Source organism: Enoplosus armatus, chromosome 22 (genome assembly GCF_043641665.1).
Source record: "Enoplosus armatus isolate fEnoArm2 chromosome 22, fEnoArm2.hap1, whole genome shotgun sequence".
Classification (NCBI taxonomy): Eukaryota; Metazoa; Chordata; class Actinopteri; order Centrarchiformes; family Enoplosidae; genus Enoplosus; species Enoplosus armatus.
The window spans coordinates 14,523,577-14,645,472 of NC_092201.1; the positions used below are offsets into that span (position 1 = coordinate 14,523,577).

A 121,896-nucleotide genomic window follows, 5' to 3' on the forward strand; every position below is an offset into this window, starting at 1 on the left:
AACAAAAATGTTTCCTCTCTTTCTGCATCTCTCCTCAGTTCGTAAAAGCCGTCCGCTATCAGAGGCTTGTAAACCTGACATGTGTACACCCAGTGAGACAGTAACCTGAGATCTTATCCTGGGGGAACATCAGGATGCGTCCCGCTGCGTCACAGCTTTTAGGCAAGACCGATGGCGGAGGCAGCTGCCGCAACCCTGCCGCTGCAGCCTTGCTGCTCTCCCTGTGTCTTGGCTTCCCCCCCTCTGTGGCCGCTTGCCCACCATACTGCCTTTGTGCCAGTGATATAATTTCCTGCAGTGGCCACAATCTGTCTGCGCTGCCCTTTGATCTCCCAAGCTATGCCACACGGTTGGACCTGAGCCACAATGCCCTCACTGTCCTACCAGTGGACTGGATTTCCCGGCCGTTTGACCGGCTTGCCTCACTGGTTCTCAGCCGAAACTCCATAAGCCGAATTGAGGTGAAAGCCTTCACTCTGACGCCGCATCTCCTCCACCTGGACCTCTCCTCCAACCGACTAACAGTGCTGAACTCGTCCATCTTCACTGGGTTGAAGGAACTGAAAGAGCTGCTGCTGTTTGGCAACCAGATCATCCAGATTAACCCAGGGGCCTTCAGCGATCTTCAGAGCCTGCAGAGGCTCTACCTCTCTGGGAACAGACTGATGGCTTTCCCCCTGGGGCTTTATTGGGAACCTGGAGGGCCTCGTAATCTGACCTTTCTCGATCTGTCATACAACAGGCTCTCCAAGGTGCCCATCCAGAGCCTGCTGTCTCTCACCCAGCAAGGTGGAATTTATTTGCAGGAAAACCCTTTGGTTTGTGACTGTGCTTTACTCGCCTTGCTGGAGTACTGGATGTGGAAACAGTATCGACCCCTGGTGGACTTCAGAGGTGAATACCCATGTAGAGACGATTCAGGACCAGGGTCTGCATGCAGCCAGCAGGTAGTGTCAGATATGTCCCTTGAGGCACAGATTTACCAAGTAGAGCCTGGTAAATGGCTAAGAGTGCCATGTCCGGGGTTGGCTTCTCCAGCCCAGGAGGGGCTGGTGGTGTTCTGGATTACCCCCAGGACTGTGGTGAATTCATCAACCAATGATCCGAGTGACCACCTAATAGTTTCCCCGAATGGCACCCTTGAAATCCGAGGGGCCCTGATGGAGGATTCTGGTATGTATGGGTGCGTGGCAGGCCGCAGCCGCAACCATGACCCCAACGAGTCTCTGGAAGTCAATGTGGTGGTCGGAAACTTGAGCACCGCCTCCACCAGTGGCTTGGCACACGGCAGCGGAGCCGAGCATTTCAACACAGCGTTCACCACCCTGGCTTCCTGTGTGGTCAGCATCATACTGGTGCTGCTCTACCTCTACCTCACTCCCTGTCGATGCCGGGAAAGCCGCGGCGGGGGATCGAGAGGGTGTGGCGGACGAGCCATGATCCTCTGTTCAGACCCCAGAGAGGTAGAGTCAGGACAACGGCGGTCAAACGGAAAGAGGGTGGCTTTTTTAGAGCCTCAGGCAGACGACTCTGATATCGGTGGCCCAAAAACCCCAGCAATGAACTTGGGTCATGTTACCACTGAGGGAATTCTCAAGAATGGAAGTAGGACAGTAGGACAGACCCTCACAGACCCTGATCACATGGCATAGCAAGAAAATTACCTTTTGCACATTGCACACGGTATTCTCACAGTCTCAACCCAAGTGTTTTTTTTCATTGTCTTGTGCATAATGAGAAAATCCATTTGATGTGAAGTAGTGTACAGTGATTCTTGTGAAGTAGTTATGCACTGTAGGGTTTGGGTGTTTGCTCTGAAGCAGAAAATGCAGTCCGTTTGTAGGCAGCGTTTCAATTATGTCTCGACTGTAAGTGGTGTCTGTTTTTTCATATTAAGAGTTCATATGTAAATTTCACTGTTAACGCGGGAAATTGTTACTGCAAAGATCACAGAGATTACATAAACGTGGGTGGTGTTTTAAATTGGGCCGAGAGGGATATTCACACCTGAATTGATAAGCTGCTAGAGGCATCGGAGGTTATTAGACAGTGTATGCATTGTGAATACCGCCATAACAGTGACCCTTGTTATTTTTAACCATCTGTCTCTGTACTGTGGAGCGTATCATTTTCAAAACATTTTCGTACGTGTGAAATGATCTGAACTTTGATGTTTTGCCAGATTAATCTGTGTCTGCTACACGCCCTCTTCAAATTATGTTAATCAACCCTGTGAAAAAAGCCTATTGTGTTGCTGTTAGGTGATAACCTACAAAATGTTAAGTTTGCAGTAAGAAATGCGGACTTGTGTATAGTCGGACAAAAATGCATTTGTTGAGCTAAAATGCGGTAGTATTCTCTTGAAGGGGGGGCTCACTCAAATTACAAAAAATAATATTTCCCCCCCCATGCCCATATAGTGTCTAGCCATGCAGAAAGTTTTATTTGCTGAGGTTTTGAGGTATCATTCGCTGAGATTTCTGTCTCCACCCCAATACGATGGAGGTGAATGGAATTTTGTCTGTGCCTTTAGTGGCTTTCAGGTTTGCTTGTTTTTTTACGGACCACGACTTTACTGATTTGGTTCAGTCCCACTGCTCTCATCTCAACCCTGTTTCTAGTAGCTAAACACCCAGCTATTTCTCTCAGGGGTTGATAGAGTCCAGAAAACAGAATTACACTGGGAGAAACACCATTACAGTGTTGGCCGTTGAGCTCTGATAAACCCACCGTACACTACCTGCCCAGCACCAAACAGCAGACACGCACACAGTTAGTGACTGACATAGTGAGTATTGGACTTTCATTCATGAGGTCCAGACTCCAAATGAATGCTAATGTTGCTTTGTGTCTGCTGAATGTGTAAATAGGTAACAGTTTGCTAACACGTATGGCATTTTAACTTTATTAGGTGATAATATTTGTCAATATTGTTGTTTATAGCTTGTTTCAAATCCCCAAAGTAGATAAAAAAAAAATCTCTCACTGCTTCAAAAGAATTTGCATTCGGATTATGCATCGAGAAACACATAATCCACAGACCGCGACGTCAACAGTTTTCTTTGTGCACCTTGCAATCCACAAGATGCACTGTCGACAGTTCGTTTCTGGATGACATGTTGCTGTTGAATTTCCTAAATGCCATTTTTCAATGCTGTTAGACCACATGCGAAATTTCCATTGATATTCATTGTAATGGGGTGGAGGCAAATAAAAAAAGGTTTGTCGTGGATAGTGATCATGAGAGGAAAGATAGAAAATGTGTTTTTTTCGTAATTGAATCTGATGGACGAGCATGAGATGATATCGTAAAGATTATGAAGAATTCAGATGAGGTATGAGGTAACTGCCGTAATTTGAGCACAAAATATAAAAAAGTAGTACTTTGTTGACACGGTAGAAAATCCACAGTTCTCCAAAGGAGAAGGTGTCCAAGTTCAGGTGTGGACCAGCCCACCTGGAGCTTGGTTCAGGCTGGAAACTTTTCAACCTGATCCCTGTACACCCTGTTAGAAATGGACTTCCCTACTCGTCCTCCGTTTTGTTATACCGACCCAACAGCTTTACAAACAGCAGATTCACGGAGGAATTGATCCTGATCAGTTCAGACAGGAGGGGAGTTTGGGCTCGGCAATGAAGCCTCAGTCAGCCCAGATTAGTGTCACAAAAATCAGAAGGAGGTTTGCCAGCTCGCCCCAAGCCCACCATGACCCACATTCCTCCGTCCTTGTTGGATTTTTATAGGTATGTGGAATCATTTCCAAGGTGCCAAGAGGCTTGTTAAAGTTTCCTCGGCCGTACGTGTCCATGCTACCACTGTCTAAATATGAACCGTTTCTATTTTTTTTCTGTTCTATTAGACGCAGGACAAATTCTAAGTAGAGCAGTGAAGGTAAGAGCTTGTCATGACTTCAAGGACTGCCACTTGTAGGTATGAAATAAAATGTTTCAATTTGGAGGACGAGTGTGTTCTTTTATTCCTACAAGTGAATGTAACAGTAATACTTACATTTGACTTGTTTAGTCTATATTTTCATCATGTTTGGCTCCTCTCTGGGGATCTGGCCAAATCTTTTTTGGACCTAAAATGAAAAGAGGCAGTTTGGGTGAAAAATGAAAAGTAGTGTTACATCAGAAGGATTTAAGGATGACAGATAACCTCTTAGTGAGTCAACAAATCGCATTTTCAAAAATCCTCTTACAAGCCTTTTCAGTGGCTTGTGCAAAAACGCAAAACCCTTTAAAACCCCTTTTTTTTTCCCCCTTGTGCACTGGTTGGGCAGTACTTTTCCAAGTGGACAAACATTTGATGTGAACGTACACTAATTAAAGAGTGTTGTAATGGCAGTGAGGACACCAGGAGCCTTTTACAGCAGCTTCGTGCTTTCACAGGCAACAGGCCAATGGCAGGTGTTGAATCGAGGCTTCAGGTAGTGATGGATCCCATTGGGACTAATTTAAGCATCCCTCGCCGTTGACTGTGACAAGGTGCTTTTCCCAGGTCAAGACAGTGACATTTAGAGAGTGTTGCAGTCGAGAAAAGGGGCACTCCGCCGATATTACACAAATGACCCTGATGATGTCATCAGGGTTATCTCAGGCTGGGCTTGAGTACAACACGTTTATGACAGAACGCTTGTGTCACAAACCCTCAAAGATGAGGGCATTTCACAGGCAGGGCTCACGTATCTGTTTGTATATGAGTATGTATGCATATACGTTTATACTGCATGTACTCAATCTATGTGTTTATATGTATCTTATTCAGCTGTACTCTTTATGTTTATCTATTTATATTATCACATAATCAGATTCTTGTTGGCTTATTATGTTACATGTTATCAATCAACTTTAAAGGATTCAGGGTGATAAGTCTGGTGAGAGGGACTGGTTCATAATAGCAAGCAGAGATGGTCCAATAATGCTAATGGCTACTTTAAGTAATCTGGTAGGCACAATGTCAAGGGGACAGATGGAACAACAAGTATCAATCAGTTCCCTGAGGGAGATGGGAGAAAATCGATCCAGCAAGACGGGACAGGTGTGAGATGGCAAAAACTAGCTAGTATGCGTTGCCTTGGAGTTGAAGGTCATTTAAGCCAAATTAAGCAGTTTTTTTCATGGTAATGACTGGACTAGCATCAGTTTGATAAGGGGTGCTTGAATAAAGAGGGCCACAGTGGACCTGTGTTGTTAGGTGCACATACAGCCTATGGTATGGAAGCATGTATGGAGTGATGCCGAATTCCATCTATTAGATTATAGTTGTTGTGGTTGTTTTTGTAATTTAATAGCAGCACACTGGCAGTAGTACTGGTAGTAGTTGTGGCTGTAGCACTAGTAGGTGTAATAATAGAGCAGCGGAGTAGTAGCATTAACAGCAGTTTGTAGAATCCCAGTTAAGTGAATATAATAATATAAGTTTAAGTATAATAACACAAGTTATAAAACTCCCCTGAAACCTGCAAAAATTTGACAAACACAGTGCGATACCACAGAGGCATTTAATCTCCTCTGTGCCCAATATAAATGCACTAATTTCCTGACTATCCATAATTCAAATGCTGGAGGAGTGTAATGGATGTGTGGGTTGCAGCTGAAATAAGAACCTTAATGTGGACACATTCAAGACAATGGGACCATTTAGCAAGTAGTTTAATTAACATGATTTTATTAATGCTGGACTCTTAACCGCACTGTCGATCAACCATGTTCTGTCAAAGCAATGTAATGTGAAAAGACATACATTACTAGAGAAGTATTGCTGTGATCTTTCCAAAAATACTGGTGATCATCCCCCGACTGTTCCATAAGAAAAGGTCACTTATGAGAACTAATACCTTCAATCTTTCTCCTTTGAAAATGTCCTTCTTCCGTCTACAATAATTTGATCCAAGTGGTGTAATTTTTCTTTTGTGTTAGCTCTCGCTAACTCAAACTGCAGCACGCACTGTAAAAAATCTTTCCTCGATTCACAGCACGCTACAGCGCTGTAAGTGTAGACATTTGGAGCATGTCCAACCCCAGGGGGACTTGATCCTATAACGCTGGTAGCGCTTGTGCCACACCTTCTACATCCCCCCCTACATTGTAACAATTCCCAGAGAGTAATGCTGCTGACATGCATGAAACAATAGCCATAAAAAATGCACGATTTGTATTTGCATGCGCTTCATTTTTCATAACAAATATAGCCATTGGAATTCAGAACTGACCCTGTAAAAAATGTAACAGATAAATAATTGAGGTTTGAGAGAGGTAATATGTTTCTTATGGACGTCATGCTCCGCAGAGCTTGTACCATATTAGGTACAACGCCTGCCCAGATTAGGGCGTGAAGTGTGTTCACAATTTCTGTTTACTTTCCGAAATGTGCGCCGTTATCCCCATATTTAAACATTCATCCTGTCTCTCTTTATTTCACTTTGGTCGTTGGGAGCCTAGTGTGTTCACTCCGAACAAGTCGATGGAAACACGCTTCATTTGCATTTCTTTTGTGCAACATTTCAAAGGTACGCTTAAAAATTTGCTTAACAACTGAATGGAAACACGACTACTGATGAGTTGGACTTAGGAGAGCCAAGATTGCTGCAAAATGATCAGAAGCAAAGAGTTTCCTCGGCTTACTATAGAGAATGTCAGACCACACATGAGGAACTGACTGCAAGGCTGCCTATCAACTATCAACCCAGTTCACTGACGCGTCGGGGAGGTGTTGGCTGGTAAAAATGAATGAAGCAGCCTTGTCCGTAACATTGTAAGATGACTGTATTAAGACAGTATTATAGCAGAATATGCAGCCGGTGTGGTTCAAAATCCACAACACCATTTAAGGAGTGCACAGGTTATAATCAAAGCGCTTGAACATAATTTTGCAAGCTTCGTCTGATTAAAAAAAACAAAAAACAGTGAGAGTTCGGGAGAGAGAATGGGTGTTTCATCAACTAAAACACTTCAGTTTAAGGAGCATATCAGAGAGAGAGTGGAGGAGGCAGACAGAGGAGGGAATGTGATTCAGTGCTGAGAGAGTGATGTGAGCTATTTGTTGAAGGGATGAGTGTTCAGCCCGCAATAAGATAGGGAGGAATTGTAATATTGTGACTGTAGATTAGAGCCAGACTAACCTGATGTTGCGGACATGTAGGATAAGCTTCCCAAAGCCACGAAAGAGAGGAGTCGGGACGAGGTGGCATGGTTGTTAGCTCATATTGCACTTCATTAAAACGTGCGATAGCAGCTGCAGGCAGTGTCAGCTAGTTCACTGGGACTCACAGCACATTACCTGTGAAATTACCAGAGAAATCTCTCTTAAGAATGACCCCACCCTGCCACATTTGGAAGACTTGATGCCAAAAATGACGCCGTTTATGTGTGGCTTATCTCGTTCCATCGAAAAAGAAGGCCAGCGAATCAGGTTTTTTTTTTTAAGTTGACATTTCACTGATGATTTGAGGATCTCACACAGGTCGGTTAAGCCCAGTTCTATGCGGTACGGGTGTTTTCCAATAATCAAGGTAGTATGACACTACCAGGAAATGTCCTCTCGGAGAAATATAGGGAAGGTCAGGCGCTCGGGCTAATGACTGCCATAAATAAAGCTAGATCATTTGCAATCAAACGCTAATGACGGCAGAGTAATGAAGTATAAAGGAACTCAAAGGAATTTTGGCACAGGAAGCTTGCAAGGACACAGTTAATTCAGGTTCATTTCACCTCGGGCTTCCTCGGCATAGCAAGTACCTCCCTTCCCCCAATACTTCAACCCAGTCAAGTGTAGGGTTATTGCAAGAGATGGCGCGCCAATGTTTGTCAAGTGACAGATGGCGTCAACATCAGTTTTATTTGACCAAAACACCATCTAGGCCAAGCAGAGGTGTGCCAAACAACGTGTGGCTGTTCCACATTATCATGATCCAAACCTTTTGGTTCTTGAAATTAAGTGGGCTTCTGTGTTAGTTAATTTCATTACTGTTACTTAACCTTTAGACGTGTCTTTCATTTCCATTCAAACTGAGCAGATGTTTGATAACTAGGACACCTTGTCCTTGAGCAAGACACTGGAAAGAAAGCATCACACTCTTTGATTTACTTCAATGTCTCAAATTCAAGGCAGCTGATGTTCAAGGGTTGAAGTAATACAAAACATTTAGTCTTCTTATTGTGTATACTTTAGGGGAATTTGACTTTTATAAAGTAAGGTTTTTCTTACCTTAAATCATATTCTTTACAGAATATGTATTGTTCAACATCAATTCCTAGGAGGTTGAAAAATGAATGAATAATACATTAAAGCTGCATCTATCAATATTTTCACGACAGGTCATTTTAGCATTTCTCAGCTCATGGAGAGCAGCTGTAGGAGATGTAAAGCCTTAATACTGAAGGGAGCTGAGGCTGACCCAGATTCCATGGGAAAGAAGGTGAAAGGACTCTCTTATCTACAAAGTCATTTCCTCTGTGTCGGAGGCAGGCGATGACAGCTTTGCCCTTAAACTTGTCTGATCAAATATTTCAGCATGGATGTAGATTCACAGTCTGGACAGGATGTGAGCAGCTCGCCATATCTTCAACATGTTATTAGGTCTTATCGTTTGTGCATTGTTGCACACTGGGAATGTGTGCCTGTATTAACAAAATGATGACATCCGAATGTCCTCACAAATCCAGAGCAAATGAGATAAAGTACCTACTTTGAAGGACTTTCCCATTGTTTTCATCAAGTGAGGATTTAGGATTAAGATCAATGTGAGTTTAAGGTCAAGATTTTGGTCAAAGGTTAAGTCCAGGTTTATCTTTAGCTTAGCTTGTGGGAAAGTGGCTATGATCAACATCTTTATACACCAATGGAGGACATGACTACTTGTATGTTGAAGGGATTCCTCGTAGGAATTATGACTCTGCAGTGCCCTTCAGCTTTACAGAGTGTTTTAGCGTCTTTTAGCTCGTTGTTTTGGTTTTACACCCCGCAAATGTACTGTTTTGGTTCAGTCTCATAGTGTCTCCTCACAAGGAAATATAAACTATAATGATGTGTTTTTTTTGGACATATTTGTGAAAACTGAGCTCAAGCCTCTGGGTAGGCGATTCCTCTGGATAGCCGTGGTTGAGATTTGAGGACGCGCGCTGTCAGCGTCCGTGGACGCACATCATATGGTATATCCTACAAATGTTGATATAACACATTTTCCCCATTTCATAGCATTGGTTGTTAGTGATTAAGTATCTGTCCCTATAATACAATATTAGACATTCGGTAGCACCCATCGTACTGTTAAGTTTGTATTCCATTTAGAAAGCTAGCAAACTGGGCTAACCAGTCAGAAAGTTGAAGCTACTTAGCGACCTGACTCAAAAGTCAAAACTCACAGCAACAATGTCATAAAGATAAGGATATTAAGGACTTTACAGTTTAAGTTAATAGCCACCCAATAATTGTAACAAGTGGCAGACTGCAAGTGTAGTAATCAGTATGTGTGTGTTGTGCATCTGATGATCCTAACTATGCATGTGTGTGTGTGAAACAATAGCAGGGAAGGAGAAACCGCCTGAAAGAAAAAGAAAGGAGAAATCGAAATGACACAGTCACACTGAGAAAGGGAAACACAGGGAGAAAGAGCTGAAGAGGAAAAAAAAAAAAAGATGGACTTGTCAGCTGTATCGCCCTGGCAACCGCAGCCAGGAAACAGCAGGAGTGTTTTATTTTCATGTTTTTTCTCTTTGTTTGTCCGCGTTTACGGCGATGATCCAAGATGTGACATCGGGGCCCGGCTGTCTAATGTCTGCGAGAGCAAACAATCTGCCAGGCAGCTTATAAGCAGCGCTCGTTATCTGAAATTTGGTGCCAGGCAGCTGGAGCCTTGATGTTTTAAAGGAGGCGGGTTTCTGGCAAGTGGGGGATTCATCTGTACGTGTAGGTTACAACGGGAAGGAAACATGTGTTTGGCTCTCTGTCTGCTCTGTTTAAGACTGCGATGGATGCAAATGTTAAATGCATCACATTAGATGAGACAGAAATACATGAACTGAAACTACACTATGTATAGTGGAGAAAATAAACGAAGATTCATATCAATTTAAAAGCACAACAGCAAAATGAAGTGCTTAAGTTGCAAATGGCAACAAAGACACGGCTGACTTTCCTCTTAAATCTCGAAAGTGAAACATTTGTGCAAGTCCAGCAGCTGCCTAAAGTAAACCAAAATAGTCCATTAAAGGGATTCCCACGGCAGCACAATGCTGATTAAGCCAGCCACACCGAGCCCCGGGGATGTGCCACATTGATGGACGGAATTAAAAATGATTTTTCCCAAACTGCTGATTGCAGATTTCGCTCTGACTTTATCTCCAGAGGGAACGCAGATTGCAGGGTTTAGTGCAGTTTTCTGTGGCAGAATAACGTCAGGGTTATAACAGCAATAACAATGTGGTGGCTGCACTAGGGCTCTTTATTGGACAGCTGCGTCTTTAAGTTACTCAGACAGGCACAGGGATCACAAATACGGAATAAGGAATGGCTGAAGTCCTTTAGCTAGCACAGCTGTATGGCACTTGACACTGGAGTGGTATCAAACCCAGCTGATCAAACTAAAGACTCTATTAAACCTGTGTTAATTGATTTTTTTGGGCCCTTGATGGCAGTGCAACAAGCTTTAACAGGTAGCGCACAGTGGGTTTATCGGCTTAAAACAACTGCCTGCTGCGCCTGGAAATCCGCCTGACGAGAGCCGTGAGAGTGAACCAAAACAATGACGTTGCAGGCCGTAAAAAAACAAAACAATGAGCTGTAAGATGCCAAAACACTCTGCAGAGCCTACACAGTCGGGTGATCATTTGTGGGTTTGCCATTGCTAATAAAAAATGTTGATTAGTGCAGCTTTAAAGTAAAATCAAATACACAAATGGGATGAAATGAAGTGAAATGCAAATAAAATAATATATTGGATCACTGTGCTGCAATACAGCAGCCAGATCAAGAGCCCCAAGTGGCAACATGAGGTACATGCAAATGTTTTAACTTCAATAAATCCTGTCAAGTTCTGTTATAGAGTTTCTTAACTTTTTTTGCTTCACAACTTTGACTTTAGCAGTCATCACTAATTCCCTTTCAACAAACTGAGGCCAATGATGATGATGATGATGCTCCTCTCTGTTGCAGAAGCTCCATCTGATGGATGCTGATACGATCATTTTTGCTTTATCGCACCTGCCGTCATGTTTCCTCTTTCTAAGAGAGAGAGAGCGTCAAATGAAAGTAGGTTAGGTTTATTTGCCCACTGGTGGAGAATTTGCCAGGAGAGAGAAACAAACTAAACAAAGAAGAAAACTTGCAGAGCTCCAACAATAGCAGCTAATGGCCTGCTGTAGGATGTTTTTAGTGGAATTTTAGTGCTGTCCATTCTACCCTGCATACTCACCGCTCTGCCACACCTCAGCTCAACAACACTGATTTCTGAGTGCCGAGCTGCCAAAATACTGCATATGAGGAAATGTCAGATATTATCCTCTGACAGCCTTACGTAACTCCTGAGCGTGTGTCAGGGATAATCCTCTTAAAGGGGGGAAGAGTCGCCTCGATAGGAGACAAAACACAGTTTGCCTCCTCTGTCCCCTGCTTTTAATAATCAAAATGGAGTTTGTGCGAAGGCCACCTCGAGTAATCCATGCCGGAGGACAAGCCTCTGCTCTCTAATCTATCATTATTTCTATGTTCAAAATGACCAGATAGTGATCGACGTCGGATAAACAGATGTGTTTGGGTATTAAAATGCATCTGCGGGGATGTCCAACTCCAGCTGCAGTGGCACTGTGTGGTCGGACAAAATCAAGAGTTTTGATTCACACGTTGAAATATTAAATGCAGACTCATGAAAGGCGGTGTTGTGTGAATTACGACGTCATGAGGATGATTGCAAAAGCCCACGTATCTGCATTAAGAGGGAATAACAAGCTGGTTAGCCTTGAGGCCAGCTGCACACAACACAAAGTTTATATTCAGACAAAAGATGTGTGGAGGTTTAACACAGTCGACACATTTCCCTCTTTCACCTCTTCACTGGTTGACTAAAAGAAACTGATCATTCAGTTTAATTCAACAATATCTGTTCAAAACAGGCGTATGATGTCAATGCTCATTCATTGAATTCACTCAGAAATCTTTAAAAACCTTCAATTTGTATTATTCTGTGTTATTCATGTTTTACTCTATTATTCTAAAATAGTGGTGTTATTATCATTATTATTAAATGATATTACTATGAGAAGTATGACAATAAATCTGTGTGAAAGTCTGCTGCTGCTGAAGTGTGATTTAGCACTCTGACGCCCTCTGGTGGTGTTAAAAGAGAAATGCTGGTTTGGCTCATCAACCCTAATCTTTTCCCCAGAGCCAAAGCTAACACCGAGGTCACCAAGGTCATGTCCTCCGCAATTGTTTTTGTGAATTTGCGGGTTTTAGCAACCAGGGAGGAGTTTACACTCAACAACTGCAAACTTCCACTTGGTGGGTATAAGCTGATTCCAGTAATCCTAGACCTCATCGGTTAAAATACAAATTCAACAAAATAGTATATTCTCCGCAGAGTTTTTACCTAGCAAAATTGGAAAGGCTTTGAATTAGCATGTAGGGATTTTTGTTAAATAATAAAACGTAATAAATGAATAAATAATGCGAAAATGGCTTCTGGTCAAATTTACAAAATCACATTGGGGGCGATTAATGACCTCAGTATCTCAAAAAACTGAGTAGAAAATCTAACAAAAAAATGTTATATAATGTTTGATAGATGGTAACACTTTATTTCATGTGTTTTCCAAAACTGTCCTTGTAATTTCGAAGACGTTTCCAGGAAAAAAACGATGTAATCTGGTACTAATTACAGGGAAAATAGGAATATTCTTAAGCCAAAGTAATTGTTCATGATTTATTTATTTATTTATTCACAGTAGTTAGTTGTGTGCTTGCCTGCAGACAAATTGGACATTTTTGCCTGTTCAGCTGATCTGCTGTGCACCAAAACACTCGCTATGTTACATTAGCATTCTTTCTTTGTGTTACATTTATTGCTGCTACTTCACCTTTACCCCCTCCCCGGCCTTCCTGATTGGCTCTCTCCCTGTGTGTGATTGTGAGTGGAGTCAGGAGTGCTGGAGTCAGAGCTGAGCCCTCCAGCTGCAACCTGTTCCACGATCAACACCTCTACTAATACTCAGCCCAGCCACCTCCAGACTGCCAGATCGCAGCCGCTGCCTCAGTTGGTCTACGCTCCCAGCCGTCCTGTTGTTCCCTGTTTCCCAGACTAAGGTTTCTTCTCCTCTGCCCCTGCAGTCCCACTTGCTCTGACTCCAGCCCCTGTCTCGTGTCATGTCAGCCAAGCTTCCCTTTGCCCTTTAAGTTAACACCCAGCTTTCCTCATACCTGTCTCCTCATCTGAGTCAGCACTTTGGGCTTTGTTGGGTGTTTTTGTTTCTGACAAGAATGACCAAAATGACCAGACTGGTGTTTCCCTCCACTTGACTCTATAAACTTAACAAAAGATGCACATAGTCCAGTCAAATGTCTTTACAATAAATGATTTTTATTACTGCAGTTATTATTCTAAGGTTAGGTGGAGAGCATTTCCAATTCAAGCCGACTGTGGACAGCAGCCACAGCTTGGATAGAACAGGTCTATAAGTAACTTTTATTGGTGGGATTGCTGAGCAAGCTGCAATCTTTCTCTTTATTATCCTTTATTATTTCTAGCTCACGCCGCTCAACTTCAAAATGTTTTGAGGACTAAATTACTTAATGTGTTTGTCTTTTGTCGGTAGCTTCATTACAGATAAACACAGGTGTTATTTACATACATTTCAACATTTTTAACTCCATTTCAACTCCTGTCTTTGTTTCCTGCCTCTCGCGTGAATCTCTAGTGGGTGACCGATCTGACATACCGAGCAAGTCATCTCCCTTCAAAGAAAGAAACTCATTTTACAAATTCGCACATAATATGTCCAGATACATGCGTAAATGTTTAAATGTATACTTTCGGGGACGTTACATGGACTTACATTCATTCCCTGGAGACTTACCCTAAAACCTAACCCTCACCCAAACCTTGCCCTAACGTTAAACTAAAGTGTTCACCCTAAAATATTATGATAGATGTTATGGGGACTTGCATTTTGTCCCCATAAGGAGTAAGTCCATAAGTCCCCTCAATGTGACTGTGAAAACAGATTTATGTCCCCAAAACATTAATACCAGCCCGCACACACACACACACACACACACACACACACACAAACAACTCTTTCTAATTGTAGTGTTTATAGGGCTCAGACCTCAGCTGATAGTATACCCTTATTCCAACTGAGATACCTAAATGGCACCTCATCTCCTAAGCTCCTTTTTAAGTCCTTACACTGTAACTCATTTCAACACCTTTGCACCTTTTTATCCCTTTCCTACTCTTCCAACTCAATCAACTGCTCCTTCATAAAGAGTTGAGCCAGCCGTGCCGTTGAGCTCCCGGCTGTGCATAAAGCAATGCAGTCCAGCTTCCAGCTTTTCAAGCAATGCAGCTTAGTGCCCAGCTATACATGAAGCGATACAGCTCAGCGTCAGCTTTTCAGCAGCCAACAATCCCACCACAATTTCTGAAGAAATTGTACTCTCTAGTTTTTATTGCACTACACTTTAGCAGAGCAGATGGCCTGACATTCATTGAAATATGTTTTATTTACAATAAAGCGAAAAATTACTGTGAACTCCTTAAACAAGGAGAAATGTAAACAGGGTTTGTCATTCAGTAAGCTCGGGAGAGTTATTTCTCTCATCTAATACAAGAAATCTGTAAAAGTTTAGTCTTGCTCGAAATCTACATTCAGGATCTGAAGACATACGCTGTTGTGAGTCCAAAGTGGTAGAAACTATCTGGAGGAAGAAAAAAAAAAAGGTAGCAAAACCCGCTGCCAAATGTTCAAGGGGACATCCGTCATGTATGTAGACACATGGGCTCTGTCGTCGCTGTGGCCCTGCTGAGTGCAGTTCATCTATTGTCCACTAGGAGGTGCTGGTCTGACATGGCAAGAGGAAGGTATGGGGGTCCAGTATCATGCAGGAAACCCACCACTCCTCCACTGTGCAGTGAAAACCAAACACCAGCTGATAACCTGGGAATAAGAGAGACTATATGGTGAGGCCTGTGAACACTGGGAAACATACAGCGTTATACTTTAAAATCTACTATTCTACTGCAAACTCTTGTTTTCCTTTGAACGCACTTGCAGTACTTCCATTTTTAATGTTACAAGAGAAAAGGCTTTGAGCGAGGATTAATTGAGGTGTTTGGCAAACATTATCTTTGGTAACAGTGGCTGAGGCCGGACAGAGATGCTAACATTAGCCTAAACTCTGATAGCATACAGGGCTTTCACACAGTGGGAAAATACTACAGAGTAGATACACTAAATGTAAACTGGACTATTTTATAAAGTAACCTATAAAGCCCAACTCCTACTAATGTAATCAGTTAATGGTACGCTTGTTGGTTTTAGAAGTAGAGCTTGGTTACTACTGCAGGTAGTAAGCTAGTTAGCCTGGCATGCTAATGATTGCAGCTTACGTTAGAGCAGATAAATATGCAATTAAATCCATTCCTTACACATTCTGATTTTGCCCTTTTTGACCGGAAAAACAGCTCACTGCTACAGCTCAATGCGCGCCACTTCAACATGTGGAAAAACCCAAAAGGTTGACAGTGCCTAGTTATGGTTAGGCTGTGATTAGACAATCCCTGTTCAGGAGAGGTCAAGTCATGAACAGATCTTAATAAACTCTTCTACAAACTGTTTCTGAATATCCGTCCGTACCAGTTGGCGCATTCAAGGCCATTCCTTGTGATGGGCCCTGTCTTTCTTCTTCTTCGCATTTTTCTCCTTCTGCAGTCTCTCCAACTCGGCCTCATACATCATCTCCTGGATCAGGTATTTCTCTCTGCGCATTCTGTCCCGCAGGTCCTTGGGAAGGTCGGGGATCAGATACGCGATCAGGGTCTTGATGGCAAAGACCATATGCTGCAAAAACAGAGTATGTTATCACAAATGCCAGAGCCGTACCTTTTTAGTAGCTTTTATAACTTCATTTGCTGTGAAAACTGTTGGAAGAAGATGAGGAGGGGCACTCACGGGTGGACACAGAAAGGTAAAAAAGCACTGACAAAACTATATGAAGCAGTCCATTCCGAACCCAGCCTGCTGTTCGATGTCATTTGTCATGAGATGAAAAACACTGACCTCAAATACAATGATGAATGCTAGCCGGGCTGCCAGAACATGCCAGAACTGTAGAGTGTATGAGTAGGGCTCAGCAGAGTCTGGAGGATCCCTGTAGTCACGATACCTGAGGGGTCAAAGAGATGTGTTCAAAGGTCATCGCAAAGTCGCAGGAATATCTATTCATGCAAGTGATTCAACAAACCTGCTGGAGATGTTAAATGTCATTAAGCTTAAAAAGATGTTTTTAGCTTTAGGTTGTCTTCCTATGTAAAAATATTGCACTGCTTTTGTGTACATTGAGAACACTTTTGCTTGAAATGACCTTCTGTGTGCTTATTTATTCTTGTTGAAGTTGGCTTCTGGGTTATGTCTACACTCCTGTTTGAATTATTTATTTTGTGATGTATATTTTATGTGGAGCTCAGTAAGAGCCTGGGTGTTTGTTAATAGGGATCATTAATAAAGTGATGGATGAACACACACACACACAAAATAGGGTTATGCGATCCATCCTGGGGTCGCGCAAATGCTCGCAGCCAAATCCTGTTAGAATGAATACACTTCTGACAAGCATTTCTTTTTTAGAGCAATGGATGGAAGACCATATGACGACATATTATAACGCCCTACCTGCAATACTTCACAGATTTTCCAAACAAATCGGAGCCAGTAGTCTTGGGCTGTGATTTCATCTCAAAGTCAGACACCCGGAATACTGAGAGACTGGCGTTGACATATCCCATCATACACCTGAAGAACACACGAGAAAACATTTTATCCATTGCTTGCAGTATCTAAAACAGGACAACAAAAAAAAATGAACCACTGTTCGATCATCACTCACCCCTCCCCTGCTCGTCCCTGACCAGCACAAGGTCCATACTTGTAGGCGTAAACAAGGCGAGGGATGAAGTCTGAGGTAACAGCGATGACAAAGGCATTGGTGATGACAGACAAGATGCCGATGCCCTCCAGAATGCCATACCAGATCCCTGCCGCAAACACATACAATTAAACACGAAATGAAACCTAGAATATAACAAAACGTTTCTTGCGCCTGAGGAAACAAAGCAACCTCTTAAATTACCTATGTCTTTGGCTTGTGAGGGCAGAGGCCGCCGCCACTGCGTGACAAACTTGTAGGCGTCTAAACGGATCTCAATGATGTTGTTGAGCAACGCTAAGAGGGGGGCTAGGGGGAAAGCTGCCACAAAGATGGTGGTGAAGCCGAACTGCAAAACTGAAACAAAAACACAAAAACCCACGAGCCCTCAGGTTCCATAGTTCCTGCAGATGTTCATCATGGCTAACAAACAGTTAGCCAATAATTCCAGTAATTGTCTATGCTGGGCAGGTAGTGTACAGCGGATTTATCAAAGCCTTTTCACTGAAAAGAAGCTTCACGTGAGAGTGAACCAAAGCAATAAAGTTGTGAGCTGGAAAACCAAAACAACAAGCTGAAAGACGCTAAAATGCTGAAGGAAACTGCATAGTTGAGCAATAATTTGCTATGGGTTTGTCACTACCGAGCGACCCCTTTCACATTACACGCGTTTTTACAGACATGACATTTTGTTGTATGTCCTTTTCACATCAAGTGTTTTTATTTGTTAAGACAGTGGAGGACAACAATAAAGATGTGAGCATGTGGAAAAGCTCCCAGCCCAAATTCAATCCACAGCAAAGCAGTGTCACAGTTCCATAACATGCACCGCAGCTGCTGAGACACCAAATGGAAAAAAAAATAAAAATTATTAAACCAGATTGAACTGTCGAGTGCATTTGGGCTGACCTCAAACCTGATATTTAAGGTTGTGGCGCTAAAATGTTTTGACTGTAATGCATGGCCCTTCAGCTGCAACCTACTCATTTCTAAGTATTCATCAAAGAGTCCATAGGCATTCATTGGCTGTAGGTTGTAATCCCTCTCCCACTGTGGGAAGCTGGCCTTGGCTTTCTGTCCGTGCTCTCTCCTCAGCCTCCGCCGGGTCCACCAGTTCTGGACCAGCCTAGCGAGAACAACAACAGGACAAACCACAGCAGAAGATGAGAGAAACGACTGATTCGGCACAGAAACAAGTGGATCTAATTTCCTCCGCTATTACGCTGCAGTCAGGAATACAGTGGACTGGTACGGCTGACCGGTATATCTGACTGAGCATATTGCTGCTAATCTTTTTTTTTTTTTTTTTTTTAATTGTTAATTATTTGCTCGTTGTTCAGGACCATCTCGGTACGTCTGACATTTGAGGGCTATAAAAGAAACCCCCCCCTCTGGAACTCACGGGTAGCCGAGCTCCATGAAATTGTTCCAGGTCTGTTTTAGCACCATGATGATCCCCATCTGCATACAGAGGTCAATGAGACAGCCACTGGGGTGACACTGCATCAACAGGGGGAGAGAGAGAGAGACAATGGACAATGTCTCAGTCTACTGGAATGTCACACAGACCCAGGTGATGTCGGAGCGTGTCCAAAAGTTCTATATAAGCACCATTAACACAACAGAGGATACAGGATTATACTGCATTTACAATATTACACACGCACATGTACATTTTGAAGTATGAGAGTCCTTCATGTTTATTATACTGTGTGTTTTTTTTTAAAATACATGTATTCTTAAAATGTGTTCTCTATATATATGTAATTATGTCACTTTTCCAGTTAGTAGTATGGAATTGGGACACCCTCTCTGTGTCTGTAGAGTCAGTCAATAAAAACTCATTGTGCTGGTTATCTGTTGGCCGTCATTTCCATCTCTTCATATTCCTTTGGTAGATTGTAAAGTGTATCGTATTTTTTACATTGTTTTACAATACTGATGAAGGATACTTGCAGAGAACCTGTTTGTGTTTCCTTGTGTTGTTGTAATTTCTTCCTTCCGACATTATTACATAGCCTTATGCTGCATGCAGCACATAGGTACATTACATAGGCACTTTTGACACCAATATGAATTTCTAATCAAAATGTTTTGTTGCAACACCTTGCAGACGTGCCCCTGCAGCTTTTCCCAGCTTTGAAAATGTCCATTAAAGCCGCTAATCTCTCCGAGCGCAGTCATGATTCTGCACGGCCGAGGCTGCACTTGTACTATGCATGTCACATTACGGCGAAATTTGTTCCATTTCCATTTCAGCAGCCGTGGGAACAAGTGGGAGCACATTAGCTCGGCACCTAAAAGCGCCAGCTCAGGCCTTTTGTCCCCTGTTATTTCCCCCGCATGTTCCCGTAAGTACTGCTGGCAGCAAGGATTGCTGCTGGTGGGGGTTAAATGTCTGGTTGTTGGGCATACAGTAATAGCTTTATGTCCAATTTAGAAATACTGAGACCCATAATGCTTTGCTGTTATTCCCCCATGGGAAAAGCAAAGTAATGACTCACTTCTTCCAGTTTCCAGCGATTGATGAGGCGTAGATATGCACCAGGCCGGCCTGTGAATCTGTCAACCAGGGAAAAAAACAATAATCTTTTAAAATAAAGTCTTGTTTTTCCTTCTTGTCAGGTGGCAGCTTTACTGTTATTCAACATCAGCAGATTTAGCAATGGTCAATGGGATGTTGAAGCCCAGATGAAGGCCCAATGACAGCCCAGATCAGCTCTGGTAGCCTCCACCAATGCAGCCACTTACTTTCTTTTTATGTTGTTGTTGTTTTTCCCAAGTCTACAGTGAGACTAGTTTTAGATTTGACACATTCTCTCAAACAACCTCCCTGTAGATTTGAGATTCTGCACCTCTGTCAACGTTTAAAGGTCCCATATTGTGCTCATTTCTGCTCTATGTCTTTATTCTGGGACTCCACTAGAGTAGCTTTGCATGATTCACAGTTCATAAAAGTCCTTCTTTATCTCCTCCTGGCCCTTCATGCAGCCCCTCAGTCCCCCCCCTTTCCCTCTGTCTGAAACGAGCCGTTTTAGACAAACTGAACAACCTCAAAACACTTGAAGAGTCATCAACTTCTGCTGTAAAATGTCTTTGACTTGTCTCTTGTTTATTTTTGTTGGTTTCTGTCTTAATCATCTGTCTTTTTCTACGTTTATTCTCCACCTTTTCCCGAGTGCATTGCATTACTTTTGTTCGAAACAGTGTTATTACCATTATTACTCTGTGCATCTATTGTGACTGAAAGAAAACTGAAAAACTGAATGCATGAATGCGTCACTTCCGCAGTGGCACATGCCGCGCGGTATCTGCGAGGTGTGCACGACTTGCTCACCTTCCCAAAAAGAAGGCGATGTAGAAAGTTGAACTGTTGAGGTTGACAAACTGAAAAAGGAACATCTTGAGGGTAAAGCTGTTCTCCCACTCCGACTCTGTTCTCGGCTGTTCTGTGGTGGCACGGAGAGAAAGGAGGAACGGTGAGATCGACTGATGAATCAATTCGGATATAGGTATAGATACTGGAGCAGCACAGTTCTTTCACAAGTGCATGCAGACCTTACACACTTTGAGTAAAGGGACTAAACTACCTGTAAAACCACGTAAAAGCCCAACTAGGGACAAGAGTTGAAAATTAGCAATAGCTATAAACTCTAAGCACATCAGATTCAGGCTCTGTATTGGAACTGTGTCATCACTCATCGTCCCTATGAGATAAATTCAAATAAATCAATCAATTCTAATGAGATTACATGACAATTACAAGTTTATGGATGAAAATACTTGGATACAAAGTCATTATGCTCCTACTGAGCTGCACTAAAAACGCTCTTTCAGCCTCAAGAATGTTAGAGCTGCTGGTGCAATCGGTCAACTTACCTAAATTAGTGAGGAGAAGAGCAACTTTTTCATAGAGCTAGAAAGAAAACACAGCGTTGGAGGCCATTAGTGGGGGAAGAAGTTAAATCAAAGGCAACTTGTTTCTTGGTTGTGGTGTGTTGCGATTGTCACCGCCTGGAACCTCTTATGCACAACTTCATCTCCGTCTGCTGTGGACGGACAGCAGAAACTCACCACGTTGAGGAGCATGATGATGCAGAAGTTGATGCAGACTGCCGTCCCCGTGGTCGCCACCTGAGAGTTGTTCCTGATGAGAGCCCAGCCGAAGGCGGCGAAGGTGCTGACAGTGATCACACGGTAAATGACGATGCCAAACACGGCGGCAATCACCACCAGTATCTGTGACATCATAGTGATGACATCATGCAAAAACACCACTACTAACAATGAAACAGCAACGTCGCATTGCACTTCCGCTGTAGAGATGCGTTTATCAAGTGCTTTACGATAGGCACGAAAACAGGAAATAGTACCTTACTGTACATACAAGTCTATCATTGGATGGAGCAATATAAAATACTGCAGGTAGTTGACAAAGGCATAGAAACAGAGTAAGACAGGGAAAGCAAAGAGGTGAGAGTGGAACATCTGCCACTTGACATTCAGAAGCTCACCATGAAGAAGATCCCGGACGCTGAGACGATGAGGCGACTGTATTTGTCGGTGAAGGCCTGGTAAGGCTCGGGCTTCCCAGATATGGGGTTCATCCTCTCCTTCTTGGAGTATTTGGCCTCAAACTGGGGGCGTATTTCATCCTGAAAGAGAGCGGCCCGAGACACGTGAGCATACTCTCTCATGTGAAGAACTTAAAAAAAAAAAAAAAAAAAAAACTGCGAATAGGCTACCGGGTGTTTCTGTATGTACGGACAATGTGGAGGAATACATTGACAAAAGTGATCTGCCCGAAATGGGCCATATAAATCATTTCAGGGATAAGCATGTGCGAGCTGATCCCTTGTCACTGACGCCCCAAGATTATAACCAGGACCAAAAACCAGAGTTTCTTCTGTTCTGGAAAAAAGCAGACTGAGACTCTGAGTCACTTTCACACCCACAAACGGCGAGCCTTTCAAAGAACACGTTTACCAGTTTGATTGACAAAAGAGGGTTGGAGGTTGATGCACGAGACAGGCAAGAACATTATAAACCCACCCGAAACATTATGACAAAACCAAATTGCAGTAGGACAACTGTGTAGGGGTCTGAGTTGTCACTGCAGACGTGTTGAAATTGTGCATTTCTAGTGAGTCATACATTGATTTGAGACGGGCTCCCTTGGTGCAGGCTTTCAGTATATTTATATATATTTTCAAATATATGCCTGGCAAAGACTGGAAAAAACATGTCTCAAGGCAGAAATATTGTCATTGGTTGAGTTGAAACCTCTTTGGGGAAAGCCAAAAATCAAACGTTAGATAATCAAACGACAAAAAAAAAAAAAAGAAGAAAGAATAAACAGAAATACAGCATAAAGGGCTGCGACTTTTCACTCTTTCAAATGACCACATGGAGTGAGCACTTCACCTCCTCTTCCTCCCAGTCAATGAGGTCCCAGTCGTACGCGAGGACGGCTCTGCGTCGCTTCCAGAACTCCAGGAAGACTGTCGCTGGAAGACACGAATGAAACAGCGTCAGGGTTTTTTTCACGGGACCATCTGTGTCACTGACAAAACTGACAATGTGTTTTTAGGTACTTGGCTCCTCATAGGATCTGATAATACATCCTTTAAACATCTGGTAAAACACCCTGAGTGTTTTGGGGAGCCACATATTCTATTTTCTACTCTATTTTGAACACTATTTCACACGTTTGTGCTTTCTGGCTCTTATCATTCATATTTGTTGCTGTGTCTTGACAGCTGTATTAACTGATTTCTTTTGGCCACTTGGGGGCAGCATAACAAGCTGTAAACAACACATTGTCATCTTATAAAGTTGTTATGGGGACCGTGTTAGCAAGCAGCTGCCTACGTACACATCCAGCAGGCATGGAGGAGCGTTAGCATCCTTTTTTTTGGATGGATAGAATGTAAATCCAGTTTGTTTTTCATCTCCAACAACCCCTGAGGGAAATATCTGGCTTTTTAGCAGCTGAATGATCCCAAATGTTTGTCATAATGATAGTAATGATAGTCATTAACGGGCTAACTAAAAAGGGCAGGTCGTGTGCAGTGGGCTCATCAGAGCGTCTTTGTTGAAAACTGCTGCCAGCTATGAAAATGAACCAAAACAGTAAAGTCAACTGCTATAAAACCAAAACAATGAGCTGAAAGACTCATCTTTCAGCTCATTTGTTACATCCTATATGAGCCAAATGTGACTCGAGTAAAGATGTATGTACGATAAGCTCCTCTAGAGCTTTAATGTTTCACTGCGCAGCAGGCAAACCCCAAAGAGCAAAAGTATCAGTGCTGGACATCATTTTACACCCCAATTTACAAACCAAAATCCCTCATGTGACCCAAAAGGCGCTGCCATGATCAAATCTCATCCGGATCTCTTTGCACATGATTGGCTCATTGCATGTGATTGGCTCAGTTCTGGATGACTAATGATAACTAGTGTTGAAATTATCACGGGGCAAAGTGATACTGTAGTGGCTCGTACGGTGAAATTCAGGCATGGAGGGTAGAACAAAGTCCTGCGGATAGCTTACTTATTGCCCACGTTTAAGTGCCCCACCAACTGCAGCAGCACTTCTGCTGTGGCTCCACTCTGATCAGAAGCTTTTGTCTGGAGAATTTCAAACAAACGCTTGTCGTTTCTTTCCCTCCGTCGGGTCCACATCCGCCCGCTGAACGCAGAGTAACATGTTTTGAGTGTGAGGACTCAGCTGTCTGAGAAGGGCATCGCTTCCCATGCAGAGGCAGCAGGGGAGCACACTTCTGAGGAACCTTAATGAAGGGATTTGAGCTGATTCTCTGCTGCACTTGAGCCAAATAGTACATTCGTTTGGACGGCAGCAGCAACTGCTACTTCCAAAACAGAGAAGCAGTGACTGTTGAGGTCAGTACGTTACTTTGGTTTGACTTTTCTTTAAACTGGAGACTGGGCTCTGGCATGTCTGTGCAGCTGTGAAAACAGCCGCTCTTCATAGAGTTTAACATTCTTCCCTATACAAAAGTTCAATATCGGTTTGGCATGTTTTTAGTCAGATTATTAGTTTGTGTGATGATCTCTACATGTGTAATGCGTCTGTATAAGTATGCATATGTCTCGCTTTGTATTTCACTCTGTAGTCTGCACTTTATTTGAACAAAGTTTTTTTTTAACGCACCCATACAGTACAGTTTTTATGTTTTATCCCTTATTATTACTGAGAGGTCTGTAACTTATTCAAGGTTGTTAGTTTGTAGACAAGATAAGAGGGAGACTCAGACCATTACAGTTAGGAATTGGCCTTTTGACCTCAGAATAAACATTTAATATCCCACTGACAGGATTAAATGGCCTTTAAGAGATAACATCTCACTAAAACCTTGCGATATTTTTCTCTTGCTACACACATCAAACGCATCATTTCCGTCGCTTACATTTAAAGTTAAATGCATTTCCCAGCCCTCACACACACACACACACACACACACTGTCTTTGGAATTTCAAATCAAGTCTGTTTATAATCTTCACACACAATTGAAGCGGAGCTCTATCAAGACTAGACATCTTAGATGAATACATGATATAAATACATGACAGAGATTGTGAATCTTAGCAAGTAGCAGAAGCAGACGAAATGCGACGCATATGAAACATTCATTTTCATTTGCTCACTGCTGTTTTTCTCCTCGTCACATGGCCTCGTTTCTCAACATTAGCAGTTGTTTTTTAGTTCTGAGTTTCAGTTAATTCATTAGTCAGTTAACATAGCACCAGTTTGCTTAGTCTGTGTAGCTTTATTTGTGTTTCAAAGGTTGTGACCTGTTAAAAGGGGTCAGTCCTGCTGTAGTGATGTATGATTGCTTTATCTTGTTCTGTCTGTGATGTTGGTTCTGTGGTGAACGGCATTCTATTAAAGTACTCATGAGTCCCTTTTTTTTTTGGTTGTTCTCTGTTCAGTAGTAGGAGAGTAGATGGCAGTTTGTTTTGCGAGGCTACAGGTTTAATCATTCAAGTTGTTTGTTGAACTTCTCAGTTTTTTGGTTCCAGTAATATTTTTGTTAATAAATGCCACCGTTTTTGAATGGAATCCTGCTCCTGGGTTCAAATGTCGCTTTTAAAGTTCTACAGCGCCACACAGCATCATACGGCGGCACTACACTCACAAAAACAACACCAACGCTTGTTCACCCGGCAGCATTAACTTCTCTTCAAAGCCAAATTGAAACAAGATATTAAACAGGTTTGATCCTTTTATTGCGCAGAAGAAAACGTTCGTCTTTGCCAGGATGTTAAGTAAATACAAGCAAATGCCTCTGCCCGGCTGCACAGGGACGCTCCTGGAGCAGTGAGGGATCTGACTGATGGGATTTCTCCAGAAGCAAAACCTGACTCTGGGCTTCTCTCAGCCAGAGGTCGCCCACTGGGAGTCAACACCACACCTGTCTTCAGCTGGTACTGTGGCTGTTCTAATGAAACATCACACTAGTAAAAGTTTATGATTCTGTAGCTTCAAATTATACGGGATCTAGGATTGATTTTAGCAACCTTTACTAGTAATGCCTTCACATTAAAAAACGACAGTATTTTGCTTTACATTTTTTTTCATACAACTTTGTTTTTTTTTACTTTACCTTGACTTCATTTTAGTTCCTTTATATCTGAAATTCACCGTCAAACATTTATGAGTGTGAAATTGATAGTTTCCACTGCGAGTCTCTGAATTATTAACACACACTAATGCGACAGGGCCCGCGCTGCTGTCATTAGTAGGTATATGTAGCGTGAGAGCCACAGCACTTACGGTCTATGAATGAAACAACTCTAACATGTCCTCACTTTTGATTTGTGCATCTTTTAGATTTTGACAGTTAAACTCCCGTACAGCTGTAAAGGCTCAGCTTTAGTTTGAATGGCAGTGTTTCGTGTCTCACCTCTGCACTAAGCCACTAAACCACATTCAACCTTGTTATTGCTTCTCTCCTCTTTACCCTCAACAGTTAACAACACCATAATCGCGCTGGGCGTGTTGACCTTTACCCTCCAGCTGTGTTTAGCTCTGTTCGTCATGCTGAGATGTTGGAGATTCGACAGCAGAGTGCGAGAGGCTCTCAAACACCCAGAGACTGTTAAACAACTCATTGGTGAGCATTTAGTTTTGCTGCAATAGCAGTTTTGTTCTATCTTAACAATTCACAGATAAAGAAGCAGGACGCAGCCAATATTTCATATCAATATGAACTGACTGATATGACAAGATCCATGTGTGGGAGTAGCAATAAAAGATAGTACATCTGCTTCTATGCTTAAAACTCTCCTGCAAAGGTTTACTGTAACTGCAACTCCCTGTAACACACAAATCACATATTTCATGCCCCCCAAGGTCTGATTTTCTAGCATATTTTGTACCCGTATTATTCAGATTAAATATGTTTAGATGGCATGGAATAAAGAATAACTGAAAATGTTAACTGTGCCAAACAGCACATTAGTCAAGTAGCTTGAACAGGATAGAAAATAACTTTCTCTTCAGCAGAGTGACTTTCGGTTCATTTTCCTCTCTTTTATATCCCCCTCAGCCCCGTCGTCCTTCCACCTAGACATTCACAAACAGGCCGGCTATCAGCTATGTGATGATGATGCTGCTGCTTCATCATCACCTGCCACGTCTGCAGCAGTTGAAGAATATGAGCCCTTCGCAAACTCCCTGTTTGCACCTTCCATACCCTGGGACCTTGTCCAGCGCTGATCCTCCTGGCATTTACCAAAAAGTAAATGAAAATGTGGACATTGAAGGTTAGCTTCACGGTGAATATAGTGAATGCATCCTTTTTTTAAACAGTGTGCAATCTGTTTACAATAATGTCACTTTTTGTAGTGATGAGTTTTGTTTTTCAACAATAAAAAAAAAGTTAGAAGGAAGTTAAAGTGGCACTAATCAATATTTTTATACCAACAATGGGTTGAATGACGATGTGTAATGGGACCGGTGTTGATCATAGTAATGAACCCACAGAGATGGGTTTGCATTTGTTTTTTGCATTTGCATTAGCAAATCCCCCTCAGTTCTACGGTGCGTTTCAGTGTCTTTCGGCTCCATGTTTTTGTTTCATCAGTATCACTTCCAGCAGCAGAAGGCAGCTGCTTTCAGTAAAAGCTCTCATAAAACGGCACACAAAGGCAGCGACTAGCTGTTGAACATTTAGCAGCTGAGGAGGTGTCTTCCAGCTGGTGGAGACCAAAACAGAGCTAAAAGCAGTGTGACTGTTGGACCGAGAGTCACCAGGCGGACAGAAACATGACACCAGAAGAATGTTATAGTTGCTGTGTGTTTGCTGGGAGTGTAGATAGGCAACTTTCTGCTAATATGTTAGCCATTTGAACTTTCTATGGTGGTAATATGTCAACGTTTTGTGCTTGTTGTGCTTCCCCCGATCTATTAATGCGGGTTTCAAACACCTGGAAAGTGTGTGTAGGAATGTGTCGACTTACCCCAAACAGCCATGAATACAGCGAAGAAAACAGTTGCCCCGTTGTCGAAGAGATGGGTGACCTGAGAAGAAGAAAGGGAATCCTTAACATGATGCTAAAATGTTTGATAGAAACAGTTAATATTTCTCTTTGACTCGTAACACACTTTCCATGAGTACAATAACAAAGTGCAAATCGCCGTGGGGGAACACGTTGCCCCCTTGCTGTGGGGACAGTACCTTGGCGTAGATGCAGCTGTCTGACAGTCTTAGGTAGGGGCAGTACTGGTCGCAGATGGGGCACATGATGATGTCGGTGGCCTGGCAGATTTCTTTGCTGGAGAACAACATTCAGCTCATCAAACTCCGGTACAGGTGGCGTTACAATGTCCAGCAACAGTGAAGGTGCCTTTAGGCAACATAGTAATGCAACTTTGAGCTTTCTGAAAAAATGCAAGCAAGTACAGCACCGAATGTGAGTGCGCGTATACTGTATGTTCAGTTTTTTTTTAATATATATATATAAGTTGTTGATAAAGTTATGTTATTGCCTTTACACTTATTCTAACCAGACAATCCTGAATAAGGATATTTATTCCATTTAAGGTAATTCCACACTCTGCTGCCTTATCTGCAATGCTAAATTAGTTTTGCATTAAGCAAAGTGACTTGACTTTTGCACTAAATAGTCAGTAAATAAACAGTCTGATCTGTACTTACAGAGCATTTGTGCAGCAAAAACAGTTTGAATAAGGCTTAGATAAGGCTTGTTCTTCAACTACAACAACTACCAACTCTAGGGACACATATTTTTATCAGAAAAAGAGAGGAGGCGTGTTTACCTGACCTGGCAGTGCTCCAGCGTGAAGATGCCATACAGGAATACCAAGAGGCCGACCAGAGCGGCAGGAAACAGCATCCCTGTGTACCAGCCGAGCCAGGCGAAGTACAGGCCGATCTTCTCCCCAAAATACCTCCTGAAGCGACAGCAGAGCACAAGAGGAATGGGTTCGTGGTATACTTTAGTTTGAGTATCCCTGAAAATACTTGTATCTGGTAAAACAGCACATTTATATCCTGACAGTTCAGAGAGAAGCTGTAGTCAACCGCAGCCTTGCAAACATCTATTCAAAGTCAGCTGGCTTGTGATAAAAACCAACTCTAGATGAGAGAAATGGTGTGTTACTGCTACCGCTCCCCGCCATGATGTTCTGATTTTAAATGTGACATTTAGACCCCTTTTTAAATGTCTGAACGTAGTCACCTGATGAGGTCCAGCGGTTGGTACTTGTACCAAACCCCCCACCAGGCCCAGCACTCGTACAGCAGGTGCCGGTGGTTCTCCGCTCCGTGTGTTCTGATGGAGTTTTTGCTGTGGTACCTCCCCTGTTAGTCCAGACACACACACACACACACACACACATACACAGACATGGAGAAACATGGAATCCATGACTGTGTACATGTACATGACACAAAGAGACAGAATGTATTTAATGAATGGCTTTACGGAGATCAGCCACACTTACCTCATGAAGAGGGAAGGCTGCCTCATATGAATTATTGCTCAAAAGACGATTAAGCCCTGGAATCAAAACCAGGGAATCATGAAAGCAGAGCAACGGATGCCTGATGCTGCCAGTCAAACAGTGCAGCAGATGCTAGGGCTGTTACTTTTTATTTGAAATTCAAACCACCATTCAAAATCCCCAGTGTAAAGGCACAACAGCATGCCTTAAACTTGAATGTAAGATCCTATATTTCTTTCATCCTCTTTCTTTCTGCACACCTTCCTAAGTTAGCTCCCATTTCCCATTTCATTTTGAATATTTCTACAATTTGCCATAATGCCCAGGGGCGAACTCACCCATCTTACTTTTACCCTCCTCATATTTGACCCGCTGGAGGATGTGGTGGACGATGCGACTTCTGGTGGCATTGTTGAAAAAAGTGTCTTTGTTGTGGATGATGAAACTGCAGTGAAATGAACCATTCATTACAAGTCTGCCTGCTGTGAATGATATTTCCTATGTGTGTGTGTGTGTGTGTGTGTGTGTGTGTGTCTGTGTGAGAAAGGCAACAGAGAGAATTTCAAGTGGACAAAGTACAAAAGTCATTTCTCAGGGACGACACAAGGGCAGCGCTATAACAAACTCACTGGTGTATCCTTGATCGACTGAAGGGGGCGGTGAAGCTCTCGTTCTCCTCCAGGTCGGGCAGAGTGTCGTTGTCGAACTTCATGGGCTTGCGGGGAAGCCAGCCACGAAATTTGTTGATGCGCTTCTCCATCCTGCAAGTGAAGTTCCTGTTAAAGCTGCCGGAGCAGAGTTCTGCTCCGTCAGCTGATCTCATGCTGCGTCTTTGACCGAACACTCACCTGCTCATGAACTTGTGCCGTCGGTGCATGTAAAAGATTTTCCTCCTGGAATATGTAACACGTCGGGAATAATTAGCTCAGTAATGAGGACAATAACATGAACGAATGGTACTACTACTGATACTACCATTAGTATCACTGCTTCTGTCGCTGCAACAAGCATCAGGTCTACTTTTACCATTACTGCTATTGCTGCTTATAATACAATCATTAAAGGTAGCCACTGGAGTATTTCGACCACTAGTAGCGCTGTGGAGCAATATTTTTCCAAATGGGCCCCTGTTTCGACGAAAGTTTGGACAGTTGGTGACGTTAACATGCAAAGAATTGCAGCAATGCACCAACAAAGGCAGCGAAGAAGAAGGCTACAAGCTAGCAAACATGGACGTAAACAATGCAGAATTTAAAATATTCAACAAAAAAAATCAGCTTTGCAAGTGTTTTATGAGGGAGGAAATACATTAAAGATGTTTTCTAGACCTTTGGAGAGACACTCTGAATGTACACATAACTTTTAAGAAAACTCCACATGGTGCCTTTTTCGTTTTTTCTATTATAAGACACTTTTAGGAATGTGTGTCGTCTCACCTAAAAGGCATGCGGATGTTCATGAGCTCTGCGTAGCGGCAGAGAACGTCCCATGGTGCATGAAGCTTCAGGAAGATCACGTCATCGTTTGTTAAAGAGGCCTGCAGAGAAACCAAACACACACAACCAATTTAAATTCAGCAAAGAGGATGAGACAGATAAAATAGGGAGGACTACAAAATATATCATCTGGGCGCAGGCAGGCGGCATCACAAGCTCCATCAAAAAGGCTCTGCTTTTTTTCCTCACCTGCTTGTACTGCCTGGCAGAGTGTGAGTCAGTCTAAAGGTAATTGAATCAGGTGCCAACTGGAAAGAGACCTAAAAATAACAAAATGACTCCACACAAGAAACAAACACAAGTGGGCTGTTGAAGGAGACCAGAGCCATTGTCTTCCCCTGCATGTTCTAGATAATGATGACCTTGATGCTACAGCATCGGCAGATAGTGCAGAAGTTAACACACACACACACAGATCACAACAGCCATTTTCCACTCTTTCAAGTGACACTGTTGCTAAATAAGAAGGAGCAGGGGAGAAAATTGCCATCAGCACATTTTGTTTTCGCTGTATGAGTGGTGGTGTCAGACCTGGTAGGACGGGACACAAAGGCTCTGGGCATTTTCAAATTCAGCAATCTGGCCATTGAGATTACGTGCGTTACGGGGCTGAGCGTTAAATTGCTTCCTCACACAAATTGGTATTGATGACGCTCATGTTGCGTGCTGTGAATGCAGCTGCAGGTTTGCCAAAGTATTCACAGCAAAGCTAATTCTTCGTCCGTACGGGAACCCACCAAGCTTCAGTGTAATGTGTATTTTGTTGGAAGACTGCCGAATTGCTAATATCTGGATTTTAAAGTAAGGCCAGTACGGACATGATGATGTTTTTTAACTTCCAACACGATGAAATAAGCAGCGAGCGTCAACGCCCTTCACCTCCTTTTCCATCTGTAGGCCCTCTGCGCGGATGTTCCGCTCAAATACCTCCCTCTTCTCTGACTGCGAGCTGGATTTCCTGTAAACTAGGATGTAGTCAATGCGGCTCTTTCCGTCGCTGAAGCAAAGGCCGCTAGATTTACTCCTCCCCTGAGAACAGACAGACAGACAGGCAGACAGACAACAGTGAGAGAATCACAAAAGAATAGTATCTGGCCAGTGAGAGGAAGAGTCTATAACCTTGTTTTGAATTACTTCTCGTCCATCGTTTATCATGCCTGGATGAATAAGTGGGTATTAACCTAGTTGTTACCTTTACACACGTCACTCTATTAACTACTCCTTTCCAAAACTGGCTTATATCTTCAGCCTGGATGGAAGGAGCAATGACCTCAGGAGGCCCAGAGACCTAGTTTCACCACTGACCTCTGGGAGGCCAGAATCGGACTTTGTGTTGTCGTCCAGGATGCTGCTGTGGGTTCCCGGGTTCAGCAGGGTGGAGTCGTCGTCTCTGGACGGGCTGCTGGTGCCCTCGGACCTTTCTCTCTGAAGCAGCACATTGACATCCTTCACAGCTGATGATGAGGAAGATGAGCAGAGTATGAGCAGACCAACAGACACAGAACAACATTAACATGTATTTGAAGTCATGTCTCTGGCCACCTCCAGTATTCACTCTCCCTTTAGCTCTATTTTGGTCTCAAACAACCAAACGTCAAGCCCTAGCGTGGGTGTCGGGTCTCACCGAGGGGCGGCACATCGTCTTGAGTGCTGGACTCCGGGGCTTCAGCCGAGGATTCCTCCATGATGTCGGCCTCCCCGCGGGAGGAGAAGGCGAGAGGTCTGACCGCTGCCTGGTAGCCTGAGGCCGAGGGCTGCAGCGGGACTCTGCGTCGGTGGGGACTCTGCCGCTGGGGCTCAGACCCATGTAGAGATAAACTCACGCCTATGGGACACAGCGAACTTTTTTTTTATACTTTCTTATTACACTTTAGTCTCTTCATGCTCTGAAGCCTTTCTAACTTAAGTTACCCACTGGTAGTACTTGTTGTCCCCTTCTGAAAGCCACTAATGTCAGCAACTAGCATTGTATTGGCCATTGGTCTTGATCAGCCAACCTATCAACCACCGCTGATATATTATGGTCATCTTATTGCGTAAGTGACTCATAGAGTAGCGAATGCCAGTTAGACAGTTTAAACCTGCATGAATTGATTTTTTGGCCACTTGGGGGCAGCGCAACCAGCTGTAAACACAACAATAACAGATTTTCACCTTGTAAAAGTTCCGTTCCTGCAACAGTTGGTTAGTTACACATGCAGCAGACACACAGCAACACTCGCATTCACTGGAAGTTATGCTTCTGGCCACCTGGCGAGTTTAAGTCAAATATTCACCCTCCATTTAGTTCGTTTTAGTGTCCACCAACAACCTGGACAGGTGGAACAGCTGCCAACTGCGTCCGGAAATGACGCTGATGAGAGCTGTGAGAGTCAACCGAAATAGTAAAGTTGAGATCTGTAAAACCGAAACAATGAGCTGAAAGACGTCAAAATGCTCAGCGGGTTACACATAACACACTTTAACATAATTTAGCAGTAAAAGCCAAAACAGGTTCAGAGGACTGGGTTAGATATCCATTCACACTATCACAAACGCTTCCCCTGAGAAAGTCAAAGGGGGAAGACCCCCACAGAAAGAAAGAGAGAGAAAATGACAGTTCAGTAACTTTTATCTCCTTAATAAGGATTAACCTTAAAAGACCTCCCTGAAAGAGAGGAAACTCTCCATGGGAACACACGAGCTAATTGGGTCTATTTGTCAACCAGACTGTGTCCTTTTGGGGGGGGGGGGGGGGGGGGGGGGTGTTATTCAAAGCTGAGCAAAACAGCTTAAATCAACTCTATCTAAATGGGTTTGTATCTCTTACTTCCAGTTCTCTGGAGGGCGGGAAGACTTCAGGAGAGGTGGGCGGCTGTCTTAGAGGTCTGCGTGCTGGATTTTGTGACATTAAAGGTGACTCAGCTAAAAATTTCTGCTGAGCCGTAGTACCGGGGACAACAGAGATAGAGATCGGGAGAGCGTCTCGGCTCTTAATCAGCGGTGGATGCTTTGGAACATTTGGAACGCCTATGGACGCAGCTAATAAATTTCATACGAGTGAAAAGCCGGTGCTCAGCGTCCTCTTCCTTTGCTCAGAGTGGTCCGTTCACTCCGCTGGGGTTTATCTATCGAAACAGGAGCTGCAGTGGTCAGAGAGAGAAATCATTCACATGAATCGCAATTTATACAGAGACGAAGTTGACATTTTTTTCCCCCCTCAGAAGTTGAACAGAGTGTACTGTGCTGCGAGACAGAGCCTTGTTTCTGAATCTTCTGTTCAGAGTGTTATCTTGCACTTCACACATGCACGTATGTAATGACCATGGGGATCAACAGCACTAGCTCAGCGGCACCCACAGCACTCCCATGCCGGTCTCATTAAAGGGAGAGAGAATTGCTTACTATAAATATTTGCTCTCAGAGGACGGACACTCTACATATTAGCCTACATCGTGCTGCTGTGCCGAGACAGTGGCCGGTCAGGCTCCATGGTACACCTGTAACCAGAGCCACAACTGAGGTCACACGGCACTGACGCTTTGGCAGCACACAGTTACAGTAAATACAACTTGAGGTGCTTCATTAGTTATTTGATATGAGGCCAGTGGCTACGTAATTCATTCACTTACTGTGTTGGTTTTGTTTTGTTTCGTTTTTTTGCAGTTCAGAAAGACCTTCGGAGTGGTGGCGAGTCTTCTCTGTTCTGAGTTCTGAATCAAGACCTCCAGTATTTGGAGCGTTTAGCTCATGAAAATGAATGTGTGCAGGAGTAAGTAGGCTGCGCCTGTTGTTTCAGTGTGTCAGATACATATTCAATCAGCATTTCATATCTTATGCAGCTCGTCTCATGTTCAGCTTGAGAGGGGTTTGAAATGATTTGGATTTAATAATTGGATCCACACGGGATTTAAATGTATAAAAGCCACTCATGGTTATGGTATGTGAAGACATTTAGTTTCTATGATCTTTGATTTCTATTTATCACATATCGCATCTGCAACAGTCAAGCGGCTTGAGGCGGAAATGTGCTTCGCTTTCTGTCCGAACACACCTTTAGACAGCAACCCTGATGACGTCATCAAGTGAATCTTGGCTTCGGTTTGGAGACTTAAAATTTTTAACAGAAAGCTTTTAGTTTCAAAGACCGCTGGCTGCTCAGCAGGCAGGGAACATCTGACAAAAGACGCTACAGCGTTGCATTATGGGAAGTGTAGGATCCAGTGTTTTTGGAGCTTGGCCCATACTCTTAGCCTCCGTTGCACGTTTTTAAAAACAATCTGCCTCTAAGAACCGGATATTAAATCACTGTTGTGTCCCTTTCATTTGGTTTGGCTCTTAATTTAGCCTTAGCCGCAATTAGCCTGCAGTACCACAGTATAAGCGTCAGGATATATGACTAAAATGTATAGTAGACATTAAAGTGGGTTTTATGAACAACTACTTGATTGTGGGTTTCTCCTCAAGTCTTGATTTTATCATTTGCTTACTTGATAAATAAAGCCCCAGTGATTGTTATCTTTGCCCTTTTAGTTTGTGAGACAACATTCTTAGCTAAAAAAAAACAAAACATTAACAATGTGGTTCCTTGCGTAACACAACCCAGCCTGGAGATGAAAGCTCACGCTGAGAAGGGAATAAAAGAGTGGAGGGGGGAAAGGGAAGAAGAATGGGAGGTGGTGGGGGTGTGTGATGTGTTGCTAAGGGGATCGGGTGTCAGTCACTTGTGAGGAGGAATCTGGATGCACCCATCATGCCCTGGGGCGGACAGGGGACTGCATATTCTCCCTGACGGCGAGCAGCGGGGATGTTGCGCCTGCCAACCTGCTACTGGTGCCTGGATGGCACGGTCGCAGCACACACACACACACACACACACACACACTCCTCACAGAGGCATGACCCATTTCTGTGTCTTACAACTGATGCATCATGGAGGTTGAAGAAGTGGAGTGTACGACAATTAAGAGAAGGTGGGGACAGCTCGGACAGAAAATGAGTGTGTGTGTGTGTGTGTGAAGGTCAAAAGCTTGCATGGTCACAGGGAACTGCGTGAAAGAGATGAAGCAGCGTAAAGAGGAAACACATGAGAGAGAGAGAGCACTGCAGCAAAAAAACAAAAAAAACATCTGCTCTGGAGAACAAGCTGCCTTTGCTTCAAGACAACTTGACAACACTCACCGTGTGAAGGTGGAGCGAGGTAGAGAGGCAGCTTCGCCCCTCAGAGGGGAAGAGAGAAAGATGAGGGAGGGGGGGGGGGCTTCCCAGCCGAGCCGCAGCAGACGCCAACACAGCCAAGACTATTCCCCATACACACACACACATGGACACACACACACAGCGGTCACCCCTCCTCCCCCCGCCAGCCCCAGCGTGCAAATGACCTCGCTGAGGGAAACGAGCAAACGCGACGTCCCACGAGGGAAACCAGCATCCCCACTTTTTTTTTTTACTCCTTACTCCTCATCTCTGCATCGGTCGATCCAACATCACTATGCACGTAAAACACACACACACACACACACACACACGCGCACACACACACCTACACTCACACCGTCATAGTGAGACTGGGCAGCAGGAAAGCTCACAAGAGCTGTCAAAGATCTTCTCTGGAGGAAAAAAACACACACAGCATGAGCAGGATGTTTACAGTGAGAGGCAGAGAGAGCGAGAGAGGGAGAGAGAGCGAGAGAGGAGGTGCGTGCCGCTCATCGGCATTCTTAATCAGCCATCCCTGGCAGCCAATCAGAGGTCAACCTGCTCTGGCAGTGGCCAATCAGAAAAAGGGGCTGGCTGTGTCAGTGTTGCTGTAGCCCAAAACAATGACAGTTGGCACTGATGACAGTGTCAACCTGTGACGAGACTCAAGGGCACACACACACACACACTCACCATGCCACAGCTCACACACACTTACTGACATTATAGAATTTAAAGGACAGGTTCACATTTTTCTATCCTAAAGTCTATCCTAAAACAATACTAAACTGCCCACATGTAAGTAATCCTTCCTCCTGTCCGTACTGGGTACAAAGTCCACCTGTGTAAAAATGCATTCCTTAGTTCAGCCAAAGCTAATATGAGGCTTCAGAAGTCTGTGTTACACACATTCAGTGGCTATCTCTTTTCGGTACAACATTCTTTCTTTGTGTAACTTTTGCCAGGCTGTGTCTTTGTCAGCGGAGGGACAAGGAGGGAACTTTGTACTAAAAACACTGCAACTTTGAAATATGTCTGCTTGATTTGTCTTACACAGACTGCTGAAACCTCATATTAGCTTCAACTAAACATTACAATGAATATTGCACGGAAAGAGGATTACACTGTGTCCCCAATTTTTCCTTTTGAAATCACTTTAAGAAGATACTTTCCGTTGTGACTGTTTAAACACTTTTATATTATCCATGTGCCAACGGCTCCCCTGACAATATGAAGCATTTTGATCAGTCAGAGCTATTCTGAAAAGTATTTCACAAATAGTAAACTGAGGGCTCGTAGTTAAGAGCGTGCACTGCACTCTACGTACTCGTGCTGCTGTCGCAGAGCGTCTCCTGACTGGCACTGAAGGTGGGCAGCGGGGTGACTGACAGTGATGCCGGGCAGGACACCGGATCAAGATACTCGCTGATGGGCGGGACGGCGGAGGCCTCCGAGTGAACGCCGTCCGGACTGGGGAGATTCTGGCCGCTCCCTGGGAAAGGACTCTTCCAGTGGGAGAACCCGATGGCCACTTGACCCCCGAGGTCAAATCCTGAGGAAGGAGTCAGACCACAATCGGAACAGAGAGATGAGGAGAAATATATATATATATACATATATATATATGTATATATATATTTTTTTTTAAACTTTTCCGACCTCCTACTATCAGGAGTCAGTGACCTCTGACCTCTCAACTGGCCCTTTTCTTATGCTGGTAGATGGGTGAACCATAACAGTCCAAAGTATCACAGTAATCTCCTCAGCAATGTTGCCCTCTAGTGGTGGAAGCTGTCAACATCATTAAACCATCCAACATAAACTGTCATCGGGCATTACCCAGCAGTTATGCAGCTGCAAGCAAAGGTGTTTACAGATGGCAGGAACAACACAGCAGCTGTCCTGTCACTCATGTTACAACTTCTGAACTAATAACAGTCATGTTTTGCACGACATACTACATATATGCAGATGTTTGTCTTGGTTGCAAGATTACACACGGCTTGACTTCTCCTGCGCTCAGGCATTATTCCACTGAGAAAAAAGTGCTTCTAGTCAGCCTGCGTTCTCTGTTAAAGCTGCACTAGAATGGAACTCCATCCCAGCAACTGTGAGAGAACTGGACGTGTACAGTTTATTTAGAGCTAATATAAAGGAATGTTGAATTAGCACTCGGCTCTGCCAGGACTAAAACTCAACTGCGCCTTACTGTCCTCAGCCTGTCTGTGCTGTGAACTTCCCTTGCCGTCTGCTGTCACCTGTTGCTACCCTGCTATCGCTATCTGGCGCATTTACAGCAACGCTTATTGACGTGCACCGTCCCTGTTGAAACAAACCAATGAATACAATTTGCTATTAGAATTATTCATGGTAATTGTCAGTTTTCAGGCAGAGCTTTGGTGGTGAGTGTTGCTAGATGACAGGCCACAAAGTTCCTCAGCATCCCTCTGATGGAATAAGAGCAAAGTGCAGCTTTGCCTCTCTGCTTCATGAGGACCCGCAGACTGCTGAACCAGCTCGGCTTGCCTCCGGCCTTTCGATTTTGTCTTCAGCAGGCTTCTCTCCCAGTTTCACGAGGCCTCCGAGACTACTGACCCAGCTCGGCTCGGCTCCGGGCTGGCAGGTGTCTGAGCTCAGTGTCTCTGGCAGGTTGAGGGGCCAAACACGGCCGTAAATTCCGTTTTTTTCTTCTTTACAACACAGGGTAAACAGACACTGTGAATTTTTCACATCAAACAATTTTCTGTCAGTCTTGTTTGTGTTTGCTTTTAATGATCCAACTGACCACTGAAGTCACAAGATGGGGGCTTAAAGCTTTGGAAAATGCGCAGTAGGTGTATCTTGCGTTTGTTCCAAGATCAATACTGAACATCCAAGATTAAAACTTTCCAAAAATTAAACTTCTTCATTACTGGCCCGAAGTTTTTATACTGCAGCTGTGTCTTTGATGCCACACTGCAGCTTGGTTAGTTGTTGATCTCTGGAGGTTGTGTTGTGTCACACACATTTTAAATACTTGAGAAAGCTGCACGAGTGGAAAACAAGAGAAAACAGCCCTGAGGCTGAATTAATTAACATTTGTCTACATTTAATTACATCAAATGTAGCACTCTACTAAATTAAAAAAAGTGGTTCTTGGTCTGGGCACTGGGCTTACTTAAACATAATGGCCTGGGATCAAATGTGCCTGGATACGTCAACCCCCTTTACTTCCCGGACCTTTGTGTCTGTTTATTCTTTGATCCGGTGTCAGACTCTTGTAGACTTGATACACTTGGACTCTGCAATATGTGTGCGTTATCTTTTACCTTGAAACTCAGTCTAGCAGCACATTAAAAACACATTCAATCAAAGGGGCATAGAAGCACTAAACATTCAACTTCCCATTGGCTAACTTTAGCTTAAGCCAGTGATGTTTACCTTGGTGTTTTTTTACACCCTTTCAAATGTTTAACCCTTTGACATTTCCCGTCACCTTTTCACTGTAGTTCAGCCTGACATACATCATTCGGTAACGTTGGAAACTTCAGAATCTTGTGCTGAAGTTAACATGACGCTTTGTGGGTTTGGTTAATTGGTTGCACATTCTGCAGTATGTACGAATGATGAGATTAACACGGACAGGTCTTGTTTTGCTGACATGATCCCCATTTGATATTCAGTATCCCAACATGCAGTACAGAATGCTGCGATTGACCGGGGGGGCAGGTAGATTAGGACCCCCCCACCCCCCCCCTCCACACCTCCTGGTTTCCTGTGAACCACGAAGCCCAGCAGATTTCAAAGGTACATCAGCAATGAACAAACACAGCCTGATCAATAGCAGAGTAGTGGAACGCCTGGCAGTATCTGAGCCTCCCAGCTCGCCACTCGCACAGCACATTCAGCTGGAAGGTGCACTTCTGAGGAGGAGGGACGCAGTAAACCTAAGCCATACATCTCATCTCAGCTATTTTACAGCCTCAGAATTCTCTAAAAACGAATAAAGGGGTTTTCACACGATGGAGTGCAGCCGCGTCGGGCCCGGGCGTACCCGAAAATAATGTTTGTGCTCAAGTCAGCAGTTGCAACAACTAGAACACAGAGAAAGTCTTTTTTTCCCCCTGAGGGGAATTTGTCTTGTACAGCACCTTTTTGGCAAGAAAATTGTGACTGCTGCTCGGAAATTATAGGAGAGGGGATATTCTTTGGTGTGCGAATGTATGAAAAAGGAGTACAGCAAATGATAACAATATTTTACTCATTTTCAGAGCAGGGACTACTCCTCACCGTCACACCAGGGTACCTAAACGTATGTGCATGAAAAAACAAAAAAGCACAACGTCTGAATTGAACTAAGTTTGAATGTTGTTGTTGCCCCCCCCCCCCCCCCCGTTTACTTTCTTGCGCATGATCCAGCAGCACTAAAGTATCAGACACAACGCTGACCAGACTTTGCTCTCTCATTTTCTAAATTAAAAAACACATCCCATAACAGCTCATTCATTCAATCCACAAATGCTCACAAGAAGAGATTTTTTTTTGCCAGTGATGGACAAATGCCCAAACAACCTCTCTTCTCTACAAAATAAGGCTGACACAGCGAGACCTGATTGGACAGTGTAGTGCATGCTGGAGATTCTCTCTTTGACTTTTAAACTTGGCCTTGTACTGAGTTCTCGTTTTAGGCGTGTTTTAGGATTACATGTTACAGTAGTTTGTGGGTTAAAACTGGAATTATGATTCTGCAGAGACACGCGTAAATCTCTTTGCGAAACTACACATAGAAGAGCCTTAACACGTGGCGCGGACCTGGACATCAAGCAAGCTGATTGGTTGATTCAACATCCTGTCATGAAATCCACTGCCACAAGTGATCTTCTATCTGAGCATAAAAACAAACAGAATTCCTCTTCAGGGTGGTTCATTTCACATATCTTGTTCACATACATTGCCCCCTCCAGATAACGTTTGTTTCACGGACGTAGTGGCATGTTTACATTGTCACCAGCGTGAAATTCATTTCCGTCTCCATCATGATCTCATGGTAGTAAAACTTAAGATAAAATGAAATAGTGTACAGTGAACCAAGGACATAAAGTCACATTTTATACTCATATCAAGGTCATTTCTTATGAGTAAAGTTTCCACTTTCTTGCTCTAAGTTGATATACCAGCTTTAAAGTCCCAGAAAACTTGGTTGTAAATGCATGTTTTTCTCTATAACCCTACATTTTCATGACTACATAGGGAACAATTGAAGTTAATCAGACCATCAGATTTTTATTCAAATGTCGCGCAATCCTGATTGGTGCACGGAAATACGTGACATCACAATTTCCCAAATGAGCCATGTCCACTTCTGTCTTCAGTGAGAGAAGCACAGACAGACACAGAAATGCCGAAATCTCTCGCGTGGGATAATCGAAGTGGTGCATATAGAGTAGTACAATTCAAACCAGCCAGTAATTGACTGTGGCTTTTGCTTTTAAAACATTAAGAACTGCAGTGAGGCAACAATCCTCAACATCCCATGAAAGTCACCTGAAATGGCGGGAGGGGCGGAGGTGGAAATCTACACCTGGCATGTATCCGAACGACCTCCAAAAACTCACGGTGCGCGCAGCCTTTACGGACATAGTGTGTTCTAAGCAATATCTATGTCGCAGTCATCAGAAAAAAAGTGCCCGCGTGGCTCTCTGAGGAGAGTGAGGCCCAGATATGTAGCACCTCCACTTCCTGACCCCCTCAGGAAGGTAAGAAAACTAATGCAGGTGCGGGTATCTGGGCCACACGCTGCACTACGCAATGACCAGTTTGATGTGAGCGCCTACAATAACCATAGAAAGACTTGCGGTGGAAGTCCTTTAGGTGGATGGAGGGCTGGTGTGGCGGGAAAAGACATTTAGAGTAGAGTTTTAGAGTTAGAGTTTGAACACGGAATGTGCTTCTGTCAGTTGCAGCAACAGAGCAGCAGTAGTGCTGCACACATGCAGTAACATAGGATTCTTATCAAGGATTACATGAGTTCTATGAATGTTCTTTAAAAGATGCCATGTGTAGCACTTTGCAGTCAAAACTGAGTTACAAAAGAGACCTGTTGTAACATTGCAAACCAATATAATCACGCTGGATGTACCTGACTAAATAACAAGAGGGTGTTTTCAAACTCACAAATGTTTATATAGTTTAAACATTGGATAAAATATCCAGATGGCAATGTCTGTTTTTGGCTAATGCATAAATCAAGCATAACTCCAAATCCAATTTTGCCACAGGAGGATAAAACAGACAGCTATTCTTTTAGTTTTACCTCGTGTAAGAGTAAGAAGTGACATGGAAAATCCAACAAGCACTGACCTCTTTAGCCTCAATTAGGAAAAGCATGAGCAACGTCGATCCTCTGCAACATGGAGTGAGTTTTAAAAAACAATTACTCCCCTTCTGTCTTGCACGAGAAACATTCCACACAAAACTGTATTTAAAGTCATCGTATAAAAACAGAAATGTGCAGGAATAATTATGTAAAAGAAGGAGCCAAGATGCTTTAGCTGGTAATAACACTGACAGTAAATGTCCTGATAAGAAAAAAGCAGAGTCAGCACAACCCCAAGAAACACATTTGTCGAGTACAGTTACTCCCCGAAACAAGAATTTAATCATATCCAGGGATGCAATGGGAAATTTGAGCATGTTCACAGCTCCTGGAAATGTATCCTCTCTGATGCCAGAACATCACATATACTACAGATTCAAAATTGAGCTCTCTGTTCTGTGAATGTGCATAGCAGTGGCCAGTCGACGAGGTTTCGGCGCGGTGCATTTGATTGTTTTTCCTGTCATCCTCCACTGAATCTCTGGCCTCGGGGTGAAGATTAGCTCTGGCTACCAGCTGCACAACTGCAGCATATTCCTAAAACAACGAAGGAGGGAGGAATAAATGGAAGATTATAATCGATTGGAACTTTTAAGAACCTCCAGTGATGCTGACTGGTATTTTCCTCTCAAACAAAGGCCAGGGCTTTTAAATCACAGGCGGCGCACTAACTCTTTTTGATGTCAGAGTGTAGGGCAAGACTATAGATCTTTCCCTTTGTAAAACCAAGAGGGTGAGTCTCGACGGTCCAAAGCTCTCCCTCAGCACTTCATTAGTTTTTTTAGTTTTTTTATCTAGCTCAGAGGGAAGAGAGGAACACCTGCATGCAGCAGGAGCAGCGCAGCCTGAGCTGAACCCAAAGTCTTAACTGTCACCACATCCAGCTCACGGCCTCTCCCACTAACCAGGCCGTAGGATCCATCGAAAAAATGTCAAAAGGCAAGGTCTGAATATTGCAAATGGTGGGAGATTGCAATTTTGTGACAGACAGGAAAATGATTTCAGACAGCTTCGTCAACAGCGCGCTATTTCCTGTCAGCAACCCCTGACATACAAACAAAGTTACATGTCAGGGGAAATCTTTAATTTTCTTACTGCTTAGCAAATCCAACATTCAGAGACATCACTTGAGGCAATTTATCTTCTTCTTCTGGCAGCTCCCTCTGGAGCCACAAAAAGGCTTTGTACAACTGTTTTCACGTACTCAGCAGTACTCGCCAAGACCTGCAAACAGACTGAGGTGGAGTAAAATCGGTGGAGTTTCCCTTTAAAGGTGCCCTGTGGACTTTACAGAAGTTGAATGCATTACTTTCCTCAACAAAAAAACAAAAAAAAACATTTGCAAAGCCGATTTTGAAAATATCTTTAATTGTGTTTACATCCCGTTTGCTAGCAGCTAGTCTTCTTCTCTGCCTGTGAGAAGCCCGCTGCTGCCAGGCCACTTTGGTTTGGAAAGTGAAATAGCTGTCTGACATAACCATGCATAACCTTCCGAGATATTCCGCTTTCACACACACAGATGGAGTGGGGAAAGCATGATGTGTAACCCGTATAGAACTACAATGAAACAATAATAAACGACTTGCTGCAATTATTAAGAAATGAACATGAAGACATGATATAAAGTAACAACTCAATAAATAACATCAATGCACAGGGCTGTCATTTTTACAATAGCAAAACATGTAAAGCATTTTTCTTCAGTCAAGCAGTCAAGTCTTGAACAAAGTGCACTTACCGATGGTGATCTGACTGACGCAGCTGTAGAAGGTTCCTGAAGAGACATTGTAGCTGCTACTGCTGGGCTCACGGTCTATGGCAGGTGGAGAGATCACACATTAGGTACAGCATGGCACCAGGTAGACTCTTTTATCCAAAGCAACTTACAGTGCAACACAGGCATTGTTATAGTTTCAGTTACTCTGACTGCCATTGCTAGAACATCATGCATCCTGCAGTTCCAAATATGTCCACTAAGCCGCTGAGCCTAGTGCTCTTGAGACAGGCCATTGCCCCGCAGTGTTCCAGGAATAAAACCCCTAATCCTGCAATGTTAGTGCCCTGCTCCACACATTGAGCCGCACGAGGGAAAAACCCTTGACCTTGGCAGGGAATAAAATCCATGAGTCTGGCAGCTTTAGTGCCTTAGTCTACCAATTGATAAAGAGAGGAATGAAATCATCCACTGTGGCAGAACACTGTGAATAAAATTCACAACACTAGCAGTGTTGTGAATTTTATTTAGCCCATAATTTTAGCCCATAACCCTGGAAGACTTAGAGGAGGAAAACCCTTCACTAACCCTGACGGTGTTAAGGGAATGGTGTCTGAAACCCTGCAAGAGAACGTCTGTCGCTTACTGATCTGGAGGAGTCCTAGTCTGCAAATCTGCAGAGCACCCTTCACGACCCCCTGACCCTGTAATTACTGGGCTATAACACGACAATTGTATCTCACAGTAACTGCATTCCCTGCTGACTGTGGGGTCAGCGTGGCACAATTCAACCATATACCTGAAATACGGTCAGATCTATATTATATACAACATCAACACAATATCACACAGTTTATTTGCCGAGCAGGTATAACTGCACCTGTGATGAATTCCAGCTTCAGTCAACCAAGCTGCACATTAACAGGCTTGCGTGTCACGCTCATTGCCATCAATGAAAAGTAACTCGGCAACAATGTACAGTAAATGCATGGTATTGAATTATTCGAATGACTTAGTGAGAAACACTGCTTTCTATCACTGAGGTTCGATAGCCAATTGATAAAACCACCTTGACACTGGACACTAAAGGCCTAATTTACCCTCATCAGATGGTGCCTCGGAAATGTTGGACGCCATTTAAGCTTTGTGTACGAAGTCGCTGCGTTCACAAGGAAGACAATATCTGCTTCATGAATTGTAGCAGCAACTTCACAGGCTGATAAATCAACTCTTTGGGTTGTGAGCAGCAGACAAGAAGCCACATACTCTGATGCAGCAGCTGTGTCTCTCTGATCTTTTCGCCTATGGGTTTTTGTAATGTAATTAAACATAAAGAGCACTAGTGTGTGTGTGTGTGTGTGTGTGTGTGTGTGTGTGAGAGTGTGCAGGTGTTTCACGTTTAGATGATCATGGAAAATAAAGGGTAATGAATATTCCAAATATTGCACATTTTCCACACATTGGTGTCCCACTCGGGGGGGTGAAAACTAACCCCCCGACTCTAACTCCCCCGAAACTGAAAATGAAATATGACTAAATGACATGATTTTTGCTTAAACCAAGCCTCTGCCATAAACCAGGCTGACTCGTTTATTTACTTGGTCTAATTCATGACTTCTTCACTTGTGTTTGTCCCAAGCAGTCATTCGGGGGGGAACCACCACATCACATTTCAGCCCACACCCACCAGTGAAATGATATCATATCAATATCAAGTGATGACATCTCGAACGGCAGTTTCATGTGACACTTTTTCCCGGTCCCGCATGCTGCATGGTGCTGCCTTTACCTGCGGATCCGGAGGAGAGGCGCGTCGCGACAGCGCGGCGAGGACTGCGCGGACTCCCCGGACAAACCCGCACCACCTCGTCCTGACATTGCAAGCAGATGACCTGGTTCTCCTGGTTTTCGCCGACCTTGCCGCAGCCCACGTGCTCGCCCCCGGCGTGGATCTTCATACCTGTGTTGATCTGACGGACCAGCCGCACGTCCGCTCCTCCTGCCTCATGCTCCAGCATCCTCCTCCTCCTCCTCCTCCTCTTCTTCTCCCTCCTCACCGGCCGCGGCGGTCACACTTATTACGCATGGCTTCGGCGTGTGGAGGCAACAACTTCTTCGGTACCCAAAGCATCCTTAACTCCACCCACTGCTCTGCTCCCGGCTCCAGCTCACCTCCGCCCCATCATGCCAGCCTCTCTCTCTCTCTCTCTCTCTCTCTCTCTCTCTCTCCGCTCGCGTCGCGGTTGCAGGCGTGGCTGCTTCACGTGGTTGGTGAGGTCGCAGTGTCAAGTTCCTGTGGGGGGGCAGTACCGCGATAAAGGAGTCATAAAGTAAGGTCTCCTTTAAGTACCACAGAGACTCTGCAGGTCCCCAAAGGATTATTGCTGTTATACCAGTTTAATGAAAATGCCACATAGTTTTGAGTCGCTGTAAATTCGCTGGGAAACCACAGAGGTAGATGGGGGAGACCGGGGTATGGTTGTAACACTTTTTGTTTAAGCACCTTCAACTCACTGAATTTTTGAGTTAAGAGTTCTCAAACTTGAATACAAGGTACCCACATTTGTTTACTACAAATGCCACCAATTCAAACCTCTGCAACAATATCACAGACCTCATGAGGCGATGTCAAATACATGGTGATCCTTTGTTACAACCTACGCCACTACCGGGGTGTTACCCCAACGCATGCTGGGGTAAGTTGTAAGAATTAGACAAAAAAAAGCAAAAACAGAATACCTGTGTGTGTGTGTGTGTGTGTGTGTGTGTATATTTTTTTTTTTTAATCAGAGTCACAATGCTGACAAATGAATGTTTGTAACCCTGGGGTGCAGGCTTGGTGGGCCCAGAGACTGCATAGGGCACATTTTACCCATACTTCCTTTGGCTTCGACCTTCCAAATGGCTCCATACAGACAACACAAAAGGTTTCCTCATCTGAGGCCTCAGAATCCTCAGCGTTGGCTTTCAACATTTTCTTGGTGGGCTGTCTCCCCTTTTTCTCTTGCTTGCCTTTATTCTTTCCTAAGATAGGCCTACTCTTTCCTACATTTTTGCCTCTTCTCTGTTCTTCTTCCATCAATGCTTGCTTCACTGGTGTATCAGTGGGTATTTATACTTGGGAGGGTGCATAGTCACACGCCTAAAAAAGGTCAGGATTGAACGGCCAAATACCCGTGGATTGGAAACCGGCTTGAATGTTTCTGGGTGTTGCAGCTGCGGGCAGAGCAGTCTTCACAATAGTTGGAATGTCATATATCGTCATCGTCATTTTTTTTGCAGAAGTCGATTGCTTTCACAGATATATGTGAACAGTGGTTATCCAGCAAAAGCAAAACCATCTGAGTCAGATAATCAGCTAACATTTCCTCCTGCACCTCAGAGAAAACTTTGTTGCTGCTCCCGTAACCTACACTGGGAAGATCACTGGAGCCCTGGTCTCTCAGCTTCTGCAGTGATTTGCAGTATCTGCTCAGCGTCACATGGCAGATCCCATGTGCCTTTGCGACTGATCTGACTGAAAACATCTGCAGGCACACCTCTTTCTTTTCCACTGCCTAGGCATTCTGTAACAATATTAAAATCAAGACAGTGTTGTTAGTTGTATGGAAGGGGATGGTTGTAACACTTTTAAAAGATGTGTTACAACCCACCCCACCCCCGTCAGCCATTGTTTAGCTAGCTGTATTAGCTTAGCGGTTTGAAATTAGCAGGGGAAAAATGCATCACATTTTGCCTGAGAAACTACAATTTATTCTCATATGAGTCACATGGTTTTATCTGCAACAGTATAAGTACTAAACAAAATATAGTCTTGGTCAAATAATTTACTTTCTTACCTCAAAATCAGTTTTTTCTCGATAGAATCTGCATGCACCCGTTTCCAACCTTGACAATCAGCACATGTGATCGGGGAGGAAGTGGGTAAATACTGAAATGATCATATGACTCCTATCTTATCCTTGATTGGTGGAATTGGTGATGTTACAACTCTCCCCATGTTACAACCATACCCGGTCTCCCCTACATTACATAGAGGAATAGCCAGGTGGGACATTTATTCTCCCAACCGCAACAAAGTCATATTTGTGTGTGCTTGTATGTGAAAAAGTCAGGAGAAACCTGTGTGAGAATTGAGCTTATAAGAGTCTGGTGCTTGTGTGTGTGTGTGTGTGTGTGTGTGTGTGTGTGACACTCTGGAACTGGTCTTAGAAAAGAGACAGTTGAAGCTGGCCAGCTACTGTACTGTAAAGTGCCTGTAGCCCCACCCAGGTAAAAACTTAGGAAGCAACACTGGCAGGTGGCATTAACAGCTAGCAGTGACTGTGACTGTTGTTAAGAGCACATCCATCACTGATTTTTGATCCTAATCTTGTTCACGGGCCACAAAGCCTCGAACCAAGTCCTCTTGAACTATGCAGAGACTACGCATTCTTCTGCTGGGTAGAAGTCGCAAAAGCATTTCTCCACCTGACACCACAGCTCCACATATCATCGACTACATCGTCACACACACAAACAACCACCACCACCACATATTTACCCGCAGATGTGTGTTAGATTTCTTTGACGTTTGACACACTGAAGTCAAGATTTCATTGATTTATTTTGGTTTTCAACCCTTATTTCCTAATAGTGAAAGACTACTTTCTATTATCAGCTCTCCTGTATTGTGTCGTACACGCACTTTTGTGTGTGTGTGTGTGTGTGGAATAAAGTTGAATAAAGCTAAAACCGTCCATTATCATTTTTCATCATTATTCCACAGTGTTCATCTACATTAGCTTAAACAGCAACAAATGATTTAATGACACATTTAATGAGTACATTTCTAATAAGTGAATGCCTTTGTGCATTCTCCATGAACGCAAACTCGTATTGATTTGCTTTAAAAATGGAAGCAAATCAGTAGCCCTCCCACTGCAACCGGCTGAACTCGTCTGCTGCCGAGGCAAGCAGGCGAGCCTAAAGAGTTTTGGGGCGGCCTTCAACATGGCGGAGCAAAGCCACTTCCGGTTCAAGCGAGGCTCCGGGAGCGAGGAAGTATCATCAGACGAGAGACCTGAGGTGGACCCCGCGCTCGCTCCGGGTGAGGCGCGTTCAGCCAACATCAATGGAGCGCCGACGCTCTGATCGCCATGGCAACGGGTAAATAAAGCGCCAGTAGCGGAGCTCGAACACGGACACGCGGACCGCGACGTCTGTCTTCCAACACACAGCAGCGGCGAGAGCGCCCGAGCTCGAAGGGAGACACGAGCCGGCCTGTCACTTCCTTCATGGGGAGGCAAAGTGACTCCTGCTGTGTGTGTGGTGTTGTTGTTGTTGTTGTTGTTGTGTGTATGTTCGCCCGCGTTCTGCTGTAGCTGCTGAGGGACGGGGTGGAGCAACGGAAGATGAAGGACAAACAGACATAGTTTACTTATGGACCTCTGGTTGTCAACTCAGTGTCCGAGCCAGTCGTGGAGATTTGGGTGATGTGCAGTTGAAAAGGCGTCAGTCTGTTTTACATTTAATAAGCGTGTTTCAGCGTGTGTAAAGCCGCATATAGTCCCTGAAATGCTGTTAAAACACATTCAGACTTTATGCAGCCTATTTAAAAACCGCAATTTACTCCAGTTTTACAAACGTGAGAAGTCTTGTCAAAGCTCCCAGCCCCCTCCCTGCTTTGATAACGACTGCATGAATGAGGAAATGAAACTGCGTGTCACACAGCTCCTTCAGGCTCGACGGGAGGGGAGGAGACAGAGAGACAGAGAGAGAGAGAGAGTTCCCCTCAGCTCACTAACTCAGAGTGTTTTCCACTAAACCCACTTCATGGAGTACAGCCTGTACTGGGAAACCCGTTTGTCTACCCGCCTCTGCTTGTGACGCAAGCTGGGTCAGACTTCCTATCCCTACATCTAGGGCTCTTCTGCCCGCTGCCTGTGCTGATATTCCTAAAAATGAAAGAAGATGATGAACAATAATAACAATGTGTTATATTTTCCAGTGAGCTCAACAACTTTCACAAAAAAGCTGGAGTAGTGGTGAAAACACAATGAGCTTTCTCGATTTAAAAAAAAAAAAAAAAAAATCCAGGTCAGGCGTGTTTGCTGCACTGCACAAAATTTAACCGGCACTCCACGTACAACTTTTGCTATTGTACACTTTAGCCGTAGCAGGTACTTGATGAAGGTACTGTGTGTAAGTTGGCTGACTGACCCTTTGTTTTTATTTTTTAATCCAGTACCAGATGAAGTGGTCACAGTGCTACAGGGAAGACCGATCACCGATCATGAAGGTCAGAGCTTGCTTAAGATGGGTGGTCCGCATGTGCCTTCGGAAGACCAGTTCCATCTTCCTCTTTCTGGTTGTGTTTGGCTTAATCTTTCTGCTGCGGAACATGGACATCCTGTTGGTAAGTTGGTTTTAGTGGGACCGCTGGAAGGGTGGACTCTTGTTTGAAATGTTTAATATTAGTCATATTGCAGGATAATAAAATGCGGCTCAGGATAACAGTAATGTTCTTCATTGCAAGTGCAATTTGAGCTAAATGCTATTTTCCCCTCACAATCCTGCACTGTGATTTGCTAAGAGCAGCAGCTCCTCCAATGAAAGGACAAGGCTGGCATTACTATATCGTTTCCATCTCATGACAAGACCAAAACCATCAGTGTGTTCCAACCTACTGGTTCCCATTCGTTCCTACTGAAGACATAAATCTTTACAAATGGGTCATAGTTTTTTTTTAAAAAATGCTATGTGATGGCCATAAACAGCTGGGCACTGAATGGATAACTAAATGTGACTTCACTTTAAGTTACTCTTTAAATATGACTTTTTGACTCTGCATCTAAAGAAATCTTGGTGTGTGTTACAGTCATCATTAACTGCCTTGTTGTGTTCAAGGCTTAAAATTCCTCCTGAATCATCCGTTTCATTTTGGCTCTGGCTCCTCCATTGTCATCTGTAAAGACTCATTAAGGGAAATCAAAGAGGTATAATGGCTTTAACTTGGATTCACCTCATCAGTGGAGGCCCTGATGATTTGTACATTTACTGTGGTTCAATCCAACGTGTATGCATCAAAATTCAATGGATCTTTCAGCCATGGAAATCTGCCTCTGTCATGTCAAAGCGGGCGTGAAACAGGCTTTTACAGTGCTTCTGTAAAATATCCCAAAACATTTAATTTCAGTAAACACATTCGAAAATTCGAATTTGACGTTCAGGTTCTTGCCTTGAGCAGAGCAGATTCAGTATCGTGGCACTCCTGCATTTCGTTCGATGGGTCACTTTCAAGAACAAAGTAAGGGCCACGGGGGAAGTAGGGAAAGGCAAATTCCTGTAGCTAACAGCTCAAAAGTTCTTATCAACCCCCCCCAAAATATTTGTACATTTGTTTGATGCATCTCTGTCACCATCTCTCTCTCGACCCCCTGCCAGTTTCAGCATAACTTCACCATCATCTACCCGAGAGTTTCCACTGACCCTCACATGCATCACAGCTTCTGCACCTACCAGCCACTGTCCCCTGAGGACGCTCTGGAGGAACGTCTCCTGCTAGACTCCATTGCTTGGCCTGAAACTCCAGTTTTGCCAGCCCCTCTTTCCCTGGATCAGACCAGTGATCCTGCCCAAAGCACCTTCATCATTCTCTCAGGGAGGGGTGGAGGACAGTGGCATGTTGGGGATCAGCTGGAGGTTTTGATCGAAATGTATGACTTCTTGGGCCGTCCCAAGAAGTCTGGGGGAGACGTCTTACTCGCCCGGCTGCACAACTTGAAGCTTGGTGCAGGTGTGGCTGGGCAAGTGGTGGATCATCTCAATGGCTCCTACTCTGCTGTATTCTCATTACTCTGGGAAGGAGGCGCGCAGGTTGAGGTGATTACATTAGAGCAGACAACAGACTGTTAATTCCTTGGAAAGGCTATAAAGATAGACCACCCTCCAAACATGTGGAGAAATCCAAAGCTTGATGCGTAATTTTTTTCCCACCCGTTTTGCGGCAAGTCCTGCCCTTCTGCGCTGTGATTGGCTAGTTTGTTACTTCAACACGTACTTGTGATTGGATGCTAGCTCCACCGGCTTTTCTGTCGAATTTTCATCAAGTCCCGCAAGCAACACTAGTGACGCTACTGACGTTGACGATAATGTAATAATAATACAAATATAAATATATGTAATCATGCTTTCATAACCATAACTTTATTCAATTAACATATTACACTCAGTATTGAACCATGTGTAGCCATCAAGAAAAACAAAGGGTTAGAGAACTGTATACGATAGACATTTAATGCAATAAGGAGAGGGAACACCCCCTTGGGCCACAGCTGTGCTCACAGCTAGCAACCAATCACAACGCGTCGAAGTAACAAGTACTAGCCAATCACAGCACAGTAGGACAGTAGTTGATGCAAAACGGGTGGGAAAAATAATAACACAAGCTTCACAGACCTGCCATGCCTAGTTACAGTTGCTAAGCTATGATTGGACAATCTCTGTTTGGGGGAGGGAGTTCAGTGAATGGTCAAATCGGAGATTGTAGTCTGAAGATCTGTCTGGTTGCCTGAAACAAAGTGAGCAGCATTAAGTAGTATTCATTTTATTTTTTTCTTTATTGATATGCCTGAACATGACTGGACTTTACGTGAAAGTTCTGGTTCTCTATCCCATCAGGTGACGCTGGTTCACCCTAGTGAGACTGTCACAGTGCTGCGCAGGCTGAACAGCGAAAAACCAGACAGGGTTTACTTCCAGAGCCTCTTCCGCTCAGGCTCACTCTCTCAAAATACCACCTGTAACGTCTGCCTACGTCCAACCCAGCGGCCGCTGTGCAACTACACTGACCTCCATACAGGTGAGCCTTGGTTCTGCTACAAGCCAAACAACCTGAGTTGTGATGCCAGGATCAACCACCACATGGGAGGATACAAACAAAACCTCAAGGCCGGGGAGGAGATGCTCTTTCAGAGGTGAGGGAGCAGCAGGACTGGCTTTTCGTGTCACTTTGTATCTCCTTGGTGGGAAGTTCCAGAAGTTTGTAACTGCAGGTAGTAAAGATTGAATCTGAAGATGTTTGAAGTTTTAAAGATAATCTGAATAATGAGTTTGAATCACACCAGCTGACTGTCATTAAGAATATTGAATAGTAGGAAGATATCTGGCTCGTAAGTTGCTAGTTGCTAACTCCGTCTAACTCTAACTCTGTTCAGTGGTGGGTGGAGCACAATTAGTTAATCAGAGCTTTCCTTGATGAAAACAGCTTCCTGCTGTGTCAGAATATAGTCATGTTCGTGATCTTCAGGTCAGACTCAACCTGAAGCTGAAAGACGCCACAACTGATCTTTTTTTTTAGGTTTTTCCGAAACACAAGACATCCAGCATCATACACACTGTCATTGTTTGTTTACGTTCTTGTTCCTGGTCCCTAGCACCTCCTTCCTGGTGACATCACGCGCGCGGCGAGAGCTATAATTGGTCAGGGGCCAATGTGTAGTCTGTCATGTCTCTCGGCCAAGTCACGGCAAGAAGTCATGACTCTATAATCACCTAATCTAATGATTTCCAATGTTTCCTCCTTCTGTCTTGTATTTATGTTTAAGATTGTGTTTGTGTGCTTTTCTTCAGTGGTGTCAACATGAAAGTCTCCATTTGGGCTTCAGGACCCGCCAGTGTCACTGTGTTGCCAAAAAAGGAAGGTAAAGCACGATTATTACTACTTTTTTTTGAAAGTAAAATAGGCAGGGGAAAAAAAACTGCAACTGATTACTTGCTCTAAACCGTGTGGGAGTGTTTACCATTTGCATGTACCAGTGTACCATTACAATACACAACGACCGAACAACTGCCACTTTTCTGCATTTGGGAAGGGGGAGTAAAAAAAAAAATGGCCACGTTCATATTAGATTTAGTTAAAACAGGTGGTCGCATGTTCTTGTAGCCAACATTATTGTTTCTTCCACTTTTGTAAACCAGTTTTCTACATTCATACGTCTGATGTAGATAAGGTTGGTATGTGTAAAGTCCAGTGAGGTTTGGATCCCCGTAAGAGGCGCAAACTACAACATTTTTATTACATAAATATTGAGTTTGATCCCGAAAAAATATAAAATAAGCCCACGCTTATGCTTTCTCTCAGATCAACCAGAGGTGAAGAGCAGCAGTGTGAAGTCTGGACTCTCTGGCTATTACTACCAGGGTTTGTGGCGAGCATTAGGTGGCGCCACAGTTCGTCGATTCAACACCTCGTCTGACATCAGTCGGTGTCTGAAAGGCAAGGTGGTCCACCTGTATGGAGACTCCACCGTCAGGCAGTGGTTTGAATACCTCAGCGCAACACTACCAGGTAGCTGATCCACAGGGATTTCTGACAACAGTTTGCTTTTGTTCATACTGCAGCTTAATCTCTTCCCCCTGTAATACTTTTAGACCTTCGGGAGTTTGACCTGCACACGCTGAAGAAAGTTGGACCTTTCATGGCCTTGGACTATGTAAACAACATCTTGGTGACATTCCGCTGCCACGGTCCTCCTATCCGTATTGTGAATGTCCAAACCAGCGAGCTGCGTTACATTGCCAATGAACTAGATGGCTTAATTGGAGGCACCAACGCTGTCGTAGTTTTTGGTATCTGGGCTCACTTCGGCAATTTCCCCATCGAGCTCTACATCCGGCGGCTGCAGAGCATCCGCAGGGCAGTGGTGCGGCTGCTGGACAGGGCTCCAGGCACACTGGTCGTCATCCGGACTGGGAACCCCAAAGCTTTGTCGTTTTCGGTTTCACTAACCAACAGCGACTGGTACTCGCTGCAGCGTGACAAGGTGCTCAGAGCCATGTTCAAAGGACTGAATGTTCGTCTGGTGGACGCCTGGGAGATGACCCTGGCCCACCACCTGCCGCACAATCTCCATCCAAAACCTCCCATTATTAAGAATATGATTGACGTTCTCTTGTCCTACATATGCCCTCAAAATGGCGGCTAGATGTGTGTTTGTTGGAGTGGGGATTCGAACACACATGCTGAGGGCGTCCTGGTGGCTCACCGGTGGTGCTTGTGCCATGTGGGATGAGTCCTTCCTGCAGCAACCCTTTACTGTCATCCCGTTTCTCTCGCCCATATTTTCTGTCACTATCAAAATAGAGGCAAAAAATGCCCAAAAACATCTTAACAATTTACGTGTTGTCTCTGTGTTTCTACCAAGTGCAGCATTTTTTCCAACAGTAGTCCATGCACAGACTAATTAAACTTCAAAACACAAAAGAAACCAAGCCAGGAGACAGTTATCTTAGCTAGCCAACAGCTAACCTGGCCCTATTGAAAGGAAATAAAATCCAAAAACTTGGAAAAACAGGCTGTGCCTCAATTCAGGGATTGGATCATGCAGCGAGTGGAGTAAGTGATGTATTCTTTGCTTCAGCTGATTGTGCCTTACTGAGTGCAACCAAGGCTCCATTCTCTCTGACTGTACGTTTAACAAAAACATCCGTAAATCCGTCTTAAAATGACTCCTGGGATGGTTTATGCACCAGATACTGACTTTCTAAGACTATTTTCATGATGTAACAATAACATATTTACATGATGTCAACTTTGGTATAAAGTTTGATTGATGCAACGCTATCAAATGACATATCCCCAATATAAACAAGATGCTAGAATTATGAATATTGTATGAAATTTTAACTGTGTTATGCTTTTAGTTGTAGGTTGATGGAAAGTGAGGAAATGTAAGTTGTTGCACTTTTTTATATTTTTTTATGTTCTTATTGTACATATACAAAACCTATGAAATATAAATAAAACAACTGTCGACAAAATGGGTCGTGCAGACAGACGAATTCAATGAATATGTCTTTTATACTCCGGTGTTTCAGGAAAGAATTAACTTGGTCAATTGTTAGCACTACTACTGCAAAGTCTTTACAGACTGTGCTTCACGAGGAGACTTTGTTGCATTAAATGAATCAAAATCCTCAGCAAAGTGACTTAGGACAATTAAAATAGCAAGTAAAAGAACATGCCCTCTACATGTTTGCTCAAACTTCAGATGTTGATTTATGTAACAGCCCATAGCAAAGGAAAATTCAAGTAGAGATCTCCTTTACAACACATTTACGTCTCCTAGACAAAAATGAGCACTAGTTAAGACCATAAATGTAACGTAATGTAATCGTTCAATTATTTACAAATCAAATAATTCATATTAGTCGGGTTTTAATAAACCTTCTCTATCATACATAATCATAGGGGAATTTTGTCTGCTATCAGGACTCTGTGACCTCTGACCTCTCAACTGGCTCTTTTCTTATGCTGGTAGCTGGTGAACCTCCACAGTCCATTTGTTTTTATTGGCTCTCTTGCATGACATACCCTTTAAAGATGATTGTATATCCAAGCGCTTAATAGAAAAATGTGTATGAATTTCAACCAGATAACGCGAACTGCGAACGTTCTATTCTATTTCCTCACTTACGACATTACAAGTTGTAAACTCAGTGGTGGTGACGTTGAAGTCATGCGACCGTGGTGCAGTTAGTTAGCCTACCATTAGCTTTTTACTTCTGGCGATTGCACTTACGCTGCAGTGTGGAGTGACAGCTCACTGCCACAAATACAAAGACTCACCACTGACAGAGCACATCTGCCACCAGCATTGCTTCTCAGTCACAGAACCTGTTCCTTATTTAAAGTTCACACCCTTCTTTTATTTATGGAACTGACACTCACATCCACGCACTGATGTCAAACATAGATAACGGATAAACGGAGAACAGACAGAGGAAGGTGGGAGGGGTTCAGAAGAATAGGCATCAACCCACACCGCGCCCGCACCACCCACCAACGAGTTACCTGGAAGACGGTGAACAACCCAACAGATACACTGCGGGATCCCCCTAAGAGTTCATCACCGTGCTCTATCCAAACATCTCTGCTGAGGTAAGACACAAGATGTGCTGAATTTCATTTGCATATATTTAGATACATACAAAATCACCGGGCGTGTACTGAGAACATGTGCGGACCAGGTAGTCGATGTCACCACTGACATGTTTTCCATGTCACTGTCGCAGGAGATCGTTCCCACCTGCTTCAAGACAGCCGCCACTGTTCCTGGTCTGCAGGGACCGCCAACCTGGGTCTGCCTGTGAGTCGCGCTTTTGGGTGCTGTTTTTTTTCTGAGCTGTTACATTTCCCATTTGAGTGCAAGCGTCAAGTCAAGTCATATTCTTTGGCCTGACAAAAAGTGTCTTTATGTCTCAATCCAGTGCCAGAGCTGATCATAGGCGAAGACTGATCACCAATCATGAAAGTCAAAGCTTGTGTAAGAAAGGAAGTCAGCAGTTTCCTTTCAAAGTACGGCATCATCCTCCTCTTTCTGGCTGTGTTTGTCTTAATGTTTGTGCTACGCCACATGGAATTCCTGCAGGTGAGAACTTTAGTTGGCCAGGCCAGTAATGGGCCTGGGGGGGGCACTGGCCCACATTATATACACACTTCATTTACTGTTGAATGAGTACAACGGAACTGTTTAAATAAGTAGGAAGTCTTTGGAATGTATTTCTGCTCTGGTTCTGACACGCAGACCTCCCTGAGCTGCCTTCAGCCAGGTGATGTCACGTACACGTCACAACAACGGCTGGACAAAGAGCGTGGTGTTATCTGAAAACAAGCCCGGCCGCTTTCTCCCCGTCAGCCTTGTGCGGATTCACCTGTCGCAGCTCCAGGAGCTGCCGCGTCACCCGCGGTCCCTGAATGAACCTTGTGTGTGTGTGTGTGTGTGTGTGTGTGTGTGTGTGTGTAACACAGAACATTAATTACCATTAGATCCTGACCGACTCTGTCAGCGTGTCTGGAGATTTAAATCATCAATGCAGTTACGCTGCTGTGTGCGTAATTGCGCACAGCGTCTCTCAGTTGGGAGACGCACTCATCGTTTCTGCCGCGGAGGGATCGCAGTGTTTTAATAAAACTCGTGTTTTAATAAACTTAATAAACTCGCAGTGTTTTAATAAACACGTTAATAAACTTAATATTTAGTTAATAAAGTAAAATCCATTGCCAAATGTGTCTGTAGTACCCTGCACAGAATGGAATCAAGGTGCTTCTCATTGAAGTGAAACAGCAGGGGAACAACTCCAGTGGATTTGTTTCCCGAATTTCTTGCGCCCGCAGCTGTTTTGTGGGACATTCCGGTCAAAGGTGCTCTCACCTCTGCAGCTCTGCGTCGACGTAGAGGGAAACGTGCCGGTGCGCTCGTGCGTCTTCGCCGGCGAGGACAACGCACACCGCTGCCCGGAATATTTCTCTCTAACGTGCGCTCACTACTGGGGAATAAGATGGACGAGCTCCAGCTGCTGATGAGGAGAAACAAGGACTTGTATTCATCTGCTGTTCTGTGCTTCACGGAGACATGGCTGGGGGAAAGAACTCCCGACGCGGCGCTGCAGCTGGACGGATTCCAGCTTCTCCGAGCGGACCGCGACGCGCACCTCTCCGGCGAAACAAAGGGTGGAGGTATTTGTTTCTACATCAACAGCAGCTGGTGTTGAGTTCGCTTCATTCGTTCTGGTCGGTGTTTACGTTCCACCGGAGGCCAACGTGCAGGACGCACGGCGCGCACTCGCCGACCAGATACTGGAAACGGAGCGGACCAACCCGGACTCCTTAGTTACTGTCCTATGTGACTTTAACAAAGGTAACCTCAGACATGAACTCCCCAAATACAAACAGTTTATTAAATGCCCCACCAGGGAGGGGAACACTGTGGATCACTGTTACATCACAGTCTGTAACCCTTTTCACGCTGGGACACTCTGATTCGCGGACGATCAGCACCGGCTCCCCTCAAGGCTGCGTTCTTTCTCCTCTACTCTTCTCCCTGTACACCAACAGCTGCACCGCACCAGTCACCAGTCCGTCAAGCTCCTGAAGTTCGCGGACGACACCACCCTCATCGGACTCATGTCTGGTGAGGATGAGTCTGCCTACAGGTGGGAGATTGACCATCTGGTGAACAACAACCTGGAGCTTAACGCTTCAAAGACAGTGGAGATGGTTGTAGACTTCAGGAAGAGCGCGGGCCCCACCCGCCCCCCATCACCCTGTGTGACTCTCCAGTAGACACTGTTCCGTTTCCTGGGCTCCATCATCAGCCAGGACCTCCGGTGGGAGCCACAAAAACAGTTTCTTCCTCTCTTTTTACATGTTTGTTGTCAGCACCATCAGACCACGGCAAATTCCTCGTAGTGTATGTTACTTGGCAATAAACTGTTTCTGATTCTGATTCTGATTCTGAAGTGGTACCGTTCACTTGATGGAACAGAGTGTATTTATACAGATCGTATACAGACCTGAAGCTACAGTGGCTGAAAGCTGTCATGAAGGAGAAATCTGTTACATGAGCGATTTCTGTCTAAAAAAAAAAGTGGATTTTTAATAAATAGGGCACTTTTAATTTATAAACTCTCTTATCAGCTTCTTACTGTGACTAATTGGATCCTACATGACCACACTATTATGGTTTTGGTTATTTCACATTAGTTCAGTTTTTCTTTGTGCTCTTCTCAGTGGTTTGAGGTCAGTGGGATCCCGTTGGAACAACCTAAAGAAGACTCTGCATCCTCCACTGGGAGTAAAGATTCATTAGGGGAAGACAATGAGGTAAAAGTGCTTTAACAGGGAGTCCCTGATGATTTGTACATTTCGTGTGGTTCAATCCAATGTGTATGCATCAAAATTCAATGTATCTTTCAGCCATAAAAATCTCCCTCTGTCATGTCTAACCATTAGGTGTGAAACAGCCTTTATAGTGCTTCTGGGCCAAAGACATAAAATATCCCAAAACGTGAATTTTGGTGAACAAGGCTTTGAAACACAAAATATCTTTGAATTTGAATTTAACATTCAGGTTCAGGCCTTGTGCAAAGCAGATTCAGAATCCCACGGGTCAATGTTAAGAACAGAGTAAGGGCCACAGTGGAAGTTTTTTTCAACGCCCCATTTTGGGTTTTGGGGCAGGAAAAATCTTCTAGGCCCCTTTGCTTAATTTAGTTCAATTCAATTCAATTCAATTTTATTTATATAGCGCCAAATCACAACAAAGTCATCTCATGACACTTTACAAAATAGAGCAGGTCTAGACTCTTTATAATGTTATTACAGAGACCCAACAGTTCCCACCATGAGCAAGCACTTTGGCGACAGTGGCAAGGAAAAACGTCCTTTTAAGAGGCAGAAACCTCGAGCAGAACCGGACTCTAGGTGGGCGGTCATCTGCTTTGACCGGTTGGGTTTTAGGGAGAGAGAGAGAGAGAGAGAGAGAGAGAGAGAGACAGACAGAGACAGAGAGATAGACATAGAGACACAGATAGACAGACAGACAGACAGACAGATAGGTAGGCAAAGATGTATGGCAGCACTAACAGTAGAAATAGCTGTTAATTAGTTAGTTAATTTGCTTTTAGTAAATTTGTTTGATTCATCTCTGTCACCATCTCTCTCTCGACCCCCTGCCAGTTTCAGCATAAAGTGAACTCCACCACCATCGCCCCGACAGTTTCCACTGACCCTCACATGCATCACAGCTTCTGCACCTACCAGCCACTGTCCCCTGAGGACGCTCTGGAGGAACGTCTCCTGCTAGACTCCATTGCTTGGCCGGAAACTCCAGTTTTTCCAGCTCATCTTTCACTGAATCAGACCAGTGATCCTGCCCACAGCAACCTCACCATTCTCCCACCAGGGAGGGGTGGAGGACAGTGGCATGTTGGGGATCAGCTGGAGGTTTTGATCCAAATGTATGACTTCTTGGGCCGTCCCAAGAAGTCTGGGGGAGACGTCTTACTCGCCCGGCTGCACAACTTGAAGCTTGGTGCAGGTGTGGCTGGGCAAGTGGTGGATCATCTCAATGGCTCCTACTCTGCTGTATTCTCATTACTCTGGGAAGGAGGCGCGCAGGTTGAGGTGATGCTAAAAACTATCATGTTACATTTGATTGTGCTGTAAATGCTCTTATCTTCTGCGTCTGTTATATGTGCAAGACGCACAGCACGAATGCAGTTTGTAATGATTACGGTGGCAGATTTACTACTCGCAATTCTTAGTAATTTTAGAGACAATGGGACTCAACTGGGTCTCGTTTCTGGCCACCGTCTGTAGACTTTGTCAGCTGAAAACTGTCACTAGCAGATTGTTTCAGCTGTAGCTGGCTAGCTAAAAAGTTCAAGTTAGCTCTATGGAGGCAAAAGCTGCATGTCCCAGGCAAACAGGCAGCATCCTCACCAGGTGATGATGATGAAGAAACATCATTCTTCTATTGTAGTGTTAGTCCTCGTGTTAATAAGTATGATAGAAATATGCAAGATCGGAGCATTTCATCCTAACATAACCCTGATTGGCTGATGTGTATGGCGCACATAACTTTGTCTCAGCGTTTAACGTTGGCCTACTCTCTAATAGTGGCTCCCAGGAGGCTCCCGCACACTGGGGAAATTCTACACAGTAGATGTGCTAGTCGTGACTGGGACTTTTTTAAATCTTTACCTGTAAGCTGGTTAGCTGTTCATTCTAAGTGAACGAGTAGAGGAAAAAAAACCCTTGGAAAGGCTAAAAAAAGAGACCACCTGCCAAACACTTTAAATGCTGAGTGTCTTTCTAACTACAGCCCCATGCATACCACTTCATCATGTGAGAAATCCTAAGCTTGACAGACTTGCCATGCCTAGTTATGGTTGCTAAGCTTTGATTGGACAAACTGAAAATCAATCTGGTTTACGAAGACGTCAATTTTTATAAATGTGTCAAAGTCCCCAAGTTTCACTAGTGTTCCCGCTATTTGCCTTTATTGACATGACTGAACATGGCTGGACTCGACGTGAAAATTCTGGTTCTCTATCCAACCAGGTGAAGCTGGTCCACCCTAGTGCAGCTGTCACAGTGCTGCGCAGGCTGAACAGCGAAGAACCAGACAGGACTTACTTCAAGAGCCTCTTCCGCTCAGGTTCACTCTCTAAGAATACCATCTGTAACGTCTGCCTACGTCCAACCCAGCAGCCGCTGTGCAACTACACTGACCGCCGTACAGGTGAGCCTTGGTTCTGCTACAAGCCAAACAACCTGAGTTGTGATGCCAGGATCAACCACTGCAGACAAACGTTCAAACAAAACCTCAAGGCCAAGGAGGAGATGCTCTTTCAAAGGTGAGGGAGCAGCATGACTGGCATTATTTCATATGACTTCTAATATAGGCGAGAGTGTTACGTATGTATGCCCTTGTTGGGAAATTCCAGAAGTTCGTATCTCCTTCTACTATTTAAGATGCTGACAGTATAAGATAATACAAATCAAATCAGTTTGATTCACACTAGTTGACTTTAATTAAATGTATCCATTTAATTCTGTGGTCTTTTCAGACAAGCTGTAAACATTGACACCACCTAATAAAGTTGAGTGACATAAGCATTCATTTGGAGTTGTGTTAATGACCAACTGGCAAATGTAAGTCCAATATTCACTCTTCATTTGGTTAGTTTGGTCTCACTGAGGGAAATATCGGACTTACCTGCTTACTACGTTCACCAGTTGCTAACTTTGTCTGTCTGCTGTTTAGTGGTAGGTCAATCAGAGCTTTCTTTGATAAAAAAAAAAGAAAGAAAAACAGCTTCCTGCTGCGTCTAATGAAATATGTTGATGAGAGCGGTGACGCTCAACCGAAACAGTAATGTTGTGGGCCGTAAAACCAAAACAATGAGCTAAAAGGCGCTGCAAAGTCGAGTGATAATTATCTGTGGGTTCATCACTGCGAGCGACACATGACACTTAGTGACTGGTCCCGTTGTTTATATGAAAATATTCATTAGTGCAGCTAATGTTAATGTTGTAGTGTGCGTAAGTGATATTATATTATGTGTGCTTTTCTTCAGAGGTGTCAACATGAAAGTCTCCGTTCGAGCTTCAAGACCTGCCAATGTCACAGTGTTGCCAAAAAAGAAAGGTAAAGCATGATTTATATATAATAATTCAAAACTGAATGTGCTATAGACTTCGCACTTTCTTCTGGATAGCGTTCTCCTGTAGGGAAATGTATTCAGGCCTATTTGAGAAGAGCACTCGGAGCACGGAGTACTGTCCTAAAAGTTCATGAATGTGGCACCAGCTGTGTGTATTAATCTGCTGCTAAAACGGAACCTTTTTTAAAAACAAATGTATATACTGTGTGACACATTTCGAAAGGTTTATGTCTTCAGAAGTAAAGAACTGACTTGGAGTGACACAGACAGGTTAGGGAGAGACCTTGGTTTTGGTCTTTCCATGAGATTTGTTAACAATGAGAAAAAATGACTCCATCCTTATCCTTTAACTTCCTCTCAGGTCAACCAGAGGTGAAGAGCAGAAGTGTGAAGTCTGGAATCTCTGGCTATTACTACCAGGGTGTGTGGCGAGCACTAGGTGCCACCACAGTTCGCAACTTCAACTCCTCTGCCATGAGTCAGTGTCTGAAAGGCAAGATGGTCCACCTGTATGGAGACTCCACCATCAGGCAGTGGTTTGAACACCTCAAGTCAGCACTACCAGGTAGCTGATCCACAGGGATTTCTGACAACAGTTTGCTTTTGTTCATACTGCAGCTTAATCTCTTCCCTCTGTAATACTTTTAGACCTTCGGGAGTTTAACCTGCACAACAATAAGCAAGTTGGACCTTTCATGGCCTTGGACAACGCAAACAACATCTTGGTGACGTACCGCTGCCACGGCCCCCCTCTCAGTTTTACTATCGTCCCAATCAGCGAGCTGCGTTACATTGCCAATGAACTAGATGGCTTAATTGGAGGCACCAACACTGTCGTAGTTTTTGGTATCTGGGCTCACTTCGGCAGTTTCCCCATCGAGCTCTACATCCGGCGGCTGCAGAGCATCCGCAGGGCAGTGGTGCGGCTGCTGGACAGGGCTCCAGGCACACTGGTCGTCATCCGGACTGGGAACCCCAGAGCTATGGTTTTACCTGTGGCGCTAACCAACAGCGACTGGTACTCGCTGCAGCGTGACAAGGTGCTCAGAGCCATGTTCAAAGGACTGAATGTTCGTCTGGTGGACGCCTGGGAGATGAGCCTGGCCCACCACCTGCCGCACGACATCCACCCACCACGTCCCATTGTTAAGAATATGATTAACCTTCTCTTGTCCTACATATGCCCTCAAAAGGGCGGCTAGATGTGTGTTTGTTGTGGGGAGAGGAGTGGGGATTTGAGCACATACGCTGTGTTTCTACCAAGTGCTGCATTCTGATCTATTTTTAACCAGGGAATGTTGAGTGAGCACAATAGAAGTCAAAGTCAGGTTGGGGTTAGGTATTACAAATAAGCACCGTTGAATGATCACACTTAACACTTACAACTTTATGCTTTGTTTTTACACTTCAATTTAACACCAAATTACTTCGAATAGAATATTACCAGTAGACTGTACTTTAAAAGGAATAGTTTGACTTGGGGTTTTGGATTTTTATCTATTTATATGACTACTGCTCTTGAGTATTGTATTGTCTCTAATCTATTTATACACCGCTGGACACCTGAATTTCCCCAAGGGAATGAATAAAGTATCTATCTATGCAGATATTCAGTTGTTTAGAGTTAGATGAGAAGATTGATACCACTGTCATATTTGTCCGTTCAATATGGAGCTCAAGCCAGGAGACGGTTCTCTTAGCTTAGCACTAAGAATGGAAACAGAGGAAACAGCTAGCCTTGTTCTGTTGAAAGCAAACAAATTCCGCCTACCAGCACCTCTAAAGCTTGCTGATGAACACGCTACATCTTGTTTGTTTCAGTGCAAAAGCCAAAGTAAGCAGAGTGAAAAACGACAGTCTGTGATAATGCACTGGACTATTTCTTAGCTGGGCACAGTGACTTCCTGGAGTCAGATACATGTTATCCCACAGGTTGGGACGTCAGTCGATTGAGCATGAAACTGCAAGTGGATTTACTTTTTAGGAATTTATAATAACAGCCTTAATATTAAATAATACCTACCTTTACCTCAACAGCCACATATTTATGAAAATCTCCCTTAAAATGTATGAATGTGTTTTATGGCTCCAAAGCAAAAAAAAAACAAAGACCATTTTCATGATGGAACAATAACATATTTACATGATGTCAACTTTGGTATAAGGTTTATTGGAGTATTGATGCAACACTTTCAAAATACATGTAATTTAAACTACTGTTAAAACTACTGATACTGTTGTTGAATGACTTGAGTTGATGGAAAGTGGGGCCATGTAATGTCCTAGTTGTCCTTATTATGTAAAAGCAAACTGGAATAACCATATGAAAGGGAGATTGAGGATGAACTCACTGTGAAGTGTACTCACTGTTAATCACATAGTGTGTCAACAGGAATGAAAAAGATTAGACAAAACAAGGGATCTGCACACAAAACAATTTAATGAATATGTATTTTGTACTCAGGTGTATCATAGTGAAATAAATGCACTTCACTGCACTGGCACAGACCAAATGGAATACCAGTCTCGCCGTGCTACGAGAAAAGCCAGCATGAAGTTAAATGCGGGTTGGGTCCTTTAGCACAGACTTGATCATCATTCTGGTGGCCTTCAGGGAGTAAGGCGCACGAGTTTTCCAGGTTTGCCAGTGGAGGCCCGACGCCCAGCCGATGTGGTCACCAGCGGGATGCCAGTCACCATTCAAACTGGCAGAGCCACAGGTGCTGTACCACCAACCGCCGCCGTCTGAAAAGGAACATTCCCTTTGAGCAATGTCACCAAAGATGCATGGGGAGCAGCCGTCATTGTCGCGGTCGGTGGTGCTGAAGCCGTAGCCGTTCTGGTCAATGCCTGGATAGGCACCACGGATGGCGTCACCTTTGGACAAAGTTGGAAACCATTTAAGTTTAAATTTTTGCTGAACGGTGGCCACTGTGAGCACAATATTACTGGGGTTTGATTAAAGCAACAAGCCGCCCTTTAATGTGGGCCCCAGGATAAGTAGTTTCCAGGGTAACAGCAATAAACAATAACATCTCCATCATTGTCTTGTGATGACCTGCACTGAGCAGCTTTAATTTAGGTGTAGCCCTGTTAGAAATACGCATAAATAAAGAGTTGAATACATAAATAAATAAATAAATAGGGTTTGTTAAGAGAGTATGGTTAAAATACATATTTTTTAGTTTTGTCTAGAGAGGTGTATGAGTCAGAGAGGGCCGAGAGAGGGAGAGAGAGGACGGAGGGGGTCGAAAAAGTTTATCAGATTATCGGCTAGACGCTGTGTAGAGGACATGCTGTGAGGGTCCTTCCCACCCGGAGGTTGCTGTGCTGCAGCCCGGGACAGGCCGCTGCTAGCTGACCCGGCTCGACGTGGCCAGCCGCGGCAGTCTCGCCTGGACTGCTTCCCGACCTGGAAACAGGATACAACCGCCGCCAGGTAGCGCCCTGAGCTACCCGGGAACACCACCAGACCCCGTGGCCCTGCTCATGGACAGAGGCCCGTGGATCTCTGGAGGACCACAACACTCTAAAAGAGGTACCGCCCGGCTTTTTGTTGTTGTTGTTGTTGTTGTTGTTGTTTTTGTGTGCTCCAGTTTGGTCCCTGCGATCACAAGCATGGAATCAGGCCTGGTCTTTATTTTTGTGGTATAATTTTTGCCGCCTTAATGTAGATAGATTATTGTTTGGTCACTGATATAACTCAGGGGGAGGTGCAGGCAAGCCATTTCTTTTGTTTAAAACTAGGAATTATAAAAAAGGACAATCTACTGTGTAGTGTACACTCAAGGTTGAAGTTAATGTTCATTTTTATTTGATATTGCCGTACTATTAAAGTATGACATTTCTTCGGTTTCTGGGTGTGTTTATTATAACAGAGGTCAAAGGACTGTGGTGCTTGTGTATGTTGTTGTGTCAAAGGGTTGGTACGCTCTTATATCATGGAGGTATAGCGAGTGGCCCAGGATAGATAAGATTGGGTTAATCAGAGTTACCCTACCAAAGTTAATTGGGATAGAGATCTCAGGGTCCCCATCTACATATATGCAGGGTAGATGGGCTACTTGAAAGCAGCCGTTAGAAAAGCCTGCAGTACCTGCATTTCCCCTGTATTTCCCGACATGCAGTTTGAAAGCTGCTTTCCCACTGCCAAGTGTAAAGTCTCTGTACTCGGCGAAAGCAGTGCCACCGTCGTGGTCCCACAGGTCCACCCTCATGATCCACTTCTTGGTCCCGCTCTTGGTCAGAGAGAAAACCTTCTTCAGGCCGAGCCAATGGTCCTCTGCGGGAATCAGCGGAGCACAAGGGAAGGATTTTACATTATCCTGTCTTTGAACAGAAATAAACAAATCCCTTCTTCTGTATATGTAACCAGGGGCGCCCATATTTCAGTCTGCACCAAAGCTATGGAAACTTAACTTGGCCATATGACTTGAAGATATTATTTTAACATTGAAACACACTTTAATACTAGTCTCGCATAGCCAGACCTATCACCACACTTTGGAGAAAGGTCTGGCTCAACCCATCATCTGCTCTGGCTTGTTTGTTTTCCTTTAAACCAATCACAATCATCTTGGAAGGCGCTAAGCCCAGGATGCAGCGACGGTGCCGTTGCAAAGTAGTGTCAATATTTGCACATGGGGCAGTGAGCGCCGGCATTAAAATGGTTGTATCCGCGTAAAAGAAAATGCCACATAAAATAGTAAACAACATGTGTAGACTTTTATTGTTAAAAAAGACAAACATGACTTGATCATGGGTGTCATAGAGGTGAGGCCTACCTATACTTTAGTTCTGGAGGAGCTCACTGGACCCGTTAAACCCACAGACTTTGAAAACAGTAACAGTTGGCGGCAGGGGAGGAGAATGGTGACTGATATAGGCGCCAGACTTATACCAGCAGCCTGCATCCGGGGAACCAGACTACCTTAATACAGACGCAGTGTAATCTAATTTAGGTTTAGAGCTGGATTGTCTCGGCCTATGACTCTTCACTCCGAGAAAATGTGGCAATGTCAATAAGGAAAAATAATTTCTTTATTATAGCAACGCTTTACCTTAACAGCAAATTGAATCCCTCATCCTGTATGTTTGTTTGTTTGTGCCAAAGAGCTTTTTCTGGGATATCTATAGTCACTGTGGGTTTAGTAAGACGTGTCACAGTCAGCACAAAGTAGATTTTGCTACAAGTAGTGACACACAGCAGTTAACAAATACTTTACTTACGTGTCAGGTTACCAAAACCATTTTTATATGCTGCCCATTTCCTATTGAAGTAGACCGCTCCTCCACTGCGCCTCTGAAACACCGTCCAGCCTCCATCCGGCCGCATCTCACAGTGCACCTGAGCAGGTAGTCCAGCAAACGTATGTTAAGAAAACCAGCTGCCAGGCTTTTAACACACTGTGTGAAAGGACCTACTGTTTCAAAAATGTCCCAAACATTTGTGTCAAAAAATCTGCAATCGTCATCATAGTGTATGATAATGTAAACTGCATGTGTGCCGTGCATGAATGGAAAGTTTGACAGGCGTAGCAACAGTAACTGGGGGGGAGGGGGGGGGGGGGGTTAGTGAATTGTACATTACATGGTATGCAGGTTTATTTAGGATCTTTTATGATACCTTGAATGGGGTCTTGACTCCGGGAGGCTGGATTACATAAACCCCACTGGATGCTTGTGGCGAGAGAGCCTTTATCTGTGTGCAGTCTGTTCCTGAGGTTAGCATGACAAGAGAAAAACAAGAGGAGGGTGAAAAATCTGAATGCATGGCACCTTGTACCCTCCATAATTTAGTTAGTTTACTGTAAGCAGTAATAAAATTCACCGTACCTTGAGAAGAAACTGCTTTCCGCTGTTTCTAGCAATACCACAGAAACAGTTTTAAAGTGAGACTTGGTCTACTGAAAATGTGCAACTTAAAAATACAAACATGTTCTTGTCTGAAAGAGAGGGGGAAGGCCGAGGAGAGAGGAGGAGGAGAGGTTTATGTCTTTTTGGTTTTTACCTCAGCCTGTTCTGTGCAGCTCAAAAGAAATGCCAAGATAAGCCCGCAACATCCAACCAGACTCCTCATTCTGACCTGATTTGCAGAGTTTAAAAGTGACATGTGAGCCTTAATAGGTAATATAAACATCTTTTACTCGACGCTAAACAGGAACAACAGGTTCAATGAATGTCAAATGAAAACCTCAGTACAGTGCAGTTCACAGCTCAACTCTCGCAAAGAGGCAAACAGACTTACAAATGAGAGAAACCAGACATTTCAGCCTTCATTCACTTTCACAAGACTAAAGTCATTTCTTTCTCCAAACACTTACCTGCGTGTTGGATGAACCTTGTACCCCAGCTCAAATTCCACGACAGAAGCTGCACCTTTTCTGTCTGACTAAACTATTCACCTCTGTTCGTGTTTACAGTGCTGTCACTTCCTGTCAGGCAGACTGAGCGAACTCTGAACAACAGACCCCGTCATCCACAGTGACTTCCTTATTCCTCTTAAGCAACTTTAGCCCTTTTTACAAAGTACGTCACAACTGTGACATTTTAACACTGCTGCAGTAAAACATGCCCAGCAGTGTTTACAGGCTTGTTTTTCTTGTCTTTTCCCGCCTGGCCTGTTAAAGCAAACAACATTCCAAGGCTGACTCAAACAAGAAATACAAGATATAGTTGAAGCCTGATACAGTGCCACTTCAGATCACAATATTGTGTATGCTAATTACAAGAATTGACTTTAAAAATAAAAGCTCCTTTGAATTGTTTTGCCATGAATCTTTGAACAGACATTTATGGTCCCCAGAGGATGAATTCTACTGGTTTTGTTGACTCCCCTGACTCTTACTCTTACGTCATCAAGAGGTTGACGTTTTTGTGAAATGTCTCGACTGTTGCCATGAAATTTGGTACAGATTTTTATGGTTTCCACAGGAGGAATCCTAGTGACTTTCATGATCCCCTACCTTTTCATATAGATTGGACTGGCACCAAATTGTTTACATATATTCATGGTTTGCAGATGATGTACCCTAATGGCTTTGATGATCCCCTAACTTTTCCTCGAGTGCCACCATTAAGTTGACATTTGTGGTTTTGAGTGAAATATTTCAACAACTATTGGAGGGATTGCCTTGAAATTTGATCCAGACATTTGTGTCCCAGATCAGCCTCAGCTATACCATGTGTTTAGTCCTAATTAGCAAATGTTAAGCATGGTAGCCTGCTAGGCTAAGATCGGGAACATGGTATCATAAAAGTTCACAGTTGGCTGTTTAAGAGAAACCTCTTTAATAAAAAATGCTATTGAATTCACATTATGTTCATGTCATCATATTAATTGTCTTTCAGGTCCGATTGTGACAACAAGTTTAAAATCCATAAATTAGACAGCTTGAGTGAAAATTCTGACTTCTCTTTTTTTCCTATAAACCACATATCGTTCTCCTGCATTGCTGCCACCCTCTGAGACCTGAGAAATACCATATCCTTAAATTGAAATTGAAATTATTTTCCCAAACGGACCTGCACTCAAAATTCCTCAATCCTTTCTGCACTAGCCGACCGAGAAATTAGTTCTTGCAAACCCTCCCCTGTGCAAATAGTGACAGAGCAGTCATCCTCCTCCATCCCAAACCCGGGGTAGAGGGGCTCAGTGAAGGTGCTATAGAACGTGTGAAGGTGGCTGTGGGTCCCAGAGGAGACGCTGTAGAAAGACAGGGTGCCACCCGGCCAGTCCAGATACACTCCGACCCTGTGGGAGCGAGACGGAGGTGCTGGTATTTCCACAGGCTGGTGGTCGTGCTGAGCGCTGTAGTGATCCTCAGAGCAGTACAGACTCCAGGACTGGTCTGTGTAGCCAAACCCACAGAGATGAGCACTCGCCCTCCGACGGATCCCCCTCATCGCCACGGCGATGTCCACCCACCGTCCTTGCCACTCCACCTCCCAGTAGTGGCGTTGGGTGAGGCCTTGGCGACACAGCACCTGGGAGACACTCTCGAACCTGTCGGGGTGATTTTGGTACTGCTGTCTCTCCCTGACCCATGTCACCTGCTTTCCATTGTTGTACAGAAAGAGAGACTCTGCAGCTGTGTTTGTGTCCAACGTCAGCATACATGCAGCTGTACAAAACACAAATATGACTATTTCAGTATTATTTTTAAACATTATTTTTATTTCATAACAATGATGAGGTCCAAGGCCATATTAACCCAGTAGGGGGAGGGCAAAAATGCTCATTGAGCATTTGTCTTCCCACTCTCATGGTGTGTGCGATAAACAAATGTTTTTTGGAGTGAAATGCACCATGTAAGCACAATATAAACTGAAATAATTAAGGCCATTAAAACTATAATTTAATGTGCTTTGGTGGTGCATACAATATTAACAAACAAATTTGTTAAACAAGTATTTCTGATTCTGATTCTGATTTGCAATTAATTAAATTCAAAATTGCCACACGGATGTCCCAGAGCTTTTGGGACAAGATTGACCTCTGCCTAATCCAAACAAATAGACACAGACAGACAGAAGGAAAGAATGAAAGAAAGAAGGAGCTCTGGAAAGTGGTAGCCATCTACCAATAAGACAGACAGAAAGAAACTAGATCCGAATTATTTTTTATATAAAGTTATGCCACTGCAGGTACAGATCCTGATCCTTGACCTGCTGCTGCCAACAGCTACGAGGCTTTTGTGTATCTTCATCTGCCCTCATTACAGATAATTGCTGTTTGGTTACATTAAAAGAAAATAGAAAATACAGCACTTACAGTTTTTCAGTGTTGATTTCAAGAAGCACTCTGCATTATGGTCCACACTGCAGACAGAAGGATAGATATACAAATCATTAATAGACACAGTTTTACAATACTTTACATCTGGGTTTTGTAACCCAATCATACATGTAATATATATCTTGCATGTATGAAAGTCTTTATTGTATGTGCTGTAGAGCATGTGAACATGTTGCATTTTGCTTCCTCTGTATATTGTGCAATTTATCGTGTGCACAGCAAATGCGCTTCTGCTCTGAAACAAAACTTGCCAGATAACTGTGTGGCAATAAACACCACTGTAAAGGGAACTTGATCATTAAATGAAACTTTAAACCACAAGACATGTTGCATATTCAAAGAATACCCATCTTAACAAGTCATGTGGTGTTTATTTTTAGGAATTTTCTTGAATCTCTTTTCTTAGTATTTTTGGTCAATTGCATTGTTGATACTAGAAAACAGATGGTACCAGGAGAGATTTAAACCCGGAATCCCCAAAGACACGAAATGATTAGCAGTGGATTGGATTGCTTAACCTGATTTTTTCCAGTTTACAGAGTGGGTCGTTCCAATGAACAGAGATCAGCTTCACTCCAGAGTCCTGCAGGTAGTTGTAGCTGAGGTCCAGCTGCCTCAGGTGAGAAGGGTTGGAGCTCAGCGCTGAAGCCAAATAAGTGCAGCCTTTCTCAGTGACTCCACAGAACGACAGCCTGTGTGGAGGCAGCGTTTTCACATTTCATCCAAAAACACCCTTGTTATTTACCTTACATTTCTAGGTGTTATTTGTGTCTTAATTGTGCAGAAATTCTTTTTTATTTTCATATGATTATAGTATTACTTACTTGGCTCGAAAGTAAAGATTATGTTACTTTGAATGTAAAGCCAGCTTACCTTAATGTCTCCAGTTTACAGCCTGGACTCGCCAGTCCAGCAGAGAGCAGCTTCACTTCTGAGTCCTGCAGGTCGTTCCCACTCAGATCAAGCTCCTTCAGGTGAGGGGTGTCAGAGCTGAGGACTGAGGCCAAATCAGCACAGCATTTCTGGAGATTGCACTCATTTAACCTGCAGGAGATGACATGTTTTGTTCCAATGGGTTATATGCTATATTAAGAGGTGGTACCCAGTAAAGTTTAAAATGATCTGATCGGAGTTGAACTGATGTCATGGCCTTTTACTTTAAAAACAAATTGGTCTGCCCTCTGAACTTGCTTGGCCTGACCTTAATGTCTCCAGTTTACAGGTTGGACTTCCCAGTCCAGCACACAGCTGCCGTATGTCTGGACCCTGCAGGTTGTTTCCACTCAGGCCCAGCTCTCTGAGGTGAGCAGAGTCGGAGCTGAGAGCTGAGCCAATGGGATTGCAGCATTTCTGTGTAAGGCCACACCAGCTGAGCCTGATAGGTGAAAGAAAATTTCAAATGAAGGTACAGCACACTACATGTCACATAGTGATGATGAATACATGATCACTCCACAATCATTACGGCTGCACATCAGTGGTAAGAAATTGTGTTGAAATTGTTAGTCACTGAATCTACATGAATTGATTTTTTGACCACAACACTGACATGGCAAACATGTTTGCGGTTGCCTATTTACCCATTAGCTTCGAACTGCAGAGTTGGGTTCTTTGTGGATTTGTCATTAACATAAAAATATAAATTAGTACAGCTTTAAAGCTGCATTAATCAATATTCTTTATATTTATTACATCAAATGACTAAGTGTAATATGAAAGGGTTTGCTCGTAGTGACATAATTATAACCATATTCACAGCTCTACATAGCTTTTAGCATCTTTTGGCAGATTATTTTGGTTTCACGATCGGCACATTTATTGTATGGTTCAGTCTTTCCGCTATCATTATTTATGTTTGCCGCAGCAGTTAGCTGTTTTTATGTAAACAAGCTCTAACCCATCGCACTTTACCAGCCCAGCACCGAATAAGCAACATAAATTTAGCAACAAGCTGCAGAATAAAGTCATTTGGCAAGCTAAAGACAAGGTTAGGATAGGATAGTTGATGGAGACAAAACAGAGCTGAAAGGTAACAGTGAAGCTAGGACAACCACAGTCACAATCTTCACTTCAGAGGACTGCACTGAACCTTAGTGTTTCCAATCTACAGTGTGGATTCCTCAGTCCAGCAGTAAGCAGAGATACACCAGAATCCTTCAGGCTGTTGTTGCTCAGGTCAAGAGTTTTCAGGTGAGTGCCTGAACTCAAAACTGCAGCCAAATCTGCACAGCAATTCTCTTTCAGCTTGCACCGATTCAACCTGCAAAAGAGTATTCACCAAAACAACAGGATTTCTTTTTTTCTTAAAAATATTAATTGATATAATATTAATTCAAGTACACGCAAGTGATTCGATTAGTTTGTCAGCAAGAAGAAGGTCTAACCTCACTGTTTCTAGTTTGCAGTGGTGGCTGCGCAGTCCCACACACAGAGCCTTCACTCCTGCTTCCTGGAAGTCATTAGCACTCAGGTCCAGTTCTCTGAGTTGGGTAGACTCTGTGCTGAGAGCAACAGCCAGTATTTCACAGCAGTCTCCTTCCAGTTTACACTTATGTAATCTAAAAAAAAAAGGGGGGAAATGGAAAGCTTTTAATATTCTGAACTGCAGTTTTTGGTTTCTAAAAGATTGCCAACAATTGTTACAGACCTTAAATTCTTCAGTTTACAATATGGACTCCCTAATCCAACAGAAAGCAGCTTCACCCCTGAATCCTTCAGGTTGTTGTCACTCAGGTCCAGCTCTGTCAGGTGAGAGGAGGACGAGCACAGCGCAGAGGCCAAAACTTCACAGCAGATGTCAGTGAGGTTGCAGCGATTCAGCCTAGAAAAAACGATACATAAACAAGAAATTTCTATTTGTTAAATCGTTTTTTCACTGTGGGGTGAGAAAGTGCTCAGGCCAAGGTCCAAGAATAGCCGCAGTATTACACAGAAATTAGTTTGTGGCTTAGAGAGCAACTAAAACCAACAATGGGTAAACTCACAGAGCACGTGTGGAGGAAGTAGTGACAGTCAGCAGCTTCACTACCCCTTCGTCTGATCTTATGTACTTCTTCAAGTCAAACTCCTCTGTTGACTCTGATGTCATCAGTTCAAAAGTGAGAGCGGACCACTGGACTGGGGACAGTTTTTTGGCTGCAAGCCTACCAGAACTCACAAAGCTCTGGATCTCCTGCACCAAAGACTCCTCTTTGAGCTCACTCAGGCAGTGGAACAGGCTGAGCTTGGCCTCTGGTTCCTCTTTGATCTTCTCCTTGATAAACTGGATGGTTCTTGCCACATCCTCCTCTCCTTCTGCTTCTAAATACAGTACTCTACCCAGGAGCTCCTGGTTTGACTTCAGCGACAGTCCCAGAAGAAAGCGAAGGAAGAGGTCCCAGTGGCCGTCTGGACTCTCCAAGGCTTTTTCAATGACAGTCTTGTGAAAACTGAACACAGACTTGGGGAGCCATCTTGTAGACATCCTTTTCAGGTATCCAAGAAAAACATTTTCCTTTCTTTGCATGTAGGAGTGATGGGCATAGACAGCTGCCAAAAACTCCTGGATGGTTAAATGCACAAAACTAAACACTTCTTTCCGCCTTCTGCCCTCCATCACAAAGATCTCTGTGCAAACTCCTGAGTAGATGGTAGCCTCTTTGACATCCATGCCGCACTCTTTCAAGTCAGCCTCGTAGAAGATCAGTTTGCCTTTCTCCAGTTGACGGAATGCCAGCTCTGCTAGCTTCAAAACAACATTGTTACTTTCCATTGGGTAGTGCCCTTCTATCATCCGGTCTGTCTGACAGAGAAGGAGATACGCATACATCTCAGTCAGGGTGTTGGGTATGCCTCCTGTCATATTGTCACGCAACATTTTCTTCATTACAGTGACTGTAATCCAGCAGAAAACTGGTATCTGACACATAATGTAGAGGCTTCTTGATGACCTCACATGGTTGATGATCCTGATGGCTAGGTTATCGTCACGCAAACGCCTCTTAAAGTATTCCTCCCTCTGTTCATTAGCGAAGCCCTTCACCTCCGTCCACTGGTGGATGTGCTTTCGAGGGACCCGGCTAGCTGCGGCAGGTCTGGATGTGATCCATATGAGAGCCTTGCCGAGGAGATCTCCCGTGATGAGGTTGGTGATCAGCACATCTAGCGAGGCCGGCTCCGTCTCATCTCTCAAGACCTTGTTCTGCTTGAAGTTCAAGGGGAGGAGAGTCTCGTCCAGGCCATCAAAGATGAAGAGGACTTTGCATTCTGTTCCCAGCGTCTCAAGAGGTTTCATCTCAGGAAAGAACTGATGGAGCAGCTGCATCAGACTGTAGTCCCTCTCCCCTATGTTGGGATTCAGCTCACGGAATGGAAGCGGAAAGAGGAAGGTGATGTCCTGGTTTTCCTCTCCATCTGCCCAGCTCAGGATAAACTTCTGTGCACAGACAGTCTTACCCACTCCGGGTATACCCTGTGTAAGCACAGTTCTGATTCGCTTCTCCTGGTTGAGCTTGGGTTTGAAAATGTCACCAGCTTTAATTGAAGTTTCTTCTGTCGTCACTTGGTTGGACCGCTGCTGTCTGACCTCATGTTCCTCGCTGAAACCGCCCCAGGCTCCTTCGATCACATGCAGCTCGGTGTAGATTTTGTTCAGGTAAACAGTGTCTCCTTCATCTGCATTCCCTTCATAAATGTTTTGGTACTTTTCCCTCAGGGTGGATCTCAATTTTTCTCTGATGGCATGGTGGTCGATTTCTGTTCAAAGAATAAATAAAACAGTTCAACCTTTAATCTTGTGTCTGTACATGGATATACGAGTTTGAACTTGATATCATGACTCTATGTGTGGGTGTTTTTATCTTCTTACCTTTGCCTACTTGATTGCTTGGCACTGATAAAGAAACAAAGAGAAGAGATAGCTGTTACGTGGCCAAGCTATTTTTCATTACAAACCAACTAAACAGTAAAATGTTGTACTTGTTAAACATGTTTTACCTTCATTGTACTTCTTCTCTAGTGTTTCAGCCCACAGTCTGAGTTTCATCCTCATCAGTACATCCACTGTGACCGTAACAGCATCGTCGTAGCCATAAGTCTGCACCAAAAGATCCACAGTGCCCGGCCTGTCCACCCCATCGACCCGAGACCTGTGAATATGAGGGAATCCTTTGAGAACATTACTATAAAGGAACCACTGGAAAGTCCTCAGCTCTTTATCAACCAGCTCCTCCAAAGTGGCCAAGAGCAGCTCAGGGACAAAAGCCATATCTGTTTTCCGAGTTGGTCATGTGATCAACCAGCCCTGTTGTTCTGTGTCCATCCTCTTGCGAAAGCAAGGTTCAAATGTAGCAACAGTTTCGGTTTTGAGCTGATGTAGGCTGGTGTAGCTGTCGTCATCTCACTCTGCTGATCTCACTGAAGATCTACAGCCATGTAATCAGCATAGAGAGCACAGTCACTGCAGATGAATACATTGAATGCATTGTTCCTACCCTTCTTATCAGCTTTCCAAAAGAGTGCGTTTGTTTACAAGCCATACATGGTGAAACAAGTTGAGCCAGTCCAGGGAAGTGGGTGATGGGCTAGTATGGGGTCCGCTCATGAAAATCATAATAGCGAAGGAAAAGAACTGTTAAGTTTAGATAAGACACTGGGAAGTTTATTACACAACATTATTACTTTCCCTCTGTGTCATCCACAGTAAAGTTTTGGTTTTGGTGACCAGATAAACCAAAATAGAACATGCATGTCCTCCCATCATGAGATGATCGACACTGTGGCAGGCTATTGCTGGTGCAGCTCAGTGCTTACTGTCAACAGTGCAAAGTGTGGTGGTTTCATAGATAAGAATAAGAACCATGTAAGAAAGGCAGCTAACTAGCACTGTGGTCACCATAATAGCAGCCAATAAAACATGTCTATGAAAGACATAAATGCTCAATGCCACACTGGTTATTTTAATTCAAATAATCTGTTCTATCCGCTCTGTGTTCTTATGTCAACTCGGGTACCATCGCAGTAATTGACATAATTCTTTAAACTTCAAGATGAAAATGCACTAGTAACTCTTGGATAAAACAATCTCCCTCATTGCGTCCTTAACGGAGTCGTGTACATTATTACAATGGATGAAAGGTTTTTAAAAATCATCAGTACAGTAAAACACTGTACATTGTTATCGGTGAATTAATTGTTCTTACATCAAAGCATTTCTCTATAACAGGGATCAGTGATTAGGTTCAGCCACGGGCCAGTTTTTTTCCCCAAAACAGTTCACTCCAAAACTACTCATATGCTTCATCAGCACTGTCTGAGTGTGGTTTGATCCGATTTGATTGACAGTGGCCTGGCTAAACAACCCCAAAGCTATCATTTTGATTCAAATGTTGCACCGAAATTTGCCTTATTTGCCTTAGTGTAACTCGGCCTTGGCCTCTTCAACCCAATGAGAAGAGCACAAACGAACACACATATCCAAATATCCTCATGTAATATAAGACAAATACTCTTCCAATTTTGGCAGAAATGTTGTTTTCATGTAGGACTCCATGGTTCCTAGTAAGAAACTGACTGACAAAATAGATTTTCATGGCCAACACGTTATCTTTTATTTCAAACCTTGAGAAACAAAACACTAACAATCATTCTATCTCTTCTATCTACAGGTTCAAGAAACTAATGGTAAACATTTTGAATTGCTCATATTTGTGGCTATTGACACGTTGACCTAATAAATAAGTCATTGATGTCAGTGTGTTCCTGGTGTTTCAGACCCAGACAGGTCATTGTGTGACTGGTCATCTGAGCCGTCATACTTCATCAGCAAATTCATCGACTACTTGTATGTGTCTTCAATAGCGTAACCGATTTATTTGTATTCGGTAATTCATCAAATTTTGACTGTGATGCTGTATCACTCTTTAACACTGCAATAAAAGAATTATGATCACACAACCATTGATCTATAACCATTCTGATGAACACTGGAACACACTGGGTTACACCTCCCTTCAGGAAGCAGGAAAGAGTCTGAGGTGGAAGTAGAGATCCCACATCATGTTTGCTCTGAGGCCTCTATGTGGGTGGTCTACCAGTGGAAACAGACCTCTCTCCTTCACCTGTCTAGGAGGCTCTATGAGGATCAGGTGATACAAATTCTTTGAGCCCAGGCGGGAGGTTTCCTGTCGTAGTTGAGGGTCAGTTCCCTCCCTTTCTGCTCCTTTTCACCACATGCATTGGGTCCATCCAAAGGCTCCTGCCCAAATGCGTCAGAATATGGTTTCTCCAGAACATAGAGGACCCTGCTGACCTGCAGGACAAAGTACAGCTAAAGTAAGTACTATTGATCCCTGAGGTAAAAAATAGAATTTAAATTTTGTAAATACCACATTTCTATTGAGACAACTCCGTCCATTAAAGCAGCTGTTTACTAATGTCTGTGTATGTGTACCATTGATGGCTGTTTGTCTCCATCTAGTGGCCGCCTTAGACTCACTGATTTATATTCACAACTTTACTCTCTGAGAGCAAATGATAACAAAAAACATAACAACATTCAGTCATATGTGAAATTATATTGTCACGTTTAGTTATCGTTAGCAGCTAATGCTACTTTAAACTGGCCCCAAACTCTAGTTACTGAAGCCATGTGCTTTATCTACACAGGCACGTGCCCATACAGAGCTATTGAAAATACCAAACTCAGAGGGATGTAAATGACCCAGTTACAGGAATTTTAGTGAAAAAAAAAAAATCATCCTGCTTATTTTCTGGGGTATTTCTGATTTTGTAAAACTTGCTAACCAATTTCCTGGGGGAAACCCTGTGATACGCTAATGGATCTAGATGTCCCAATGGAGATTTTAACAAGGAAAGAACATGTTTTATAGGCCTCCTGACCTCAGAGAAGTCTCCCTTTTCCGCAGCCTGAATTGCATTCTGGGCGATGTAGTTGCGTAGGACGACACGGGGGTTGGTGCTGTTCATCACACTGAGCCTCTCCTTTTTGATGAGAGACGAGTCACTTGCTCCATCACACTCCCTGGCTAAACGCCTCCTGGTATTTCAGTGCAAGAGACAATAGTTTGACAGTAAAAAGAACATTTGTTGATTCATCCCATACAGAAATCTAATATGTGCATTTATGACAGTACGTGTGCTGGACTCTTATGTCCATATTTAAAATTTGAACAATTTCATGCAGGGACATACAGCATATGTATATCACATATATTTAAAAATATATAAGCTTCTCTTTAGCTGCTAAACGCTCCACTACGTTCACAAGCAAGCCGCTAACATTGTCTGCTGTTTGGTGCTGAGCAGGTAGCGAGTAGTGTGGGCAGTAAAACCAAAACAACAAGCTGAAAGATGCTAAAAACCCTCCGTAGATCTGAGATTTTTTACCTGTATCTGCTAACCCAGCGAATCCAGTCATCGCGCTGCTTTTTCTTAAGCTCATCCTGATCCGTCTCGAGCAGCTCCTTTAGCCGTCCCATCCGTTCCAGTTGCTCGGACACGCCTGGACTGTCTGCCACCATCCCAAACATGACTGGGTTGGTCTGTGCCATGGACAGAATCATCGCCAATTCGCTAGAAATGGAGAAAAATGCTAGAGGTAAGTGGGGAAAGGGAGAATGCGTGATGTTGACCTCAAATCTAGCTCTAGTCCTACGTGATGTTCCATGTACGCCTGCTACTATCTCAACATAAATCCTACCAAATGCTTCAAAACGCACATTTAACTTACACATTGTCTTGGAAAGCTTTTCCCCCAAAATGCTAGCATATGAAAGGGGAAAAAATAGATGACGAGAGAGATTTTAGTCATTCGAAACCAGCACTCTGCTTCGCTTGGATTAAATGCACATTGATTGGGAGTATATGGTGGGGCAGCTATAGACTGTATGTTCTTGTTATAGCTGCTATGAAGAAACACACGTGTATCCAACCACCATACACTCCCTCACCGGTCCTCCATAGTTGGCTTATTAGCCACCTTTAGCTCCTCAATAGAGGCACACTGCTCTAGGATGAGATCCACCACTGGCCCCACAGTGGCCCTCTCCTGGTCGCCCTCCTCAGGCCAGGGGACACAGCTCAGCAGGCGGAAGGTGTTGGTGAAATCTGCACCTGGAAAGACATTGTGTTATAGTACCATGACAAGATTGCAAAAGCACAACTATAAGCGGACATATATATATATATATATATATTGAAGGCTCAGTTACATTAACACATGACCAAAAGGTTTTCTGTCTTTGTACCAGTGTTGTGCATGAGGCGCAGCAGGTCTGATATGAGCTCGCTGTCCTCTGCCTCTTCTTTTCTCACAAGGCCCAGCTTTTTCCTCGCGATACACAGGTAGAAGGCGTCGTATGTGGGCATGAATTCATCCAGGACAGCCCCTGCCTCAGCTGCATCCAGCTCAGAGCCCAACGCCTCTGCCAAGCGAGCCAGGTTCCAGCGGCACACAGACGGCTGGGCTTGGTAAGAATAGCGTCCTCTTTTGTCCGAGGTGTTGCAAACGAAATCTGGATCAAATCTGACACACAAGTGGGGGAGTTTTCATACAGATGATGATACAGGACGGCACAAAATGTTATTTTATACATTCTTATCCTCTTTCTAGTTACTGAATGTCAAAACAGATTGTAATCTTACTTTTAGAACCATTTTTACTGAGGCAGAGCTGGAAATAGAAATAATCGAGCTGGTAAATGTGAAAGCACAGAAAACACTCTGGACAAATAAATAAGCGCAGATGACTTTCAGCAGCCTACCTGTCCATGAAACCAAAGGGGCCATAATCCAGAGTAAGACCCAAGATGCTCATGTTGTCCGTGTTTAGGACGCCATGGCAAAAACCAACACACTGCCACTGGGCGACTAGCCTAGCGGTTCGCATCATCACCTGTGGACAAACAAGTCAAATTTAATGATCAAAATGCGAAACCCCAGCATGAAACGATCCAACCTAAAGACCTAAACAGCGTTTGCCATTATTAGCACTGAGTTTAGGACTGAATAACACAAACACGTCAGTTCTCACCTCTCTGAAAAAAGCCATGTTCCTGTCTTTCCGGTTGCTGTGAGTCTGCTGGATGCAAGGATAAAAAGTCTCAATGACATAATCCAGCAGCTGAGCGCGAATGTCATGCCGCCCTGCGCTGGGACCCTGCAGGCCTGAGAAATCATCTCGGCCCAGAAAGATCTCAAAAGATCCAAATCTAAAACAAAGGTAAGAGACACATGATGAACTGTCCATATTTCTCCAGAGATGGCGCCATATTGTTTTGTGTGCTGATGAAAAGTCTACCTGAGGAAGGAAGGGGCAAGACGCAGGACCACTGAGCAGCGCTCAGGAATGCGCCTGCCGCTGTTGAGTGGATCTCTGCTGACAAAGAGGTCAGAGGTCACCAGAGAGGCTGCACGGGTGCTGGGTATCCCCAGGGCGGCCATGGCCTCGCTGCACAGGAACTCTCTTATGCTGGAGCGAAGCACCTTCCTGCCATCACCATCTCTGAGAAAATTGCAACGTGTTCGTCACACAGCTTTGTTTGATATCCAGTTCTTTTAATTATTACATGAAGAATTCATGGAATTCACATTCACAGTAGTTTAACTTGAAAACTGTCTCAGAAAGAAATCAGAAATTGCAAAAATGGTTGGACCAGGAAAGAGGGAGAGGCCTTTCATGTAATGTGTCGACCGAGTGTAACAGTGGTTATGGACAATGAAAAGACAAATTGAAATTGAATTAATGGAATTGAACTGAAAGGTTTTAACAGTTGCCTACTCTTGCTGCAGCTATGCTGTCTAATGAACATGTAGCTGGTATTTAAGAATGGATCTTGTTCATCTGTTTGACGGGTCAACAAGCGGTGGGCAAACTAGAAACTTTTGTCCAATAGTTTTCAGTGAATTAAAAGTACAACCTTGGACACAGGTAAGAAAACAAAACCTGCAACCAGTTTCTCCTGTTTGTAGAGGGTGTAAAGTTCCTGAGCTCTGGAGAAAGAGCTTTTTCATCAAACCTACACAAGGCCAAACTTACCTTACCTTACATTAGGACAGATCATTTACAGGATATGATGCTGTGTGTTCTTATTTAGCCCATTTTAATTTCAATGCATATGATTTATCAACAAAATCTCCACTCAAGGTCCACACAATGTCTTTTTCTGTAGCTCCCAATCATCTCTCACATCCTCAAGGGGATGGAGTTTGCTCACTGGGCGATTTAAGGAAAAACAAATCTTAACTCAAGGTCCACCTACTAGATTTTTCCAGAGCTTTCAGTTTGACAACTGAACGCGCTACTGGGAAGAGCATGGGATTGGTTGAAACATCAGGAAAAAAACGAGTAAGTGCACACACAGTGCAGTATGTACACAGTAAAGCTGGCCCAAATGTGTTCAGCCATGCAATATATGTCAGCCAGCTGTGCCAGTTCGCTGCCACATGTGGCCCAACTTTACAATAACTTTCAAGACAGTAGGTTGCAGAGACAGAGACTGTCATTCTGACATGAAGAGGGATAGGCGAGGCTTACTGTGCGTTAAGGTCAAGCATAAGAAACAGTCTCCCTCTACTATGTATGTTAAACAGACCAAAATCAGCTGGGATCAGCTGAAACTAAAGGCGTACTGGTTCTCCTGAGCACACAATTGTTGAGCAATGGGGGACATGTTTGATGTGTGCCAAGCAGTTAAGCTCTTAAGCAGCTCTCCTTGGGTTTAATGCATTCACATGCCTCTGGTGAGCAAGGCTCTTGAAAGATTGGCTGTGTCACCTGCTGAAATGGTCTTATTCTAACTTGCTCAGGAACTTCATCCAACACCATTTTGTCCCAGACATCATAGCAAACGACGGTTAAACCGCTCCAAATGTGTTAGAAATGAGGTGGTAAATGTGTGAAGGCTGAACTGTCAGCACACACATTACCTGGAGTAAGGTGTGACTCCTGCGCCTTTCACCTGAATCTCCCATCGCCCTTGGGTGCCCGACTCTACCTCCCCCAGGTACATCACCGCTCCGTCTCCCAGCTGCCCCGCAAACAGCCCGAACTGGTGCCCGCTGTAACAGTGCGCAGCCGGCTCGGAGCCCGGCAGCAGCCTGGAGCCGCTCAGGTACTCCGGGCCCAGGGGATCAGCCAACACGTCCTGCGCGCTCAGGCCGAGCAGAGTCAACGCTGACTGGGACTGGGCCACGAAGGTCGGACGCACCAGGGGCTGAAGAGCGTGAATTCGGGAGAAACATGCCGCTGGGACCGTCCGGGACCCGGGTTCCTCTGAGGCATCTACCGGCAGCTTTTTCAGCGCCGTGTTGTTGAAAGGTAAGCGCTCCAGGGCCGTGGACGCACACCGAGAGGACTCCATGAAGACTGCAGTCTAACACGACCCAGTCAGTCACAATAAGGGCTGTGTGGAGGCGTGAATATGGCACTTTGTAATACGTAAGACAGTGTTCAGGGGCATGAAACTGGCCATATGTAAGCCTGAACAAGTGAAAGGGGTATTAAGAATTAATTAAGAATGAAACAGAAAACCACATTTAGTCCATAAATAAAAATATAATTCTATCAGAATAATTTGTAAAAGAAATCACAAAAAAATACAACTAAAGGCTTTAATAACAGAAAAAAACTTTATGAAACTCCCGAAGAGAGCCAAAAACACTGGAGAGGACACCAAACACACCTGGAAATTGTAGTTCTGTTTTTTTGTTTTTTTTTTAGTGCAGTGCGCATATTCTCCAGCAGGTGGCGCCAATAACAAGAAAGCCGTCAGTTGCCGTAAAAACATAAACAGAAGAAGAAGCTTCTGACAACAAATCAATTGCACCATGTAACTGCTTGTTTTATTATCTTTTTACACGTCCAATTTGAGTACTTCCCCATTTAGAGGAGACGTTTGGTAGTTTCAGTCGGATAGTTGCCTCAGTCCCGTCTTTGTCACCTTGTAACGGACAATACTATAAGTCAACAGTGGCTGGGTGTGTAGCTGGCTAGCCAGCTGGCTAACTGCAGCTAACCACAGCTAGCTAATAACATTTTTCAACACCGGTGTGAGAAGATGGACTCAGGTGTCTTCACGGCCATTTCCAAAGGTTTGTTTGCGGAACTATTAAAAAGGAAATTTACTTGGAGAAACTTGGAGTTGGCGATAGTTCAGCTAACGTTGATGTTATCAGTGCTTCTACTCCAGTTAAGTTAGCTAAGTAAGATAGCTTATTGACTTGAGTTATCTTCGGATAGTAATGTTACCGTGACGTCTTTTTAATGTGCATTGCAAATCATTTTGCATGCATGTTGTCTTATGATTATGAGTGCTATCCATACAGACTGCACAAACATGGCAAAAGTATAGTTAAATGGGTTTGTGCAACATTGTTGTTGTTGAACATGCACTCAGTGTTTTCGAGAAGGGTTGCATTCAAAACACATCGCTGTTCCTAAAGCTAAAAAAAGAAAAGCACTTTGCAAGCAAGATCCTCCTACTGAACGAGAAATAGAGATGGGCAACGTAGCAATTCTCTTAACATTTACTGCGCTCACATTCGTGGGTTTTTTGTGTTCTTTTATACATTTTATTGAGATATTTAAAGAAAATAAAACCAATTATTTCACCAAATTAGTCCCAGAATAACTTGACGAAGTGAGAATACAGCTGTAAATAACAGCCCCAGTTTGACTCACCATCATCATACACTCCATTGTGCTTCTTTTTAACTTGACAACTTGACATGTGATTTTGCCCTATGTAGACCATAGACTGTATACAAAGTGTATTTGTTCATATATTTTTATGTACAGTCTATATATCGTACTAGTTGAATTAGGATGTATGGGACAGCTACTGTGCATTTACTCATTTACTTGCTCTATTTCTCAGGTGACCCCTTACCCCTGGCGTCGCTGCGCCTCCTGGTCCCACCGTTGCAGCTTATGGCAGCCTCCATGTGGCATGTTCTGAAGACACAAGATGTCATGAACTACTGGAAAGTGGCAGAGTTTGTCTCCTTGGTGATGGACATGGTCCCCGAGCTGCTTATGTACAAGCACAGCATGCAACTTAACCTGGGATTAAGAGCCAGGGTGGGTACCAGAGGAGGACACAAGGCATTCAAAGCTAATATAACATTTAGTTTTCTCACAGCTAATGATATGTATGAACTGTCATGTGAAGTATTTTGGTGCAATGTTTGTTTTTGTCTCCTTATCAGTATATTCTAGAGTTGTGCCGAAGTGAACAGCTTGTGGAACCAGACTTCATCTTGTTGCATCTGGACAAGATTAAACCGCAACACCCCATGCTGGTAGATCTAAGTGTCTACAATCTAGATTAGTTGATTTCAATTCACACATCAATTTTAACATTCCACTTTTGGAGCATCTATGCCTCTTAGATGGTTTATTGTAAACATATGCTGTCCTGGGCAACAATCTCATCAACTCCACTTTGGCAGTTTGTACTATGTGTAATTTTCATTCCCATATTGCAGACGAAAGAATCGGAAGAGGAAGTAGTGGTTAACTTTCTTGAGTTGATCCAGACTCTGCTCAAAGATCCCGAAGAGAGACAGGACTTTTTCTTGGTGAGGCATTATCACTTATACTTCTGTGAAGCCAAATCCAAATGTAAATGTTACTTGCCATTGTAGATTATAATTTGTATGAAGCTGTGTTCTGTCAGTTGCACACATTCCACTGGTTGTGGAATCTGGTAGGTACAAATGGCTTGGAAACACGTTTGAAATAGAAAAAGAATATAGGCAAAAACCACATTATATTTGGTATTTTTAAGTCGCTGTAAAAATAGCAGAGATACCTGCCTTTTAGTTTTGTGATGCAGTGAAATTTATCTCAGCTGTTATCTCAATCTCTTTTTCTCTTTCAAAGGAGGTCTTCCCTTCTGAGTATGGACCTCAGTATGACAGTGATTTGCAGACGCTGTTTTCTGAGTTCCTCTTTCGGCTGGCTCAGCTGTTTCCAGTTCCTGACCTCGAGCAGGTGAGTGACATCATTTTGATAAAACGGCTACAGCATGTCACCATTAAAGTATAACTTAAACTAACATACTTCTTCTATGCTACTACATTATTATACTGATACAGCTGAACTACAATTACAGGGGAAGAGATTCAATTTGCATTACAGTTACAGTGCCAATTTGAAAAGTGGCTGATGGTGATGCCACTCTTGTTCCAGTGGCTTTTGGTTTTCATGTGCCATATGCTGGTCAAACAGTGGCAACATACCACTGTTCAAAGTGACATATAATACTAAAACAAACACCACTGGGATTTACGAGTGAAGTTAGCAATGATAAGCCATTTTGAAGTTGCACACGGCATCAGCATATCATAATCAACAGTGGCATATATCAATAAGAATTAGCATCTGACGGTGGAAAATCTGTGACATACCCATTATAAGTAGAACAGCAGCAACATACCACTCCGAATCAACATGTGCCACTAGAACAAAAGTGGCACATCTCAGCATTAGTCCAGCTACAGGCTTACTATGGCAGTGCTAAAGAAAGACCACAAGAGGGCGCATGTAGCACATAACTGAGCTTTAGGCAAGTAAAATGTTAAGTATACAGTCAGACTACAGTTTAAGACTTCTGTCACAAACCTCTCTGCACAGTCGTATGCATCCATTATGAATGGCACCAATAATCCTACCACTGGTTAATGGCAGAACCAATGTATATAAGTAATAATATTATGGCCTGTAGTTCAGTGACGCATGAAATTAGCTTACTGCTAACCAAATGCACACTGGATAAGATTACATAGTGTATATACCATACAGTATTAAGCAGCAGTTACTAATGACTACATGACATAGGATACACCGTTTAACCATGAGGAACTGTCGGTAATAACAGTGTCTCAGTTTTTCCTGTGCTAAAATTCAGAATAAAACATTAAAATTGAAAAAACATTGTGTTTAAACAAGTGTTTAATCTGCAAATCTGATGTCTTGGTATCCTATTTTGAAGTTCTGAAATCTTTTTGATGCGATGTGTGTTTTCATACATTTCCCACAGACTGTATCCTGGCTCGGAGCCGAATGCTCTGTGTTGGAGGATTGTGTGCGTTCGGTCTCTGAGCCTACAGACCTGAAACATTTGCTCCAGCACCACAGACACCTTGGGCATTTAGAGCAACACGGTGAGTCACTTCCCATAGCACATCTATATTATTTCACTCTCATCATTGAGCTGTGTGGCAATAACTTACGTGTCAATCTTGTCCCTTTTTTTTTTGTGCAGTTCCACCTTCTGGCATGGGCGACAGCATCCTGTCCTCCCTCGCTGCAGTTTCCCAGAGCAGAGTGGCAAAACTTACAGAGCAGCCCAACCAATCAGATCCGCTGCAAGGCCTCGGTGATGACGCACACACGGTATTCGTGGATGACATAGCAGTTGAAATAATCACAGTGACGGATTACGCAGAGGTTGAATTGGGCGCAAGCACCGACATTGAGGCGGTGATGGGAGAGAGTTGCTTTGAAGGAACAGACAGTAGTGCAGTGGCTGAAGATTCGCTGGTAGTGCTTCCTGATGAGACAACCAGGGAAGAAGCAGCACAAGAAGAAGCTGCAAGTGGTTTGCCAAACGTGATCCTTCCAGAAGTTAACAAGGACGACTTGGCATCCTCCCAACACAAAATCTTTATGGGACCTCATGACTGCCCCGATTGCGAGAAGAAATTTAAGTTTGCCTCTTCGCTGATTGCCCACAGGGTGATCCACACAGGGGAACGCCCCCACCGGTGTAACGACTGTGGCCGCTGCTTCTCTTTCAGGCAGTCCCTCGACAGGCACAGACACACGCACAAAACTGGACGCAAGTACGACTGCGTTATCTGCGGGGACACCTTCCACTCCTTGTCTGCCCGCACAGAGCACAAGCAAACGCACATGGAAGATGGCGTTTACACGTGTCGCCAGTGCAACAAGACATTTAACTGGGAGCTGGCGCTTGCAAGGCACCTGAAAACTCACACTGACGATCACAACGCAAACAAGCCCGCAGAGAGCCACAGGGACGGGCAGGAGGGCGCCATAGGTGATGAAACTGTCAGTGAGGCTCCTGTTGCTCTTGCTGAGCCCGACAGCCAGGTGCAGGCGGATGATTATGCAGAGAATGAGGAGGTTCAGAGTAGTGAGCGTCCCACCTCTGAGCCTAAAGGCGTGGCCCCTGAACTTGACAGTGAAGACATTTCCCTGGTGAAGGTCCGCACAAGTGGGCGCAAACGCAAACCGACCATGAAGATCCAGGTGATAAATTTACAGAAGCGCATGACCACTAAAAGGAGGAAGGAGGTCACCGAGACAAACTCTCCAGAGCTGAAACCTTTGCCTTTCAATTGGTAAAACCATCGGTCCTCATTAACCACTTTAGATGTGTTCTTGTCTCCATAAATGGTTTCTTTCATTTCTGTTTTTTGCAGGTTCAGTACGTAGAAATATAATGTACTATATGGTGCTTCATGTTTATTTTTCCTTTCTCGTCAACAGCTCAGAGCACTCTTATGGCTCCTCCATGGTCTCATCAAAGGACAGTGATGAGAGTGAGTGTTCATTATTACAAGTACAATTTTTTGATCTTTCTCACCACGATTACATAACCAGGGAGACGCAAGAACTTAGGCACTACATTACATAAAAAAGTCAAAGCAGCTGAAAATCTGGTAACCTGTCAATTACAGGCCAGAAGTTAACTAATAATTACCCCGTAATTTCACAACTAAAATGAAATTGCAAATGATTAGTTTGAAAAAATAGGTAAACAAAATGGAAAATGACTAGACTAGAAAAAAGAGACCAAGTCCTGCATGCTGAAATAGCCTGTGATGACAATAATTTGCACAATATTTTTATGAAATTGTTAGCATCGAGATAGTAGAAAGTCGTACCTTGAATGACTAATTCAGTGCCAAGTTGGGTACATTCTTACATCCTTTGACAGGCAGCTTTTTTGTTTTGATATGGGATAAATGGGATGTATATTTAATATTGAAACTTTTTCAGTTAGAGCGGAAACAATTAATTGATTCATCGATTGACAGTAAATGATTATAAATGAGCAACTGTTTCACTAATTTGTCGAGCAATATCTCAAAGGTGAGGATTTGCTGCTTTTCTTTGTCATATAAATGATATTTTTTAGTGCATCGTGTATCTGTAGGTTTTGGACTGTTGGTTGGACAAAATAAATTATATAACGTTTAATCTTTTTTTTTTACTATTTTCTACCTCCTTAATGACAAAACAGTTAATTGATCAATCAAGAAAATCATTGTCAGATTAATCAGTAATGAAAATAATTGGTAGTTGCAGCCCTGTTTCAGTGTTTTCCTGCCGATATGATAGCAGTTTGATATTTTTCAAGCAAAATTTCCAGCTACTGACAAATTTCGGGTAATTGTTCATTTTCCGACCTGTAATTTGCATGGTTACTGAAAATCCTTTTAGCTTGTAATTTAATATTTCTCAGCACAATGTTAATTTCTTACTCCAGTCTTCAATAACGCTGTTTTTCCAAAAGGTTCTGTAGCAGATGGCTCATCAGCTGCGTTCTCCTGTCCTAAGTGCTCCTTCCACCACCCAGAAGAAGCACAGGTCCAGCAGCACATTGACAGGGCTCATTCTGTTCAGACTGAGGATGACGAGCTGTCCCTTCAGCCCCTCGCAGATGAAGAGGGACGTTTCTGTTGTCCGGACTGCGAGAAGACCTTCAAGTTCCTGTCCTTACTGAAAGCCCACCAGCGCATCCACACAGGCGAGCAGCCCTTCCTGTGTTCTCAGTGTGGACGGCGGTTCTCCTTCAAACAGTCACTGGAGAGGCACAAGCAGACGCACAAGTCCGGGCGCAAGTACGAGTGCCTGATCTGCGGGGAGTTCTTCAAGTCCCTGGTGGCTCAGAGGGAGCACAAGAGCACCCACATGGAGAACGGCGAGTACCTCTGCTCAGAGTGTGGCCGGGCGTTTGCCTGGAAGTCGGCACTGGTGAGACACCTGAAGACCCACGGCGAGGATGCTGACAAGGCGGAGCGTCCTTATAAATGCCCTCGCTGTGACCTGGGCTTCAGCTGTGCCAGCTACCTCAACAGGCACCTCCAGACCCACCAAGAAGAGAGAGTGCACACCTGCAACTGCGGAAAAAGCTTCGCCTACCGGGCAGCTCTCACTGCACATCAGCGCATCCATCAAAAGGAGCGGCCGCACATATGCACACAGTGCGGCAAGGGATTCCTCTACAAGGGGGGACTGCTGAGCCACATGAAGATCCACTCCGAGGAAATGCCCTTCATGTGTTCCTTCTGCGGTAAGAGCTTCAAGAGGGAGCGCAACATGAAGAAGCACGAGCGCTGCCACACCAGGGAAAACGTGTTCAGCTGCTCGCAGTGCGACAAGAGTTTTGTCTATAAGGCCACTCTGATCAGACACGAGCTGACTCACTCGGGCGAGAGGCCGTACCTCTGCTCCGACTGCGGGAAGGGCTTCTTTTCCCACGCCGAGCTTCTGAAGCACGAGCGTTTCCACACGGGCCACAAGCCCTTCCAGTGCCCCCACTGCGGCAAGAAGTTCACTCAGTCTTGCTACTTGACCATCCACCTGCGCTACCACACCGGAGTCCGGCCGTACTCCTGCACCGAGTGCGACAAGAGCTTCCTCAGTGCCAACCGCCTGAAAAGACACCAGCGAACACATTCGGGGGAAAAACCATACCTGTGTGTGGAATGTGGGAAGGGCTTCAGGCAGTCATATAATCTCAAAATGCATCAACGAACACATATCATGAAGTTAACGTAGTCAGTCAAGACTTGAACTTGTTGATCTGGAGACTCATATTTTGGAAATGGACTTGGTATGAGTTTATACATTAGTTTAGCCTGGGGCAAAAGCTACTGTAGGTCTTCTATGCAATTGCAGTGAACTGCATCTAGTTCAGAAACTTGTTCTGGCAAGCTTCAGGTTCGTGTTGAATGTCCCGTTATACTGGATGCATTTGATTTCCTGGTTGCGATTAAAGCACACTGAGCAGAGGAATGTGTGTTTTTCAAAATCATCAAATAATGAACAGAAGAAGGTTTTTTTTTTACATAAAAATTCAGTCTTTAATGTGGGCATGTTTTACAACTGAAAGGTTTACACTGCTTTGGAATAGAGGCTTTAAAACATTTTGTTTTTGTGCTAGAACAAGTTACATTTTCAACAGCAGTGGTTAACTTTCAAACAAGTAACACAAAAACATACTGCAGGTTCTGTGGCGTGGAGGCTAGTATAGACAGAAGCCACACTGTAACACAGTCCTACAGCCAGCCACGGGGCATTGTTGAAGATCAGCTTAGACATCTTTATGAGCGTTTAGTGTTCTGCTATTACAGAATAGCCGAGAGGAATTTTGGTGTACATCACAGGGTTTACTGACAAACTTCAATTACATGAAGACAAATGGGCATTATGAAATGTGTTGTGGAGTCATTTTATGATAGTTTCATGTGAAAAAGATCAAAGTACTAGACAACTAAGCTACTGTTGAACCTACTGAGAGAGTAAGAATTTGGGCAGCACTTCACCCATGAGAAAGGTCAACAAACGTAAGACTTCCCTGCCTAAGTAGGCGATGCCTCCCTCTAACCGAGCACACACTGGCATACATGATAGTTTCAGCCAAGTCGGAACTACTAAGAACAGTGAAGGCTATGCAAAGCAGTAGCCCTGCTGACCAGACAGTGACCTACACAGCTATGTGCAGAGTGATGGGGCAGTGGTCGCTTCCCATCGCCTTGTTGCGGATCTTGCTGTCGCACAGACCCGGCAGCAGACTGGACGACAGCACAAAGTAGTCGAGCCTCCAGCCCACGTTCTTTCCGCGGGAGTTCATCATGTAGGTCCAGAAGGTGTAGGCGTGGGTCTGCTCCGGGTAGAGCTCGCGGAAGCTGTCGGTGAAACCGGCCTCCAGCAGCTGGCTGAAGCCCTCGCGCTCCTCGGGGGTGAAGCCGGCGTTTTTCTTGTTCCCCTTGGGGTTCTTCAGGTCTATCTCCTGGTGTGCGACGTTCAGGTCGCCGCACAGCACCAGGGGCTTCTGCATATCCAGCTCGCTCAGGTACGCCCGGAAGTCCACGTCCCAGGTTTTGCGGTAATCTAGGCGCACAAGGCCTCTACCAGAGTTTGGCACATAGGCAGTCACCAGGTAGAAGTTGGGGAACTCGGCAGTGATGACGCGGCCCTCGCTGTCATGTTCTTCTTTGCCTGGAGGATTGGTAGAGGAGGTTCAGTTAACAATAAAATGCAAGTACGAGTTTGACATTTTGGGAAATATGCTCAGTTATCTGTACCGTAAATATGAAGCTACAGCCAGGAGCTGGTTAGCTTAGCACAAAGACTGGAAACAGCTAGCCTGCCTACCAGCACGTCGAGTTATATGTCGAACTATTCCTGTAACCACGTAAAATGTGAATATGTACTTTAATGTTTTTGGTGCAATTTCCAAACATCTGAACACTTAGAAATAATCAATTCGAAGCAGTACTTGGCAAACTTGGGTTTATAAGATTACACCCAAGAATCTAAACTTAAGAAAACAAACAATTATTTTTGCCTTTTATTGCCACCAGTGCAGGCTCAAGACTTCTTAGACCAACTTATGAAGTCTGGTGTTTTAGGCATTAGAAGACGCCACTCACCAATGCCATAGGTGACTTTGAGGGGTTCGGTCTTGCAGAGCATGGCCACGCCACTGTAACCCTCCTTGTCATCTGACACAGCCCAGTACTTGTGAGGGTACTCTGGCATCGAGGTGATGTCAGCAGGGAGGTTTTTCTCCGAGCACTTGGTCTCCTGCAGGCACATAACATCCGGAGCCTCCTCGCGCACCCACTGGGAGGACGAACGCAAGCGTTAACCATTAAAACCAGTCTCAAAACTTAACTTGGCGAATAATTGCTTTCGTTTCTCAAGTCCACTGCAAACTCACATCCAGGCCCTTCTTTTTCACCCAGGCCCTCAGCCCGTCCACGTTCCAGGAGGTGATCTTCATGTTGGCGTCGCGTCCATCTTTGCTGGTCATTTTGTCAGGAGGATCATCGTACATTATCGGGGCCTCTGGTTCCTTAGCCTTCTTTGTTTTCTTTGCAGAAGCTATGGAGGTGAAATGTGTTTTAGTTAGGAGAATACATTCAAACGTTGTTGTCTAATATGTAGAGAACAGTGCGTATTTAAATACATGCTGTAGTACCGGAGCCTGTGTCATTCTCCCCGTCTGCAGCCGCCTCCTCTGCCTTCTTGCCTCTCTTCATACTTGAACTCGCTCTGACCGCAAACACACCTCGCAGACACACAACACGCACACACAACAGCACACGCGCCGCTGCGAGAGAAAAAAAAAGGAAGAGGAATTTAAGTGGTGGGTTTTTGACTGGAAGCGTCAAACGCTACAACAGTATGCAAGGCTTTTACACAAGGTTCTGACTGTGCCATTAAAGGCCAGAGAATCTGCAGGTTTTTTTCTGTCGTGCCGAGGCAATGGTTCATTCATCAGTTGCTCAATCGATAGAAAGTGAATCACAAATGGTAACTGATTAAGTCACTCGTCAAAGGAAAAGGCCAACATTTCCAGCTTCTCAAATGTGAGGATTTGTTGCTTTTCCCCTTTGATATCATTGTAATTAGAATTAGTTTTGGGTTTGGACTGTTGGTCAGACAAAACAAGCTATTTGAAGAGGTCACCTTGGGCTCTGGTAAATTGTGATTTTTAAAAAAAAATTTTTTTTTACTATTTTCTGGCATTTTATAGACTAAACAACAGTTTGAGAGGAAAAAGTCGACAACCGTAGAACCATAAATCCGCCCAATAGTCTTTATTTCACACAAACACATACAGTAATACAAGCATTTGATGTGGCTCCATTACATGGAGTAATTAAAAAAAAACGGTAATCGAGATATATACTGAGCAGGACCTTTTGCAGTCAAAGAAAATAAACTTCAGTACTTTCTGTAGGACCAACTATGTAGTGACGACAGTGTCTAAATGACCTCAGACATATCTTTGCCATTTCTGCACTGCAACTTCTTTAGCAGCCAACATACACCATAACACCGATACGTATCTGAAATGAGCCAATATCGGCCGATGTATCGGTTCTATTTTTTTTTCATTTTTATGGCTAATACTTGGCTGATTGTGGAAATTGTGGCAATGTATGCGCAATTATTTTATTTCAGAGCAACTGAGGGTCTTCAGAAATGCAAGGCTGAAAACGCAAATGTGTACCAACACTCGTATAGATGTATATCGGCACCAATCGGATGTTGGCCGAACTACGATGCCTCCTTTCTTAAAAGAAAGTTCAGTTCCGAGTGCCTGCGCGCCCTGAAACAAAATGTCTCCGCTCCGCATTTGTTTTAAAAGTGGAGGTAAAGTGGGTTTCTGAAGGCTAAAAGGAATCATCTGACAAAGGGGAAGCACGCCGAGCGTTTCTTCTTGTTATATATATTTGACGCAAGTCGTTGATGTGGAGGAGCATGTAGTCGAGCACACTAAGAGCAAAATACGAATTAATGTGTGACCCGTGTATGTGGAGGACATGCGACCGCAGCAGAGGCTATTTTGTCGTTTTTTACGTGTTAATTACACAATAGCTTCAGTGGCAAGCTATGCTAACATTAGCGTTTCCTCTGTGACAAAGACCTCAAGAGCCAGCAGCGGGCGGCCTGCACTGAGAATGAATGGACAATTACCAGCCAGCTGCTAATTACCTTCCCACACAGCTTATTTGATTAATCGACAAATGCAAATGTGAAATAACTCGACCGTTATTACAACCAGCTACACGTTTCAGAAAAAGGAGATGCAAATTATCTTACTTGCCACGACAGGATGCAAAGACCAGTCTGTGCTGCTTCGCAGTCACTCCCCCCAAGATACACGCTCAAACACACACACACACACACACACACACACACACACACACACACACTAAGCACAGCAAAGATTTCTGACCACGTGCTTGCTGTACTTAGTGACTGCCTAAACGTATGCCTGATAAAAATGACCACCAAAAAAAACAAAAAACAACTCAAAATGTTCTGTTCCCATTTTGAAAAATTGTCAAAAGGTACGCAACATTATGAGTTACATTATAACGTATTTTAGATTACCGTGACATGCTGCTGAAGTACAACATTATTTAGACAAAGCTTTTTAGTGAGGCCAACTCTACAGCTGTCAGGTGTTTGTTTGGGACCTCCGGGTTTCAAATGGAATAACTAGTGGAGTTGCAGAAGTTAACCGAGGCAGTAAAATTATTAGCTTTAAAGTTTAACTGGCACGAATTTGGACTCATGTGAATTACCGAATGTAAGTGGAACAGATAGGTAACGTTATACCTATTTTGTTATTCAATGCAGCGTTAATATAAGCCAGTTTTACGAAGACAGTATGCCGTCTCTGCTAGCATAGCAGCTAAAAAGGACGCTGTATTTTGCGTTTACTATATATGAACAGTATGTATGTGTGTTACATATAACCTGGCATTGTTTAGGTTGTGTATGTATCGGGAGGGTTATTGTATAGGGTAATGTAATATCTCCCTTCATGTCGAATTGTCCTGTTTTGAATTTCATAGTTCATAAAGCGCTTCCTTGGGGGATTAGACTGTAAGTCTAGCGCTGCTACGGAAGCCCATTTCTGCCAGGAAAAAAAACTGATGAGGAGTTATGACATTAAAATGATTAAATACTTTATTTAAGGAAATAATCTCGGTTTTTAATGCGTAAAATGAATGAACTTGCAGGATTACCTTTTGCTATGATCTGACCTGTATATGAAAACGTGACAAATAAACTAAAATAAATAAATACATTTTGATTTAATATTGCTCTGATACAGAATTAAGGGACCCGTCTTTCAAAGTCCACATTTAATGTGATGAAACCTGAGCTAGTTCCATTTGCTGGATGAATACCGTGAAATGCGGTTGAAAGCTCTGAAAACTAGTATATGCGGACCTTTGAGCTAAGCCTCTCCTTACCACAAATAATATGATTACTAAATCTATCACAGCCAATCATTCAATCAACTCGATTTTTTCCTGAATTTTCAGACACATTACTGAAGCAGTGAGGTTAATATTATGGAGGATACTTTTATTATTAATAATAATTAGTATTATTATAATTAGTATTATTATTGTAGCTGGGATGCTGTTCATTTTTTGTTCAACTTGTCCCCTTTTGTCAAAGAATGACCTGCATGAGGAGAATTTAGTCCACAAATTGAAAAAACTATAAAGAAACAACACACAAAGGACAAGTTCTTGAGTCAAAAAAGCTTGCAAAGCAAAAGAAAAAGCAAACCAGAGTATGAAAACATCCTCGATTCCGTTTCACGTATCAAACAAAGTGTTAAGTTGAAACTGTAATTTCCTGATAATGGCAGCGTGATTACACGTAATAGTTTATTTTAGAGCAGATCCAAAGACGTTTTGTGGTTTCGCGGTGTTGTGATGGGCGGGTTCGTTAATAAACTAGTCAATCAAAGGTTTATGACTAACTCGGATGTAATGTTAGTTAGCCGTACAGTGCCGTTTTGCTGCTGACTGCTCCTTTTTTGTCACATTGCTGCCACCTGTGTTGACTAGACCAGTGGAGCTGGCAATTGATAATATTAGACCCCATTTAATGTGTTGTTGGTGCAGTACCCCTTCAGTTTCTCAGAAGTTTGACTTGGTATGTTAAAATTGTGACTTAATTTTGACCATGAGTATTTAATTCTTTTTTATCATGCCTAAACTGTTTTGATTTTTGATCTTGGCAAAAACTTGCTACTACTGTACTGCCATAACAGTAAGCTTTTTGGCTTCCATGTAAATACAGAATGCATTAGTCTTCACTGCCCATTTCTTTTCTCTGTCCTAAATAATGTCTTTTAGCTGCCATGACTGTAGTAATTGGATTTGAGGGCAGTGCCAATAAGATCGGCATAGGAATCATCAGGGATGGTGAAGTGCTTTCCAACCCTAGACGGACCTACATTACCCCAGCGGGTCAAGGCAAGTCTTGTTTCTGCTAAAGCACTAATGTCATCTTCACTGGTGATATGATAAGTCTAACAATCTCGCATATGAAGTTGACAACATGTTATTTTACCCGTCAGGGTTCATGCCGAGTGACACCGCCAGGCACCACCGTGCTGTCATACTGACTGTCCTGAGAGAGGCACTGCAGCAGGCAGGTCTGAAGCCTGCTGACATCGACTGTGTGGCATACACCAAAGGTAACATAAGTTCAGATTTACTTTGTCGTAGGAGATTTGATCGTGCCAGATGTTTGTCAGAAGAAGGATTACATAGTACATTTACCAGGATTAGGGCTCAATGTTTTGATACATCAGGATCCAGATCTTTTTTTTTTAATCATGGAGCACATTAGCTGGTGAAATAATATATATATATATATATATATATATATATGTATGTATGTATGTTCCAAGACCACATTTATGTATGTGTGTATGTATATATTTATGTATGTATGTTCCAAGACTGTGTATGCATGTTCCAAGACCTCATTTATTTATGTATGTATGTATGTGTGTATGTTCCAAGACTGCACTTATGTATGTATGTTCAAAGAATGTATGTATATGTTCAAAGACTGCACTTAGTGTCCACCAAAGCATTTTTTTCGGAGGCCAGCGTACTTTTTGAAGTGTTTCCAATGGGAGCGCCGCGTATTAATGCTCTGCGTGCGTGGAGCGTGACGAGGCGCGTCTTTTCTGCACTGAGCACTGACCGTTGGGCGTTTTTTAGTCGTCGCCGAGAGTTGAAAAATGTTCCACTTTGGATGAAACGCTGGATTCGTCACTGTTACTTTTTATCCAGCCGTCCAATCACAGTGGAGGAGGGGCGGGACAAATGCCACAAAGACCAACTGTAGCGTCCTGTATTTGTGCCGAACAATAACAACAACAATGGAGCAGGAGTTAATACTGCTAGTGTCTGAGTACCCATGTCTTTACCAGATGACGTTCCCGGACTACCACAATAATAATTTGAAGAATAATGCTTGGAGGAACGTTTTGTTCGCCATTGGTCAATCAGGTAAGCAGCAGTCAGACAGATGATGTGGAAAAAAGTCAAAAGTAACGTTAGTTAACTGCTAAAGTCAGGCTTACCAACGTAGCTAATTGTTCTGTACGTTTTATTTCACACTTGCTTTGGCAATGTAAACGTCTGTTTCTCATGCAAATAAAGTCCCTCTGATTTTGAATATATATATATATACACTACTCACAAAAAGATAGGGATATTCGACTTTCGGGTGAAATTTATGGAAAATGTAAAATGTTCATGCTACAGTGATATTATATCATGAAAGTAGGGCATTTAAGTAGAAGCATGCAATGGTAATTTCTTCATATCATTCCTCATTTCTGCTCAATGTGAATCGACTTCATGTGAAAGCTGAATATCCCTAACTTTTTGTGAGTAGTGTATATATAACTATACTATATAACACACTAGGAAATCTGAAAAAATGTTTCTCTAAACAGACTAGTGCTGGTGTAACATTAATCCGTTGGCTATAGACATAGAAAAATAAACATAAGGTAACCTAATGCTTGCTTGCTTGTCCATAATCTTTCTGCCCTTACAAATTTCAGTCGAAAAATTTCGCAGAAAGTGGAAATACCTGAGGGACAACTACAGGAGACAAAAAATGAGGAGTAAGAGAGTAGGAAGTCAGGTTCAGGGGCAGCAAGAGTAAGTCGGAGGTGGAAGTACATGTCCATCCTCAGCTTCCTGGAGCCATACATCCAGGACAGGGACACCTTTACCAATTTCAGGCAGAATAGGTCTGGCTATGAGGATGTCAGTGTAGAGGCTCTCCTTGAGTCCCTAGTAACACCAGTGGAGGTAGTGTAGCATACTACAGGTGCATTTCAACATAAAAGTGCTTATACCTGTTTTAAGTCTGTGTTAAAAATAGGGTAAGGATTCACATGTTATTTCTGTCAAAGGAAGGAATGATTATTCGTATTGGTAGTAATAGCAGTAGTAGTAGCAGTATACCTTTATTAGTATACATTATTTATTATTTAAATTTCTCTGATTTGTCCCCCACAGACAACAGATAAGAGCACACTTTCATCAGAGTCCCTGACCCAGGCCAGTACCACACAGCCCAGATCTCCTGACTCCCCTGATGTGCCACTACTTGGCACATTTGAAAGACCTGCTCGCCGTACTTTGGCTCCAAAGATAAGGGTTGAGCCAGATGTGTCTGAGTATCAGCACTGTGTCCTGAATGCCATCACTAATCAGCCAGACGATGAGGAGCATTTTCTTTTGAGTTTAGCTTGGGCTTTGAGGCGCCTTCCTCCCTGCACCGAGGTTAATTTAAAATTTAAACAGATTTTACATGATGCAGAATTTAGCAGTAATAGCTTTATTTTTAATTCCTGTTGACATCTTGTTTTGTTATTTATGAATTTGTACTTGATAATTAAAATGTTTGAAATGATTCTTCCTTCCCAGTAATTTATTTTCCTCTTTTGATTCAGACTGTTTCATGTGTTACATTGTTTAGCTTGTTAGTGTAAGAAGCACTGCTACAGGAAATATGCTGATTTTAAAAGGTTTTGGGCTTTTTAATTACATTAAATGATGAATGTGTTCAGTTGTGTAAAACATTTTGTATCACAAATACCTAGGGAAAAGAATATGCATATACATAAATTATGTAACTGAAATTTAACTAAGTTATACCATGACTACTGCCAGACAAATGGAGAGCTGATGGCCTCGCGGTAATTTCTCTCCTTGAAATGGATGGTCCAATTCTCCGGAGCAACACTTCAAACTGTGTCCTTTTCATATGAAAGTACTCCTTGAACCGGGCTCCGTCTAACTTCAGTTCTTGAACCAAATGATGGTACTCGTCGAGATGTTTCCTCGCACACAAAATCTCATGAACCCGCATAGACCAGCGGGTCTGTCCTCTCCCTATGTGCTTCAGCCTTCCCTTCACGCAGAGCAAGGGCCAAAGAAAGTACTCGACCTCGTGCTGACATTTTATGTTCAGTGCTTGTTAAAAACACAAACTATCTGCCAAATTGTCTACGTGCAATACATAACCTACTTCCGCGTATATTGGGTATCATAGCAACCAACGTGTCTCAGCTAAAAAAACGCTGCGCCTCCAAATCCACCTGTATGTTTGTATGTATGTATTTTCCAAGACCAAATTCATTTATGTATGTACAGTATGTATGGCAGTATGTATGTATGATTGTATGCAGGTATGAGTTTATGTATGATTGTATATATGTATGTGTTTAGGTATAATGGTATGTATTCAATTCAAATTATTTAAATAGCGCCAAGTCACATCTCATGACACTTTACAAATAGAGCAGGTCTAGACTGACTCTTTATAATGTTATTACAGAGACCCGACAGTTCCCACCATGAGCAAGTACTTTGGCGACAGTGGCAAGGAAAAACGTCCTTTTAAGAGGCCTGAGCCAGCCTTAACTATAAGCGTTCTCAAAAAGCAACGTTTTAAGCGTACTCTTAAAAATAGAGAGTGTGTCTGCCTCCCGGACCCAAACTGGGAGCTGATTCCACAGGAGAGGAGCTTGATAGCTGAGGGCTCTGGCTCCTGTTCATACATGTATGTGTGTATGATGGTATGATTGTATGATGGTATGTATGAATGTATGTTGGTCTGTATGTATATTTGATAGTACGTATGTGTGTATGATGATATGTATGTATAATGACATTTATGTGTGATGATATGTTTGTATGTATGATGTTATGTGTGTGTGTGTGTGTGTGTATGATGGTGTGTATGTATGAATGTATGATGTTATGTATGTATGATGTTGTGTGTGTGTGTGATTTTGTGTGTATGTATGACGGTGTGTATGATGTTATGTATGTGTTTTTGTATGTATGTATGTACTGTATGTATGATGGTATGTATGTGTTCATGTATGTATGATCTTTTGTATGTTTTTATATTTGTTATATGTGTATGATGGTATGTATTTGTAACTATGTATGCATGTATGATGGTATGTATGTTGGTATGCCGTTATGATGGTCTGTCTGTATGTATGTATGGTATGTGTATATGATGGTGTGTATGTGTTTATGTATGTATGCTGACATGTATGTCTATGTTTGATGTTATGTATGTATGTATGTGTGTGTGTGTATGTATGATGGCATGTGTATATGATATGTATGTATGATGTTATGTATGATATGTATGTATGTACACGTGTGATGTTATGTATGTGTTTTTGTATGTATGATGTTTTGTATGTTTTTATATGATATATGTATGAAGTATGTATGTGTGTATGATGGTATGTGAGTATGATTGTATGTATGGTATAAATGTATAATGGTACATTTGTATGTATGATGTATGTGTGTATGTATGATGGTGATGATATGTATATTTGCATGTATGGTGTTATGTATGTGTTTTTGTCTGTATGTATTTACGATGGTATGCATGTGTTTATGTATGATATGTATGCATGTATGATGTTATTTATGTGTTTTTGTATGTATGTATGATGGCATGTATGTATATTGATGCTATTTATGTATGATCTTATGCATATAAGTATGATTGTATGCATGTAAGTATGATTGTATGTATGTATGTATCCATGTTTGATGGTATTCACGTATGATGTTATGTATATATGATTGTATGTATGATGATACATATTTGTTTGTATGAGTTTATGTATGTGTTTTTGTATGCATGTATGTATGTATGTATGTCTGATGTTATGCAAGTGTTTATGTATGTATGATGTTATGTATGTGGTTTTTGTATGTATGTATAAATGTATGATATGTCTGTAATAATGTATGTACATGATGGTATGTATGATGGTATGTATGTATGATGTATGTATGCATGTATGATGGTATGTATGTATATATGATGCTATTTATGTATGTTGTTATACATGTAAGTATGATTCTTTGTATGTATGATGGTATGTATGTATGCATGTTTGATGGTATGTATATATGTATGATGTTATGTATGTGTTAATATATGTATGAAGATATGTATGATAGTATGATGCTATGTATGTTGGTATGATGGTCTGTATGTATGATGGTATGTATGTTTGTATATATGATGGTATGTATGATGTTATGTGTGTGTGTGTGTGTGTGTGTGTGTTTAGTATGTATGTATGATGCTATGTATATATGGTGGTATGTATACATGCATAATGGTATGTATGTATGTATATATAATATTTATGTATGATGTTATGTATGTGTTTTTGTATGCATGTATGTATGATGCTATGTGTATATGATATGTATGTGTTTGTAAGTATGTATGTATGATGGTATGTATGTAAGATTGTATGTATGTATGTATGCATGTATTATGGTACATATGTATGTATGATGGTATGTGTATATGATATGTATGTGTTTGTAAGTATGTATGATGGTATGTATGTAAGATTGTATGTATGTATGTATGCATGTATTATGGTACATATGTATGTATGATGGTATGTATGCATGTATGATGGTATTCCGGTATGATGGTCTGTATGTATGTATGATGGTTTGTGTACATGGTGGTATATATGTATGTAAGTATTATTGTATGTATGTATGTATGTATGATATGTATGTGTTTATGTATGTATATTTGTATGTATGATGGTACATATGTATGTGTGATGGTATGTATGTGCTTATGTATGTGTGTATGTATGATGGTATGTATGGTTGTATTTTTGATGTATGTATGATGATATGTATGTTTGTATATGTTTTTGTACGTATGATGTTTTGTATGTATTTATTGATGTTATATATGTATGTTTGTATGTATGTATGTATGATATGTATGATGATATGTATATTTGTATGTGTTTTTGTATGTATGTATGTATGTATGTATGTATGATGGTATGTGTACATGGTGGTATGTATGTATGACTATGCAAACACATGTTCTCTATGTGTGTATGTATGTATGTATGATATGTATATTTGTATGTGTTTTTGTATGTATGATGCTATGTATGTTGGTATGCCGGTATGATGGTACATTTGTATGTATGATGCTATGTATGTGTTTATGTATGTATGTTGGTATGTATGATGTTATTTATGTGTTTATGTATGACGGTATGTGTATAGGATATGTATGTGTATGTATGTATGTATGTATCATGGTATGTATGTATGTACGATGTTATGTATGTTAATATATGTATGATCAGAATCAGAATCAGAAATACTTTATTGATCCCCGGGGGGAAATTGTACAGTACCGGTGCTCCCATTCAAGAGTAAAGTAGCATAATTTAGAACTAAAAGTTTGTACAAATATAAAAACAAGAAATAGAAAATTAAAAAAATACACATTTACAGTATTTAAGTGAACAATGAGGTAAAAAAAAAAAAAATACAATAACAATGTATATGTATGTATGTGTTGCACTGAAGTGTATGACTATATATCTATTGCACTTGCAAACATTTAAGAATAAATAGTGAGGTAGTATATGAACAGGTGAAGTAGATACAGATGATGATATGTATATATGATGGTATGTATGAATGTATGTGTTTTAGTATGAATGTATGATGGTATGTCGATATGATGGTATGTATGTTTGTATGATGATACGTATGCATGTATGATGGTATGTATGTATGAGTTTATGTATGTTTGTATTTATATATGATGCTATTTATGTTATGTATGTGTTCATGCATGTATGATGATATATGTATCTATGTATGATGTTTTGTATGTATATGTATGTATGTAAGTATGTATGATGGTATGTATCGATGTATGTATGTATGTATGTATGTATGGTGGTTTGTATGTATTCAGTTCAACTTTATTTATATTGTGCCAAATCACAACAAAAGTCATCTCATGACACTTTACATATGGAGCCGGCCTAGACCGTACTCTTTATAATATTATTACAGAGACCCAAACGTTACCATCATGAGCAAGCACTATGGCAACAGTGACAAGGCAAAATGTCTGAAACTTCGACCAGAACCTGCGCTCATCGCAAACATGCATATCATACATACATAACATCATACATACATATATACATACATAACATCATACATACATACAAACATACATATCATCATACATATATACATACATAACATCATACATATATAACATATATAAATACATACAAAACATCATACATACATAACATCATAAGTACATAACATAAGTACATATGAGTGGGCGGTCATCTGCTTTGACCGGTTGGGTTGGAGAGAGAGAGAGAGAGAGAGAGAGACACTGACACTGACACTGACAGACAGATACACAGACTGAAATGTATAGCAGCACCTGTAATAGCCATAACAACTATAATAATAATGGAAATATCACCACTAATAGTAGTTACAGCTGTAATAATAACTGATAATAGCAATAACGGCTTTACTTATAACGGAACTATGACTAATAATAATAATTGTAGCGATGAGAGTCAAGCGGGCCCATGTCGGCAACAGCCAGGCGTACCAGGACCACGACCCACAGGAAACCTGTGAGATGAGAAAGCACAAGGAAAATCCGGGGAAGATACAAAGTTAGCAACATGCATTGGTGGGACATGGATGTGTAAAGATGGAACCACAAGCAACCCTGCATTCTGGGAGCGTAGTGCTTTAGTGGGGTAGTAGGGTAGTATGAGCACTAAGATATGATGGTGACCGACCAGTAAAAGCTATGTATGTATGATGGTACGTATGAATGCATGTATGTGTGTATGTTCCAAGGCTGCAAGACTTCCTTTTTGTATGTATGTATTTTATCACTTCAACATGGTAAACTCTTTCTTGTTTTTGTTCTTCCTGTCTTCCAGGTCCTGGTATGGGCGCCCCCTTGGTGACGGTGGCTCTGGTGGCTCGCACAGTCGCACAGCTGTGGGCTAAGCCGCTCCTCGGTGTCAACCACTGCATCGGACACATCGAGATGGGCCGACTCATCACAAAAGCCAACAACCCCACCGTGCTTTATGTCAGCGGAGGGAACACGCAGGTTGGTTTCTGAACATATGCCTCATTCCCCCAGGAAAAACTACAAGTCTGCATGAATCTTAGTGTTTGGGGGGGTTTGGTTGTTCTTTGTTTTTCTTTGGCACAGAGCTTCCCGATAGTCAGCTGTCAATAAAAGTGTTGGCAGAGCTGTAACGTACACTTAGCTATAAGTTCATCGGGTATAAATGTAATTTGACTTTTGTCCATGTCTTCCCGTGCAGGTTATTGCGTACTCGGAGCGGCGGTACAGAATATTTGGAGAGACCATCGACATCGCAGTTGGTAACTGTTTGGACAGGTTCGCGAGAGTTATAAAGGTGTGTGCCATCACGGTCCTCATTATTTGCCTTTTACTGTACGTGATACATGTGTGTCATAATACTTTGTGTGGAACTGTTTCCCCACTCAGATTTCCAATGACCCCAGTCCAGGCTACAACATAGAGCAGATGGCCAAAAAGTGAGTGAGAGCAACGTTTTGTTGGCACACTGCTAATATTTCTGACACAGCTTAACGTTGCTTCTCGTCTGTGCTGTTAGAGGGAGTCAGTACGTGGAGCTGCCATACACAGTAAAAGGAATGGACGTCTCATTTTCTGGGATTTTATCGTACATCGAGGTGAGTGGTTTGCTCGTCCACGGAACTGTTTATCTACAATATCACCTAAATATTGATTTCATCTTCTGTTATCTTTTGACAAGGTGCAGATATTAATTGGGCTAATACTGAAACTGATGCATGCATGCATACATACAGTCCACTAGTTCACCATTCTTTCTCATGATCCTTACGATTCTTTTTTCTTCCATAGGAAGCTTCTCATAAGTTTCTGAGCTCTGGTCAGTGTGCAGCAGAGGACCTGTGTTTCTCCCTGCAGGTACCAACAACCAACACTATCAGTCAGTCTGTTGTAGTGTAGTGCTGCCTACAAAATAACATTTATAGGAGCTATTTATGAGTTTAAAGGCTTTGATTGCTGTTGAGGTCATAAATAGTGTCCATGGCTATTTTAAAGCCTCATTCAAACTCCAGAGGAGCACAACGTAAACAACTTAAAGTTAAAGTTGGCTTGTCTGGAGATATTTGGCCTAAAATGATTAGAGCTGCAAGTAACAGCTATTTTCAGCGTGAGGTGACATCTTCAAATGTCTTGTTTTGGCTGACCAACAGTCCAGAACCCAAAGAAATTCAGTTTTACAAAGATAAGGATCAAATCCTCACAATTGAGGAAGCTTGAACCAGCGTATTTTTGGCATTTGTGCTTGAAAAATGACAGATTAATCACTTAATCAAATAATCGTTGAAAGTGTAATCATGATGCAAAATTTTGTCTGTATTGTCCGGCCCTAATGGCCCCTTCCCTGCAGGAGACCGTGTTCTCCATGCTGGTGGAGATCACAGAGAGGGCCATGGCTCACTGCGGCTCCCAAGAGGTCCTCATCGTCGGGGGTGTTGGCTGTAAGTACAACAGAACAGTTTGTGAGTTCCTTTCGTGCCCCAAATGTCCACAGATATTTCTACTAGCTACAGTGCTAAAAGTTACAATATCACAGTAACTTAAAATATCAACAGCAAATGTCCTGAGGTGATAGTGAGGTTTTTTTTCTGGAGCTGCCATTTTGCAAGTTCTTCAGTCAAAAAAGGGACAAATGTACAATAGAGGAGTCATATTGTGTACACTATTTCACTACACTATTGTATTGTACACTATTTCTTAAGTTGTGAAATGCATTGAAATCTCAGTGTGAGTCTAAAGGCTGTTGTTTCATTTAAAGGAACAGGTTACCCATTTTTATTCTGTAAAAGATCACAATCAAAAAAATGATTTCCCACAAGAACACAAATATTGCAAAACTGTGCAGAGATGCTGGCATGTTAGCGGAGTAGCAACAGCACAAAAGATTCTTCCCATCCTTGGAAGTGTTTTATTATATATGGATATACCAGGTAGTAATATTAAATAATATTTCAGGAATTTAATGTAGAGTTTTGCTTTACCTTAAACGAAGTGATCTAGTCCCAATTAAAGCCTCACTTTCATTGATTATTATATATTATCATCAGAAGATCTGACCCCTCCCTGTATCCATCCTGTAGAGAATGTGACCTGTTGTTTCCTCTGCAGGTAACCTGCGTCTGCAGGAGATGATGGGGGTGATGTGTAAGGAGAGAGGAGCCAAGCTGTTTGCCACAGATGAACGGTAAACCAGTCGGCCCACGATCACTTTCATTTACATTCAAACTACATTGGAGTCTGCCTCAGATTCATATAACCCTGTTTTGGAACACAGACTCAACACCCACCCCATCCTCCAACAGAATTTGTAAATGCTGTTTTAGAGGCGTTTCCAGTCTGATGAGAGTAATTTAAGAGCTAATCATGCTAAAATGTAACGGGACAAAGTTAAACCTAAGTTAAGGTATAGTTGGATGATAATGGAGTTTTGAGTACAGTGAAAATATAACAGCATGCTTTGTAAAATGTTTAGCGGTGATTTAGTGTAGGTGATTGGTAGTTAATGGGCTGAACATGCAGAAACACCAGTATGGTCCTTTAAAAAAAAAGTGCTGGCACTCGGGGCAACGTGCCTTGAACGAGAAGCCTCAGTTGAAGAATGTCCATATCAAACCCTTGTATGAATATGTGAACAGAGCAAACTATCGTCTTTTCTTTCCATCACATACCCTCAAACAGTCGACCAGGATCAACATTGTGCTCCAGCTCCAGGTCCTGATAACAGTGTTCACTTTGTGCCACAGATTCTGCATAGACAATGGAGCAATGATCGCTCAAGCCGGCTGGGAGATGTTCAGGTCGGGTCAGGTGACGGAGCTGCAAGACTCGTGGATCACACAAAGGTAGACTTCACGTTACCGTCTCTTTACTTCCTGCTCTTCTCATTTGTCTGCATCCGTCTCCTTGTGGGAAAAGATGGCAACGCCGGGAATTCAAACTGGTTGCTTGGGATTTAATGATGTAACATGTTGGTCCCCAAAATAGGATTCAAGGTGCTCTCCAGATCCCCCAGTTAAGATTTTACTGTTACTCTTAGTCATCCAGGGTAAACAATATTTCTGTATCAAGTAAAAGTTGTCAGTCCTGGATCTAAATACTCCCAGAATACAGTCATCTGTCCATGTTGACCACAAACATTTCTCCTGTTGTAGGTACAGAACAGATGAGGTGGAGGTGACGTGGAGACACTGACTGAGCAACATCTTGGTGCTACATATGTTGTCACAGCAGGCCTGTTACGAGAGGTGGTATCCTGGCCTCTGAAGGGACACTTTGAGAACTGCAGTCTTTCCCTGCTCACCTGCATCACACTTTGGTGGCTGCAGTGAGAGGTATTTAGACTCTCCTACACAGTTTGTTCTGGTCAGAAGAGGTGGTGGAGGGAAAAAAAAGTGATTGAAAACCAGAATTACAATGAGAGTTTGGAGATTAGAACCCCCAGCTTTCTGTCAACATTAGTTTCAGTTATCATACACTTGTAATTGACCTTTAAATAAAATAAAAAAAAAAGACTTAGATGGAACTCGTCAAGTTTATTCAATTTTATTAAGCAATACTGTTCACTTACATTCCTCCTCTTACTCCAGTGTACATTTTTTTTATTCAATAAATTTTCTTTTCAAAAATCAACATACTGAACACGTGAGATCCCTTTGTGGATTCATGAGTAGCATTCATCCGATTAGGGAACCAAAATAAAAACAAAGAAAAAAGGAACACAGCATTAAGATCTGACGGGGGTAAAGGGTGAACTGTACTGTGCCTTTGACTACACCCCTCTGTAAACTGAAGACACGGATACACAAGTCCTCTGCGCACATTAACGATAAAACTCAAGCAGGTACAAGACAGACATTCTTCTGTTTGTAAATCGAGAAGGGGAGAGGGGGGGGTAAATCACTCTGGTGAGGGTTTCTTGCACACAGGGATTGGTCATAACTGATTTTTTTTAACAAAGTGCTTGATTGACCGCTCGCTTTACAGAGGACACAAAAAAAACGTTTGATAAAACTGCAGCTTTCAAATGGGGGAAATTAAATTACAGCTCCTCAGATTGTTTAAAAAAAAAAAAAAGACCAGCTCTACACATACAAGCTAAAAATGGTAATGAGAGGCGATGAAAACAGGTCTGATTAATTAAGGCAGGCTTTCTGTAAGGCATTAAAAAAGTCCATTGCTGTAAGATCTCAAAGGAGTTAGTCCAAAGTGTCTCAGTGTGGCTTTGCGTGAAGACATCATCCTGAGTGCAGCGTGTGTGTGAGAACGGGACTCAAAAATGTGTCCATCTTTACGTGGTTTAATGTGCATGTAGGTGTGTGTGTTGTTTATATCTATATGCTTTGGGTTTCTCACACTGCTAGGCTGGGTGCTCCTGGGTGTTCTTGTACCACACAACCTTTTTTGGAACTGCAGAAAAAACAGAAAAAGAACAAAACTGTGTCAAAAACGTAGATGCGTAATAATACAAGCCAACAACAGTTCAAACACCACTGGGTCAGAGGTCATTTTCTCTGTCTTGCCTGTGGTTTTTTTCTGGTCAGCTTACCTTTTTTCTGTTTGTTACAGATAGCATTCCATTCTGAGGAGGGAAAAAAAGTAACCGTTAGAGGTAATACAGTGAAAGACAATTTAAGTAAAAAGAAAAGCTGGCAGGACACTGTCTTCAAGGTTCCTCATCACTCTCACCTCTACTGTGATAGTTCAAGGCCTCCACTAGATGGCGACAACTAAGCAGCAGTTTCCCGTTGCTCTCGTCCACCTCCGGGCGTGTGATGGGGGCAGCGAAGGTAGGGACTGGAATAGGCGCTTCTTCGTGAAGCTGGACTGCGAGAACTGCCTCGAGCTGTAGGTCCGCCGACTGTTCAGCGTCTGTGGGCTGAGGGGGGAGGGCGTTGGCTGCGGGGCGAGTGCTGGGGCCCTCTGTGACCGGCCTCGCCTCGCTGATGAAGCTGAGGCCCCACTGGTTCTGTAGCAGCACACCGATGGCGGGGCGGTCTTCCTCCAGCGCTCCGCTTGCTGCTCCTGCCTTCACCTTGGAGGCGTAGCTGACAGCGGGCTGCAGCTTGGCGGGGCTGTCCTGCACCGGGAAGGCGGGCGGGGGCTTTAGCAGCGACAGACTGTCCTCCACCCACCTCTCCTTTTGGTTAACCTTTTGCGGCCGCTCACTTACTCGGCCGACCCCCTTCTGACTTTCCCTGCGGAGGCTGCGGCCTTTGTGCTGCTGGCCCTTGCGCTCCTTTTCTCGGCGGAAGCTAAAGGTGTGTGTGTGTCCGGGGCCGATCAGGTCGCCCTCGGGTGAAAGCTGACGGGGCTGTTGGTCGCCTCCAGAGATGCAGCCTCCGCCCCCGCCGCCTCCACAGTTGCCTGAACCAGGAGACAGACGTCGGTTGCGAATGTGTGGCTCGGAGTTGGTGGCTGAAACGAGGACTGCTGGGTCACACAGGGTATCTGACTCGCACACAGTGTTGCTGGCTTCCCATGTACCTGAAAGAGAGGCGTTGACATGTTGGTGAAATGTCTGCTGCTTGAATACACTCATATTTATATATCATGCATACCAGAAGCAAGTTCCAGCTCTTGGTGATAAGTCTACAGTATTTCCCATACAGGCTCTACTTGGGTGGCCCTCCCAGATAGATTAAGACTCGGCCAGGTAAATAAAATCTTCACAGCTGTTCAGGAATTATCAACAGGTCAGGTTGTGTTGGTTTTTTATTGACAATATGCCAGTATTTGAGTGCATTGCCATTACAGTAAGAACAATGAGCCACTGTTCAATGGTTGCATTTTTCAAAATAAATGACATTTTTCCTGCACTTTTTTGGTTTTCCCTGCTGTACTGAAAATGTACAGAACTATGATCCCAAAACCGAGGTACATATCAAACCGTGACTTTTGTGTACCGTTACATCTCTAGATGGATGCCTAAAAACTGAACACAAAATGGTGCATCGATAAGTTGGTTAGCCAACATAACAGCTAACTAAGGTTACGTATCTGAGTTATTCATAAACCATTGTTTGAGTAGTTTATTGATGAACCCTGCTGTCACGCCGTGCCACCCACCACCACAAATTCTCAACCTGTGGGAAACCCTGGTCTACCATGTGAACCAATCACAACCCGGAGAACATGAACATCTGGACTAAACCTGAAGAAACCCTCTTCAACTGTAAAAACATTTTTTTAATTAAATTTAAAAAAAGAAGAAGAAGAAAGAAATCACTGTCCTGCTCTTATTTAATAGCATTATTGTGTTCGTTCCTTGGCAACATGGTGATGAGCACACTGTGCGTCCACACAGGTGTTTCACGGCACAAGATTCCTGGATTGGCATTGGTTCATAAAGGATCTTTGCCCTTGGCTGTTTCATATAAACAAACATCGGCAGTGGATGACACATTTTCATGTGACTTCACCATGCCAGTTTAGACAGAGCAGTTGCCTGTAGTTACGACCTGGAGCAGCGAAACATCTCATATGGACTATGTTCTGCTGATAGAAACATGACAAACTGTCTGACAAGTGCGTATTTGCAACTCTCAAACATTAAGTTGAGCCGTCAGTCAGTCTTCAGACAATTCATCGCCAACCATTTTTCTCTATCTATCCCTCCCATTAGTCGCTGAACTCATGTATAAAATTACCAAACATTCTTGGGTCCTAGCTTCTCAAATGTGACAGCTTGCCTCTTTTCCCTTGTTTGTGTCACTGTAAAATGTACACATTTGGGTTTTTGAAACGTTGATTGTGCAAAATAAGCAACATGAAAACTAAAACTAAGCCACTTGGAAATTTCACGTTATAGACCAAACGGTCAAAAAAGAAAATCAGATTCATCAATAATTAAGAGAAACCGTAAATTGTATACTATGCAGTATTACTGGAATAACTCATTAAGCCTTGCAGGCTACAGCTTTCAACACCTGTCAGCATATATCATTACTAGTCTTGTAGCAATTACACAACAGTCTTTGTGTCATTCAGTCACTTGATGGCTCACCGTGAAAAATTATTGCTGAATGATTAACCAGGTATTGGCGGGGGAGGTTAACTTATTTTAGTTCTAATTGACTCGATTTCCGTCCAAATGGCACGGGACAGGCCGAAATAACATTACTGTTCGTAGTTTTTAAAAAAAGGCACGTCAACTGAAAATACTTTCCCCCTACCAGGGGCTTTGTAGAGCTACAACACTCCATACGATGAGAAGTGAATACACCGGCCTGAGTAGCGTGCCCGCTCCTAAGCGCCACATTTTAAAAAAATGAGGTAGTTTACCAACCCAAGGAGCCCGTCTCCAACACCGTGACAGAAATTTCGAAAACTAGCTGATTGTAGCGGTATAGACTCCACTGTCTCTGGCTAAAAGGGCAACTTGGCTGCATTACTATAGTCTCTTCCGATATAACAACATGCTATTATTCCTGAACGGGGTTCTGGCAGCCACCAAGACAGCACAAAGCTACCAGCCAACGCCGGCGTTAGCAAACTTTAACTAGCAGCGTCATGGTGCGGTGACTTTAACTCGACGGTTTTATTTATCTACCGTTACAGCATGGCCAGTCTAGTTCAACGTCTCAAAAACAACAGCTGTCGTCGATGGAATGGCATTGTTTTACCACATTGTGAAATTAACAGCTAGCTAGCATGTTAGCCGAAGTCAAAGTTTCGTAACCCCCATTCAAAGCGGCGAGCAGGCTGCTGTCGATACCGCTAGCACTGTTGCTAACACCGTCGGCAAGAGAACAAAATAACACACCTGAAAGTGGGGAAATTCGGTCAGATATGTCAGAAAGTTGTATAAACTTACCCGTTTTGATATGCATGTCTTTTAGTTCAATGTGTCGTTGAGGCTAAACCGTTTAGTAACTTTTGTTTACAGCGTTAAGGTAACAGCGGCTCGCTGGATGAGTCTTGTGTGGCCACCCGGAAGCGACACGAGAATGTGGGTGGGACCGGAAGTCCCTGCAGATAAGCAGTCCGGCGGGAAACTTAGAGCGAATTTTAATATTCAACCCGTACTATGATAACCACGTGGTAACAGTGATCTATCTGGATGATAGGGCTTGTTTTTTTAAAGGCAGGTGAATTATAAAAAGTCTATATTGGTTTAGAAAATGTTAACACTATAAATACAGCCACATATTGTTGTGTTGCTCTGTAAAACAACAACTATCAAGATTTTGGAAAGCTATGAAAAAGGCTTATGCAGATGTCATATACTGCACATCAGATGTTGTTATTGTTCTGTCACATAGATGCCACATTAAGTGACTTAGATAAAATATGCAAGAGCAAATGCAAGCAAATAATTGTTAATTGTTTGGGGAAGTAAACTAAGAATATCACTGGTGGGACTTTTAACAATGTATTGACATATGCAATGTAAGTAAAAAAAAAAAAACTTAGCTTACTATTTAAACAAATATCGTTTTTTTGAGACCATCTTTGACCTCTAAAATATAAATATGTTGGAAATTACGGTCAGCCAAACTGCTTAGTGCAGCAGTAGTAGAAATGTCCCACACGAACAAAACTGGTTCAGAGTCTAAAAGACATTTTCATTAGCATGATAGTGCAAACATGTCAACCTTAAGCCTTCTTCAGTGTGCTGTCTTAACTCTAACAACCTGTGTTTATATGACTGACCCCACCAGCAGTCCTTAGATGGTCTAATGTGATGATAGACAATATTCAGAGCAGTCATCATGGATGTACACAATGTGCTCTGAAGCAGTGTTGTAACCACCTTTCATATTTGATCAGTCTTGAGTGGATCACACACGTCTCTTGCATCTCATTGCTTTCATTGTTTTCTTCGATGTAACATCCCGTCACCTTTAATCAGTTAACATATAAACCTGTGATCAAGCTATCAACAATCACAATAAACAAGTAACGTAAGGAACACTCACCTCGGATGTTTGAGCAGTCCTCCTCCAAAGCCACAGGTTGATCAGTGGTACTGTCTTTGAAGTCTTTGGCCTTCTCTCCCTTTGTCACGGATCTTTGCGACCCCTCTTCACTCTTAGTCTTTTGCATTTTGTTCTCCCACCTCTTGATAGCTTTGTTTCTGATCATTTGTATTTTGCTTTCCTTTACCTCGTTCATATTTTTCTTTTCCTCTCTAAACCAGAGACTTCACTTTCTGCCTCGGCTCGTCTGCTCTCATCCCGTCCATGAATCTTTCAATCTTTCTTTGGTTCCCCTGTGGACGGTTTGGCCTCTTTTCTGGTCCCGTTTCTCTCTGGAGCTCCAATTGTCCTGTCCCCTCTGCTCTGTCCTGCTCTTTGACTTTGCTTGGCTTTATCACTCTTCCCACACTCTCCTCTCTTGCCACTGTCCTCCAGACTCTCCACCTCCTCTCTTTGATCATTTACCTTTTGAAATGTCCTTACTATGGCCCTAAATGTTATCTACCATCTCAGTCTTCTCCCCCTATTGTTTAAAAAGAAAACACCTGAAGCACAGATACGATTTTCAGTGGAGTATTCCTTTAATAAACTGAGGTGTCCGAGACGATTAGAAGGAAAGGAACGCACACAAAGCTACGCTCTTTTTTTATTTTTTAAGATTTTTGCATTTCCCTGTGAATTACTGAATAATTTCCTCTTCATTTTAAAGGGTCACAGCCAAAAAGGTTAGGATCCTGTAACTTAGAGCACTCGGTTACTCTGGTTGTAGAAAATGGGTAGATAGATTATTATTGCAATTAACATTTTCCACAAGACACCTACTTGCAATAGTAGACATGCCTTTTAAAAGACCCTCTAAGCACTTGCACTGTAGCACTGAACATGCCCTTCTTTTTTGTTTAGAATACTTAATAATCCTATGGAGGCTGAATACACTTACTGTAAGTCCCTTTAAACAAAAGCACCTGCTAATAAATGTAATCTAGTGTATCTGTCTGTTTGACTCATATTTGTCAGCACAAACGTTCACATTCCTATATTCACAAAACCAGACAGAACTATACTTTTCCATAAAGAGTATCACCACAATCAAACATAAAACTATTAAACTGATTAGAGACTGTTTTTATTTTGAATGTCAAACCATCGTGTTCTAATACATACATCATTAGCTCCTGCCAGCTCAAGGACTCAATGACTCCACGACTAAACCCTTCTCCATGTGTGTGCGTGCGTGTCTCTTCAGCCTCGTAGATGTGGAGAAACTCTTCTTACAGAACAGACAGCTGTGTGGCTTCTCCCCGGTGTGTGTCCGGATGTGCATGTTGAGGTCGGAGGAGCACCTGAACCGTCTCTCACAGTAGGAGCAGGGATACGGTTTTTCCCCTGTGTGGATCCGTTTGTGGAGGAGGAGCTCACCGGAGGTGAGAAATGTCTTCCCGCACTGGGAGCACTGGTGTGGCCGTTCCCCCGTGTGAGTCAGGTTGTGCCGGACGAGCGAGGTCGACTTGGCAAACCTCTTCCCGCAGCGGGCGCACGAAAACGGGCGCTCTCCTGTGTGTGTGTTGAGGTGTTCGCTCTGGGCTCGCTTGGTTTTAAAGCTCTTGGGACACTGCGGACAACTGAACGGCCTGAAGTTGCTGTGGCTGCGCTGATGCCTCACCAGCTCGCCATGTGTGAGGAACGTCTTCTCGCAGGTGGTGCAGAGGTACGGCCTCTCGCCTGTGTGGATTCTCTCGTGGCGTGTGAGGCTGGCCAGCTGGGTGAAGCTCTTCTCGCAGTAGGAGCACTGGAAAGGCCGCTGGCCGCTGTGAGTCAGCAGGTGCCTGTTGAGGATCTGGAGCTGCGTGAAGCTCTTTCCACACTCGGTGCAGGGGTGCGGACGCTCCCTGGTGTGGATCTGCCGGTGCTTATTCAGGAGCCACACGTGCGTGAAGCTTTTCCCGCACTCACAGGCGAATGGCCGCTCCCCCGTGTGCTTCATCTGGTGTCTCTTGAGGTCCGACGCTCGGCTGTATATCTTCTCGCACAGGGAGCATTTGTACTGACGCCTCACCACGTGCCTCTGCCGGTGCCTCAGCCTCTCCAGGATGCTGCTGAAGCTCTCGCCGCATTTCTGGCACTTGTACTGACCGCCCCCCTTCTCCGACGCCTCCTCTGCTACCACGACCTCCGTCGTCAAGTCGAGGGGAGGGTTGCACGTCTGGCCGCAGGCGGTGCGTTCAAAATGCAGCTTGAGCAGCCCCATCTGCGTGAACCGCTTGCCACACTGGGAGCAGAGGAAGGGTCGCTCTCCAGTGTGAATGCGCTGATGTCTGGTCAGATCCCAAGAGTTCTTGAAGCTCTTCTTGCATTCCTCGCAGGCGTACGGGCGCTCCCCCGTGTGTGTCCGCTGGTGGCGGGTCACGTCCGAGGCACGCGTGAAACTCTTGCCGCACTCCTGGCACACGTGAGGGTCGGGCCTGTTGTGGATGGGGAAGGGCTTTGGGAACTCAGGACGCTGGACCTTCTTCTTGGGGGGCTCGGCGGTCTCTGCAGCCCTCTGGAGTTTGCTGTACTGCTCGGGGTGGCTGTGCTCGATGTGCTGCAGCAGGTAGGACTCCTGCATGTGGAAGAATGGACACTCGGAGCAGGCAAAGACCTGGGTGGACATCTCCACAGTGGTGCCTATGCAAAACACAGAACTGTTAAATCTCTGTCCAGCGTCCTCTTGCTCAATCATCTGCCAATTTAATTGCTTTCAATTCAGCTCTTTCTGTTTTCCTGAAGCTCAGTGTTCACGGTCTCTTGGGAACGTTTTCAAAAAGTCAAAAAAATTCAAAAATGTGTGTCTGTGGACAGAGGGCCAACACAGAGACAATAAAGTGTGTTTTTGAATTATTTCCAGGATGTTATTTACATGAAACAGTTCTTATTTGACTGCAGTTACTCGTTCAATAAAAAGCAGCAGAAGATAAAGCTCAGTACCACTCGGGTGACAGACACTGCTGAACTGTCACAACTGGCAAATATCAAATATATTTGATCCTGATGAGAATCCTCAGAGGCCACGGGGGCCATCCTCACAGCAGTTTGGTGGAGACGCGTTCTGAGCGTCTGACTTAAAGCCCACTGTGAAACTGTCCTGTCTGTAAATATTGAGCCCACCCCGCAGCGAGTCTGTCCACATGAAAGAGGACAGAGCAGATGTTTTATAGGCTCTACTGTGGCAACACTGCTGGAGGACAGGTGAGTTCGAAAATAAACACAAGAGCCAGTTCAGTAAGAAAATTAGAAAAGAAAACATGTCAAAGTTGAGTTAACGCTCTTACTTTTATCGGTGCAACAGCTTACATGTTGTTAATATTGTAGCTTCAATCACTGAACTGGACAAACCTTCCCAAGAATGTTTAGAGCAAGAAAAACACCTTTAAAGTCTTTGACTCTTTCTCTTGACGGCCCTATACCTTTTTGACAGTCTTGCACCTTTATCATAGCTAAACATATAAAAAAAGACAGTGGCCTTACAGGCAGATCAACTGACATTAATCTAAGTGGGGGGACAAAAACCTTGAAACAATGTTTGTATAATATTACAAAATATGCTCATGTGCCTTCTACAACTTCATATGTACCCAATAAATGGTTTATATATCGGTCTATTTGTACAAATTCTTTTGGAATTCCTTGTGCATGAGAAAATCATGCATTCATTCATTCATTTACAGCCCACCGCTTTGGTGTGATCACGACACATTGACTTCTATGATACAGCGGGCCTGGATTAAAGTGGACGAGAGGAAGGTGCGCGAGGTGCGAGCGGCGCACCGGGTTTACCTTGTGTCCCAAGGTGCTCGAGGCACTTGTGGTGTTGCAGGAGAGACCTCAGGTCGTCAGGACTGGAGAGCGCTTGCAAGCAGTCCCTCAGCACAGAGGGGGCAGAGGTCAGCCAGGAAACAGTCTGCTCATGGACAAAAGCAAACCTGTCAGCAAGAATGAGGAGGTTCTTATAACTTCAAATTAAATAGGCAAAAACAGATGTCTCTGCTTTTATTTATTTTCCTGAGTCATGTTTTTTTTTGTGTGCACTCCAGGGAATATCAGTCAAACTGGTGTTGGTTTATTCATTTTAAGAAGGCGTTTATCTGTTTTTGCAAATGAACTCCTCGATAAAATCCTATTTGCTAAACACGGCACTCAAAAGTCACATGACGTGTTTACATTATAACCTTCTTTTCGTACTTAAAATCAGAAATAGACAGGTTGGGTGGGACAACATGAGCTTTGAACTTTAACCGTTTTAGTTGCACTGTTTTATGTCCTAGTCCACCAAATACACACCACATGTTCCTACCTGACTGAGGTCCGGTACTGGCAGGAGTTTCTCCAGTTTAGAAAGAAACTCCCACACAAGGAGCTGCATGTCTGTGTCGTAGCTGAGACCATACTCTGTTGGGAAAACTTCCTAAAAGTACAAAGGTAACAGTTACTCAAAGGTCCAACTGTGACGGGACACACTGTGGTCACAGTCAGGTGCTCAAAAAGCTGCCTTGCCTGGTAAAAATGCTCCCTCTCTGCGGGGTCTTTCAGCAGTGTTTGGATGAGCTCCACAAAAATGGCCTCCTCTGCATCCACCTCTGCATCTCCACTCTGAAAGGCACAAGCATTGCTACTGGGACAATCTCCAAAACAACATAAGCACATCAATGCACCACCGGACCAGTGAGCTCAAGGGGCAGGCCACAGAAAGGTCAACATGTTGTCACCTGGTTTGTTTCTGAATTGTAGTGATAAGGCAATTGTAAAGCGTGCTGCTCTCACTTACTCCTGTGTATCCTGGAGGGCGGATTCGCTCTAGGTGAGGCTGTACACACAAAGTGTTGGCGGTTTCCTCCTTTCTGCACAACTCAAGAATCATCTGAAGAGGAAGATGTAGAAAAAGTGTCCCTTCAGCAAGTAATTAACTGTGTCCGCGGAGTACGACACGACCGCAACTTGATCTCAAGGGAAAACCCACTGACTCACTTTGGCCCTCAGTCGAAGAAGCAGCTTGCCTCGTTGCCTTGGACTGAGCAGGTCTGGCACCGTCGCCGTCACCAGGGTCACAAACTCATCCAGTTTCTCATAATCGAGGACCTCCCTCCGCTGAGCCGCTTGCCACATCGCTGCCGAAAGCAGCCGCAGAGGAGGTATCAGCAGCCTTAGAGAGGACAACGGCAGGAAGACATCTGCGCACACAGACAAGCGTCTTCTCACTACATGCCAATGTAACCACCTAATCTCACCCCCTCCTCTGACGTGGAGCAAGCACACATGTGGTAGAAGCTGACTGTAAGTCACAGGCTCTGGTGTTACTATTTGGGTTGAACATTTAAATTTAAATCTGTCATAAATATGAAATGGGTTAAGGGCTAAAAGTAGGTCATTAATCGGTCACTGGGGAGCCTCCTGTATCAGATGTTTTGCTGGAGTGATCCCAACACACCTCCACACAGTCCATTTACTGGAGCCAGGACGGTGACTTTAAGTTTTGGCATTGCGTTTGAGGGGAGGGGGCAAGGAGGGCGGGGTGTCCATAAACTGTACTACAGTAAAAACCACGCAACAAACAGCATCGTCAACTTGTTAGCTGGTGTTATAATGAAAAGCTGAGGCTAGCACAGCTGCAACCCGCTTTCATTTCATGAATTTTGTGTGTATTTTTCTAACACTATGTCTTATTGTATCGACAATATACAGGTCATATATAATGTACTGCGCCTAGAATTTCATCTCACACACCATGAGCCAAATACAAAGCAACAAAAAAAAAGGATCTGTCTGGCTCCACAACTTCTTTCATCATGATTAAGCTTAGTTAGCCACCTAGCCAAACAGTGGGAAATGTGGCTAAGAGACTGGTTTATAGCTTGTCGGAATCACAAGTCAATTTAAACCTTTCATGTACCAATGCTGAAGTTCTTACACACAGGAAATGTTGCCTTCATTCCATGTCTTGCTGTTTACCCGACATAAGTTAACGCTAGCTTCAATAACTGCTGTTAGCTGGGGCTACGAGCTAGCGACACTCTGCAAGAGAGCGATGCTAGGGTGGTTAGCTGCGACGAAATTGTTCAAACGGACCTGTGTTTTCCACTTGACAGGAACCGCCAGTCGTTTCCATGATAAACACAATGTAAAGTCACATTTACAAGTCACTTGACAAACTAGCACAAGCTTGCAAACCGTTTGTTGTTAGCTAGCTCCTTGCAAAGCGGAAACACGTGTAGTGACTTGTTTTCAAAATAAAAGTGTTTTATACTCAGCACGACAGTATGTGCTCAAGAATAAATTGTAGCTATACATTAAGTACTTCTCAGGAAGTAGCACCATCTGATAATATGCAGAAAGCAAAGAATACTCAGAGTTGGTTGGTGACAGTAAAAAAGGAAAGACATTTTATTTATAAAATGTAGTATAAAATATAAACTGCCAAGTTATAAACTCACTTTCGGTCATGACACATTTGACAGCAGCAATAACTCCAAGGCAATGTAGCAAAGAATGCATAATCAATTTAAGACTGATATTGAACATGGTGAGGTGTTAAATAATAATAGAGATTAGAAATGTGTGTGCTCAACAAGAACAACTAGTCACCATTTAGCAGGTAGGCAAAACACTTTATTTGCAATATTTTCCATGTGCAAAGATTTTAGTGTGCTGGAATCATCCTCTACAGCATCACATTCTTCTTCATCGTGTGCAAGTAACCCCCCCCCCCCACCTACACTGGATCATCATATGGCCATTGCCACTTTTCAATGGAAAATACTTGAAATGTATCTCTTCCCCACAGCAGCTGTGTGAATCCATCTGTGCCGAAAGACAGCACACAGTGACTGGCAGCAGGTCACAGAGGGAAGGAGCTCTGTGGTTCAAATCTCTAATATCAAAGCAGGGTGCCACATGTTCAAAACTTATAGTTCCAGGGTCCAAGCTGTGAAAATTTAGGATTTGATATCCAATAACGTGCCGTTAAATTCAGTCAAAGCTGGGTTAGCATTCCTGTCAGTAGAGCAGGACCAGCAGTCCACGTCTTCAGGTTCCAGGGGACAAACCTTTAATAAAAGCAATCACATTTAGAACAAAGGTTAAACCCCAGCAAAAAAAAAGTGGCAGAAATGCTCAGAAACTAAGTAAAGGTACAGGTGACAATCAC

At 43.3% G+C, this 121,896-nt stretch overlaps 12 protein-coding genes and 1 long non-coding RNA gene across 15 annotated transcripts; 6 read left to right on the top strand and 7 right to left on the bottom strand.

Moving 5' to 3' along the window:
* The first annotated feature begins 134 nt into the window (after window positions 1-134).
* Window positions 135-1,652, top strand: LOC139305428 (amphoterin-induced protein 2-like). Its single transcript, XM_070929395.1, has one exon. It carries the CDS (start codon window positions 135-137, stop codon window positions 1,650-1,652), a length of 1,518 nt encoding a protein of 505 aa, XP_070785496.1.
* A 13,087-nt stretch (window positions 1,653-14,739) lies between these two features.
* LOC139304874 (anoctamin-4-like) lies at window positions 14,740-45,900 on the bottom strand. Its single transcript, XM_070928769.1, has 29 exons — window positions 45,672-45,900; window positions 43,907-43,981; window positions 37,141-37,365; window positions 32,257-32,457; window positions 31,938-32,086; window positions 31,512-31,661; window positions 30,573-30,673; window positions 29,985-30,029; window positions 29,766-29,897; window positions 29,475-29,581; window positions 29,137-29,192; window positions 28,872-28,993; window positions 28,450-28,584; window positions 27,848-27,944; window positions 27,630-27,690; window positions 22,565-22,647; window positions 21,655-21,795; window positions 21,215-21,379; window positions 21,020-21,056; window positions 20,478-20,589; window positions 19,645-19,702; window positions 18,543-18,640; window positions 18,124-18,266; window positions 17,345-17,497; window positions 17,102-17,249; window positions 16,888-17,007; window positions 16,276-16,381; window positions 15,853-16,056; window positions 14,740-15,153 (listed from the first exon to the last, which is right to left on the bottom strand). Exons 1-28 carry the CDS (start codon window positions 45,898-45,900, stop codon window positions 15,865-15,867), a joined length of 3,441 nt encoding a protein of 1,146 aa, XP_070784870.1. The 3' UTR covers window positions 14,740-15,153; window positions 15,853-15,864.
* Window positions 41,453-55,705, top strand: LOC139304875 (NXPE family member 3-like). Its single transcript, XM_070928770.1, has 7 exons — window positions 41,453-41,548; window positions 50,121-50,279; window positions 51,308-51,745; window positions 52,544-52,839; window positions 53,495-53,565; window positions 54,006-54,212; window positions 54,296-55,705. Exons 1-7 carry the CDS (start codon window positions 41,453-41,455, stop codon window positions 54,847-54,849), a joined length of 1,821 nt encoding a protein of 606 aa, XP_070784871.1. The 3' UTR covers window positions 54,850-55,705.
* A 1,261-nt stretch (window positions 55,706-56,966) lies between these two features.
* LOC139305007 (NXPE family member 3-like) lies at window positions 56,967-64,761 on the top strand. Its single transcript, XM_070928942.1, has 8 exons — window positions 56,967-57,012; window positions 57,134-57,294; window positions 59,436-59,528; window positions 60,384-60,830; window positions 61,770-62,065; window positions 62,789-62,859; window positions 63,237-63,440; window positions 63,524-64,761. The coding sequence occupies exons 2-8, from the start codon at window positions 57,172-57,174 to the stop codon at window positions 64,075-64,077; spliced, it is 1,788 nt and encodes a 595-aa protein (XP_070785043.1). The 5' UTR covers window positions 56,967-57,012; window positions 57,134-57,171; the 3' UTR covers window positions 64,078-64,761.
* A 263-nt stretch (window positions 64,762-65,024) lies between these two features.
* On the bottom strand, window positions 65,025-69,599 carry LOC139305008 (angiopoietin-related protein 5-like). 2 transcript variants are annotated; one of them, XM_070928944.1, is made up of 7 exons: window positions 69,199-69,599; window positions 68,886-68,960; window positions 68,711-68,732; window positions 68,502-68,593; window positions 68,105-68,222; window positions 66,972-67,157; window positions 65,025-65,752 (listed from the first exon to the last, which is right to left on the bottom strand). In XM_070928944.1, the coding sequence occupies exons 2-7, from the start codon at window positions 68,952-68,954 to the stop codon at window positions 65,433-65,435; spliced, it is 807 nt and encodes a 268-aa protein (XP_070785045.1). In that variant the 5' UTR covers window positions 68,955-68,960; window positions 69,199-69,599; the 3' UTR covers window positions 65,025-65,432. The 2 variants fall into 2 exon arrangements, with proteins under 2 accessions (XP_070785045.1, XP_070785044.1); XM_070928943.1 differs by having other exon boundaries at window positions 68,711-68,738; window positions 69,199-69,597.
* Window positions 69,600-70,151: 552 nt separating this feature from the next.
* Window positions 70,152-76,917, bottom strand: LOC139305114 (NACHT, LRR and PYD domains-containing protein 12-like). The gene is made up of 11 exons (XM_070929056.1): window positions 76,647-76,917; window positions 76,519-76,542; window positions 74,657-76,406; window positions 74,320-74,493; window positions 74,057-74,230; window positions 73,762-73,932; window positions 72,874-73,047; window positions 72,546-72,716; window positions 72,191-72,364; window positions 71,649-71,695; window positions 70,152-70,998 (listed from the first exon to the last, which is right to left on the bottom strand). Exons 1-11 carry the CDS (start codon window positions 76,915-76,917, stop codon window positions 70,406-70,408), a joined length of 3,723 nt encoding a protein of 1,240 aa, XP_070785157.1. The 3' UTR covers window positions 70,152-70,405.
* Window positions 76,918-78,783: 1,866 nt separating this feature from the next.
* Window positions 78,784-84,031, bottom strand: selenoo2 (selenoprotein O2). Its single transcript, XM_070929057.1, has 9 exons — window positions 83,598-84,031; window positions 81,970-82,173; window positions 81,703-81,880; window positions 81,434-81,564; window positions 80,918-81,195; window positions 80,621-80,783; window positions 80,058-80,243; window positions 79,551-79,707; window positions 78,784-78,960 (listed from the first exon to the last, which is right to left on the bottom strand). The coding sequence occupies exons 1-9, from the start codon at window positions 84,029-84,031 to the stop codon at window positions 78,784-78,786; spliced, it is 1,908 nt and encodes a 635-aa protein (XP_070785158.1).
* Window positions 84,032-84,687: 656 nt separating this feature from the next.
* On the top strand, window positions 84,688-92,127 carry LOC139305102 (zinc finger protein 11-like). The gene is made up of 9 exons (XM_070929043.1): window positions 84,688-84,761; window positions 85,547-85,749; window positions 85,878-85,982; window positions 86,157-86,249; window positions 86,554-86,664; window positions 87,713-87,836; window positions 87,938-89,039; window positions 89,188-89,240; window positions 90,218-92,127. The coding sequence occupies exons 1-9, from the start codon at window positions 84,728-84,730 to the stop codon at window positions 91,483-91,485; spliced, it is 3,093 nt and encodes a 1,030-aa protein (XP_070785144.1). The 5' UTR covers window positions 84,688-84,727; the 3' UTR covers window positions 91,486-92,127.
* Window positions 91,790-95,585, bottom strand: apex1 (APEX nuclease (multifunctional DNA repair enzyme) 1). Its single transcript, XM_070929045.1, has 5 exons — window positions 95,545-95,585; window positions 93,914-94,045; window positions 93,653-93,816; window positions 93,363-93,555; window positions 91,790-92,928 (listed from the first exon to the last, which is right to left on the bottom strand). The coding sequence occupies exons 2-5, from the start codon at window positions 93,972-93,974 to the stop codon at window positions 92,414-92,416; spliced, it is 933 nt and encodes a 310-aa protein (XP_070785146.1). The 5' UTR covers window positions 93,975-94,045; window positions 95,545-95,585; the 3' UTR covers window positions 91,790-92,413.
* Window positions 95,586-95,956: 371 nt separating this feature from the next.
* osgep (O-sialoglycoprotein endopeptidase) lies at window positions 95,957-109,301 on the top strand. 2 transcript variants are annotated; one of them, XM_070928820.1, is made up of 12 exons: window positions 95,957-96,054; window positions 97,611-97,730; window positions 97,835-97,954; window positions 105,608-105,783; window positions 106,004-106,099; window positions 106,192-106,241; window positions 106,322-106,400; window positions 106,594-106,659; window positions 107,150-107,240; window positions 107,908-107,983; window positions 108,543-108,641; window positions 108,951-109,301. In XM_070928820.1, exons 2-12 carry the CDS (start codon window positions 97,616-97,618, stop codon window positions 108,988-108,990), a joined length of 1,008 nt encoding a protein of 335 aa, XP_070784921.1. In that variant the 5' UTR covers window positions 95,957-96,054; window positions 97,611-97,615; the 3' UTR covers window positions 108,991-109,301. The 2 variants fall into 2 exon arrangements, with proteins under 2 accessions (XP_070784921.1, XP_070784922.1); XM_070928821.1 differs by having other exon boundaries at window positions 95,958-96,037.
* LOC139304913 (uncharacterized) lies at window positions 98,667-100,203 on the top strand. Its single transcript, XR_011599188.1, has 2 exons — window positions 98,667-98,780; window positions 99,807-100,203. It is a non-coding gene; the product is annotated as an uncharacterized lncRNA (long non-coding RNA).
* Window positions 109,302-109,325: 24 nt separating the features above from the next.
* On the bottom strand, window positions 109,326-113,701 carry LOC139304914 (FMR1-interacting protein NUFIP2). The gene is made up of 4 exons (XM_070928822.1): window positions 113,612-113,701; window positions 110,485-111,282; window positions 110,345-110,377; window positions 109,326-110,205 (listed from the first exon to the last, which is right to left on the bottom strand). Exons 1-4 carry the CDS (start codon window positions 113,625-113,627, stop codon window positions 110,156-110,158), a joined length of 897 nt encoding a protein of 298 aa, XP_070784923.1. The 5' UTR covers window positions 113,628-113,701; the 3' UTR covers window positions 109,326-110,155.
* Window positions 113,702-115,825: 2,124 nt separating this feature from the next.
* Window positions 115,826-120,923, bottom strand: LOC139304759 (zinc finger protein ZFP2). The gene is made up of 7 exons (XM_070928619.1): window positions 120,819-120,923; window positions 119,721-119,923; window positions 119,521-119,613; window positions 119,250-119,345; window positions 119,050-119,160; window positions 118,533-118,656; window positions 115,826-117,383 (listed from the first exon to the last, which is right to left on the bottom strand). Exons 1-7 carry the CDS (start codon window positions 120,856-120,858, stop codon window positions 115,900-115,902), a joined length of 2,151 nt encoding a protein of 716 aa, XP_070784720.1. The 5' UTR covers window positions 120,859-120,923; the 3' UTR covers window positions 115,826-115,899.
* Between the last annotated feature and the right edge of the window lie 973 nt (window positions 120,924-121,896).

Excerpts from the sequence above, each read along its gene's own strand:
- LOC139305428 (XM_070929395.1), top strand. The coding sequence starts at position 135 with ATGCGTCCCGCTGCGTCACAGCTTTTAGGCAAGACCGATGGCGGAGGC.
- LOC139304875 (XM_070928770.1), top strand. The coding sequence starts at position 41,453 with ATGTCGCAGTCATCAGAAAAAAAGTGCCCGCGTGGCTCTCTGAGGAGA. Across the intron at positions 41,549-50,120 it reads TTCCTGACCCCCTCAGGAAG|TGGTCACAGTGCTACAGGGA; the intron begins GTAAGAAAACTA and ends TACCAGATGAAG. Across the intron at positions 54,213-54,295 it reads CCTCAGCGCAACACTACCAG|ACCTTCGGGAGTTTGACCTG; the intron begins GTAGCTGATCCA and ends TAATACTTTTAG.
- LOC139304874 (XM_070928769.1), bottom strand. The coding sequence starts at position 45,900 with ATGCTGGAGCATGAGGCAGGAGGAGCGGACGTGCGGCTGGTCCGTCAG. Across the intron at positions 22,648-27,629 it reads TGTATTCATGGCTGTTTGGG|CGACAGTCTTCCTGGAGTTC; the intron begins GTAAGTCGACAC and ends CGTGTCTTCCAG. Across the intron at positions 19,703-20,477 it reads ATCGCCTTCTTTTTGGGAAG|ATTCACAGGCCGGCCTGGTG; the intron begins GTGAGCAAGTCG and ends CCTGGTTGACAG.
- LOC139305007 (XM_070928942.1), top strand. The coding sequence starts at position 57,172 with ATGAAAGTCAAAGCTTGTGTAAGAAAGGAAGTCAGCAGTTTCCTTTCA. Across the intron at positions 59,529-60,383 it reads CATTAGGGGAAGACAATGAG|TTTCAGCATAAAGTGAACTC; the intron begins GTAAAAGTGCTT and ends ACCCCCTGCCAG. Across the intron at positions 62,860-63,236 it reads AGTGTTGCCAAAAAAGAAAG|GTCAACCAGAGGTGAAGAGC; the intron begins GTAAAGCATGAT and ends ACTTCCTCTCAG.
- LOC139305008 (XM_070928943.1), bottom strand. The coding sequence starts at position 68,954 with ATGAGGAGTCTGGTTGGATGTTGCGGGCTTATCTTGGCATTTCTTTTG. Across the intron at positions 68,739-68,885 it reads GCTGCACAGAACAGGCTGAG|AAACAGCGGAAAGCAGTTTC; the intron begins GTAAAAACCAAA and ends TGGTATTGCTAG. Across the intron at positions 68,223-68,501 it reads GAGTCAAGACCCCATTCAAG|GTGCACTGTGAGATGCGGCC; the intron begins GTATCATAAAAG and ends CTACCTGCTCAG.
- LOC139305114 (XM_070929056.1), bottom strand. The coding sequence starts at position 76,917 with ATGGCTTTTGTCCCTGAGCTGCTCTTGGCCACTTTGGAGGAGCTGGTT. Across the intron at positions 73,048-73,761 it reads TGTAGATTGGAAACACTAAG|GCTCAGCTGGTGTGGCCTTA; the intron begins GTTCAGTGCAGT and ends TTCACCTATCAG. Across the intron at positions 71,696-72,190 it reads TGTAAACTGGAAAAAATCAG|TGTGGACCATAATGCAGAGT; the intron begins GTTAAGCAATCC and ends TTCTGTCTGCAG.
- LOC139305102 (XM_070929043.1), top strand. The coding sequence starts at position 84,728 with ATGGACTCAGGTGTCTTCACGGCCATTTCCAAAG. Across the intron at positions 85,750-85,877 it reads ACCTGGGATTAAGAGCCAGG|TATATTCTAGAGTTGTGCCG; the intron begins GTGGGTACCAGA and ends TCTCCTTATCAG. Across the intron at positions 89,241-90,217 it reads ATCAAAGGACAGTGATGAGA|GTTCTGTAGCAGATGGCTCA; the intron begins GTGAGTGTTCAT and ends TTTTTCCAAAAG.
- apex1 (XM_070929045.1), bottom strand. The coding sequence starts at position 93,974 with ATGAAGAGAGGCAAGAAGGCAGAGGAGGCGGCTGCAGACGGGGAGAAT. Across the intron at positions 93,817-93,913 it reads GGAGAATGACACAGGCTCCG|CTTCTGCAAAGAAAACAAAG; the intron begins GTACTACAGCAT and ends TCACCTCCATAG. Across the intron at positions 93,556-93,652 it reads TGAAAAAGAAGGGCCTGGAT|TGGGTGCGCGAGGAGGCTCC; the intron begins GTGAGTTTGCAG and ends TCGTCCTCCCAG.
- osgep (XM_070928820.1), top strand. The coding sequence starts at position 97,616 with ATGACTGTAGTAATTGGATTTGAGGGCAGTGCCAATAAGATCGGCATA. Across the intron at positions 107,241-107,907 it reads CATCGTCGGGGGTGTTGGCT|GTAACCTGCGTCTGCAGGAG; the intron begins GTAAGTACAACA and ends TTTCCTCTGCAG. Across the intron at positions 107,984-108,542 it reads CTGTTTGCCACAGATGAACG|ATTCTGCATAGACAATGGAG; the intron begins GTAAACCAGTCG and ends TTTGTGCCACAG.
- LOC139304914 (XM_070928822.1), bottom strand. Across the intron at positions 110,378-110,484 it reads CTTGAACTATCACAGTAGAG|AATGGAATGCTATCTGTAAC; the intron begins GTGAGAGTGATG and ends TTCCCTCCTCAG. Across the intron at positions 110,206-110,344 it reads CTGTAACAAACAGAAAAAAG|TTCCAAAAAAGGTTGTGTGG; the intron begins GTAAGCTGACCA and ends TTTTTTCTGCAG.
- LOC139304759 (XM_070928619.1), bottom strand. The coding sequence starts at position 120,858 with ATGGAAACGACTGGCGGTTCCTGTCAAGTGGAAAACACAG. Across the intron at positions 119,161-119,249 it reads AGAGGGAGCATTTTTACCAG|GAAGTTTTCCCAACAGAGTA; the intron begins GCAAGGCAGCTT and ends TTGTACTTTTAG. Across the intron at positions 117,384-118,532 it reads CGAGCACCTTGGGACACAAG|GCACCACTGTGGAGATGTCC; the intron begins GTAAACCCGGTG and ends TGTTTTGCATAG.